The sequence below is a fragment of the Aplidium turbinatum genome, chromosome 8 (genome assembly GCF_918807975.1).
Source record: "Aplidium turbinatum chromosome 8, kaAplTurb1.1, whole genome shotgun sequence".
NCBI classification, from domain to species: domain Eukaryota; kingdom Metazoa; phylum Chordata; class Ascidiacea; order Aplousobranchia; family Polyclinidae; genus Aplidium; species Aplidium turbinatum.
This window is the reverse complement of record NC_137479.1, coordinates 30,403,892-30,538,875: the sequence shown is the minus strand read 5'-3', so window position 1 is coordinate 30,538,875 and position 134,984 is coordinate 30,403,892. Positions and strand designations below refer to the sequence as shown.

At 38.6% G+C, this 134,984-nt stretch overlaps 2 protein-coding genes across 2 annotated transcripts; both read right to left on the bottom strand.

Moving 5' to 3' along the window:
• Positions 1-16,656: 16,656 nt before the first annotated feature.
• LOC145776266 (NACHT, LRR and PYD domains-containing protein 3-like) lies at positions 16,657-119,298 on the bottom strand. The gene is made up of 17 exons (XM_082587668.1): positions 119,200-119,298; positions 91,961-92,105; positions 77,938-77,979; positions 75,839-77,583; positions 73,152-73,316; positions 63,342-63,500; positions 63,096-63,236; positions 53,723-53,884; positions 51,999-52,160; positions 51,750-51,893; positions 47,381-47,542; positions 44,687-44,848; positions 44,462-44,581; positions 38,105-38,266; positions 32,563-32,724; positions 22,369-22,526; positions 16,657-16,696 (listed from the first exon to the last, which is right to left on the bottom strand). The coding sequence occupies exons 1-17, from the start codon at positions 119,278-119,280 to the stop codon at positions 16,657-16,659; spliced, it is 3,912 nt and encodes a 1,303-aa protein (XP_082443794.1). The 5' UTR covers positions 119,281-119,298.
• LOC145775404 (zinc finger BED domain-containing protein 5-like) lies at positions 17,616-19,151 on the bottom strand. Its single transcript, XM_082586695.1, has one exon. The coding sequence runs from the start codon at positions 19,149-19,151 to the stop codon at positions 17,616-17,618; it is 1,536 nt and encodes a 511-aa protein (XP_082442821.1).
• Positions 119,299-134,984: the final 15,686 nt, after the last annotated feature.

Below are 134,984 nucleotides of genomic sequence, written 5' to 3'. Positions count from 1 at the left end.
TGGCAGACCTGAAAAGACTACCCTAGGATAACAAACAACTAGTTACAAAGTTCAAAGAAACTTTACAGCATGGCAGGCTCAAAGGCACAAACCAAAAAGTTAATCCTTGGCAGACCTGAAAAGACTACCCTAGGATAACAAAACAAATTACACAACTAGCTAAAGTGAGCTAGACAAAGGCACATACCATAAATGAATCCTTGGCAGACCTGAAAAGACTACCCTAGGATAACAAACAAATTACACAACTAGCTAGAGTTAACTAGACAGGCATAACCTTGCACCAAGCAAAGGTATGTTTTATAAATGATGTCTAAAACGTTTTTTGCCTAGACTGGATAAAGTGCAGGCCTTACTTATTAGAAGAAATGGTGTATTGAAAACGACAATAATAAAACGAAACAAACAGTTGCTTACCGAATTCTTACATATTCCCTAGTCACTCCAAATCTCCAGTTCTCCAGATTTATAAAACAATGACCACTCCAGTCCATGCCAAAACGTAAAAAGAAAGATCAACTAGCAAAAATTGTTAATGCATGGCCGGGTCACTCAAGCATGAAAATAGAATGGAGCAGAGATACAACAATAATATTAAATGGGCGGGGAATCGTTTCTAACAGTTATAGCCTATCTATTTTGTGAGTCGTGCAAGGCCTATGGTGCGTTGCGCTTGAAATGGCTTTGCCCGTGGTAGGATTTCTTTGTGGGGTTTTCTTTGCCTGCCTTGCTCTTCTTTGCTATGAGCTAAACGCATCAAGACGTGTTCCCCTTACGACCATCAGCACTCTTGATAACGCACCATAGCCGATCTTCATAGAAACTGTCCATACAGCTAAAGCTATGTGGGCTAATAAAGCTATAACTTAGCCTAAATATATGTTGTTTATTTGTTTTGTAACATTTTCTTTTTTTATTGTCCCTTTATATCTTAAATTTTTCTGAAGGTGTTGCGACCGTGCCAAATTTCTTTCAAATCAATAACTTACTTCGGTCTCAAGCACGTTTTAACGTTCGCGTTTTGTCGCTTCTACCCTTTTCTCGACCTTTGCTATGTTGACGTGTATTGTTTTGATATGATGGTCAGAAATAAAAACAACTGAACTGAACTGACATCAAAAAACAGCAACAAGCTTTTTGGCATTATGATGCTGTGCTGTGTAGGTACCAGTGGGGGCTCGTGGTCTTAAAACATGGGGGGCTGCATCAACCAGTAATCTAATATAAATAATCATAAACCTGTACCGGACTGAGTTAGGATTTAGGGTTAGTAACACAGTTCGGCCCATAGCCAGCCGGGGGCCAGGGGGGGGCCTCCCCCCCTAAAAAAATTTCGCCCCCCCTGGCAAAATTCCAACATTCTCGAGCAACAGCTACAACTGTAATGATTTTGCCCATCTTTCCCGTTGCAGAGCTCCAACCTAGGCCCAATTAACTACAACTGTTTTGTGTAGTTAACAGCTAAGATGATTAAACAATTTCGCCCCCCTCCCCTACCCCCTTCTTTGGCAATCTCAACATGTTCAATTCAACCAAGGCCAACACGTGTTAGGTCGGTAGAAAAATTGTCAGAAACTGTGCAAAATAAAAATGTTTTGGGAAAGAATGATAACCTAACAAAGAGGGAATGGTTTTCCAGCAGGCCTACAAACCGGTAGGCTACAAATTAGGCTATTTGATATCAGCTGTCGCTATTCTCGGTACTACCATATTCTAAGGGTCAGTGATAACCAATTTGTGCAGTGATAAAGCAAATGGTTTTTGAAGACAACGCATACAAAATATAAACCTGTAATCTTTCAAGCAGTGTTTATTTTTTCTCTCCAATCAGTGTAAATAAATTTTGTTTCTAGTTTTCTAATCTGTAAAGTGTTCAACTTTGCAGCAGATATTGCTACATTTGGATCTAGCACTGCCGTTTGTGAGTGTGGATTCTCAGTGTTAAGAAGGGTTGACGCTCCCACTAGACGGAGCATGTTACAACCAAGACAGGCAAACTTGGTGCTTATGGCCTTTGAACATTCTGTATCGAAATCTATCGATTTAGACTTGTTTGTGAGACGGTTTGCATCTAAACATCCGCGACTGCAATTGCAATAGACTAGCTCACGGGTGTGTAGGCGGAATGTAATCATATATATCAAAATCCTCGGCACTAGCTTCTTTGAGCTAGTTAAAGTTTTTGCTCATAACCAGTGGCGTAGCCAAGGGGAGGGTGGGTTATGGAAGTTGCAACCCCCCCTCCCCTTTGGCACGCGTGTGACGTTACGATATTGAAAATGATGCTTTCAGTCTCTTTATGTCTCTAAAACAAAGTTTGCTTAACTTTAAACGAAACTGCAAAGAGCGAGTTTTGCCATTACCAAACATTCAAATATCTTAGCCTGAAATTAGCAACAAGAAAACATAGAGACTTGTAGCTTTATTTCCGAAAAATGCCGAAGAAAACATGATCTTATCCTTTTGCTATGCCACCGGACAGCACCATTTTCCAGGAATATTCATACCCACATTTTTGTTGAAAATACTCTCAGAATGCACCAAATTCAAAGTAATTTTTCAAAATTCCTGGCTACGCTACTGCTCATAACAAGTAGCCTAACGCTATTTATACAACAAGTCAACAATTGCAGTGTTATGTTGGTCATTGTAATATGGTTGCCGTGATTTAACTAGCGGATAAAATAAGAGACCAGTGTTGGGCTGAACACTAATCTGATATTAAATAATATGAGATGTTCTACTGGTGCAAATTAAGCTAAACTATCACAAGATGTATACAGTGACAATCTGCTTTTATCTCGACGTTTCGTCAATCAGACACGACTGACTTCTTCAGGGGGCTAGACCAGGTAGTGACTACCTGTCTAGCATGGCAAAACACAGGACCATGTTACTGAAATCAACTCAACATGCAAAATAAAAATTCAACTCGGAATAAAAGCAGATTGTCACTGTATACATCTTGTGATAGTTTATCTTAATTTGCACCAGTAGAACATCTCATATTATTTAATTTAATGCCTGGTGAACAGTCTCATTCAATTTTCACTAATCTGATATATTGCAATTTTTGTGGATACCGGTATTTAAGAGGTTAAAATGCCAAAATCCTTTAAATTTTTTCGGCCCCCCCTAACAAAAAGTTAGCCCCCTAGCTCTGCGGTCTGGCTACGGCCCTGAACACAGTAACATGTTCGTTTAATGTTTTTATCATTTAAAGTAAACTTTTGATAATGGTTTGAATTTGGTCAAGTTTAGGTGGCCACCAGATGGAGCTAGTACTATTTTGGGACTTGGTATTAACTTATTTGGTTAGATCTATGCTTGTGCTTTCCAACGATAGCACATTTGTTGAAATTAAACAACAAATCAATAAATGGGAGACAATTACCTTCTGGTGTTTTTCAGTGCATTTCCCGTACTTCCTCCTTTATAATAGACCATTCCAACGTGTGTGACGTAGATGAAGTTGTAACATGTACCATGGTAAAAACCAAGGCGATCTCTATAACAGGCCTGGACACCACGCGCCCCCAGTCAAAAACTGGAGGCGGATGGTATAAATACACATTTCCTCAATAAGACTTCATATTTTTGGAGTCAAGATATTTTCTGCTAAGCATGGGTCAATAGCAACTATTTGGGGGTGATGCAGATTGTTTATGACATCATAATGATGATATCACAGAAGATTATAATATTTTGTTTAATAAACCTTGTAAATGAATGTGCCTTGCTTGTTGGCAGCACAAGAAAAACAGAGAATAACGCAAAACCTTGAAACTACTGTTTACAACTCAGCTTATTGCATTCCATAGAACAGGAACAACCAAACTTTTCAGTACACAAGCACCTATTAATTAATGCAACAAACTTCATACCTCAAACACCCAACACATAACATTGCTTAATGCTTATTAACATATACTTGATATGCAGCTTCGGCCTTTTTAGGCCAAACTTGTACATTTGACATACAATTCTCAAGGGTGGTCACAGCGGTAAACCATAATCTCTTCTTGGGAATATTTTAACATAAAGTTCCCGAATCCGTTCGTCTGTATATAATGACCGAAGAAACACACACTTGAACTTCTTTTCAAACAGTGTATTTCTGTAGAATTAGCCCGAGGCTATCGAAAACGAGGGGGGTGCAACGCCGTACACCACTGAAAAACTGTCACTACAGAACAGATTACTTGGATAAAAGACGGAACCTTTGTCCAGCTAGCAAGCACTAAGCCAACAGTTAAATGTGCGGAAAACTTTCAAACAATCATTTTACGAATGACCAGAATAGATAGCAATATCTCAAATTCACGTATGCAGTACTGTGACGCAATAATGAAAGACAATTATGAAGTCATTCCAACAGGTGTTTAAAGCTGATGTAATATTTCCTGTTTAAACAGGCCCAAACAAGTCCAAACAGGTTTGACACAAGTCTATGAACGCTGGTGCAATTTTGGCACATTTTCTAGCAACTTCCATGACGTAATATTCAGTAGACTTGAACGGTTTTTATATGACGTTTGAATAGGTGAACCATTGTCTGGAACATAGCGGCCCCTAGTTATGACAGTCTGACATGGCATAACTAAAAAAGAATTGACGACAATTGTGAGCCAATGAATAAAAACACATGATACACTAATTGTTTGAATCACTCACGTTTAAGTTAACACGCAAATACAAAGGGCATGCAAAGAATGAACAGCAATAAGAATAAACACGACGATACATGAAATTGGTACCATAGGTACACGCTAAAATGACGCTATATACAATAGTTGCGATAATAACCGACTGTTCCGGGCTCAGACAAGGGTCGACCACCGCAGACAAAACCAGGCTCAAACCCTAACACTTAGGTGTTCTTTACGGGGGCGAGGCACGAACTATCCCTCAAAACGTAGTCTACTTTCACTTTCCCCGTACTCTCATCATAGTTGCAGTTGGCAACTTTGGCTCTACGAACCACAGGCTTCCCTTTCCTAATTTGTGGAACTACCTCATGCACCCTCCCAAGTTGATACTTCCCACGTTTACCAATGTCTTGGAGAGAACCTACCACTACAAGTTGACCAGGCTCCAAATTCTCGGCCATTTTTAACCATTTTTTCCGGCCCTGAAGACCTGGCAAGTAAAAATCGATCCATTTACTCCAAAACTGCTGAGAAAGTGACAAATTGAACCGATAATCCTTTCTTAGTTGGTCACGATCATGTGGTTGCCCAACAGCACAGTATGGGTCTAAGTATGGGGTCAAAAGTGAGGCAGGGGTGATGACAGTAATATCCCTAGGGTCGTCACTCAAAGGTACCAAAGGGCGTTCGTTCACGATCCGAACGGCACTACTGGTGTACGTAAGCAGTTCAATAAAATTGGGCTTACGAATTGAAGAGTCCAAAATGTGAAAAAAGTATTTAATCACATCGGCCATGAAACCAAGTCTACTTAGCCGAAATCTAGCCAAGAGATCTGCCAGAGGGTTTAAGAAATCAGGACACGAAAACATTACATCATTAACACAAGTTCCTCGAAATTCAGACTTGCCATCGTAAACAATACGCTTTTTTAATTGTGACGTCACAAAGTATGGTAAATACCATTCAAATCCCTTGACATTTCCTGCTTCACCAGTACGCTCAATATAGCCATTTGATTTAAGATCTTTCATGGTGTCAGTAAGGAAATCACGAAGTTCAGGTTGTTTTAAAGCCTTCTTCCTTAAAGCAGCAACTCTATCTGACGCCAACACAAAATTGTTAGGTAGATCAATATCTTCCTTCAACGGAACAGGTATCTCAAATCGACCATCTTTCAACTCAATATTCGGTTCGACAAGTTCTCTAGCCAAAATATCATTGCGAGACAATTCACAGGTTTCATTTTGCAAAGTCAAATCCTGAATGACTTTATTCAGGTCTGCTATTTCCATATCGCGAGACTCAATTTTACGCTGAAAGCCAGAGATGACATCCGACTCTGAAGACGTCTGCACTCTGCACACTTTAGCAACGCTTTCAACTAAGGGTGACTTACCACCACAAGCCAACCAACCGAGAGGAGTGAGCAAAGCATGCGGTTCACTACGATTGTCACCAACACGCTCTTCTTTTGTCCACATCAAATAAGCGTTGTTATTGCCAATCAGTACATCTACAGTACTACATTCATTCAAATGAAACATATTCACGTCATAAAAATGACGGAAACCACTTAAATCTTGTTTATGGGGTAAAGTTTTAACATCGTCAGCCCAAGCTGGGTTAACCACCGAGGTTATATCACAAAACAGTTCATCAGTCTCTAACGACTGGATGTTGAGTTTAACAAGGTCAGCACAAGTAGGTTTCTGACCAGCCAGAGTATCCATTTTAAACGACGCTTTATCATACGGTTTAAGACCAAGTTCGCACACCAAGTCACTCGAAACAAAGGTCAACTGCGAACCAGGATCATGCTGACAATACACCAACTTCGATTTGCCAGTCATTGGATTCAAAACACGAGCAGCAGTAACGCGGTTAAAGGCTGCTTTAACATTTCCAATCTTAACATTACGGACAGGAACTCTGGCACCAGAATCATCTTTACCGATCGAATCCAGAGAATCACGTGACGTCACATAAAAATCATGCAGAAGAAAAAAGTGTTTTCTATCGTTGGTAGGTCCACACTTACGACAGTTATTTGCATGAACGCAATCCCTAACCATATGTTGGCGCAAACAATTCAAGCATTTGCCAGCTTTCACAATAACATCTCTCCGATCTTTAGGTGTCAAGCGCAAAAATTCTTTACAATTAGACAAAAAATGATATTCAACTTGACCACGTGACGAACAACAAAAACACGCCGGTATGTCACTACGTCTGGCCACACCGCCGCGCGGTGTGCCAACAGCAGTCGAGTACTGCGAACTCCCTGAAATCACATTATCATGGGGTTTTACTGACGTCTGCCTAACCGGACATGAAGGCAATTTTCCTTTGCCAAACTTTTTAAAATGCTGCGACTCATCAGAATCGCCCATTAGCATAATGCTAAAATCAGTCGACTTGCGCGTTTCCTCCCGTACTACAAAATCAAACAAACTCTGAAAAGTAGGTTCCTCAGTGCTACCATACTGATCACCTAAAAAGTCAAGATAACGCTGCTTAGCGTCAAACGGGAGTCGTTTAGCCAAATCCAAAACAAAACGTCCTTCTAATTTATCACGCTGACCATAAGCTTTCGCGTAAAGCAAACACTGCGACAATTCATCTTTAAACTCTTTCAAATCACTGGAAGAGATAGAAGTCAATTTGCTACCATAGCGATACTTTCTAATTTCTGGTTCTGCGAAAAGACCTCCACGAACTCCAAAACGTTGGGACAAGCGAGATAACGACATTTCTATCCTGTCTTCCTCTGACAAGCCAGGAGTGTCCGAAACCAAATTAGCAATCGTTTGTGCAGCTGTTCTAACACAAGCTGCTTGCAACAAAGTCAAACGAGTTCCCTTAAAGGGCGAAGCTGCCATCAAGGCCATAACACGATTTTTAAAGAAGACAAATGGCATATTATTACCATCGTAACCAATCAAGGCCGCCTTATCGAAGAACGTCCTACTATTTTGGTATTCAAAAAAGCAATCCTGCTGTTGAGAACTCGATTTAGTGGGAGAAGACAAGCTATATCCCTTAAGGGGTGAGTGGGCTCAGTCACATGCACAGCCTGATCACGATCCTCAAACACGTTAAAATCAGGAGACACGATACGCCTCTCACAACCACCTAAATTACGTGTAGCTGGGCGATCAGCAACTAGCGGCGCAGAAAACTTTGAAGGGGGCAAAGCATTACTGCTAATGGCGGCCCCGTGACCTGTACGCTCTGGGGGAGGAGTTCGGTTGTAATTTGCAGACCTTGGCTCTACAGCCTTCGGAAGACCCTTAGCCGCGGCCCCGAGACCTCCTGAAACAGCTGGAAAACATGTGGATTGTACAGGTCCACTTACGGATTGAACAGGCGTCTGGAAAAGGTTAGGTAAATTAAACTGTGATTGATGTTCACTTCTGGAATGCCTAGAAGAGCCCTTCCTAGAGCTACGCCGGGAGCCCAACTCAGAACGATATTCAGCTAAAGCTACCTCCTTACGTTGTTCAGCCCTCAACTGTGCGTCTTTGAGTGCGAACTCAGCAGCTCTCGCTTCGGCTTTCGCGGCAGCCTCAGCTCGTACGGCCTCAGCTCTCGCGGCGGCCTCAGCTCGTATGGCTTCAGCTCGAATGGCCTCAGTTCTCGCGGCGGCCTCAGCAGCTCTCGCTTCGGCCTCAACTCGTATGGTCTCAGCTCTCGCTATGGCCTCGGCTTGGATCTGGAGCTCCTCTCGTCTTAGCTGTAGGTTAATTTGTGCACCTATCCGTGACGAGCTCTCAGACATCCTAGTGCTTACATTTGAGGCGCTATCCTCAGGATGTATGTCAGCATCCAACCTATCTGAGAAATCACTTTCTTTTTGTTCGAAGTTATTTTTTAACGAGTTAAATTCGGGATCTACCCTATCACGAAGTTCTGCTAAGATTGCAGAGTTAAAAATTTTACTCAAGAGAGCATGGAAATGCCGTAATTCCTCTTCTAAAGTAGATAAGTTAGATCGAAAAATTAACAGTTCCTGCTTATCACTCAAAGAACCTAGGGCCACAGAAAGTTTCCCAATTTGAGTCAAAATATCCCGTCTAAGATGCCGGGCCTCTCGAACTGACTTAGCCTCATCGTTAATGGGTCCCTCCCCAGAATGGCCTGCCCGACCGCAAAGAACATCATTAGGCTTAAACTCAGTCGAGTCGACGGCGGTCGAGTCCCTGTCACCACCGAGTGTAGACATATTAAATGTTGGGGCTAAATTTAACAATTAAAAAAATAAGTTACACAAACACACAAAATTACAGTAGTTATAAAAAACTTAACTGCAAAGACCGTAAAAATACAAAAAAGAATTTAAATGCACGATACCGTAGCTGTACGAGTATGTGAAGTCCAAACGTCCACAAAACTTGCTTGGATTCTTCCACTTGAATCTTCAAGCACAGATGGATTGCCTTTAATCTTCTTTCTTGCCAATAAATGTCAAAGTTATTTTTCTTCTGTACCAAACTGAGAAGAAATGTCTTTACTTTTTAGCTTAAAGTTCTTCAGTTGCCTACCGAGAAGAAATGTCTTTAATTTTTTCTTTGCTTCTAAGTGCTTCTTAGCCTACCAACTACAAACTTCGTCTTTTATTTTTATGCTTCTAAGTGCTTCTTGGCCTACCAGCTAACAAAAACGTCTTTTATTTTTATGCTTCTAAGTGCTTCTTGGCCTACCAGCTAACAAAAACGTCTTTTATTTTTTATGGTCACAGCGGTAAACCATAATCTCTTCTTGGGAAAATTTTAACATAAAGTTCCCGAATCCGTTCGTCTGTATATAATGACCGAAGAAACACACACTTGAACTTCTTTTCAAACAGTGTATTTCTGTAAAATTAGCCCGAGGCTATCGAAAACGAGGGGGGTGCAACGCCGTACACCACTGAAAAACTGTCACTACAGAACAGATTACTTGGATAAAAGACGGAACCTTTGTCCAGCTAGCAAGCACTAAGCCAACAGTTAAATGTGCGGCCAACTTTCAAACAATCATTTTACGAATGACCAGAATAGATAGCAATATCTCAAATTCACGTATGCAGTACTGTGACGCAATAATGAAAGACAATTATGAAGTCATTCCAACAGGTGTTTAAAGCTGATGTAATATTTCCTGTTTAAACAGGCCCAAACAGGCCCAAACAGGTTTGACACAATTCTTATGAACGCTGGTGCAATTTTGGCACATTTTCTAGCAACTTCCATGACGTAATATTCAGTAGACTTGAACGGTTTTTATATGACGTTTGAATAGGTGAACCATTGTCTGGAACAAAGGGAATCACTTAACTACAGTAGGTTGTGACAATATTGTTTAATGTTTAAATACATGTTGGCCTTGTTGGGTGTGATTGAGCAACGATTTATGATATGCATTCAATTGGGTCCACACTCCACACATATTAGGGGGTTGCTGTGTTACCAAATACGAGGCCAACATTAGAAGTTATGTGTTTTTAGAATCACAAGTTTTCAGAATGAACAGTTTGTTAGTAGCGTACTGTAATTATGATTACTGCAACTTTTAACAGTTTCTGAGATGGTTCTTTGCATGACAATGGAGTCATTGCTTGGCATAACTTATTGAGCAAAATATTGTACAAAGTAGTACAATGTAATGAAGTCATATTCATAAAAATCACTTACATATACTGAAAAATTGTGCTAAGTGACTTTTGGCAAAGATTTAAGCTATAGCAAAATCCACACTACTGACAATCTGACATGTTGCATCGTTTGGTACATTTAATCCTCTCCGATTCAAGTACCGGTACTGGGTATAAGAGCCAAATTTTTCATAGTAAAAGAAAGTGTTGTCACTACAAATTTCCTCTTTCATTGTAAGATATCCAATATCCAACTAAGTAAATAATGGCTTGCAATTCATCATTCTTTTCTATACTTGGCAATCCCTCAAACACTTCCACTTCTGATAAAACCATTCTGTATGAGCATAGATTGCAAACATGCCCTGCTGGTGCACATACAGAAGAAATGTCAATTCCCTGATGCAAAGCAAGCTTGGTCTTGCTTATTAACAGTTTTTCGGAGACCTGTTGAACAATGTTTATAAAATATGTTGATTGATTGATTGATTGATTGAATCTTTATCCTCGGACTGGGAAAGCTTCTTGCAGAGCTTAATCCTGGCAGTTTCGCATACTTGTAGAGGCTTTGAATCACTGACGCAGGCCCGGTCACCGAGATTGACAGAGTGAAGTTTCCGATTGTTGAAGTCTTATTGCCGTAGAATTATTCCATCCATTAGATGCCGCTGGATGGAGAGCAGTCCTTAACGTGCGTTGCTCAAGCGCACACCCCGAGAGTCGAACCAGCGCCGCTTGATCTTGAAGGTTCTTCGTTCCAGAAGTGACGCGCTAACCAATTGTGCTAAGTTTCCCCACAACCTTGCCAAATAATTTCTCAAGAGCATCTGTTGAAAACTCACTGAACATAACAAACTCATGATTTGCTGATAAAAGGCTTCGAGCAAGATCAACTAGACCTAAGCAGGTATGATGAAAAGCTGAGCTTGTTAAACTGGACAACTGTTGTACGTATTTTCTTTGAACTCTACCCATACATTCAACTGAATTAGCCAACTGTGTTAAAGTCTTCAGCTGAATGTCATTGTCAGATCTTATAATATCTGACTGGATCCTTAAAGCACAAATTAGCTCCTAACCCTTTTTCACATTGACAATCTTCCAAAACTGAAGAAACATTTTTATGAACTTTTTTTTGTGTTTTGTCAACCAAGGTTTGTTTGAAATTGTTTCAAAATGTTTGAAAAAATACCTATTGACTTGGTTTCGATCACAGATTGCATCACCAATATGTGAACAGCACTGCTCAAGTTTATCGATAATAATGATGATTTGATCATAGGCTACTGAAAGTCTGACTGTTAAATGATGAACTGGTATCATTTTTAATAAGAATTCGTGACCGCCAAAAAATACTTAACCATAACTGCTAGAACAGTGGTTGCTAATTGTTTAGAATTATATTGAGCTTTCCAAAAAATCTTTCTTCTGTGGTAAGACATACTAGGCTTGACATAGGCCTCTATATTTAGTTTATCAAAAGAAATACCGATACCGTACTTGTTTCTGGCAACTCTGCAATGTAGCTAAAATAGTTTTCAAGTTAAAACCTTGCATATTATTAACTTCTGATGCAATTCCATTAGGAGCGCTCTCTCTCTCTTCACTATCCTTGGATAAGTGATACATCAACATTTGTTTATTCCCATCGTAACCAGATCTGCATCCAGTAACACAACACTTTCTGCCTATTATAGGGCTAGCGGTGTCTCTAAACTACGAAACATATATATATTTTACTTTCAAAAGCATACAATTTAGACTAATTACCGTAGCTTGGATTCAATTTTAACTCATGTACTAAACATATCTAACACACTAGCCTGCTGGCCTCTGCAGCTTTACTGCCAGGCTAATCTAGTTTCACACATAAAAACCTCAAATTCTCTGAAAAAACTGCAGTGCCTATTTTAAATTTATTGTTATTAAGCATATTTAGCTCCCTGAATAACAATGCACTCGCAAAAATCAAAAGCACTTTGTGTGATAGCTAAAAACCTCGCTTAAACCATCCGCCTCCAGTTTTCGACTGGAGGCGCGCGGTGTCCAGGCCTGTTATAGAGATCGTCTTGGTAAAAACCCTACAAAGTCATCATCCAGTTGACCAACAAGGCGAATTGTGAAAGAGCACTAAAATGGCTACAGTTAACATCTAAAGTTCTAAACCATGCCTACCGATAATTCTTAGGCTACTTGAAAATATCACAGCCTAATAAATCTTTTCAAGACAAGCGTGAACAATAGCCTACATCTCATGCTTCTACTGGTCTGAAATGATTAAAAATAATTACAGTAATTGGCTTCATTTCAAATCAAAACTAGTCTGTCTCAGTGACTTCTCAAAACACAGATCAAGTAAAGTAGGCTAACCTACAAACCCTTTACGGTACCTAATCACCGATAGCTTCCACACGCTTACCCTAAAGATTTACGAAAAACAAAGTTGGAATCCCTGACCAGGGTCTGTTCTATTTGGTAAGCACTTTAACAAGCAGATTTCTAATAATCCACGCGCGTATCCAATCCAACCAAGAACCAATGAGATGCTACGTTATCTGCTATTGTGACCATTCCAGCATTCAGCCAGAGAATTAATAATTACTTTGAACTTTGTTTGGTAATTACAGAAGAAAAAAGAGCTATAGCAGAGGTGGGAATCAAACCCACGTCATTGTAATGACTACTACCGCCCTAACCCAATGCGCCAAGCCAACCGATGGCAAAGTGATGATTTAATTTAACTAAAATTTGCGTTTTTCCTTTATTCTTCCCAAACGCAATCTTGATGACGTCATGAAAAGCGTAGCTTCTGATTGGTTCGTGCTGGATTGGATATCTGCATGTTAAAGTGCCTACCGTTCTATTTGCAGTCCCCACAGCGCTTGTTCAGTGATGTTAGAAAACTTTTTTCTGAAAAACCTACGTCATAAAAAAAAGAACAAGCAACACCGGACCTGCAAAATTTGCAGACCCAGAGTTGCCAATTATTTTTTTAAAAACGAATAAAACTAAAAAAAAACATGGCAAAACTATCTATATGTATTATAATTCACATATGCACAAAAATGTTGGGGGGGGCTGCAGTCCCTTATGACGAGCCGTGTACTGCTGTGTACCGTGACGAGAGACCATTCTGACGAGTTAGTCTAGCCGCTCTAGGGAATGTACGCATTGACGTCACTGGGAAAGCAAGTCTCACCATACCGTAAAAATAACACATCTGATTGGCTAAGCAGCTGGTGACGTTTTGCAAAACGATTGAAGATTGGATAAAACGAAGGCGTTTTTTGACATTTTTGAACCTGGGAAAGCAACTTTGATAGTTGCTTCCCTGGAGCTTCAGTGGTTGTTTCTGACAGAAGCGTTTGCGTTAATTGGCATTTATAGGCAAGACATGTGGTTTGGTGAGGACTTAGACTACTCACAAGCGTTACGAGTAATTCTAGTCACGAATACAGTAATTTTCAAGTTAAAATAGACGTGATAAAAATAATAAGAAGTTAAACCTAGAATTCAGTCATTATATTTTGCATAGTTTTCGCTCAGGTAAGCACTGCTTTCCTTGCTTTCCCTCACCGATCGTCACTGTCAACGTTATAGCCTACAGATGCTGGATGCCTCAGCGACTATGCATACCGCGTCCTGGCCTTCCATTCAACACAGAGTATTATTTTTGGTGTGGAGAGTGTGTCAGAGTTCGGTATGATTTTGGTGCAATCAGTACAAATGATTTTTGCCGCTATCAGAGCACAGTCTGATTTTGCCGCACCCAGTATGGCATGATTTTGGTACAGTAGTGATATTACTTCTGGCTCCGTCAGTCAACGTTCAGTGTGCAGTTTCCTGGGTTTAACTTATGATTTGAATTATGTTCTGTTGTGGAAAGAGGATTGCAATCTTTTAAGTTATGTGGTGACAATAAAATCATATATATAATAAAGAAGCCGAGACCTCGTTCTCAGATCATTTCTGCCGCATTGTTGCGCCCGAAATGTCGCTGTAGACTTAGTATTACAGCTAGGTATGGGCAGATATGTTAAATTATCTGCTGTCCGCTACATCAAGCAACAAAGATGAGTCTGGCAAAGTTATTTTCGGAAACAAACACAATACATTGTACAGATCATTATCCAAGTCAGGATATAACGTTACGTCATCAAGACGACAAGAAGCATTACAGCAGAATTCGCCTATAGTGACTTTGGCTATAGTGACACTTCGCCTATAGTGACACCTGTTGCAAAGTCCCGTTTGCATACGCAACAGTTGAGTTGAATTCGTCTATAGTGACACTTCGGCTATGGTGACACTTTTTCCGCGGTCCCTTCAGATATACTACTGTATTACGGAATATAAAGAGTAAGTACAAGAAATATAACAGAGCCATCAAATGGAAAACATTGCATCATAATCATGGTTTGTTACAACAAAAATGGCAACACGTCTGCATAAGAAATCGGAATGATTCAGGAATTCGTCAATTTGACAACAAACCAGTTCAATTTTTTTTGTCGTATCCAGGCTTACGCCCGGTGATTGAAGATTTAGATGAAGTGGACGGGAAGGCAAGGAAGCCAATCTTCATACCCACCTTCAGGCATGCCTTTAAGTGTCTTGCCAAAGACACAACCGCATGCTCTTAAGCGGTGTCGAACCGGCGCCCTTTCGAGTGCCGTTCCAAGGTTCTCACCACTTGGCAATGCAGCCGACACCATTTCAATGGTAAATATTAAAACCAAATGAATGTATTAAAAATATGGCACAATTAAAATACCAAGGTCAGTTAAATAAAAAAACAAACCAAAATTATGATGGTCATTACCAGCTCGCCTGATTGGTAGTATAGTGAAAATATAATTTATAAAATTGTACTTCAATTTCATAATTTCTAATATGTCAATTGGTCGTATAATTACACATTACGATAGTACAGACATTTTTGTACAGTAATTACATCATTTCAGGAACCTGAAGATGGTTTGTGAATGTTTTCAATGATTTCAGAGTTCTGTGAATGGGAGGAAAATTTCTTTTATCAGATATAAAGTATTAGAACCAATTAATTAGAATAATAAAATGGCACAACTGAAATAGCAACGTCATTTGAATAGTGAAAAGAAAAAATAATATAAAAATCATAATTTACAAACGAATCTATTTTCACACGAGTCAGTTCAATCAAAAACAGCTAAAAATCTATTCTATTTTAATAATTTGATTAATTTAATAAATTAATTCTATTTGAATAAGCTTAACTGAAGATGATCTAGCTGCTAGCTGATTGAAATCGATTTTTAGCTGTTTACGATTGAACTGACTTGTGTAAAAATAAATTCGTTTGTATTACAAGACATGTAACCGAGTCGTTCATATCTCATATCAAGCAGTGTTGTGGGTTTAACACCTGTCAGAAGATATTTCATTTTCTTGAAAAATCATGATAGATATTATATATCAGCTTAACTGATTGGCAATAGCCTATGATAAAAATATACAAAAATCTATTTTAATGTGTTAAACCCACAACACTGCTTGATATGAGATGTGAACGACTCGGTTACATGTCTTGTGCATCATAGGTATTATATATCAGCTTAACTGATTGGCAATAGCCTAAGATGAAAATGTACAAAAATCTATTTTAATTTATCAAAATCTAACATAATTAAAACATTAATCGATGTTGTTCTTACATCACTTCAAGCACGTAAAGATGTTCTTAAAAAGTTCATTAGATGCGCGGAGGACTTTGAGGAATTCGTCACGGAATGTCACTGATAAGTGATGATGATGATCCAAGAGGAAGACAAGATATCTTCACCAAATGGGGTTAGCCGATTCTTCATCACAGAGTTTGTAGATGTCGATTTCTGTATTGTCTGAGGCAAAGTCACCAACATATTGCTGGGTGGTGATCACTGCGCAAGTCTGTTAACTCTCTTATGAAGAAGTTCGCTTTTTCTAAGTTGTGTTTGGAGAAGAGGAGCCCGAGTCCTGGATGGGTTGCTTCGATAAGTTTGTCGCATCCACGAACAATGAACTACCATTACGTTTCATCTTCAAAGATCTATCATGACGTTGCATCATCTCGGATCTATCATGGCGTTGAATCTTCATGGATCTATCATGACGTTGCATCTTCATGGATTTATCATGGCGTTGCATCCTTCATGGATCTATCATGACGTTGCATCTTCATGGATCTATCATGACGTTGCATCTTTATGGATCTATCATGACGTTGCATCTTCGTGGATCTATCATGACGTTGAGTCTTTATGGATTTATCATGATCTTCATGGATCTATCATGACGTTGCATCTTCATGGGTATGTCGTGTCGTTGTGTCGTCTCGGAACAATGCCTTTGACATCACTGGTATTTGAATGGATGAGTTGATTGAATGAGCTCACTAAACATAACAAAAGCTTTGTTATGGAAAGTAGGGTGCATCGGATCTTTATTATTTTGTCAACTTGAATAATTTCTATAGACAATATGATACAAGTGTTCTATTTTACGAAAAATTAATTTTGTCACCATTTTATGAGTTTTAAATGAAATCTATCGGGTCCACACCACATCGACACCGAAGAACAGAAAATATCAAGAAATTTAAAAAAAAGTTTCATTGAACTATCAGTAGATATTACAAAGTGCTAACATTTCTGCACAACCGATATAATTTACAAAAGTGATCAAACCATGATATTATTTTATCACTAATAAAGCCTACTTTCTTGGAATTTATTTTCAAAATGAGCTCAGCAAGCGTGACAACAAAAACTCATGAAGTCGCACTGTCCCTTATTCAAATTGAACGAATATTGCTCAACTGAAGATGATCTAGCACAGGGGTTCCCAACCTTTTTATGTTCTCGTACCACTTAGCCACCACGGATTGTCAACACGTACCACTATTTTCAAAACAACTAATTTGATCCAATATTAAATTATTTGCAAGATGATGAATCTGGATGTAAAGTCAGCGAAAGTAGCAAAATTACCAACAGAACATCACAGAGTCCATTACACCACACAGCACAGAACGCATCAGAATAACAAAGAAAAACACAACTAAACACAAACACAATACAACTAAATTTAATGATATTTTTGTTTTTGTTTATCTTTCACTAGTTGATCGATGCGTGGCATAACTTTGCTAATAGCACATCTGAAGTCATGTCCAGGGGCACTTAGTCGGTTTCGATTTTTTTGATTTGATGTTCATAAGAATAGAAAATCCCTCCTCACATTCCCAAGTAGAAGGAAAAATCAGTAGTTGTGGAACAGCGTGGGAAGCTAGCGTTGGGTATGAAGAAGGCATACTAAGCCAGAAGTTTATTGCAGAACATTCTTTGCATTGTTTTTTTTGCTGTCTGATCCTCCTGCATGTCTATCAGTTCCTCTTGTTCCCCTGTACCGACAGGTAGGTCGGCTGGGTCCACTAAGAAAGGATCTGTGATGTATGGGCAGCTTGTGGTATCTGAAAAGTAATGCTGCAATTCAGCAGTTAGCAGCAAGAGATGCTGGGCAATTTCTCTGGAAAAGTCATCACTGATTTCCATTTCAAGGGCTGACAGAAATTTAAACAGTATACCGTAGCGCTTGTTTTCCACATTTTTCCTCCATAATTCCAGCTTTCGGATAAAAGCTCCCAGTTTTGAAACAAAGTCTACGACAGTGCAGTTTTGCTCTTGAAATGACAGATTTAAATGATTGAAAGCTTCAAATATATCTGACAAATAAGCCAATCTTGCAATGAATTCCTCGTCTTCCAGATCGTTTTGAAATTCATGGTCTTTCTGTTGGAAAAATAAAAGTAATTCATTCCTCATTTCAAAAAGACGCTTAGTTGTATTTCCTCGAGAGAGCCAGCGCACTTCTGTGTGATAGAGGAGACAAGTGTGGTCTGAGCCGAGATCTTCACAAATAACCTTAAACAATCGAGTATTTAAAGCTGATGTTTTAACAAAATTTACGATTTTGACTACCCTGTTCAAGCACATTAACAACTTTGCAGGAAGAACCTTTGTGCAAAGAGCAAACCTGTGCATGAAACAGTGAACACTTATGACGCAAGGGGACACATCTTTGACATGAGCTTGAAATCCAGACTTTTTACCGAGCATAGAGGGAGCCCCATCTGTCGTACATCCGACAAGATTTCCCCAATCCAGTTCATTTTCATTGAAAAAATTATCCAAAGAGTTGAAAATATCTTCTTTTGATATAGTGGACACCTCATGATTCAACAATAATTCCGTTTTTACAGCATCGTTCTGTGCAAAGCGGACGTAGACAAGCAGTTGGCAGCAGTTTGTGACACCTGTGGATTCATCAAGTTGTAAGGCAAATCCAAACTTCGAATCTCTTACTCCTGCAATCACTTGGTCAGTGATATCAACTGACATTTCCTCGATGCGTCGTTTCACAGTATTGTTAGAAAGCGATACGCTATCCAACTTTGCCACTGAATCTTCTCCAATCAAATTTCTGACTAATATCTTTGCTGCTGGCAAAACAAGTGACTCCGCAATGACATGAGCTTTTTTGTTTTGGGCCACCAGAAGAGATACTTCATAGGATGCCTTTACAATTCCGGTATTATTTCGGTAAAACTGGCCTGTGTGATCCATGCGCTGTCGCTTCACGTTCTCCCCAAGTTGCTCAAAATAACTCTTATCTCGATTCATCTTATCTGCATGATTGGACTCAAGATGCCGCTTAAGCAAACTTGGTTTCAAAGCTGCATTTGAAAGGGTTTTCATACAGATCACGCACTGAGGTAAGCTATCTCCACGATGTTGAATAGCAATGAAGCCATACTTAATATAATCTGCGCTATACTTTCGCTTCGACATTTTCAAACATTTAAACAAAATTGTAATGCTGTTCAGGATTCAGCCACTACACGTCGGAAAACCGACATCAGAATAAACGCAATTCTGCAATTGCACAGACCACATTGCGCAATGCACACGTAATGGTTTCTTCACAGACACCATTCACATTGCACACACAATTATTAGTTTCGTCACAGACACCATTAAGTTCGCACAGCAGCATTGTATTAATAACAATGACAGCAGGAAGCAAGATCGACAAAAGTAGCTTACTGAGTGCAGAGAATTTAGTACGGAAAGAAATAAAAGTGTTGTTCGTATATTTTAGAAACTCAAAATTAAATAATTGTTGCAATAGGCCTACTTTATTTGACAATACTACTACATATCGCATGCAACGGAGAGCTGCTCGCGTACCACCTGAAAAGCTCCCGCGTAACACTAGTGGTACACGTACCACCGGTTGGGAACCCCTGATCTAGCAGATTGAAATCGATTTTTCACCTGTACAAGATTGAACTGACTCGCATGAAAATAAATCTCTTTGTGTTACAAGGTATACAACCAAGTCATGCGTATCAAACATTATCTTGATTTGGACACTGAACTGAACTTGAACGCATGCTTTATTTGTAAAATTATATTCAATATAACAACTAATCAAACACTAACAATTGAACGAGGCTGTTCATCAGGCATTTAGTTAAATAACATGATGCGTTCTACTGGTGCAAATTAAGCTGAACTACCGCAAGATGTATGAGGTGATAATCTGCTTTTATTCCGACGTTTCATCAATCAGACACGACTGACTTCTTCATGGCAAAAAAACATGTTGCTGCAATCAACTAAACATGCAAAATTAAAATTCGATTTCTAGACAAACAAAATTTGTGTCTTTACTTATATTTACTTGTACGTGCAAAACAAAAAACGGTAAAAAAGGTCTGATGCTATATCATCACTGGAAATGCATATACGGAAACTTTCCCTTTCCCATATGGAGAGTGTTTCTAAAAGAGGGATCATTAACAAAAGATATTCACAGTTTCCCATGTAACAGCCATGTTTATCAGTGTTGCCAGATTGCTGTCTTGAAAACACATAGGTTACGTTTATTACGAATTAGAAGTCATTGCTTGTTCGTCACTTTTGGTTGTCCATAATTTGGTTTTATTGGGCGCAACACTGGTCAGTCAAGCATATAATTTTAATTTTTCTGATATACAAAAACTTTTTATTTGGAACATAGAAAATGCGATTTGCTTTCTGCCCCTTGCACTGCTTTGGAAGATGGTGGAATTGTTTGATTTTTTCAATTTATTGAAAGGATAAACAATCTTCAAAGGCCACCAGATGTTGTCTGATTTAAAATTATTTTTGTCTTCACTACATTGTTTCAAATTTCACTACGTTTTCAAAACCTGGTGGCCCATTACACCATCTAGGAACTTTGAATTATGCACAACTGGTGAATCGTTGTGCATAATTCAAGAGACAAAAATAGAGTTAACTCACAACGATTCACCACTATTCTATTAACTATTAACCACGATTCATATATTTCATGGGTTAGGTGGCCCGGAATACACTTTATCTAAATTTATAATATTTCACGCAGTAAGTTTTTACTAAAGGTGATACTGGCATGACAATTATTTTTTGGTTGGGGGATTTGATGCAGCCCAAATTGAAAGGTAAGGTCATGATTCTGTACCGACTACGACTTGGCATTCTCACATAACTGTATTTTTGCATCGAATTCTACATCTCAGTCATATCATGTACCGAAACTCAATCATGTAATTCCAAATCGATATTAAACATTCTTTGCTCTATTACTTCCGGACATGACGTCACAGTCTTGTTTAAAGCGTTTAAAGGCCTCAAGTCGCTCTCTTTTGAAATTGTCATCTCAGCAAAACGTCACTATCGCCTGGATATCTGAGTCGATTATCATGTGCGTTGAGTATTCAATAAATAAATTCTTTTGAAATTCATTGTAGTCAGTCAACTAGGATGATTCCCGACCTTTATCATTCCCAGTCGTTGGACAGCAGCAGACAGTATCAAGTTCAATTACTTTCTGCTGCCAATCGTTAACAATAGCCAGCAACTTCGACTACCACGATGCTATCTTATCACCATGGTACACCGCTACCCTCCATCGCTACAACGAACCCTGCTATTGTTACAGTTTGACATGAGATCTATTGTCTCGTAAGCGATGAACAAAATACATATCGTGCTAGGAGAAAGATAGCTTTGGCTTTACTCCTAGCACTCCAAATCACAAGTCAAGGTTATTACAAAACCAAAAAACCTGGCAATCGTGTTTGCATACGTAACGAAAAAAAATAAGTAAAATTATAATATTTTGGTAATAAAACTTCTTCGACACTTTTGAGACGCTTTATTTCATTAAAATTTCAAGCAGCTGCCATGCAGCCTATATCAGATATTACAATAAATATCCCTCAATAGTGGGCTATGTATTAAACAACAAGACATTTTCTGATGGATTTCTTGAACAGTTTTAGGTGAGGGTCCGCAGACTTGAAACTTTATTAACAGTGGTCCGTGAATAAAATTATTAGCGATCTACTGGTCTAAAGCGTTCGTGAAGTATTTCAATCACTTAGCAGCTGACTGAACATAAAATACCATTTTGTTATTTAATATTTTGCCCAGAAACTAAAACTAGGTTTACTTTGGTCTATCATGAACAAGTGAAATCCACCTCCCTCCACCTCATTCAGAGAGGGCAACGGCACAACACGTCATAATTTAGGAATGCTTTTCAAACCTGTTTATAGATTTACACTTTGTTGTGAAATCAAAGCTTTTTTTTGATAAAAAGCCTGGCCAATCCGAGTATCTACCCAGCAAAACCCTGGTTGTGGTACCAATTAAGATTTCAATCACTAGCCCGGCCATGGCGATAACATTGTCATCAATGTAAGAACGTTTAGTAACTATGGACGCTGAGACAGTTACGTTGTTCATTGATTACTAAACGATGCATTGAAGACAAGTTTTATATCCAATTGTCTTTATTATCTATAAAAACTTTAGCAATGGTGAACGCGCATGACGGAAGCAAAATAATTAATTAAGATACTGATAAGTCGAGAAACACTTTCATAGTAGTTTCGAAAAAAAGAAAAAGGTGCAGGAAAACAGTGTTTGGACCATTAAGTAATTTTACATTTTCAGTAAACAAACGAATACTCACTGCTTATAAAATGAACGTTTCTTTGAAATCAAATCCCAAGCGTAACTGCTGAGGTTACATCTGGTTACGTCCAATCTCTTTATTTTCACGACTGCATCTGCGAGTGCCGTAGCAGCGACGTCATCGATTACATTCCCGGAAAGATCGAGCACTGTTATCTACAAACAGAAAATTTGTTAATTTACAATTTCATCGTTCGTTGTAGGCTTAGGAAGGACACTCTGTTTCAACATTATTTAGTGTTCGAAGTGAAATACTAAACCAAATAATTCAGACAAAGTTAACTAACACCAATGCTAAAAATTGAATGAGGCTGTTCACCAGGCATTAAATTAAATGATATGAGATGTTCTACTGGTGCAAATTAAGCTAAACTATCACAAGATGTATACAGTGACAATCTGCTTTTATTCCGACGTTTCGTCAATCAGACACGACTGACTTCTTCAGGGGTCTAAACCAGGTAGTGACTACCTGTCTAGCATGGCAAAACACAGGACATATTGCAGGACATATTTCATTTTGCATGTTTAGTTGTTTTCAGCAATATGTCCTGTGTTTTGCCATGCTAGACAGGTAGTCACTACCTGGTCTAGCCCCCTGAAGAAGTCAGTCGTGTCTGATTGACGAAACGTCGGAATAAAAGAAGATTGTCACTGTATACATCTTGTGATAGTTTAGCTTAATTTGCACCAGTAGAACATCTCATATCATTTAACCAATGCTAACTGTTGGTGCATTAAACGAGAATACTTGTTTAACATGAGAACGGCTAAACTTATACTAAGCGTTCAACGGCCAATGTCAGCGGTCATTTTGATCACTTCACCGGAAAGGAAATTTACTGGTAATTAAATGGTGCATTTGTAGTTTTGAGCTGTTACAGGAATACTCAAGGTACATAATTCGGTCAGTCTGTCCACAAACAACAGTTTTACTTGATGAAAAGAGCAAAACTTGGACGTTTATTCGAAAATAAATTCATACTTGGCTTATGTTGTTGTGCATCCACACCTACGTTGTGTCAGCTTGGAGGTATGTCCACAAAAAAAATTATGGAAAGAGCACAAACGTGGACACTAATGGGGAGTGGGGACTTATTTTCCTCATTGATGTTGTCTGACATTCAACACATCGGGAATGCTCAGTGGCCGTACATTTGCCAAATGCTTTCTTTTTGCACATTTTGTTTTGCAAAAGTTTTATACTATTACAGGAATCATAGACATATAAAAAAAACTAACAAGCACACGGCATTTAATATAATATAGTTTTGTCATTTTGTAATTTTAATAGTCAGTTTTGTAATTTCAATTTATGTATAACATCCAGAGGTGGGCAGTAGCGCGCTACTTTTTTGGTAAAAGTAACGGTAGCGGCGCTACTTTTTGGTTGGAGTAGCGGCTGCAGTAGCGGCGCTATTTCTTTTCCAAAGTAGCGGTAGCAGGAGAGGCGCTACTTTTTTCAGTCGCACTCCCGCTACCTGCTACTTTTAATTTAAAGTGAAAAAATACTCGTTTTTTGGCAACACTGGCGTAGACAAGCAGCTATATAATCGGTTTGGTTTTCGCTCTTTTGGGAATCTCGTTTTCTGGTGTGGAGCTGCGATCCTAGATGTAATTCGACTGTTGCGGGAAACATCAAGCCAGGTTGATATCGAGAAGAGTGACACCAACACCAGTTACGACTCCGAGGATGAATTTTTTTGTGTTGGCGCCATCCCGTGAAACGTTAGTGCAGAAGGAAACAGCAATTGTGGACGCCTTTTTTCGGACAGGTGCCATCATCGCATAATGGCTCTTCGACCTCCAGCTTCTCATCACGAGCAACTAAATACTGTTCAGCCAAGTTTACCATGTGCTCTTTTCTCTTCAGCCTTTAATTTTGCTCTACAATTTTCAGCTTCCCTTTGTGCTCTTTTTTCTTCAGCTTCTGATTCACGTTGAGCTCTCTTCAGCTTCAGCATTAAGTTGTGCCCGTTTCTCTTCCACTTCAAGTTCTGCTTTCCTTATTTCACGAGCAGCTCTTTTTTCTTCTCTTTGGTCAGCTTCTTGCTGAGCGTTTTGGTCCATTATCATACGATAATCTTCTATCACTAACTGGGACTTCTTATCACTACTCAGGCCCATTTGTTTAGCCATGCCATGTAAGTTTTCAATCACCTCAGTTTTGAAATAGTTCACCTTTTTTAGAACAAGAATGTTAGCTGCCGTCCAAACTACGCTTAATGATTGTGACAGACATATTGTACAAGACGACAACTTATAAAAAAGAAAACGTAGTGGATTAATATCCTCAACACCATTAAACTATTCGGCTTAAACAAGAAGGATTGATTTAATTTATACCTAGAATATTTTTAGATCACTGAGTTTGTTTCACTTTTTTGACGAAGTAACAGTGTCATTTATATTATTTGATTCCTCAGCTAAGAAGTGACGGAGAGTGTCTGTGTCACATAGATGAAGAAAATCTGGTTATTGTGTGGCCTTCGCCTCACAGTGTTTCTTCAACAGATCATTTTAACTTACATATATACTTCTGCATTTCCTCATGTTTGTTTAATTCACTTTCATATATTGATTTCAGCTTTTTTCAACTTCAACTTTTATTGCACCCCTGCGATTTTGTAATTTATTTAATTTTTTGTGAGTGAAAATCCACTTGCATTTTGATGTTGTTTTCTAATGTGGCGAAGCTGCTACAGTCGAATGAGCTCGTATTCAGAGCAAACGTTTTAAGTCAGCATTAAGTTTAAACCAGTGACATGTTTACATTTAATTTACTTTAGATTTTGTTGCAGTTAACCTTACTTTACGTTAAACTATTAACTCTATGTAAAACGTTGAGGTTAAACGTTAATCCTATTTACTACATTGCCAGCGTCATTGTGACAAGACCCCTTGCGTTTCTGGTATAGACGTTGGAATGGATTGCATTCATAATTACACATTGCAATCAATCAGCGGCGTTTCTTTGTTGGAATATATTGAGTTGCTCTCGTAGTTTAACCCTATCTTAGTACGAGCTGTTTTCGTACGCGGAAAGTACGTCACGGGCTATCTTAGCCCCGTGATAATTAATCGCTAATAACGGGAGCTATGAAAACCAAAGCCAAAATATTTTACAAGATAATAGCCATGTGTATTGTAGAATGTACGTATAGAAATTAAATTTTTACCAAACAAATTTACTGAAATAAAGTGTTTGAGATGAAAACCCGTCAGAAAGTCGGTTTTTATTCTAATTTCCCGAAAATAGCTTCAAAATTGAAATTTTTGAATTATACATAACGCTAAACTAAACAAAAAATTACTTTTACTCATAAATATAAGCCATTTTTGGGCATTTTTATATTTCAAAGCTAAACGCATCAAGCCGTGTTCCCCTCATGACCATCAGCACTCTTGATAACGCACCACTGCAGATCTTCATAGCAACTGTCGATACAAATCTTAAATATATCAGCTAAAGCTATGTGGGCTAATAAAGCTATAGCCTAAATATATGTTGTTTATTTTTTTTGTTTGTAACATTTTCTTTTCCCTTTATATGTTGAATATTTCTGAAGGTGTTGCAACCGTGCCAAATTTCTTTCAACTCAATAACTTACTTCGGTCACAAGCACGTTTTAACGTTCGCATTTTGGCGCTTCTACCTTTTTCTCGACCTTTGCTATGTTGACGTGTATTGTTTTTGATATGATGGAGTTAAGACAGGGTTAAGTTACAGATAGAGTTAAGATGAGTAAGTATAATAGGTCAGTATGCTCTACTTCAGAGGTTCTCAACCTTTTGAGATTCAAGGACCACTTAAAAAAATTGTGTCTCAGTCATGGACCACTACTTCCTTTCCCTTCCTCCTCCCTTTATAACGAACAAATGTCACTTAGGCTATTACTTGTTAGGCCTAAGAAGTCATAAACAGTAGGGTGGCCAAAAAAAATGGAAATTTTTTATTTTTGTTTACACACCCTCTCATTTGAGGAGGATTCATGAAAAAATGACACTGTGAAAATTTGAAGTGAATCCGACAAGAGGAAGTGCTCTCCCACCGACCTCTAAATTTGCTTTCTTTGGCATAATTCATCAAAATTCCTTGAATATGTGACGTAATTCTTTTTTGACTTATCTACATTGCAGTTGCAGCATTTTTGTGTTAACCATTGTTTTACTCTGAATTTATGATATAATAAGTGTTTCCACATCCAGAAAAACATAAATAATGCACAAAATAGATCACATTAACAAGCGTTTGGTATGAAATTAAATTCACTGAACTTTAGCGAAAACCGTATAGAAGTACGTTCACCAGTCACAATCGCAACGCTTCAGGTGACAACACATTGCCCAGAAAAAGCAAAAGAAATGTTTGTAAAGAGTCAAGCCATTGATTTTATTTAATGGAGCTGTTGGCATGTTGGCTTTTACTTGCACTTGTTGGAAGCAGCTTTCTGTGGTGCTCGATCACCTGATAGAGAAGCTGGCGCTGTTGTTCATTTTCCGTAAGGACTTCATTGAAGTCAGTAGCTAATTTGACTGCCCAGTGCCCGCTCTGCACAATCATTGACGAGTTTAAGATCATGGCATGCAAGAAATAGCAGCCTTCGATTAAATGCCTGCTGCATGACAGTGATAGCTCCAGTGTGGATTCCCGTATTGCTTGATGTCGTGTCAAAACAAAGTGCAGCTAAGTGCTCTGCTACAACTCGTGTATGAATTCCACTACTTTTTGGCCCATTAGTGATCCCGTTCCAACAGGCAGCTTCGGAATGCCAAGCAGTATCTCAACATGCATACCAAAAACTACAATGGCCAAAGATTCGCACTTTGTGCCATTGGCATTAGTCAAATGTTTACCATGAAAATGAACAACAAGTGGAACTGTAACTGTTGGTTTAAATTTTTGCAGCACTGCAGCTGCCAGGCTTTCACGTGAGGTGTTTCGAGCATTCATGACAGAGGAATGTGACATTGTCAATTCATTTATATCAATTCCAGCTGCAGCAAGAGCAGGAGTGAAGATCATCATTGCTTGACGACTTGATGTTATAGTTCTGTTCAGTGCTGCATTAAACAGTGGATTATCGATAATGCAGCGTTTTGGTAATGGCTGCTCCTACTGGGTTTTCTTTTGTTTTGGTGTCATTTGGATTTACGGTGCAAACAGTGGGTCACTGGAAGAATCTTCATCATCTGCTAATCATTTTCAGATGAGAAAGCAGCAGCACTTGATGGTACTGGATCAATGCGATTTCTGTTGCGTCTTTGTTCATCATCTTTGCGCTTTCTATACTTTGCAGCAGCTTGCCGATGCATTGGGTCCTCTGTTGTCATCAGTATCTGTCATGCACCACCTTGGTCTATCAAAAACTGGCAGTCTTCTGGTATTGATATGCGGCATTCCCAGTTAGCATGTGCAATATCAAATAATGCACTTAAGCTCTGGGTAAAGTCAGCTTCTGAGGTCAGCTGGGAAGCTGAATTTCGCCTCCCTTTGTGCTTTGATTCTCCTATATGCTCTTGATGGATGCGTTTTAGTTTGGTAACAACGTGAGTCTTTGCAGTGGTAGCGATATTAGCTTTCACTCACAAGAACTGTACTGCAAGCAAGTGGCAGTGTAACCTTATTGATCTTCATCTCGTAGAACCACACCCTATACAGGCAGCTGACATAGCCCCTCAAGGGAGTCAACACTAGAGAGTGGGTGTGTATTTGTTGACTCTCTTGAGGGCCATGTCAGCTGCCTGTATGGGGTGTGGTTCTTCGCCGTCTACTACGAGATGAAGGTCAATAAGATTACACTGCCACTTGCATGCAGTACAGTTGCAGATGAAGTAATATTAACTACCGTCAAATGGGGTAACTACGATAATATTTTTAATGTTTTGTGATGTAAAAATTTAAATACCGATTGGAAATCCATAAACTTCTGAATATATGACATTTAGGGTCTTGCCTATCAGCTAAAATAAAAATTTTTTTTTTTTTTAATTTCTTTGTATTTTTTTAAAACTTCAAAAATTATCATAGTTACCTCAATGTTGGGGTAACTATGAGATGTGAATATTTTGCAACAGCTTATCATTAAATCCTCTCACTGGGGCTTCAATGATAACAAAACGAATTTTTAAAAAAGAAATTGTATTTAAAGGCAAGAAAATAGAAAATCAAACAAGCACCTTGCAATAGCATAGTATTGAATATGCAAAATGCTATTTTGCACCCATTCAAAAGAACGCAGTGCTGTACAAATTCAACACAGACTATTTACAGAATGTTCAATATTAATATTAATCACAGCAGCAGTAGTAGGCCTAGACCTATTTTATTGCAGTCATTGTTATGTAGTCATTGTTACCCCCATTGTCGTAGTTACCCCAGTTGACGGTACTACCATCTTTTTGGTTTGCAGCACCTTCACCAATATCTGCCCCTACAAATGACCTAGCAATGTTACAGCTCACAGAGGATTATAAAGAGGTTGACAATGCAAATTTCTCAAGTGGCAGAAAAAAGTTGAGGTTGCGCTTGTGGTACATCAGTGAGGATCTTGCTGCACTGCCTTTATTCAGTGATAATAACAGATGATGAAAATAAGGCAATCGTTAATGCTCTTAAGAAAGACCCATTTCCCGAAGATGTTCGTCGTGTTGCCCCAAACAAAATTGTCAAGTTTTAACGTCTCTCTTTGGCACAGTTTGTAACACAGCGTTCACTTAACCTTTTCGAGTCACTGCTTCTGTTGACACATGGCGTGATCATGATGATTATAAAGAAGCATGCAAAATTTGGAGTCATCTCAAAGCCGTCAATGATTGTGCAGAGCGGGCAGTCAAATTAGATACTGACTTCAATGAAGTCCATACAAAAAATGAACAACAGCGCCAGCTCCTCTATCAAGTGGTCAAGCACCACAGAAAGCTGCTTCCAACAAGTGCAATAAAGTCAACCAATGGCTTGACTCTTCACAAACATTTCTCTTGCAATTTCTGGGCAATGTGTTGTCACCTGAAGCGTTGCGGTCGTGACTGGTGAACGTACTTTTATGCGGTTGTAGCTAAAGTTTAGTGCATTTTATTTCATACCAAACGCTTGTTAATGTGATTTATTTTGTGTATTATTTCTGTTTTTCTGCATGTGGAAACACTTATTGTATCATAAATTCAGAGTAAAACAATGGTTTACACAAAAATGCTGCAACTGCAATGTAGATAAGTCAAAAAAGAATTACGTCACATATTCAAGGAACTTTGACGAATTATGCCAAAGAAAGCAAACTTTGAGGTCGGTGGGAGAGCACTTCCTCTTGTCGGATTTACTTCAAATTTTCACAGTGTCATTTTTTCATGAATCCTCCTCAAATGAGAGGATGTGCAAACAAGAATAAAAAATTTCCATTTTTTTTGGCCACCCTAATAAACAGCAGTTGGTATTCGAAAGATTGCTACATTTAATGCTAGCCTTGAGCTTACACATTTCAGCATAGCATATCCAAACGAGGTGGAATACTGGAAAGACTCCGTCAGAGTTCATCTTCGACTTCAAGTCCAGAACAATAACCTACTTTGTTTTTACTGTAGCCTGACCAGTGCTGAAAATCCACATTCACAAAGATAAGATGTCCCAAAAAGTAAAATTATTGTCAAAGCTTTCTGAGACACTTGTGGATACTAATGTGAAGCTTGTATCCAACATTTTATCAAGCTCACTCTCAGATGAATACAACATATTCAAAGTAGTGTCACAGATCGGCTCAACGAATTGGTTTAATTCCGATGTTGGTAACTTTAATGAATCAATGTGTGCAAGAAACGGACTGGAAACCCATGAGAAACTCTGAACGTTCAAACCACCAAAGTAGAAGTTAAATTGATCCCGCAGTGACTGAGTATGGTCAGAAATAAAATTCATCAACAGTAAGTTGTTTATTGATTTCAGCGTTTTCTGGTTTCTCAGTGAATTCGTACAATTGATCAAACATGCCAAAGTTGACATGCAATAATATTGTCTTCCAAAGATAAAGTTTTTTCGTAAAAGCAGACACTTTATCACTGAGGGTAATTAAATTTGTCTGCTTTCCTTGCAGCGATGAATTAAGTTTATTCAGTTGTTTAAAAATGTCAGCCAAATAAACCAGAACAGCAACCCAAAAGCTATCGTTGAAATGAGCAGCCTAACAAGCTTGGATTTTTTTCTCCAAGAAACTCTCTGGATTTTTTTCTCCAAGAAACAGCATCACGTACGAGGTCCGGCTAAAAAGAAACGAGACTGGTGAATTTTAAAGTTTATTAAAACCCATAGCAAGTGAAGTTCACTTTGAATACGAAGTGCAACTCTAATGTGACCTCTTACGGTCACCTTCAAAATATTCGCCATTGGTTTCCACGCACTTTGTCATTCTTCTTGACCATGCCCTGAAGCATTCTTCAAATTCCCTTTTTTCTGTGGATTTGATGTGTGCCATCACGTTAGTTTTGATATCATCAACCCCTTCAAAGCGTGTTCCCTTGATTATCCCTTCAATTTTGGAAACAGAAAAAAATCACAAGGAGCAGGGTATGGAGAGTAAGGTGGATGGTGCAATGTGGTGATTTGCTTGGAGACCAAAAATTGCTTCACCATGAGGGATGTATGAGCAGGTGCAGTGTCATGGTGCATTGTCAATGCCCAACTTTTCTATCAAAATGCTTCGGACTGTTTCTTTGTCAAGTCCAAGTTCGCCAGCCATAATTCGAATAGTGAGCCGGCGGTCACTGCGAATCAACTGACGAACCTTTTCGATGTTTGCATCTGTCTTGGAAGTGGAAGACCTTCCTGATTTGGGATCATCCTCCCTGCCCTCCACAAATCGCATGTGCCATTCAAACACTCTTGCTTTCGACATGCAAGAATCACCATAAGCCTCACGCAGCATCTTCAAAGTCTCTGTTGCTGTTTTTCCAAGTTTAACACAAAATTTGATGTTGATTCTTTGTTCAGTTGCCATTTTGCAAAATTGAAGACAAAATCACTTTATTCAATAAAAAAGTTTAACGGAGATTGTTAACAGATACTTTACCACCTTCACTTAATTCTCCCTAAAAACAAACGCAACAATGTCATGGTGACAACACATCTGTCGAACACTCAACAGATGTTATGAAACTCTGTGAAAGCATTGATTCGAGTGAGACTTTTCTATCAAGCAATCTGTGGCATCAGTCTCGTTTCTTTTTAGCCGGACCTCGTAACTCAAACAGTCTTTTAGACATTTTTCCCCTTGATAACCAGCGAACTTGAGTATGCATCAGTAGCTGTTCATGATCAAGATCCACATTCGACCATATGGAAGCAACGAGACGACAATTTAGTGGATGACCCTTGATAAAATTAACAACTTTTATTGTCTTTATTCAAAGAGTTAAAAAACAACGATTTCAGACTTTGCTTTCGGACCACCAGGCAAACGTCCGCGGACCACTAGTTGGACCACAGGTTGAGAACCGCTGCTCTACTTTGTTTGCTAATATTAGCCTACTGTGTTTTACAGTACGACAATCCATCTGTGCCTCTTGCCTAAAATTGTTCCATTTCTTTTATATGTTTAAAAATGCTACAGACATGATTGGAGTCGTCGGCAGGATACAAACATGCGCGGCAAAGCAAATTCACGCTGTTCATCTTTATTCTGACTTGACTGATCATAAGTTTCATTGCAAAATAAATCCACACAGTGGTTTGCAGTTGTGTTGTTTGTGAGCACTTTCTTTATACAAGACGAAGGTACAAGTCGTTATGCTATGTTTAGTATATAGTATGCACTGCCGAGTAGCGAAAAAAAAGTTGCTCTGAAACGATGTTGGCTGCTTTTCACCTCCAGTCGTGACACGCTTCCCATAGTTTCTGTGACCCTGATCAGAGACAAAGAGTTGCTCATGTATACACAGAGTAAGGCCCAGGGTGTGAGTTACATAGCACCATCCTCCATAGGCTACCAACAATGTGGGTCTAATGTCATACTGCACTATCCCATGCCACTAGTTTCAAATGTTTATGGTAATTATTTAGATAAATTAATGTTAACTAATATATGAAATTATGATTCTGATTTATTGAAACTCTTCGGTGCATTTAGTGTTTGCATTTCTTCATAGAAATCAATTACATTTCAAAACAATGCATTACTGATGCGTCATAAAGTTCATCACTCACAGGTTTCTGAAGGCTCGAAATTTTCTTTAGAATCGTAGATAACCTGTAGCTACTGAGGTTACAATCACCCAGATACAACGCCTTGATGTTGGGGATGGCATCGGCTAAATGTTCCGCCACTTCATCATCGATTGCATTGTCACTGAGATCAAGCTTCTCAACCTGCGATTGCATATGACGTACAGATTATAAAACGCAAAATATCAATCATTTGATTAATCAACATTGTTTAACACCTGGCATATAATTCAAATACTAAACAATAAATACTATTAATACTACAAAAAGTGCTCAATGCCAAGCAAAAAAGCCAAGCAGAGCAAATTACATCAAATAGAGGTTTTAGAAAGTAATAACTATATTTGATGTAATTTAAATATTAGATGTCGACAAAACTACTAATCTAACCGCCTGATTTAATTTTCAACTGGACAAATAAGATGTGTTACTAAAACTTATGTCATCCCTCCATCACTACCGAAATAATGAAAATGTTATACGGAGAAAATAACGCACGAAAACAACAAAGTGATTGTAATTCTTTTTTATTTTTTAAAAAAATGTTGTTTAAAAAGACATTTTAACTACCGACAGTGACCAATGTTTCGATCTTAAAGATCTCTTCAGCGTAGAGAAATAAAAGTAGCCTAAAGAGTTGTCTTAATGCTTCGGATGAAATGATGGTTTCCAAGAGTGATGATTAATAAGCCAATGAGAATTGATTTAATTTTTAATGTCGGACTTCAGCGAAATGTAATTTAACCTCCAATTGAAAAAAATGTAATTTTTTTTAGAAAAGTTATCCTAAAAAATAATTTGAATTTGTTAAAAATAAAAAGTTAATAAGAAGACAGGAACTTGTCACTGAGCTAGGATATAACAATCATCTGCGATGGATCCAAAATACAAAAAATTGGATACTAGCGGCATAAATATGTATTTAAATTCAAAGAAAATAAAGAAGTGTACCAGCAAACATCTATAGCAGTGGTTTCCAACCGGGGAGGAATTCCCCACTAGGGGGGAATTTGGTTTTAGGATTGTAAAGCTTTTTAAGCCTAGTAAGTTGGCCTAGGCCAGAGCTTTAAAGCGTTGAGGAGCCCTTAACTTCCGATTATTTATTCAACTGTGCACTGACATGGATGCAAACCATCACGTAGGCCTACTTCTTTTTCATGCAAATACTCGATGGCTTTCAAGAGGAAACGAACCAAGCGAGTTTTTGAGCTCAGAGACGAGCTTAAATCATTTTTTGACCTTAAAAGAAAATTGGAATTTGTTTCATTGCTGAATGATGACAGATGAATTAGATTCCTTCCTTATTTGGTTGATATGTTTGGTCCATTAAATAAATTGAATCTGAAAATGCAAGGGAAAAACACTAATATACGGTATATATTCAATCGCCATCTCCGTTTGAAGCAGATTACGCATCAACATGGGTTATCTGTAACAGGCCTCGAAACAACTTTTTTTTTTCGGCGACCAAACGTGTCCGACTGAAGCAAGCTGTTCGGCGGCCAATCACAAGCACATGGCGGCCATCGAAACTTCGACACGCATCAACATACAGTGTTCGAAATTAGCACATTTTTACTTCGGCAGAAGCGAAAAATATACTAGAGTAGTCTATCACGACCGCACTGTTTGATTTGTTGTGATGTAATAATGCCAAAAGTAGCGATAAAGCGAGCTACAAGATACGCACGTCGCACGCTGTTACAGTAATTCACGTTAAATAACTCACGGGGGGAAAGTAAGTTAATTTTGGGTTGATTCAACGTTCGAGTCAGCACAAATCGATTTAATTTTCCAACCGGGTTATATTGCATAACAACAATGCCCAATAAGAAAGTTACGTTTGTTTTACATTAATTCGACATCTAGCAACGTTGAATTATCATAAAATAACGTCAATTGCTCAACCAGGTACCGGTAACAAATTAATAGCTCCCTGCGAGAAGATTGCCTCGATTTACGTATACACTAACATAATTTCGGCAGAACTCATCGCTTGGCTGTAAATCTACACCGCCTTTGCCGTTCGCAATAAAGCGTCCACATTTTGCGACTTTCGGGCTTTGATACCAATCCACACGCCTCTTTCTTTTTCTTAGAGATCCATCAGGGTGTTGACTAAGGAACAAATCTATGGCTGTGCCATAACGACTGGGAAGAATGTCTAACCCTAACCTTACAAGCGCTCGTGTGGCCTCGGCATTTTTATTGCCGACGCTAATGCGCCATTTGCCGACGCTAATTTCGAAGACTGAATATATCGCATCAATAAAATGTATTGTGATGTCACTTGCATCCTGCGGATGTCAGACATCAGCTGCTTGGTCAATCAATAATGTTAACAATCCAAGCATAGACAGGGTGCATTGTGATTTATCGAATACTTTGACTGCGCTTTCTAATCCTTTGTGATTATAAGTGGCAAAGTACTTTATTCACAAGGTCGCTTGCGTAAAATTTTCTAGGAACTTCATGGCGGAAAAATGCGGCCGACGGAAGGGCGAGACCCGGCGGACAAAATGTCGGTTTTTGTAGGTTAATCGTGGCCATGGCCGCGATGGCCGCCTTCAGTTTCGAGGCGTATCCATGCACTATTGACATATTGACACCATGTGAATTTACAAACTGTACTGCTTCCATGCTGGCTCAAGGCAGGTTGGAAGAGAGTGATTGATTTATGTCACTGTCATTAAGAGTTTGTCTTAAGGTACTAGAAGGCTCTGCTGTCCTGATCGCGAGGGGACTACGTTTTGTCTGGCCTCTACCTTTCGACCAGCCTGGCTTGGGTGGCCTTTTCAGGAGCAGATGCCAGTACCGCTTAGCATTTAAAGATGCTTTGGAAGCTTTCACTAGCAAGCTTGACGATTGAAAGAGAAAAGTTAGAATGAACAATTGAACATGTCACCATATTTAAAGAATTATATATATCATCAGTGCTGGTTGTTGACGGCAAAGAACAAACTCTTCCAGAGTTGGAAAAAGAATTGATTTTGCAACATCTCACAGCATTAGAACTGGAATTCATTCAATATTTTTCTGAAATTTATGACGATGAGCTTCATTTAATACGAAATTCATTCACATTGTTGATGGAAAAACTTCCAGATAAATTGCAGAATGAATTTTTAGAACTCAAAACGGATTCCTGCACAAGAGACTTATTTAGAGCAAAAATCAATCACTGGAATTTGGCCATTAACGTGTAATTCCTATCCCAAAGTGGCAGAGAAAGCTATTCGAAGTATCCGTTTGCTTCCACTTATCTATGCAAATCAGGTTTTTCAACTCTTGCAGATGAAAAAACAGAGAAACAGATTAGACGTGGAGAATGATATTCGTTATGTTCTTTCCATATACTCTTTCCAATTTGTCGAAACAAAAAAATCACAAGCTTCACACAGACTGTTAAATGCATTGACTCTTATATTTTGAATGTAGTTGGCTCCAGCTCGTGTCCGATCGAATTTGGCTTTGGATGGTGATGTCATATGTGGCTTTGGAAGCCCAGTCTATGATGGGAAGGACGTAGGAAAAAATCACATTGTATGGATGGTGGGGATGGGGACGTGGGAGTTTTAGCTTTTCCTTTTTAGTTTTTCGTTTTTCATGGGCTTTTTGCATTCTGTTTTATCGAAAATTTTCGTGCCTTCCCTAATCCCTAGTTCTTTTTCTCCAGAGTGATCTGTCAGTAGCAAGTTGTTCCCATCAATCCAGATCAATGTTTGCATGGTTGAAAGAGACTTTCAGCTGGTCTTTGTATCTCATTAATTTTTTTTTTTTTTCTTTGAATAAAATACTTTTCTGCAACGTTCTTCATTAATTAAATTATTTTAGTATGAAAAGGAATATTACAGGATAAAAAGCATATTACAAGTGAAAGTTTAGTTTATCTTACAAGACTTAGATTAAAATATTATTGTAAACGAGTTTTCAACAAATTAAATTTATAGGGGGGAGTTTAGATTTGAATATTGACTAAAAAGGAACACGGATAAAAAAGGTTGTGAAACACTGATCTATAGGATTGGCCCATGATACAAGAGAAGCAATTACTTTTAGCAAATCAATTTAGCAATCATTAATCTATCAATAATTTTAGCTTAAGTGCAAAAAATATACAAAAGGCCGCAACTATTTTAGATAATTAGAAAAGGGTGGCACACATAAAAGTTTGGAAAGTCAGTGGTTTGCATTATGTTCTGTATAAACACGTGTCCTCACATGACGAGAGTCCTAGCCAATGTATGCTTTTGGTATCTGCTACCTTGCACCGGTAGGTAACGAATAATCACTACTCCAAATAATTCGCCCAAATAGTCCACCACGATAGCTCAGTTGGTTAGCGCATGACTTCGGAATGTGTCTGGGGAATGGCTTGTCACAATGTCACATCATGATCTTCACAGCTATTCAGGGGTACATCACCTTGCAGTAGATAATGCCAAACCTGTTGCTACTATGCTGGGTGTTGCTCGTGTATAATAACTTTCTGCTTGTCACCGGATGATGGCATTGAACTGGATGTTAGCACAAATTGATCAAAATCGCCAATGCGAATGGCAACTGGCAACACTAGTAAAAAAGAAAAATTTGTCCTTTTTTAAACTTGAAATTAGGAGTTTTGCAGTGACATGTGTCTGAGGAATGGCTTGTCTGAGAAAATCAATTTAACTTCCCATCTTCTTGCTTATGAGGCAGTAATTCTGGCAACATATCTCAACTGCTGCAACCAGTGCACTACATCAGTGTTGGGATCCATTAGGTCCACATGTCCTGTAAGTGGAAAATTGAACAGTGATGTGCTGTGCGGTATGTGCTGTGCTGTATGTGATTAAACTGAAACCAGCAGATAAAATAGACAGGTAGATGGAAAGGAATTGAGAGGAGATTCTCAGAATGAGGGCTTGAATCAAAAATGCAAAGAAAAGTTTTGCAGACAGAAGCCGAAGACGTTTTATCAGTTAAATAAGCTATCATAACAAAACAAGTTAAAAGCGATTTTATTTTTTGAAAAGTAGTTTTTGAAGATAGGTTTTGGTCAATTTACGGCGGCTCAACTACAATTTTCATTAATGTCACGCTTTTGCGCATGTGCGTAGTCATGCGCACAAATAAAAATGACTCCTTTCCCGTGTTTTACCACAAAACCAAGACCAGAAAAACGTTTACGGCAGTCCTGCAACATTATTAACGTGTTTTACTACAGTAGAAAATAATACTTGAACTTTAAATGCCATAAACAAAAAGTGATGTCAATACAATATTCGGCTTACAAAATTATTCTTTAAAGTCAGATAACGTGTAGCTCGTTCATTTCACAATTACGCAGATCCAACTCTTCGATGTTGGCAATGGCATCGGATAAAGATCCTGCCACTTCAACATCGATTGCATTGTCGCTGAGATCAAACATCCCAAACAACAAGTAAATATGACGTTTGTTAAACAAATTACATTTCTTCATAGAAATCAATTACATTTCAAAACAATGCATTGCTGATGCGTCGTAAAGCTCATCACTCACAAGCTTCTGAAGGCTCGAGATTTTCTTCAGAATTGTAGATAACGTATAGCTACCGCGGCTACATCTATACAGATACAACTCCTCGATGTTGGTGATGGCATCGGCTAAATATTCCGCCACTTCATCATCGATTGTATTGCCATTGAGAAGAAGCCTCTCAATCTGCGATTGCATATGACGTAAAGATTATAAAAAGCAAAATATCAATCATTTGATTAATCAACATGATTTAACACCTGGCATATAATTCAAATATTAAACAATAAATACTATTAATACTGAAAGATTGACGCATTTGAATTGTGGTGTTGGAGAAGATTACTGCGTGTTCCTTGGACAGCCAAAATAACAAATGAGAAAATTCTCGAACAAATCCAACTGGACATATCACTAGAAGCTAGAATCGTCAGGCAGAAACTTTAATATTTTGGCCACATAAAGAGAAGCAAATCAATGGAAAAAGACATCATGCTTGGTTTGGTCAGCGGAGGAAGAGGAAGGGGGCGCCCAAAAACAAGATGGCTTGACACAATTGTAAATGACAGTGGTATGGGAGTGCAGGAATTGAAGGAGGCTGCGTGGGATCGAGAGATGTGGAGAAAGATAACGTATAGAGTGACCGAGAGTCGTAAACGACTGAACGGATGATGATGATGAATACTACAAAAAGTGTTCAATACCAAGCAAAAAAGCCAAGCAGAGCGAATTACATCACGTAGGCAGTAGAGGTTTTGGAAAGTAATAACTATATTTGATGTAATTTAAATATTAGATGTCGACAAAACTACTAATCTAATAGCCTGATTTAATTTTCAACTGGACATATAAGAAGATGTGTTACTAAAACTTATGCCATCCCTCCATCACTACCAAAATAGGGAAAATGTTATACGGAGAAAATAACGCACGAAAACAAGAAAGTAATTGTAATCCTGTTTTATCTTTTTAAAAGATGTTGTTTAAAAAGACATTTTTACTACCGACAGTGACCAATGTTTCGATCTTAAAGATCTCTTCAGCGTAGTGAAATGAAAGTAGAGAGTTGTCTTAAAGTTTCAGATGAGATGATGGTTTCCAAGAGTGATGATTAATAAGCCAATGAGAATTGATTTAATTTTTAATGTCGGACTTCAACGAAATGTAATTTTACCGCCAATTGAAAGATGTAATTTTTTTTAGAAAGGTTGTGCTATAATATAATTTGAATTTGTTAAAAATAACAAGTTGAGAAAAAGACAGGAACTTGTCACTGAGCTAGGATATTACAATCATCTGCGATGTATCCAAAATACAAAAAATTGGATACTAGCGGCATAAACACGTGTTAAAATTCAAATAAAATGAAGAGGTGTACCAGCAAACATCTATAGGATTGGCCCATGATACAAGAGAAGCAATTAGCAATTATTAATCTATCAATTATTTTAGCTTAAGTACAAAAAACATACAAAAGGGCGCAACTATTTTAGATAATTAGAAAGGGGTGGCACACATAAAAGTTTGGAAAGTCAGATATATCTAGTGGTTTGCATTGTCTTCTGTACAAACAGATGCCTTCACATGACAAGAGTCCTAGCCATTGTGTTGTTTTTGGTATGCGCTACCTTGCACCGTTAAGTGACGAATAATCACCACTCCAAATAATTCGCCCGAATAGTCCGCCACGATAGCTCAGTTGGTTAGCGCATGACTTCAGAATCTGGGGAATGGTTTGTCAAAATGTCACATGATGATCTTCACAGCTATGAAAGGGAACATCACCTTTCAGTCGGTAATGCCAAACCTATTCCTACTATGGTGTTACTCGTGTATGATAACTTGCTGCTTGTCACCGGATGATGGCATTGAACTGGGTGTTAGCACAAATTGATCAAAATCATCAATGCGAATGGCATTTGGCAACACTAGTAAAAAAGAAAAATTTGTCCCTTTTTTAACTTAAAATTAGGAGTTTTGCAGTGACATGTCTCTGAAAAATGGCTTGTCTGAGAAAATCAATTTAACTTCCCATCTTCTTGCTTATGAGTTAGTAATTAAAGCAGCATCTCTCAACTACTGCAACCAGTGCGCTGTATCAATGTTGGGATCTATCAGGTCCACATGCCCTGTAGGTGGGAAAATTGAACAGTGAAGTATAATGTGCTGCGCTGTATATGATGTTCTGATTAAACTGAAACCAGCAGATAAAATAGACAGGTAGATGGAAAGGAATTGAGAGGAGAAACTCAGAATGAGGGTTTGAATAAAAAAACAAATAAAGAAAATTTTTGCAGACAGAAGCCAAAGACGTTTTACTAGTTAAATCAGTTATCATAACAAAACAAGCTAAAAGTAGCAGTTGGCTATAAATGGGCAATTTTTTGTTTTGCTTTAGGGACAGTTTTTTTGTGTTTTATTTAACCTATCTCAACACAAAATGACAAAATTTTTGGTCTAAGTTCCAAGACAAAAGTGTGCAGGGCGAAAATTCAAAATAGCCGCCATTTTCTCTTAAAAAACACGTTTTTAGCCATAAATTGGTCATTTTGAGGTATTTTTTCCTGGTTGTGGTGTCTTACCCTATGTTTGTGGGGTCAGGCAATATGTTTAAGCAACAATAAGCACGGTTTAACTTTTACGTGTAGACTGTAGAGTTATGATATAGTTTGACAAAATTACCCACTTTTTTAAACTTATTTTGTCGTTTTTATTTCGATCATCAGCAGATCACAAACTGTATGAAATTGTCCTGCCTTCAGTTAAATCTATAAACAACTTCAAACACAAAAATGCACTCTGTTAGGAAGTAGCAGCTGCAAATGCCTTTGTAAATAAGAAACCCATAACAAAAGTAACTCTACACTTTGACACTACACACTTACACAGAGAAGTAGAATAGACGGTGATTGGCCTTGTCTCATCTTAAATTTTCGTTATGTTTACACTGAATGTAAGATGATCTCTCTGCGTCCTCTCCTCTTTGCCTTTGAACATAGAGACCAAATAGTTGTCCTTATTATTGTGATGATGAAGAGACTATAGGTAGCTGCCAATGATCTTCGCTGGACTGCAGTATGTCTAGTTGTCTATGGGAGCAGATTGATGCCCACATGACAAATGCCGCAAGCAAAAATCTCAAGATTAAGATAGGTGTTGTAGAACAACTTGCATCAAAACATGTGCCACATCATTTGGTTTGTATTGTAAGTCCCATACATGCGAACGGTTTGATACAGACAATCTCACAGCTATGGCTGCTCTCGAAAACAAAATTGGTCTTCGTAAACTCATTGTAAAGAGAGAGCCAGGCAGCCAGCAATGCAGGCCTAGGCTACCCCCGACAAAATAAATCTGTGGTTGATTCTTTCAAAGCTTGTAGCCCATGATGGAGATGGCAAAACAGCATCTTTAGCAGAACAGTTTAATTTCATTTTAGATGAAGCTGAAGTATTATAAGTCGTTTTACAGTCATTAAAGAGCAACGCTTTACCCGACATAGATATCAGGCAGGTGCAGTCTATGATTGCATTCCATACATGAAGCATGCAGTTACTTGCCAAGACATCGCTAAATAATCTTGTTCGAGCTTGTAAAATTTACCTTAGAGCAGTGGTTCTCAAACTTTTTTTTGTTGCGCACCTCTGGAAAAGTTTTCTGGACTTGCGACGCACCAGCAAATAAAAGTAAATGAAGAAAGTTATGGTTAAAGTTTTGTTTATTGATGTAACAACAAAAAGAAATGCATATTATTTAATGTGACGTGTGGGCTTTTTTGTTTTCACAAAGTTCATTGAATCTTGGGAGAATTTTTGAAGTTGCCACTCGCATTTCTCTTTCACTGTTTATTCGTGATCAATATTTGGTTTTATCACCACCAAGGCAGACAATTTTGCTTGACATAAATACGACGTAGCGAATGGGATAATAATTCGCAGTGCTTTCTTTCACCAAGCCTGGATAATCGTCATTCATTGAATCCAAAAACTTGCTGGATTTCCTACTACGAAAGGATCACGAATCCATTCTTAGTTTGAAAAATTTTCCGGGAAGTATTTTGCAAATTTCGACTCGAGCTTGGGCAAATGTAAATAAACATGCTTCGCAAATTTGAAGAGAAAAAAACGCACTTGCAACCTGTTACCTCAACTCTTTACTGTTTTCAAACTGAAATAACACCATGAAAAATGATTCAGAGTTTCCTTTTTTTTTTTGAAGGATAGACATCCAATACTACGTTAGGGTATCAGCAGTGGCAAATTTTTTAGTTAATTGCGGTGTATGCTAATCAGCTAAGTGCATTGGAAACATGTGTTCCAGCGGTCCTCAAAGGGTTAACCTCATTTTTATAATCTTAAACTGAGTTCAGTCAAGAAACGGAACTATTTTGCGACGCCATTGGAAAAGTGAAACGACGCACCAGGGCGTCGCGACGCACAGTTTGAGAACTACTGCCTTAGAGAATGATTTCATCATAGCAGAATTCAAAGCACTTGCAATTTTACATACCGAGTGACAATGCCCTTCCTTAACTGTGTGGAATGAGCAAACCAGGATTTGTTAATTGACATCCTTCCTCAGCCCTGCAGTGACCTTGCTGAAAAAAGACACACACCCTACATATAGAATGGACAGTGGACACATGTGAAAATAGAAGACAATACTCCACAAACCGATCTTGATCATCTTCTTCTTGGAGAGATGTGCATCCAGGCTGGAAAAAGAGTAGTACTGCAGTGCAAGCATGAGTATTGGGATGTTGATCTTAATGCTGCTCGAGCAACTCCTCTCCATACACTGGTACCAGACCAACGGAAAAACCTGCCAACAAACTACTTGAATGAAGAGAAGTACATGGTCAAGCTTGGTTATCTTGCTTCACAATCGGGAAAAACACTCAAACAGGATGTTCAAGGTAAATTTAAGAGGATCAAAGGTGACCTTATGCTATCAGAAAGACAAATCAATGAAGTTGAGCGGTCAAACACTACTATTCTCAAACAACTAGATTTAAAGGAGGTGACCTGAAACAACAAGCAGAAACAGAAGAAAAAGCAAAGGTTGAAAGAGAATTTGCAAAAGAAAGTGAGAGCCAGTGATTTTATTGACCAACTCCTCCTGAAATGTAAAAAAAACATCCTTTTACATCTGTTCATGAAGTAAAAACTCTTGTTTATAAAAAGCCACCCGAGCTAAAGAGATTCTTAAGGCAAGAAATCCAATATCAGAGAGTCACCCACCAACATGATGCAGATGTCCCCAGAGATCTTTACCAGGTCAACAAGGTATCCCAAGAGGAGAAGATTGAGCATCTCAATGCACTCCTTGGAGATGATTTCCAAGTTGAGGAAGCAGTGGTCTTCCCTTGTGAAGAGGAAATAGTGCAAACACAAAGAGACAGAGGGTCAGGATAAGGAACGCCTGGTGTTCCAGCTAAACCAGTCACTTGCCGTCATATGGGATGTGGGAGAAAACAAAAGATGGTACGTTGGGTTTTACCTCGACGATAATGGGGATGGAACATTTCGAGTGGACCATCTGACGTGTGCTGCACATGAGATGAAACTTGGCAGCGACCACCTGGTACTGATAACATTGAGGATGCCATAAAGCAACAGATTGTCCCTGTGACAGTTTCAAGAACTTGGGTTTTTTCTTGGAGAAAACCATGTTAAACTTTTAACAATGCCCTGGAGATTGAAAGTGTGTTTAAAGAAATATATAACCCAATAAAAGTGAAAAAAAAAACGATAAATTTGGTACAAATTAGTATTAAGTCAACCTCCAATTGTCAGTGACTTTTCTGATATGCAGTAACAGATTGCCTGACCCCCCAAACATACGGTTGGACACCAGAACTAGTGAAAACAACCCCAAAATAGTGAAGTTATGGCCAAACATGCGATTTTTCATAGAAAATAGCGGCCATTTTGGATTTTTGCTCTGCACACTTTTTTCTTGGATACAAGATAAAAAATTTTGTCATTTTATGTTGAGATAGGTTAAATGGTATAGAAAAAACTGTCCCCAGTGAAAAATAACAAAAAAAGTATTTTTGACCCATGTATAGCCTACTCCTACTAAAAGGGACTTTATTTTTTGAAAAGTAGGTTTTGGAGATAGGTTTGGATCAATGTACGGCAGCTCAACTGCAACCAGCTTCATTCAATCCGTTGCATTAATGTCACGCTTTTGCACATGCGCGTATTCATAAGCACAAATAAAAATGACCCCTTTCCCGTGTTTTACCATAAAACCAAGACCAGAAGTATGTTTATGGCAGTCCTGCAACATATCACATGTGTTTTAATACAGTAAAAAATAATATTTGAACTTTAAATGCCATAAAAAAAAGTGACGTCAATACAATATTCGGCTTACACAAGTCTTCTTTAAAGTCATAGATAACGTGTAGCTCATTCTACAATTACACCGATCCAACTCTTCGATGTTGGCAATGGCATCGGATAAAGATCCTGGCGCTGGATCAAGCATCCCAACCTGCAAATAAATATGACGTTTGTTAAACAAATTACATTTATTCATAGAAATCAATTACATTTCAAAACAATGCATTGCTGATGCGTCATAAAGCTCATCACTCACAGGTTCCTGAAGGCTCGAGATTTTCTTTGAAATCGGAGGAATCATATAGCTAGTGAGGTTACAACCACCCAGATAAACCTCCTTGATGTTGGGGATGGCATCGGCTAAAAATTCCGTCACTTCATAATCGATTGTATTGTCACTGAGATCAAGCATCTCAATCTGCGATTGCATATGACGTAAAGATTATAAAAAGCAAAATATCAATCATTTGATTAATCAACATGATTTAACACCTGGCATATAATTCAAATATTAAACAATAAATACTATTAATATACTACAAAAAGTGCTCAATGCCAAGCAAAAAAAACAAGCAGAGCAAATTACATCAAATAGAGGTTTTAGAAAGAAATAACTATATTTGATGTAATTTCAATATTAGATGTCGACAAAACTACTAATCTAACTGCCTGATTTAATTTTCAACTGAATAAATAAGATGTGTTACTAAAACTTATGCCATCCCTCCATCACTACCAAATACGGAAAATGATGTATATAACACACGAAAACAACAAAGTGATTGTAATCCTTTTTTATTTTTTAAAAAAATAATGTCTAAAAAGACATTTTTAACTACCGATAGTGGCCAATGTTTCGATCTTAAAAATCTCTTCAGCGAGTGAAATGAAAGTAGAGAGTTGTCTTAAAGTTTCGGATGAGATGATGGTTTCCAAGAGTGATGATTAATAAGCCAATGAGAATTGATTTAATGTTTAATGTCGGACTTCAGCGAAATGTAATTTAACCTCCAATTGAAAAAAATGTAACTTTTTTAGAAAAGTTGTCCTAAAAAATAATTTGAATTTGTTAAAAAAAAAAGTAAAGAAGAAGACAGGAAATTGTCATTGAACTAGGATATAACAATCATCTGCGATGGATCCAAAATACAAAAAATTGGATACTAGCGGCATAAATATGTGTTCAAATTCAAAGAAAATGAAGAGGTGTACCAGCAAACATCTATAGGATTGGCCCATGATAAAAGAGAAGCAATTAGCAAATATTTTAGCAATTATTAATCTATCAATTATTTTAGCTTAAGTGCAAAAAATATATGTACAAAAGGCCGCAACTACCTTAGAATATAGAATAAGCCCATGATACAAGAGAAGCAATTAGCAATTATTAATCTAACAATTATTTTAGCTTAAGTGCAAAAAATATACAAAAGGCCGCAACTATTTTAGATAATTAGAAAGGGACAGCACACATAAAAGTTTGGAAAGTCAAATACATCTCGTGGTTTGCATTGTCTTCTGTATAAACAGGTGTCTTCACATAACGAGAGTCCTAGCCATTGTGATGTTTTTGGTATCTGCTACCTTGCAACGTTAGGTAACGAATAATCACTACTCCAAATAATTCGCCAGAATAGTCCACCATGATAGCTCAGTTGGTTAGCGCATGACTTCGGAATGTGTCTGGGGAATGGCTTGTCACAATGTCACATCATGATCTTCACAGCTATGCAGGGGAACATCACCTTGCAGTTGATAATTCCAAACCTATTCCTACTATGCTAGGTGTTGCTCGTGTATGATAACTTGCTGCTTGTCACCGGATGATGGCATTGAACTGGGTGTTAGCACAAATTGATCAAAATCGCCAATGCGAATGGCAACTGGCAACACTAGTAACAAAGAAAAATTTGCCCTTTTTAAAACTTAAAATTAGGAGTTTTGCAGTGACATGTCTCTGAGAAATGGCTTGTCTGAGAAAATCAATTTAACTTCCCATATTCTTGCTTATGAGGCAGTAATTCTGGCAGCATCTCTCAACTGCTGCAACCAGTGCACTGTATCAGTGTTGGGACCTATCAGATCCACATGTCCTGTAGGTGGGAAAATTGAACAGTGAAGTATAATGTGCTGTGCTGTATGTGCTGTGCTGATTAAACTGAAACCAGCAGATAAAATAGACAGGTAGATGGAAAGGAATTGAGCGGAGAATCTCAGAATGAGGGCTTGAATCAAAAATGCAAACAAAATTTTTGCAGACAGAAGCTAAAGACGTTTTATCAGTTAAATCAGTTATCATAACAAAACAAGTTAAAAGCGACTTTATTTTATGAAAATTAGTTTTTGAAGATAGGTTTTGGTCAATTTACGGCGGCTCAACTACAATTTGCATTAATGTTACGCTTTTGCGCATGCGCGTAGTCATGCGCACAAATAAAAATAACCCCTTTCCCGTGTTTTACCATAAAATCCAGATCAGAAAAATGTTTACGGCAGTTCTGCAACATTATCAACGTGTTTTATTACAGTAAAAAATAATATTTGAACTTTAAATACCATAAACAAAAAGTGACGTCAATACAATATTCGGCTTACAAAATTATTCTTTAAAGTCAGATAACGTGTAGCTAATTCCACAATTATGCAGATCCAACTCTTCGATGTTGGCAATGGCATCGGATAAAGATCCTGCCACTTCAACATCGATTGCATTGTCGCTGAGATCAAACATCCCAAACAACAAGTAAATATGACGTTTGTTAAACAAAATACATTTTGTCCATACAAATCAATTACATTTCAAAACAATGCATTACTAATTTAAATTATAAATACTTCCGTGTATTTGGTGTTGGCATTTTTAATAGAAATCAATTTCATTTAAAAAACAATATATATACATATATACAATACAATGTATTACTGATGCGTCATAAAGTTCATCACTCACAGGTCTCTGAAGGCTCGAGATTTTCTTTAGAATCGTGGTCAACGCGTGGCCACTGAGGTTACAATCACCCAGATACAACTCCTTGATGTTGGGGATGGCATCGGCTAAATGTTTCGCCACTTTATCATGGATTGTATTGTCAGCGAGATCAAGTATCTCAATCTGCGATTGCATATGACGTAAAGATTATAAAAGCTAAATATCAATCATTTGATTAATCAACGTGATTTAACACCTGGCATATAATTCAAATATTAAACAATGAATATTATTAATACTACAAAAAGTGCTCAATACCAAGCAAAAAAGCCAAGCAGAGCGAATTACATCAAATAGAGGTTTTAGAAAGTAATAACTATATTTGATGTAATTTAAATATTAGATGTCGACAAAACTACTAATCTAATAGCCTGATTTAATTTTCAACTGGACATATAAGAAGATGTGTTACTAAAACTTATGAAATCCCTCAGTAGAAACCCCTGATGAATATTCATTGTTTTCAACCTTGTACAAAATGTTTTTCTCCTATAATACTGCATTTGCGTTCCTTAAAAAAAACTCACGTGTTGTGAACAGATATAATTGATAAATTGTTTTCCACCCAATAACCCACCACAGCGTTCACCAGTGACTGTTCAATAGCGATTGATGGGTTTCAATTTTCTCCGTTGTACCAAAACGTTACATTATGACGTCAAATCAGTGATCTCATCAACAACAATTTTTAAGAAATAGCGTCAGTTTCAAGTTGCTGTGAAGCAACAATTATTCAATATCTTCGCAAGTCACCTCTGCAGAAGTAACTTAGAATATTTCAAACCATTTCCTTTGTACACTACACCGGAAGATTTGGTTTCTCTTCGCCACGTTTTCACCCCAACGCGATATTACGTCGTCATCTTACATTGACGTAAAAATACGTCATTTCAAGTTATTTTACTAAATACAAAGTTGTCGTTCTAAAATTATAAACACGTAGTTGAAACGTAGAAGTTTTAAATGACGTAAATATCCGTCTTTCCTTATCTGGAAGTCTTTATGTACCTCTGCACAAGAAAGTTTTATTGCTTATTATTAGCAATATTGGATTATTCCTTATTCCAAATTTGCGATTCTAAATTCTGCTATTCGAACTCACTAATATAAAATTTCCTTGAAACTCATTGCGTCACCTCTGTGTCATTGGAGAGTAGTTACGCCAGCAGCGGTTCTGCTGTCATCAGGGGTTATTAAACTTTAAATTATCTAAGGAAAACCTAGAACCCCTGCACCTCCATCACTACCGAAATAAGGAAAACGCTGTACAGAGAAAATAATGCACGAACACAACAAAGTGATAGTAATTCTTAAGACATTTTTAACTACTGCCAATGGCCAATGTTTCGATCAGATCTCTTCAGCGTAGTGAAATGAAAGTAGAGAGTTGTCTTAAAGCTTCAGATGAGATGATGGTTTCCAAGAGTGATGATTAATAAGCCAATGAGAATTGATTTAATTTTTAATGTCGAACTTCAGCAAAATGTAATTCAACATCCAATTGAAAAAAATGTAATTTTTTTTAGAAAAGTTGTGCTAAAAAATAATGTGAATTTGTTAAAAATAAAAAGTTAAGAAGAAGACAGGAACTTGTCATTGAGCTAGGATATAACAATCATCTGCGATGGATCCAAAATACAAAAAATTGGATACTAGCGGCATAAATATGTGTTAAAATTCAAAGAAAATGAAGAGGTGTACCAGCAAACATCGATAGGATTGGCCCATGATACAAGAGAAGCAATTAGCAATTAAATCTATCAATTATTTTAGCTTAAGTGCAAAAAATATACAAAAGGCCGCAACTATTTTAGATAATTAGAAAGGGGCAGCACACATAAAAGTTTGGAAAGTCAGATACATCTAGTGGTTTGCATTGTGTTCTGTATAAACAGATGTCCTCACATGATGAGAGTCCTAGCCATTGTGATGTTGTTGGTATCTGCTACCTTGCACCGTTAGGTGACGAATAATCACTACTCCAAATAATTCGCCAGAATAGTCCACCACGATAGCTCAGTTGGTTAGCGCATGACTTCAGAATGTGTCTGGGGAATGGCTTGTCACAATGTCACATCATGATCTTCACAGCTATATCGGGGAACATCACCTTGCAGTTGATAATGCCAAACCTATTCCTACTATGCTGGGTGTTGCTCGTGTATGATAACTTGCTGCTTGTCACCAGATGATGGCATTGAACTGGGTGTTAGCACAAATTGATCAAAATCGAATGGCAACACTAGCAACAAAGAAAAATGTGTCCTTTTTTAAACTTAAAATTAGGAGTTTTGCAGTGACATGTGTCTGAGGAATGGCTTGTCTTCTTCTTCCTGTTTTACGTCTCATTTCCTAGAATCAGGGTAGGACGGGGTCTGGCAAGGCACATCCTCAGTCTCCATTCATCACGGTCTAGGGGGCTAGTGTTGGTCATCTGCCACCGCTTCCTGTCATCGTTTACGGTATCACTCCATGTCTTCCTGGGACGTCCAGGCTTCTTTGTACTAGCAACTGGCACATCTCGGCATTGATTTATCCATCCGCTGTTCCTTTCAACATGTCCAAACCAGCGGAGACGGTTGAATCGGAGGACATCTTCAATCTTTCGCAAGCCCAGCCTGGCGAGTAGTGTGTCTGAGCTGGTGTACTGGTTCTCTTGTGGTCTGATGTTGCAGATCTACCGTATCATTGCGTTGTCATTTCGTTTGATTCTTCCCAGTACCTCTTTTGTCACAGCCCAGCATTCACTCGAAAACAACACCACACTCCTGACACAGCTGTTGTAGACCTTGCCTTTATTGGAAAGGGGGATATCTTTGTCGGTGAGTATGGGCAGTAGTTGTTTGAATTTAGCCCAGGCTGTCTTCACTCTGGTAGTGCCGTCTTCCAAATCTTCAACCTTTCCACGAGCTCGTCTAGGCATTCAGAGATAATGATCAGGTCGTCAGCATAGAGGAGTTCCCAAGGACAACCTGTGCGGAAGTCACATGACAGTGCCTCGAGTACTATAATGAATAGTACAGGGCTGAAGACAGACCCCTGATGCAAACCGACTTTGACTTCGAAGTCGTCACTGTCATGTCTCCCATGTCTGAGAAAATCAATTTAACTTCCCATCTTCTTGCTCATGAGGCAGTAATTCTGGCAACATCTCTCAACTGCTGCAACCAGTGCACTATATCAGTGTTGGGATCTATTAGGTCCACATGTCCTGTAAGTGGGAAAATTGAACAGTGATGTGTAATGTGCTGTGGTGTATGTGCTTCTTCTATCGAGTCTTCTAAAGTTTGTTGATACACCACAGATTGACACATTCTTCCGCAACGGAGTTGTACACTGACAGGTCCCACCTACTGCACCGGGTGGCAAGCCGAGGGCAAACAAGAAGGTGGTCCGCTGTTTGGGGCTCGGTGCCACAGATACATACAGCAGGGCCCGTGTCGTAGCCCCACTCCACCATTGCAGACTTAGTACATCCAACACCGGTTCGGAGTCGATTTAATGTTTTCCACTTTGCCCAAGGAGCGTTTGCTCCTGGGGGGAGGGACTCTGATGGTGGGATCTTCATTTCAGTGTATGATGGGTCGTTTTCGAATTGTTGTTTCCATTGCTTAAGTCTTGTTTCTTCTTTTGTTGAGGTTAGTGGCTGAACGTCTGTTAGGAAGCTTTTTCTTGATTTCAACCGGGTTTGTGCAGCAGTTTTTCCATATAGAGGATGTTTTTCATCACATATTTGTTTTAGCCTTTCGGCTTGACTGCTAACGTCTCTTCTTATGTATGGTGGTGCAATACCAGCAAGCAGATAAAGTTTGTTGGTATTTGTGGGCTTCAGACACCCAGTAATAAGACGACAAGAATGATTGTGCTGTGCTGTATGTGCTGTGCTGATTAAACTGAAACCAGCAGATAAAATAGACAGGTAGATGGAAAGGAATTGAGCGGAGAATCTCAGAATGATGGTTTGAATCAAAAATGCAAAGAAAAGCTTTGCAGACAGAAGCCAAAGACGTTTTATAAGTTAAATAAGCTATCATAACAAAACAAGCTAAAAGCGACTTTATTTTTCGAAAATTAGTTTTTGAAGATATCTTTTGGTCAATTTACGGCGGCTCAACTACAATTTGCATTAATGTCACACTTTTGCGCATGTGCGTAGTCATGCGCACAAATAAAAGTCACCCCTTTCCCGTGTTTTACCACAAAACCAAGACCAGAAAAACGTTTACGGCAGTCCTGCAACATTATTAACGTGTTTTATTACAGTAAAAAATAATATTTGAACTTTAAATGCCATAAACAAAAAGTGACGTCAATACAATATTCGGCTTACACAACTCTTCTTTAAAGTCATAGATAACGTGTAGCTCATTCTATAATTACACAGATCCAACTCTTCGATGTTGGCAATGGCCCCGTATAAAGATCCTGCCACTTCCTCATCGATTGCATTGTCACTGAGATCAAGCATCCCAACCTGCAAATAAATACGACGTTTGTTAAACAAATTACATTTATTCATAGAAATCAATTACATTTCAAAACGATGCATTGCTGATGCGTCATAAAGCTCATCACTCACAGGTTTCTGAAGGCTCGAGATTTTCTTTAAAATTGTAGATAACGTATAGCTACTGAAGCTACAACGACACAGACACAACTCCTTGATGTTGGCGACTGCATCGGCTAAATATTCCGCCACTTCATCATCGAATGTATTGTCACTGAGATCAAGTATCTCAATCTGCGATATGACGTACAGATTATAAAACGCAAAATATCAATCATTTGATTAATCAACATTGTTTAACACCTGGCATATAATTCAAATACTAAACAATAAATACTATTAATACTACAAAAAGTGCTCAATGCCAAGCAAAAAAGCCAAGCAGAGCAAATTACATCAAAATTAGAGGTTTTAGAAAGAAATAACTATATTTGATGTAATTCAAATATTAGATGTCGACAAAACCTACTAATCTAACCGCCTGATTTAACTTTCAACAGGACAAATAAAAAGATGTGTTACTAAAACTTATGCCATCCCTCCATCACTACCAAAATAGGGAAAATGTTATACGGAGAAAATAACGCACGAAAACAACAAAGTGATTGTAATTCTTTTTTATTTTTTAAAAAGATGTTGTTTAAAAAGACATTTTTACTACCGACAGTGGCCAATGTTTCGATCTTAAAGATCTCTTCACCGTAGTGAAATAAAAGTAAAGAGTTGTCTTAATGCTTCGGATGAAATGTTGGTTTCCAAGAGTGATGAATAATAAGCCAATGAGAATTGATTTAATTTTTAATGTCAGACTTCAGCGAAACGTAATTTTACCGCCAATTGAAAAATGTATTTTTTTTTTAAAGTTGTGCTAAAAAATAATTTAAATTTGTTAAAAATAATAAGTTAAGAAGAAAACAGGAACTTGTCACTGAGCTAGGATATAACAATCCTCTGCGATGAATCCAAAATACAATAATTGGATACTAGCGGCATAATTATGTGTTCCAATTCAACGAAAATGAAGAGGTGTACCAGCAAACATCTATAGGATTGGCCCATGATACAAGAGAAGCAATTCGCAAATTATTTTAGCAATTATTAATCTATCAATTATTTTTGGTTAAGTGCAAAAAATATACAAAAGGCCGCAACCATTTTAGATAATTAGAAAGGGGTGACACACATAAAAGTTACGAAAGTTAAATGCATCTAGTGGTTTGCATTGTGTTCTGTATAAACAGGTGTCCTCACATGTGATGCTTTGGTATGCGCTACGTTGCACCGTTAGGTGACGAATAATCAGTCACTACTCCAAATAATTCGCCCGAACAGTCCGCCACGATAGCTCAGTTGGTTAGCGCATGACTTCGGAATGTGTCTGGAGAATAGCTTGTCACAATGTCACATCATGATTCATGATCTTCACAGCTATACCGGGGAACATCACCTTGCAGTCGGTAATGCCAAACCTGCTCCTAATATGGTGTTACTCGTGTATGATAACTTTCTGCTTGTCATCGGATGATGGCATTGAACTGGGTGTTAGCACAAATTGATCAAAATCGCTAATGCGAATAGCTGTTCATTTCACAATTATGCAGATACAACTTTTCGATGTTGGCAATGGCATCGGCTGAAGATCCTGCCACTTCCTCATCGATTGCATTGTCATTGAGATCAAGCATCCCAACCAGCAAATAAACATGACGTTTGTAAAACAAATTACATTTCTTCATAGAAATCAATTACATTTCAAAACAATGCATTGCTGATGCGTCATAAAGCTCATCACTCACAGGTTTTGGAAGGCTCGAGATTTTCTTTAAAATCATGGTCAACGCGCGATCACTGAGGTTACAACGACGTAGATACAACTCCTCGATGTTGGTGATGGCATCGGCTAAATATTCCGCCACTTCATCATCGAATGTACTGTCATGGAGTTCAAGAATTTGAATCTGCGATTGCATTTGACGTAAAGATTATAAAAAGCAAAATATCAATCATTTGATCAATCAACATGATTTAACACCTGGCATATAATTCAAATACTAAACAATAAATACTATTAATACTACAAAAAGTACCGTACTCAAAGCCAAGCAAAAACGCCAAGCAGAGCAAATTTCATCAAACAGAGATTTTAGAAAGTAATAACCAGGGTTGTCGGTATTTTACCCAACCCAAAAAAACCCGGGTGGTTTTTTTTTTAAAAAACCCACTTAAAAAAACCAAAAAAAAAACATAAAAAACCCAGAGCATCATATTTGTCCAATTTTTATAAGAAAATTGAAAAAATGAACCAATGTACTACAAAGTACTTAAAAAAACTTCAAATTAGGACTTAAGGATGTGATTGTGAAGTAAGTTTCCAAGGATAAATTGAAAACACAGTGGATATTTATGCATACAAAAATTAAGTAGCCTACTGCCACTTTGTACTATACTAAAACTCCTTTATGCAAGAAGGCCGCATAGTTAAACAGCCCTAGTGTATTATTTTATTGAGTTATGCCAGCATGCACTGTGAGTGAGAGGCACTTCATTGGTAAAAAGTAGTATTTGAGGTGAAATAAGCATGAATCTACCTTTTTTGCATCTTTTTTAAATAAAACCCAAAAAAACCCGGGTTTCTTTAAAAAAAAACCATGCGAGTTGGGCTTTTTAAAAAAAAACAGTTTTTTCTCAACCCTGGTAATAACTATATTTGATGTAATTCAAATATTAGTATTCGACAAAACCTACTAATCTAACCACCTGATTTAATTTTCAACTGGACAAACATGATGTGTTACTAAAAGTTATGCCATCCCTCCATCACTATCGAAATACTCAAATAGGGAAAATGTTATACGGAGAAAATAACGCACGAAAACAACAAAGTGGTAGCCTAGTAATCTTTTTATTTTTTAAAAGGATATTATAATGTCTAAAAAGACATTTTAACTACCGACAGTGGCCAATGTTTCGCTCTTAAAGATCTCTTCATCGTAGTGAAATGAAAGTAGAGAGTTGTCTTAAAGTTTCGGATAAAATGATGGTTTCCAAGAGTGATGATTAATAAGCAAATGAGAATTGATTTAATTTTTAATGTCGGACTTTAGCGAAACGTAATTTTACCGCCAATTGAAAAATGTAATTTTTTTTTAGAAAGGTTGTGCTAGAAAATAATTTGAATTTGTTAAAAATAAAAAGTTAAGAAGACAGGAACTTGTCACTGAGCTAGGATATAACGATCCTCTGCGATGGATCCAAAATACAAAAATTGGATAGGCTACTAGCGGCATAAATATGTGTTCAAATTCAACGATAAATGAAGAAGTGTACCAGCAAATATCTATAGGATTGGCCCATGATACAAGAGAAGCAATTCGCAAATTACTTTAGCAATTATTAATCGATCAATAATTTTAGCTCAAGTGCAAAAAACATACAAAAGGCCGCAACTATTTTAGATAATTAGAAATGGGTGGCACACATAAAAGTAGGGGGGTATGTTAAAATTAAAAAAATCTCAGTACCCCCCAAAATTGTGCCACTGGGTGTAAAAAAATATATTAAGAAAAAATTTTTGGGTTGCCCCTCCGGGAACTCCCCGCTACCGGGGGGTCTAACAAGCGATTTCCAAAATGCATGGGATTTGACACCTAACTTTTGAACCGGTAGTCATAGAAAGCTCGGACTAGTCTTAAAAGTTTCGTCTTGAAAAGTTAAGATAGGAATGTAACAGTTTCAGAACTGTCAGGTGTATAGTTTGGTCCGTACAAACCAAGTTTGGCCCAAAATGACCCATTTAGCCTACCGCGATGGTACAAAATCGAAAATTTGGCAATAATTGGCCTTAATGAGTTAGCAATGGGCCTAAAATTTTTGATTAATAAGCTATGATAGAGTTGTAATATTTTTTCATGAGTCATATATGCCCAACTTGACTATGCTTCAGGCACATCATTTCCTGCAAACATCAGAGTGTGTTACTTCTTTTTCGTCAATTGATATGTTCAAATCGACATTGCCTAAACCAACAATTCTCAGCTCGATCGATGTTTGCTTGCAAGAACACTGTAACGAAGTTAAGAGCTTGCTTGCTCTAATCCTTCAATCTTTTGCAAAAGGCTTGGCAACCCAAAAAGGGTCTCTGGTTTTGGTCCTGCTGCAAATAAGGACACAGGATCGCTGTTGAAAATTGGATCGGCAAGTGATGATGTCCTACAGAAACTGGATAATCTGCCAGTCCACAACCTGGGTGAAAATTGAAGAACGTAGTGTCGGATTAGCGAACTACAAGATAAATATTTATGGTGAAAGAAATCTTGATACAGTCTCCAGAAGCGTAGTTCTCAATAAAAGCACGGATTTACTTGAAAATATTCAGAAGATTGACAAGAAGAAATGGGAAAAACCAGTACAGAAATAAGACAGCAAAGAAGTTAGACTGCAATGCAATGAAAAGATGAAAGCTTATGAAGAAAAAGGTTACTCTAAAAAAGAAGCTCTCAATATCAGAGCAGAGCAGTAAACTTGCTGATTTAGATTTCCTGAAAGCGCAAAATCCACCAGGGCCTTTTACCACTTCTGAGGAAGTGAGTGCTTACCTTCAAAGTGATGCTGTAACAGATCACATAACGAACAAAAGACTTTGCACTGAAGTTCGCTATGCAAAGAAGACATGCCTCTCCCGAAAATCAAGTGCTTCAATATTCTGATTGAAACGAGACTATAAAAATTCCAGATTTGAAGACTATGCCAACAACCTTATCAGCTAGTTAGATAATTCACGTTCATGTGCAACTATAACAATGTCAGACCTCCAAAGTGTGCTTTCTGCTATGCATTTGCTTACAGAGGCAAATTCAAGCTTCACATCAAATGACCAGGAATCTGATTTTGCAGCACCAGCCTATCAAGTTGGTGAGTTCATAGCTGCCATCTGGATTGAAGGAAGCTAATATCACTGGCACTTTGCTAACATTGTTGAAGTTGTGAATGATGATGCCTTACTACTTCAAGAAGGTTGGCAACAGTAGAGATGGAGAAATATGGATTTTCCTAAAAATTCTGAACTTCTTGTTACTGTGTCATATGTCAGATCTGCCTGAATCAAATGCTGTGTTTCAAATGAAACAGTTCAACTATTGAATGAAGCTCTTAATGAAAAGATAAAAAAACACTAATTTGATATCTGGAACTACACAGTACTTCCATAACATTGGACCTTTGAAACATAACTATTATTATTATATACTTATTTGCGTCAGACAAAGCTGTCCATATCCAAAACAAAACAACTAAATAAATACACAAACTGCAAATGCACAAACAAACAAACTATCATTAAATATTACATAGCATCCTATTCTTATTATTTTATCAGTATTATATACACTACAGTGACTACAGTATATAATACTGAATATATATGTCGCATTGGTAACTGACACGTACATATTATATTCCAAAAGAACAAACATGGGCAAGAAAATTGAAAATGCTTACTAATGACTGGCTGTATGCCTACATTACAATCTTTATGACATTACCCAAAATGTCTCTGATTTTAAACGTATTGACGTCATAAAATCAATCAATTTTCTACAGCTAGACATGCATAATTGCATATGATTCATTTGAAAGTACTAATTCGAATCATAACATTTTAAACAAAAAATTACCCCGGTTTCAAACTTATTGAGGTAAAATTTTGAATTTTATACAATTGCGATAGGCCAAATAGGCCGTTTTGGGCCAAAATGAGCCCGTCCACACACCTGACACTTCTGAAACAGTTACATTCCTATCTTAACTTTTCAAAATGAAACTTTTGAGACTGGTCCCAGCCTTCTATGACAACCGGTTCAAATTTTAGGTATCAACTCACACGTATTTTGACAATTACTCATAAAACCCCCCGGTAGCAGGGAGTTCCCGGAGGGGCAATCCAATTTTTTTTTCATAATATGTTTTTTTACTCCCAGTGGCATAATTTTGGGGGGTACTCAGAGTTTGTACTCAAAATTCGTCTTTTAACATACCCCCCTAATAAAAGTTTGGAAAGTCAGATACATCTAGTGGTTTGCATTGTGTTCTGTATAAACAGGTGCCCTCACATGACGAGATTCCTAGCCATTGTGATGTTTTTGGTATCTGCTACCTTGCACCGTTATCATCATCATCAACCAATTTTGATTATACAGGCCATGAATTAATCCTCATGTCGAGGGTGTGGCCTGTCTGTCTGTCGAGAACGAAGTCTTCCCCTCCACACCTCGCGATTTATTAGGTTGGCAGAGTCCATGTTCACTTACAAGGTCACGTTTTACAAGTTCTTCCCAAGTGAGTTTTGGTCTACCTTGACCCCGCTGTGCTGCGATGTTGACACATCTGATCTGTGAGATCCAGCTTGGGCTGCGCTCAACGTGACCAAGCCATCTCAGTCTGCCTAATTGGAGGACTTCACTGATGTCTTTTAATTTGAGCTCTAATAAAAGAGTCTCAAACTGGATGTTGTCTTCAGGTTTGACTAGGCAGGTCAATCTTACCATCGCTCTGTCATTACGTTGTAGGCGCTTGACGGTGCTTGCTAAAGTAGCCCACGTTTCAGAACCATAGAGCATGACACTCCTCACACAACAGGAGTAAACTTGTCCTCTGGTTGCAGCAGGAAGTTGCTTGCTTGTGAGGATAGGGAGGAGTTCTCTAAACTTTTTCCAGGCTGACTTGCACCGAGTTATAGCCGCATGCTCACACCCCCCTCCAGAAGACATGGTATCACCAAGGTAGTAAAAGTCAGCTACCACATCAAGTGTGCCACCTTCAACCTCAACCTCGCTTGCCTGCCTGCCATCTATTGGTCTTGCTGTGCCCTGACAGCGTGGGCATGAGTAGTGTGGGTCCGGTTTGAGTGACCCTTTAATTCCACTACACTTTTTGTGGACCCAGCAGGAGCAATTGGTGCAGAAGATAGAGTTGCTACCGGATCCACTTAGGCATACCGAGCAAGGGTGCTTTCCTGATCTTCTTAGGGAGTTCTGGTTGATGCCAGAGATCATTATTTTGGTCTTACCCATGTTCACTCTTAGGCCCTTTGCTTCCATTCCTTTCTTCCAGGCGGCGGTTCTGTCAACTAGTGACTCTAATGAGGTGTCGATAATGGCAAAGTCATCAGCGTACAAAAGCTCCCAAGAGCAGCCTGTGCGCAGTTCGAGTGAGAGGGCCTCCAAGACAATGATGAAGAGCAGTGGGCTCAATACAGAACCCTGATGCACACCTACGCCTACTTTGAAAGTGTTATTGTGCCCATCCCCAACACGCACATACCTCCTAGCATTCAGGTACATTGATTGTACTATCCGTACTAGCCATTCCTCAACACTCATCTTTCGCATGGCCCACCAGATCACCTTCCTTGGCACTCGATCAAAGGCTTTTTCTAGGTCTACAAAGGCCATATAGAGAGTCTTGTTTACGGCAAGGTGTTTTTCTTGAAGTTGACGGATGATGAAGATGGCGTCAGTTGTACCTCGACCTGGCATGAAGCCGAATTGCATTTCATCAATCTGCACTTGTTGCCTAATCAATTGTTCTGTCACTCTCTCAAGTATTTTCATGGTCTGGTCAAGCAGCTTTAAGCCTCTGTAATTACCCCTATCAAGGGCATCCCCTTTACCTTTATAGATGCTGACGATGTAACTTTCTTCCCAGTCTGCTGGTATACGACCCTCGCTAACAATAGCTTCTACAAGATCTCGTATAAGAGCAACTCCAGCTTCGCCTGTTGGCTTCAGCATCTCTGCTATTATTCCTGAAGGACCAGGAGCTTTGCCCATGCGCATCTTACTGATGGCTCTTTCGATCATCTCGGTGGTGATTGGTACACTAGGGCCCTCAACAGATGGTTCATCTGAGAGATTATCCGGGTTCCAGGGGAACTCCACATTGAGAAGTCGTTCATAGTATTGTTTCCAAGCGACCTTCCTTCCTTCCTCGTCGAGGGAGAGTTCACCGGCATCATTTTTGATGGGTTTATCACAACTAACGTCTTGATTGTCACGTCGCATTTGCTTAGCCAGCTTGTAAATGGTCCCTGACTTTGAGTTGACATTGTGAAATAGTGTCTTCTCAGCTTCGGTTTTAGCATTGTATATGGCATACTTAGCAGTTCTTTTGGCATCGTTGTACGCTTCTCTGCTTCCTCCTGCCTTCCATGCCTTAAAGCATCTCCTCTTCTCCTGCACAGCATTCTCCACTGTATCATTCCACCACCAGGTTTATTTTCTCCATCGGTGCCTAGATGAAACACCACAAGTTTCTTGTGCAGCTTCAGTGACTCCTTCCTTCAGAGTTTTCCATATCTCTTCTACAGTGCTTGCATGGGCTCCTTCAATCTTGGAGGCAAAGAGTTCAGCATACTCAGCTTGTTTGTTTGGATCTTTAAGCTGCCAGAGTTTTATGCAGGGCTTAAACTGTCGCTTTTGTTTGTGTGAAGCTTGTACCGTCATGTCCGACACCATGAGTCTGTGCTGGGATGCGCATTCTTCACCCAGGATCACTTTTACATTTGTAACATGCTTTCTGAACCTGCGCCGATATAGGATGTAATCGATCTGCGTCAAAACTTCTCCAGATTGGTAAGTGACCAGATGTCTGTGGTCCTTCTTAAATACGGAGTTCCCTATCACCAGGTCGTTTGCTACAGCAAATTCAAGTAGTCTTTCACCTTCCTCATTGCGTTGGCCAATGGCATACCCACCATGAACTTCCACGTATCCATCTAGATTGCTGCCTATGTGGCCATTCCAATCACCGCACACAAACAGTTCTTCAGTGGCAGGGACAGTGGTGATAAGGCTCTGAAGTTGTTTGTAAAACTGAGTCTTGGTATCTTCGCTGAGCCCAGCCTGGAGAGCATAAACACAGACGACAGCAAACACAATTTTACCCACAACTAAATGCACTAAGAGTATCCTGTAGGAAATGCGTCTCACTTCGAATACCTTCTCCCACCAATCTTCAGCCAGCATGATACCAACCCCCCCCCTCCTGTGCCCTTGCCATTACCAGACCAGAGAAACTTGGCTTGCGAGCCCTTCCCAGTAATTTTCCTAGTTCCAACATGCCTCTATCTGGTTTCCTGGAGACAGAGTAAGTCTATTCTTCTCCTAGTCATTGTCTCTATTACTTCATTTGCCTTTCCTCACATGGTTCCCACATTAAGTGATCCCACACGGAAAGGCTTAGGGCGTTCATAGTATTTGCTACAATGGCCGGACCCTGCAGACCCACGCACCCGGAGGTCCGCCAAGCCCGAGACATTACCAGTTACCTTGTTGTTACTGGCACTGCCTTGCTTATTTCTTCTTTTTCGACTTGACATGTTTTGATTTAGGCAGTTTTTACAGCCGGATGCCTTTCCTTGACTAACTTGGTACACTTTTGGCAGACCAAGATCTCCACCGTTCCCAGCTAACTAGGGAAGTTGTGGGAAATTCCACTTGCATAATGCACCGTTGTCCCAAAAATATAACAGTGACCCGCTGCACATGCTACTGTCATCCAGGTTATGACAGGCTATCCCGAGATAGCAGACGCCACATATCCCAGTGGCCGGGGATTGGATTGGTGAGTGCCGGGACGTTTCCGCATGCCAGCGGGCCCTTCACACTGCACCTCTAGGGCTCCAATCTGCTCCGAGATTCCTAGCCAGTTAGCCTGGAGCCGCATGGCATCCAGTTTCCATGGTGTACCACGGGGAGGTTTGGCTAGAGTCTTGTCAGTAGAGACTAGAGAGGTTATGTACCAGCAGGGAAGACTAACGCACTCGGCTTCCTTTTCGTCAAAGACTACCTGGCGGATGAGGCGAAAGCGATAGATGAGAAGCATGTGCATTGTGCAACTACATCTACTCCCAGCAGCATCACTAGACACATCACACTGACCTGTGGCACCACACCACAACACCACATTATAATGTACTAATGGTATAGAGTACCAAATTATGTAGGCTAATATTCCAAAGTAAACATTGCTCGCTCAAATAGCCAAGTTAATTTACAATTAAATTGACAAATTTCAGTTAGGTGACGAATAATCACTACTTCAAATAATTCGTCCGAGTAGTCCGCCACGATAGCTCAATTGGTTAGCGCATGACTTCAGAATGTGTCTGAGGAATGGCTTGTCACAATGTCACATCATGATCTTCACAGATATGCAGGGGAACATCACCTTGCAGTCGATAATGCCAAACCCATTCCTACTATGCTGAGTGTTGCTCGTGTATGATAACTTTCTGCTTGTCACCGGATGATGGCATTGAACTGAGTGTTATCACAAATTGATCAAAATCACCAATGCGAATGGCAACTGGAAACACTAGTAACAGAAACAAATTTGTCCTTTTTTAAACTTGAAATTAGGAATTTTGCAGTGAAATGTGTCTGAGAACCTTGACACTCGATTGTCAAAGTAAGCTATTCGTGGTAAAAGTTAAAACCACGATAACTAATTAGGTTAATACTATTTGAAGTGCTACAAAGCCATTCCTGGAATAGCTTGTCTGAGAAAATCAATTTAACTTCCCATCTTCTTGCTTATGAGGCAGTAATTCCGGCAACATATCTCAACTGCTGCAACCAGTGCACTACCGGTATATCAGTGTTGGGATATATTAGGTCCACATGACCTGTAGGTGGGAAAATTTAAAAGTGAGGTATAATGTGCTGTGCTGATTAAACTGAAACCAGCAGATAAAATAGACAGGTAGATGGAAAGGAATTGAGAGGAGAATCTCAAAGTAATGGCTTGAATCAAAAATGCAAACAAAATTTTTGCAGACAGAAGCCAAAGACGTTTTATAAGTTAGATAAGTTATCATAACAAAACAAGCTAAAAGCGACTTTATTTTTTGAAAATTAGTTTTTGGAGATAGGTTTTGGTCAATTTATGGCGGCTCAACTACAATTTTCATTAATGTCACGCTTTTGCGCATGCGCGTAATCATGCGCACAAATAACAATGACCCCTTTCCGGTGTTTTACCATAAAACAAAGAACAGAAAAATGTTTACGGAATTCTTGCAACATATCACATGTGTTTTACTGCAGTAAAAAATAATATTTGAACTTTAAATGCCATAAACAAAAAGTGGCGTCAATACAATATTCGGCTTACAAAATTCTTCTTTAAAGCCATAGATAACTTGTAGCTGTTCATTCTACAATCACGCCAAATCAACTCTTTGGTGATGGCATCGACTAAAGATCCTGCCACTTCCTCATCGATTGCATTGTCACTGAGATCAAGCATCCCAACCTGCAAATAAATATGACGTTTGTTAAACAAATTACATTTATTCATAGAAATCAATTACATTTCAAAACAATGCATTGCTGATGCATCATAAAGCTCATCACTCACAGGTTTCTGAAGGCTCGAGATTTTCTTTAGAATCATAGATAACGTATAGCCACTGAGATTACAACGCAGATACAACTCCTTGATGTTGGCGACGGCATTGGCTAAATATTCCGCCACTTCATCACCGATTGTATTGTCACTGAGAGCAAGCATCTCCATCTGCGATTGCATATGACGTACAAATTATAAAACGCAAAACATCAATCATTTCATTAATCAACAATGTTGTTTAACACTTGGCATATAATTCGAAAATTAAACAATAAATACTGTTAATACTACAAAAAGTGCTCAATGCCAAGCAGAGCAAATTACATCAAATAGAGGTTTTAGAAAGAAATAACTATATTTGATGTAATTCAAATATTAGATTTCGACAAAAACTACTAATCTAACCGCCTGATTTAATTTTCAACTGGACAAATAAGATGTGTTACTAAAACTTATGTCATCCTTCCATCACTACCGAAATAGAGAAAATGTTGTACGGAGAAAATAACGAACGAAAATAACAAAGTGATTGCAATTTTTTTTATTTTTTTAAAAAATAATGTCTAAAAAGACATTTTAACTACCGACAGTGGCCAATGTTTTAATCTTGAGGATTTCTTCAGCGCAGTGAAATAAAAGTTAAGAGTTGTCTTAATGTTTCGGATAAAATGATGGTTTCCAAGAGTGATGATTAATAAGTAAATGAGAATTGATTTAATTTTTAATGTCGGACTTCAGCGAAACGTAATTTTACCGCCAATTGAAAGATGTAATTTTTTTTAGAAAGGTTGTGCTAAAAAATAATTTGAATTTGTTAAAAATGACAAGTTGAAAAAAAGACAGGAACTTTTCACTGAGCTAGGATATTAAAATCCTCTGCGATGGAACCAAAATACAAAAATTGGATACTAGCAGCTTAAATATGTGTTCAAATTCAAATAAAATGAAGAGGTGTACCAGCAAACATCTATAGGATTGGCCCATGATACAAGAGAAGCAATTAGCAATTATTAATCTATTAATTATTTTAGCTTAAGTACAAAAAACAATACATACAAAAGGCCGCAACTATTTTAGATAATTAGAAATGGGTGGCACACATAAAAGTTTGGAAAGTCAGATACATCTAGTGGTTTGCATTGTGTTCTGTATAAACAGGTGCCCTCACATGACGAGATTCCTAGCCATTGTGATGTTTTTGGTATGCGCTACCGGTACCTTGCACGGTTAGGTGACGAATAATAACTGCTTCAAATAATTCGCACGAATAGTCCGCCCCGATAGCTCAGTTGGTTAGCGCGTGACTTCAGAATGTGTCTGGGGAATGGCTTGTCACAATGTTACATCATGATCTTCACAGATATGCAGGGAAACATCACCTTTCAGTCGGTAATGCCAAACCTGGTCCTAATATGGTGTTGCTCGTGTATGATAACTTGCTGCTTGTCACCGGATGATGGCATTGAACTGGATGTTAGCACAAATTGATCAAAATCGCCAATGCGAATGGCAACTGGCAACACTAGTAACAAAAAAAACTTGTCCTTTTTTAAACTTAAAACTAGGAGTTTTGCAGTGACTTGTGACTTTCGTGACATGCGTCTGAGAAATGGCTAGTTTGAGAAAATCAATTTAACTTAACATCTTCTTGCATATGAGACAGTAATTCAAGCAGCATCTCTCAACTACTGCAACCAGTGCACTGTATCAGTGTTGGGATCTATCAGGTCTACATGTCCTGTAAGTGGGAAAATTGAACAGTGAAGTATAATGTGCGTGCTGTGCTGTATATGATATGCTGATTAAACTGAAACCAGCAGATAAAATAGATAGGTAGATGGAAAGGGATTGAGCGGAGAATCTCAGAATGATGGTTTGAATAAAAAAAAAACAAAGAAAATTTTCGCAGACAGAAGCCAAAGACGTTTTATTAGTTAAATCAGTTATCATAACAAAACAAGCTAAAAGGGACTTTATTTTTTGAAAAGTAGGTTTTGGAGATGTGTTTTGATCAATTTCAGGTGGATCAACTACAACCAGCTTCATTCAAACTGTTTGGATTAATGTCACGCTTTTGCGCATGCGCGTAGTCATACGTACAAATAAAAACGACCCCTTTCCCGTGTTTTACGATAAAACCAAGATCATAAAAATGTTTTCAGCAGTTTTGCAACATATTAAATGTGTTTTAGTACAGTAGCAAATAATATTTAAACTTTAACTGCCATAAACACAAAGTGACGCCCATACAATATTCGGCAATTGAATGCAAAAAGTCATTTTCAGGGGAGGGGATTTGGACGGAAATTTCAATTTTGTTTTGAAGGTCCTACAATGTCCTGTTGTATTCCAGGGATAAACAGGGCTAATCCAACTAAACCAGGGCTAAAGTTGGATTTGAAAAAAAAGCCGATTGACTCTCATATTCAAAGAAGCTTTCCCAGTCCGAAGATAAAGATTCAATCAATCAATTCAATTTGCTTCAAGATGAATATGGTATCAAGACACAGTATACTAAAATTTATGCAATTCACAGTGTTTTATTTTTACTAGACCTGTATTTATAAAAAGAGAGGATAAGGCAAAGACAGGCAAAACAAGTCGAAGTGAAATATTGTGGTTGATTGCACTACAGTAGTAGACTCACCTAAAGTGATGTTAAACGCCATGCAATTTATACTCGAGAAAAGAATGCAAGAATGTAATCGAGTTGAAGAGTACAAAGCGTTGACCTAGTTGGAACGCCATGAGAGTAATAAAATCAAACGTTTGTACCTTGTAACCAAAAATGTTGCGTTTAACTAACGAAAGACCAGAACACATAGGCCGCTACCAAAACAGCAAAAAATACTAGATGAGGAAAACAACGCAAGATAACAACGAAGTGACATAAATAGTTCACTCGAAACAAGTTAAATCAACTTTAGGAAAAAAAGTTTTGAAACAATTGCCATTTTACGAGTTATAGGTAAGCGAGACTTTTACAAGACAAAATTGTCCATCAAAGAAAAAAGAAACTATAAAAAAAAGATAGTTCTCCAGAGTAGTCATACAAAAGTAAAGTAGAGTAGTACCGGTAGTGTAAAAGAAACCGTCATTTAAAAAAATTCTATTTAAAGCTGATATTATCAAGTAACCTACACCTAAAAGTTTATTCAAGACTATTGTGTTCTTTCTTTGAGCCATTCAATTATAAAATAGGAGTTTGCTGTGATGCTCGACTGCTCGTATACTTAACCAATGAATTATTGTATATAGCCGTCATAGGCGCCGACTTTTCAAAAAACCTTGGGGGGCAAGAAAGGTGATGACGTCATAACCATAGCGCTATTTTACTCAATTAAAATAGTCTTTGATTAAGCTTAGTGTCTTGTTTATGTTAACAAATAGGTCGCAAACCGAATTTATTAGAAGCGCTGCTTGAAAGGATTAGTTTTACGCACGCAGTACGCCTAGTCGTAAAAATTTTGATATTGTTAGCTCATAATTGGAACTGTTGGAAAACAAGCCGATTCATTTCCTTTTCGTGCGAGTTAACAACAACGATCAAGACAGTGAAGTTATCGAAATAAAACGCAAAAAATCATGATCTCAAGCAGAGTGGAAACCCGGTATCAGTTTTATTAACCTCGTTTCGCTAATTACTTACTTTCAAAGCGTTGACAACGGCGAAGTGTTTTCTCTTCTGTTTTTTATCGAAAGTCTTTATAGTCTTTTATTGAATACAGTAAGCTATACTCGAGTAAAGGTCGAGATGTTCACAAGTGATTTTCACCTCAAAAAGACAAGTTCAACTAACACGGGACAAGCTGTTGTCTCCAGCTCAGCAATTTTCAAAATGAACGCACTAAAAATCATTGTCGACGTAGATTACGAAGTGTGAAACGCGTCGGCCTAAGTAAAAGTTTTGAATACGTTTATTTGCAGTGATTCAAACTTAATTTTCAAATTCAATGATTTCTTGTCAATTCTAAACTTTATGCACTTGTTGAGCAATATGCAAAGCTCACGAGACAAAACAGAAAGAGGAGATCATTTTTTTATTTTTGCGTGTATAGGATATAATCGTTCTTATTATTACGTAACATTCCATGATCGTTAAAGTCGATGTCAAACCTTAGCGGCCGCATAAAACAATGATGTCAGGTTGGCTAGGTGATAATAGGGGTAAGAGACGTCGTTAATGCAAGCAATATCTGCGACCAAGACCATTAAACACCTTTTCTTTTATCGGTTTTCGATTTAATTCTCACACATTGCAAAGAAAACAATGCGTTCTGTTGAATCATAATTGTCTCACAGCGAGAAGACCTCGTTGAAAATAGCGCGTCTAATTTAGCTGGTTTACTTAATAGTGCAGTGAATAGTTACGTGACTATTCCAGCAGTACTCTACCATCTACTTTGAAATTTCCATACCGTATGAGATAGCCATGCGATCAGCTGCTGTTTTGCGGGCAAGAGCAACGTAGGCTTTTCTTGCTTTCGGCATTCTTTAAGTCCGTTTAAATTATCTAAATCTCTTTCGCGAAGTGTTTTATCTTTGAAACACCACTTGTCATCACCATTTTTGTAGCCCCTCAACCATAAATTTATGGGGGGCGCCGCCCCCCCGGAAGTCGGCGCGTATGATAGCCGTCTCAGCTATATGCCTCTACAAGGTTGTAATGCGAAAGTCAGTGACGTTCAATACATGGGTGGTGTACTATTTGTCAGTTTATGCACTACAGTGCAAAAATATGCAGAAACATGTATGTCACTGAATAGCTCTTCTCGTTTAACCCTTCAAAGATTAGTGGCACACATTATGTACCACAGAATAGACCTGTTTAAAATTAAATTCTTTCAAATTTTTTAGCTCTTTGCATTGATTTCCATGGGTTTGACTATGAGAAATCCGAAAATGACAACCATTTTGCATTCCAATTATCATCTAATGCCCTTCTAATGCCTTTCAGTTTTGGATGTTTTTCTGTTAGAGTAGACCCATTGATAAATTTTAAAAAAATGTGTATAAATTGCCTGAAATAAGGAAGATGCCTTTTCGTCACTGGTGGCTATAAGTGTTGTCTTAATTCCCTCAACTCTTCCTAAAATCATGAAAAACTTTCAGAAATTGATTTTACACTGGTGAGCTATCAGAAGAGCATTAGACGAAATTGTTTCCTGTTGAATATAGAGTTTCGCAGAATTAAGCAAACTAGTATATACACATGGCTGGATAACAATCAGTTGACACTCAACTTGAGTAAAACTAACTACATACTTTTTAACAATAAAAAGACTAAACCCTCCGATATGCAAATCAAATTAAATGGTACAATAATTAAGGAAGTTGACCACACGCTAGGGTGGCCAAAAAATATTGAATTTTTTTATTTTTGTTTGCACACCCTCTCATTTTAGGAGGATTCATGAAAAAATGACACTGTGAAAATTTGAAGTGAATCCGACAAGAGGAAGTGCTCTCCCACCGACCTCAAAGTTTGCTTTCTTTGGCATAATTCGTCAAAATTCCTTGAATATGTGACGTAATTCTTCTTTGACTTATCTGCATTGCAGTTGCAGCATTTTTGTTTTAACCATTGTTTTACTCTAAATTTATGATATAATAAGTGTTTCCACATGCAGAAAAACAGAAATAATACACAAAATAGATCACATTAACAAGCGTTTGGTATGAAATTAAATGCACTAAATTTTAGCTAAAACCGCATAAAAGTACGTTCACCAGTCACGATCGCAACGCTTCAGGTGACAACACATTGCCCAGAAATTGCAAGAGAAATGTTTGTAAAGAGTCAAGCCATTGGTTGACTTCATTGCACTTGTTGGAAGCAGCTTCCTGTGGTGCTCGACCACTTGATAGAGAAGCTGGAGCTGTTGTTCATTTTTTGTCAGGACTTCATTGAAGTCAGTAGCTAATTTGACTGCCCGCTCTGCACAATCATTGACGGCTTTGAGATGACGCCAAACTTTGCATGCTTCTTTATAATCATCACGATCACGCCATGTGTCGACAGAAGCAGTGACTCGAAAAGGTTAAGTGAACGCTGTGTTACAAACTGTGCCAGAGACGTTAAAACTTGACAATTTTGTTTGGGGCAACACGACGAACATCTTCGGGAAATGGATCTTTCTTAAGAGCATTAACGATTGCCTTCTTTTCAACATCTGTGTTATTATCACTGAATAAAGGCATTGCAGCAAGATCCTCACTGAAGTACCACAAGCGCAACCTCAACTTTTTTCTGCCACTTGAGAAATTGCATTGTCAACCTCTTTATAATCCTCTGTGAGCTGTAACATTGCTAGGTCATTTGTAGGGGCAGATATTGATGAAGGTGCTGCAAACCAAAAAGTGGCATAGATGGTAGTAGTTAATATTACTTCATCTGCAACTGTACTGCACGCAAGTGGCAGTGTAATCTTATTGACCTTCATCTCGTAGTAGAGACGGCAAAGAACCACACCCCATACAGGCAGCTGACATGGCCCTCAAGAGAGTCAACAAATGGACACCCACTCTGACTCTCTTGAGGGGCCATGTCAGCTGCCTGTATGGGGTGTGGTTCTTCATCACCTCTACTACGAGATGAAGATCAATCAGGTTACACTGCCACTTGCTTGCAGTACAGTTTTTGTGAGTGAAAGCTAATATCGCTACCACTGCAAAGACTCACGTTGTTACCAAACTAAAACGCATCCATCAAGAGCATATAGGAGAATCAAAGCACAAAGGGAGGCGAAATCCAGCTTCCCAGCTGACCTCAGAAGCTGACTTCACCCAGAGCTTGTGCATTATTTGATATTGCACATGCTAACTGGGAATGCCGCACAACAATACCAGAAGACTGCCAGTTTTTGATAGACCAATGTGGTGCATGACAGATACTGATGACAACAGAGGACCCAATGCATCGGCAAGCTGCTGCAAAGTATAGAAAGCGCAAAGATGATGAACAGAGACGCAACAGAAATCGCATTGATCTAGTACCATCAAGTGCTGCTGCTTTCTCATCTGAAAATGATCAGCAGATGATGAAGATTCTTCCAGTGACCCACTGTTTGCACCGTAAATCCAAATAACACCAAAACAAAAGAAAACCCAGTAGGAGCAGCCATTACCAAAACGCTGCATTATCGAATTCACTGTTTAATGCAGCAATGAACAGAACTATAACATCGTCAAGTCAAGATGTCGTCCAGCAACGATGATCGTCACTCCTGCTCTTGCTGCAGCTGGAATTGATATAAATGAATTGACAATGTCACATTCCTCTGTCATGAATGCTCGAAACGCCTCACATGAAAGCCTGGCAGCTGCAGTGCGGCAAAAATTTAAACCAACAGTTCCACTTGTCGCTCATTTTCATGGTAAACATTTGACTAATGCCAATGGCACAAAGTGCGACTTTTTGGCCATTGTAGTTTCTGGTATGCATGTTGAGATACTGCTTGGCATTCAGAAGCTGCTTGTTGGAACGGGATCACTAATGGGCCAAAAAGTAGTGGAATTCATACACGAGTTGTAGCAGAGCATTTAGCTGCACTTTGTTTTGACGCGACATCAAGCAATACGAGAATCCACACTGGAGCTATCCCTGTCGTGCAACAGGCATTTAATCAAAGGCTGCTATTTCTTGCATGCCATGATCTTAAAGTTGTCAATGATTGTGCAGAGCGGGCACTGGGCAGTCAAATTAGCTACTGACTTCAATGAAATCCTTACGGAAAATGAACAACAGCGCCAGGTCCTCTATCAGGTGGTCGAGCACCACAGAAGCTGCTTCCAACAAGTGCAAGTAAAAGCCAGCATGCCAACAGCTCCATTAAATAAAATCAGTGGCTTGACTCTTTACAAACATTTCTTTTGCTTTTTCTGGGCAATGTGTTGTCACCTGAAGCGTTGCGACCGTGACTGGTGAACGTACTTTTATGCGGTTTTCGCTAAAGTTTAGTGCATTTAATTTCATACCAAACGCTTGTTAATGTGATCTATTTTGTGCATTATTTCTGTTTTTCTGCATGTGGAAACACTTATTATATCATAAATTCAGAGTAAAACAATGGTTAACACAATGCTGCAACTGCAATGTAGAGATAAGTCAAAAAAGAATTACGTCACATATTCAAGGAATTATGACAAAGAAAGCAAACTTAGAGGTCGGTGGGAGAGCACTTCCTCTTGTCGGATTCACTTCAAATTTTCACAGTGTCATTTTTTCATGAATCCTCCTAAAATGAAAGGGTGTGCAAACAAAAATAAAAAATTTCAATTTTTTTTGGCCACCCTACCACACGCGCTATTTAGGAATTACAATAGATAACAAACTCAACTGGAATAAGGACATTGATAACCTCTCGAAAAAACTATCCTCTTCTTCAGGCGTACTGAGTAAAATTAGACAATTTATTTCTACGAAAGTTTTCATAAATGTTTATTATAGCATTGCACACTCTCACCTACAATATGGAATTATCAACTGGGGATGCGCACCCGCAAAATACTTGAATAGAATCCAAGTCATACAAAATAAGATAGTTAAAATCGTTACAGGAGCATTTGAAATGAAAACGAAATTACTGTCACTCTATCAAGATAATGGTATAGCCTACTAAATGTAAATTCCACTTATAAACTAGAAATAAGCAAATTTATGTTCAAATTTTATAATAACAAACTACCGGGAAATTCCAAAACTTTCTTTACACATATATCATTATACATTCGTATAACACCAGACGCTCAAGTTCCAATTCGCTTTATGCTCAACAGGCAAATAGCCAATTATTTCAAAAAAGTTTAAAATACATGGGATCAAGGTATGGGACAATTTACCCCAAAATATGGAGAGAAAAACATGAAAAAAGCTAACAACTAGTATGGCTACAAGTTGTTCAGTAAAGCTTGCAGAAAAACACTTTTTTAATAATCAAGAGCTATTGAAGCGACAAACCCTGAAGCAATAAACCCTGAGTTTATGTCCAATATTATTATTATTATTTTTTATTTCTTGCGTCCGTATTTGTTTTGTTGTTTTTTTCCTCTTCTTACTTCCTCCTTCTTTTCGTGTCAACTTGTTATTTAAAACTGAAATACTTGAATTCGTATAACTGCTTGAACGAGAGAGTGCAGACTCGACAAGCACCTACGCCTTTTTAGGGCTACGGTCTTTCGCACTTTCTCATTGGATGCACAGTTTGCACACTGTACGTTTTTTGTTTTATGTACGTTTTGCGTCCAAACAAAAATAAACGACCACCTTTACCGCCATAATCATGGCAACAGGTCAAAAATGGGAGATTTTGGCAAAAAAATAGACAATGGTAGTCAATTTGTTAAAATGCTTAGGGCTCTTGAGGCAAGGTATTCCATCATCTGAGAGCAAAAAGGTTGTCATTTTCGGATTTCTCATAATTAAAATCATGGGAATCAATGCAAAAGGCTAAAAAAAATTGAAAGTATTTAATATGAACAAGTCTAACCTGTGGTACATATGTGTGCCACTGGTCCGGGTTTAAATATTGTTTTTTTTTCATATGTTTTGTTTTAAATAGCAGTACGCAGTACAGTCTAGCAGTTGTCTTTAGCTTAAAAGTACAAAACATGAAAAGATTGCAAAAAGTTTCAGCAACACAATGGAACAAAAATTTACTTCTTCTGCTTTTTAGTATTTTTTTAAAATATACGGCATGTTTCTAGCAAATTTTAGCCACAAGTACAGTTTAAAAATTATTTTGTCTAGTTTTTTTTTTAACTTACACCATCTTGCTTCTCAAGTTAATTTCAACTTCCTGTCTAAATTTTAAAACTCACAGGTTTCTGAAGACATAAAATCTTCTTTGAAATCGTAGTCAATGCATAGCTACTTAGTTGACATCTACTCAGATCCAACTTCTTGATGTTGGCGATGGCATCGGCCAGTAATGTAGCTACTTCTACGTCATTGATTACATTGCCACTGAGATCAAGCTTTTCTATCTGCAAATAAATTTGAATAATAAATATAAAGACAATGAAAACCAAAACATCAAATAATTGATCAATCTACACTTGGCACCTAATTCAAATATTAAAAATGTCAAAAAAACAACTAGTATGGTCATCTAAATTAAACAAAATAGTTTTAGCTTGCTGTAGCAGTAAATTTTCCAAGAATATGACGCACAACCACACTTTCAATTTTGTTGCACTTTCTGAGTTTTTAAATTCTTATGTGCTGTATTCGCGCTTCCGTTTCATAACAATTGCTTATATTTCAATAAAAAACAAATTTTTTCACTAAAAAAATGTATTCGAAAACAAACGAATAACTATAACTAAAGCCTTATTCTGTTTCAAAAAATCTCGAAATACATTTATTTTTAAAGTTCTTCAAGCTGTAAACTAACATTCGCCCACCTGTACTTCAATTTGTACGATAAATGGTATTAATACCACAAAAAGTGCTCAATTCCCACGGATCAATGCCAAGCGCAACTCTAAGCAGAGCTGCAAACGGACAATGAGATGGAGCTTCAATTGTACACCACAGTGACTGCAGGCGTAAAACTAAAACAAATAGACAAAGCTGAACAACACCACAACATTTAACATCGTCATCTGTTAACTCGGTCACTCTATAAACGTTCTCCATCCACAGTTCTCGATTCCTCACAACCTCCTTCAGCTTTTCCATGCCCATCCCATGTCATTCGTCACAGAATCGAGCCGCTAGTTTTGGGACAACCCTTTCCTCTTCCTCCGCTGACCAAACCAAGCATGACGTCTTTTTCCAGTGATGTGCTTTTCATTGTGTGGCCAAAATATGAAAGCTTCTGTTTGACTATTCGAGCTTCTAGGGATATGTCCGGTTTAATTTGGTTGTTGTTTTTGCTGTCCAAAGAACTCGCAGAAGCCTTCTCCAACACCATAATTCAAAATCATCAATCCTGTTTCCGTCTGTTTTGTTCATTGATAACATTATAACAAAATGAACAAAAATAAGGTAAAGCAAACTTTTTCGACTATGCATATACCTGCAGTCCTTTTCAAGCCTTTAAAAAAAAATTACATGTAAATAGTAGAGAAACATATAGGAAACAACAAAATATGATCAAATCTAAGCATTGAGAAACTGCTCATCCTGCTCACATACGAAATGATTCACAACGAGTCGAGTATTTGGTAGATGAAAAATTAAGTTCAGAGAAGAAGTGTCGAAGCAGATTGCACAAGATGGACGGAAGCACAACACGTGACAATTTAATCAAAGACGGTTAAGAAACAGGAGGCTCTGCTGGCAAACAACTGTCTGTTAATCCCTGAGTTGGAAGATTTGATAATAATTAGTGCCTTGTAAATCTTGGTGTCGAACTTGCAAAAACAATTACGAATTTTGAAAGACTCCAAAGAGAGTTTATTATTTGAACACGAATACAGGTTCGAATATGATTTTTAACATCATTCTTTTTACTAAAATTATCCATAACCAGATGTTCTCCCACTCTTGTGGCTAAATGTTGCGTGGTCATACCAATGTTTGTCCGAGCAAGTGAACTGATACACGACGTTCGAACACAGGCAAAAAAAGTTTTGTTCAGCTGTAAATGATAGTTTTGTTTTTTTAGACTTTTTTAAGTTTTGATAGTTCAGTTTTGTTCAGCTGGAAATGATAACCAGCTTTAAATGTTGAAGTCTTTTCAGATTGTTCGTAATCGTTTGACAGATGTCGACACCAAGATTCACGAGGCACTAGTTAATAAATCCTCTGACCCAGGGCTCAACAGGCAATTGTTTTCCGCGGAGCCTCTTATCTTTTAACTGTCTTTGATTACGAGTCTCCTACAAGTCAGCAGTTGTGAACTGAGCAAGCGACAACTGAGCAAGTGACAACTAAGCTAGCAACATTTGAGCAAGTGGCTGAAGTTGGTAAATGATAAAACTGAGCAAGTAACAATTCAGCAAGCCATAACTTGGCATGTCACATGTCAGCAAAATCAGTTTGACAAGCGATGACCAAACAAGTCTGACAAGAGCTTGTAAATCTCATTTGCTGACTTGGCAGTAGTTGTAATGTAATTGCTGAGTTGAAGCACTTGTTGAGTTGTCGCATGTCGAGTGGTCCGACGACCTTTGATTACATTGTCTCGTGTTGTGTTTCCGTCTACCTTGCTCAATCTGTTTCCACAATTTTCTTCTCAACTTAATTTTTCCTCTATCACTTGACCCGTTGCGCTGCGTAATCATTTAGTACGTGAGCAAGATAAGTTGTTCTCACTGCTTAGATTAGATGATATTTTTTGTTATACTGTATGTTTTTCTAGTATTTCTCATACATGTAAAATTATATTCTTTTAAAGATTTGAAAATGACAATGCGCATAATCGAAAACGTTGCTATTTCAATTTATTTTTGTTTGTTACAATGTTAAACGTTGTGGTGTTGCTCAGCTTTGTCTGTTTACCTTTATTTCAGTTACGAGTTTTCAACTATAACTGAACATTGCGTTAGACGTTACTTACCATGTTTGGCAGATTGGCCAATCCTTTCAACAACCTCTGGAAGCTGTCTTGAACAAAATTGAGACCACTGGCCATATCAGTTGCTAGTGATAAGGACTTATTCACTCTTTTCATCACATAAATTAAGCTGGACACATCCGTTGGAAGTATCGATCCTTCAAGTTGTATAAAAGAAGGAAAATGTTCAGCTGCAGCTGCATCCAACTGTGGATCACCTGCTTCCTGGATCCATGAGCAAAGTTGTATTAGTAGAGATATGTCAGAATCTGAAGCTACTTTCTTTATTAAGTTCACAACCAAGTCGTAAAGTTTCTTCTTTTTAACATCCAAATCCTTCACTTTTCGAGAAGATAAAATTGATGACATTCTCTTCCTTGTAGCAGGATGACAAAGTCCAAACATAAACTTACTCACAACCTCCCACAATGGCTTGGCGAGATCATCAATATCAAGATCAAAGTTATCCACTGGCAATAGAAACATAGCATTTATAGCAGCAAACAATTCCTGCCAAATTAAATGGCTGAAACTGCTTCGTTTGTCTCCATCCAAAATAGAAAAGTTAATATTTTCCTCTGCAACAGTGTGAAGAAATGCTTGGAATACATTCTTACTTATGTCAGCATTATCAATATCAACCTCGTCAAAAATGATCTTCCGGTGTAAAAAACCATTCCATGCAAGGTCAGCAAGTTTCCAGACTTCGTTTGCATTTTCACGAACATGATCAGTTCTAAGAAAATGATGAAGCGCCTGCACAAATATGTCAGTCAATGATCGAACAGTTGCTTGGCTGTGTTTGTTTTCTGCCATGGAAAGAACGCCAAAAATAATAATGCATTTTACAGGAACATATAATGAAGACGAAACATCAGGATGATCAAGCAAAAACTCTTCTATCGCCTTGAAGTCTTTACAAATTTGTTTTCCTAATTCATATTGAGCTGTTTGGTTTAGGCCAAGAATATCAATCGCAAAGTGTGGCCGACAACTTTGATGTAATTCAAAAAACTGTCTTGGTCGTGAAGTTACAAGTTTTTTGGCCAAAGGAAAAATTTCTCCAGAAAAGATTTTCCTGATGAACACATCAGGTTTACAGGATGTTTGAAGAGTGTCTCGGTCGTTTCTTTCTGACAATCCATTAGTGTTTGCTTCATCCAAACCGTCAAATATGAACACCACGTTTTGATTGGTTTGAAGTTCATCGATCCATGAACTCGATATTTGATCAAATTTAGAACCAACTTTCAAGTCGCACCCAGTAACAAGAAAGCGAAACAGTGTTGATTTACTTGAAAAGTCAACTTGGCGGAATGGAATGACAAAGATGCATTCAGTGTTTGGAAGAACGTTTTGTTTCAAAATGAGCTTAATCAATCTTTTAGCAAGCGTGGTTTTACCAATTCCTGCTTGACCAATCAAGGCCACTATGTTACCATAGCGACGAACGTGATCGGCACGAGCTTCTTCATTGTTTGTTGTGCAATTGGCTTCATCAATAGCAAATTGTGAGGCTCGGTCAAATATATCTTCAAGTGAAATGTCTCCTTGACAAGGTCTCATAAACATTTCCTCAAAATCCTCTCTTCTGTTATAATGACCTTCATCATCAAGGTCAGGAAAAGACCATTCAACTCCTTCTTTCAATTCCAATCGTTCAAACCTGATGGCAAGCTTCAGTATTATTGGACGTGTGATTTCTCCAGAAATTTGTTTTGCTCGTGTTGACAGGATTTGCTTTAAGTCTGTAAAAACAACAATTAATATTATGACTATTGTTAGATTACTTCTGCAAGTAAACTTGTTTTAACAATGTTTAATGTAGGAGACGTGGCGTGTAACAACCCGCTCATACGCAGCTGTAATCAAGACAGCGACATCCCGAGCACTGTAGTGGTGGGGATGACCTGACAACGAGGCCTATATTCTCGCGTAGTAGTTCACCGCAGTAGAAAAGAATGAATTGTCACCATCAGAACGTAAAAAAGAGGCTGACTGGTATGACATCAAAATTAAGCCATGAACAAAACGAAACGCTTCAGAACAACAACTCAACTAGGAAGCAAACTTAAGACTACAATACAAAAAATAAATTTTACCTTCAATTAAGGATGTTACGGCTTCAGGATTATTGTGTTGACCTGAAATACATATTTACTTTAGTTTCCAGTAAAGCCATAAAAGTTCCAGGTGACAAGTTTTAGCTTCAAGTTACTGCTGTTTGTAGTAGGCTAATATGGTGGCAGTTGCTGTAAACAATTACCTTGAATTAAAGGTATAATGGTTTCAGAATTATTGCGCTGACCTACAATACCTAACCCTATGTATTTCCGTTTCTAGCAAAGGCAATTAAACTTAAATTTTCAGGTGATAATTCATAGCTTCTGAAGAAAAGAGAGAAAACAGTTTATTTCGTTTGTTGTGAGCAGGACTGTGGAGGCGGGGGAAAAATATACGAAATAAACCTTTTTGAATAAACTTTGATAATCAATTCCTAAAACTTGTGTATTTTGCCCTATAAACAGTTTTGTAAACTATCTCTATGTTCAATTTTCTGTTTTATAGGTGAATGCAAATGAGACAAACGGCATATTTGCAGCAACTAAAATTTTATTTTAATCAATAATTAATAAACTGTGAAGGAAGGAGTCACTGAAGCTGCACAAGAAACTTGTGGTGTTTCATCTAGACACCGATGGATAAATAAACCTGGTGGTGAAATGGTACAGTGGAGAATGCTGTGCAGGAGAAGAGGAGATGCTTTAAGGCATGGAAGGCAGGAGGAAGCAGAGAAGCGTACAACGATGCCAAAAGAACTGCTAAGTATGCCATATACAATGCTAAAACCGAAGCTGAGAAGACACTATTTCACAATGTCAACTCAAAGTCAGGGACCATTTACAAGCTGGCTAAGCAAATGCGACGTGACAATCAAGACGTTACTGGTGATAAACCCATCAAAAATGATGCCGGTGAACTCTCCCTCGACGAGGAAGCAAGGAAGGTCGCTTGGAAACAATATTATGAACGACTTCTCAATGTAGAGTTCCCCTGGAACCCGGATAATCTCTCAGATGAACCATCTGTTGAGGGCCCTAGTGTACCAATCACCACCGAGATGATCGAAAGAGCCATCAGTAAGATGCGCATGGGCAAAGCTCCTGGTCCTTCAGGAATAATCAGAGATGCTGAAGCCAACAGGCGAAACTGGAGTTGCTCTTATACGAGATCTTGTTGAAGCTATTGTTAGCGAGGGTCGTATACCAGCAGACTAGGAAGATTTTTTTTTTTCGGGAAGAAAGCTACATTGTCAACATCTATAAAGGTAAAGGCGATGCCCTTGATAGGGGTAATTACAGAGGCTTGAAGCAGCTTGACCAGACCATGAAAATACCAATAAATTGCGAGGTTTGGAGGGGAAGACTTTGTTCTCGACAGACAGGCCACACCCTCGACATGAGGATTAATTCATGGCCTGTATTTAATCAAAATTGGTTGATGATAATGATGATGATGAAACAGTTTAATCTATTTATACCAAGCTTTTTCAACCTGGTGGTGGCGAGTCGTTTTTTGGGGGGTCGCAAGACGCCTGAAAATCTAGTGTATATATAGTTTTCAATTATTTTTTTGCTAGAAAAAATTAAAAACTGTGTTTGTCGCAATTGACCATTCCTCGACCTGAAGTTATTCTATTGTTTAAGCTTTCAGACGTTGCAAAGGCTTTTAACAATAGAGAAGCATTTAATATTTTTAGGTACAATCCCTACATATTTTTCACCTAGTTTCTGTACGTTGCTTTATGCTAACTAAAGTTAGCCAGTAACTTCGCTATGGCAAAAAGCAAGGTTGTTTGTAATGTCAAATACGAATTTGTCAGTAGACTACCGGTATCGTTTCCAATGGCATTGAAAATATTCAGTGTGTAGGCAATTTTGTTTAAAACTTCTTTCAGCAAAAATTCCACGCTTGACAAGCTTGTGAAAAAAACTTTCAGCACCAACCATCTCACTGAAGTTGATTTAAATAAATCCATGAAAGATTGCAATAAATTAAACTGGTAAAAATTCGAAAATGTAGCTTATTTTTTAGCCAAGCTTAAGATCGAAAATGTCATAATAATTGGAGGAAGTGTAATAAACCCGCATAACATCATTCAAACTTTTAATGTCTTTAATAAACGACGTTTTTGATTTCAGAAGTTTACATTAAAACAGTGAAACGAGACATAAGTGGATGTCATCATCATCATCATCACGTGCCGTCTCCGATTCGAAGGTTGGCTGTCATTTTCTTCCACAATCCACGTTCTTCTATTCTATTTGCTTATCTGATGCTTGACAAATCAGCCAACTGTATTACGTCATCTCCCCATGTTCGCCTCCTTCTTCCCCTGCACTTCTTTCCTTCCACCATACCTTCAATAAGCAATTGATGTAGCTGTCCTGCCGATCCTCTCACAATATGTCCGCGAATTTCATCTTTTGTTTTGCTAAGTCATTTTCCAATCTATCTTGCACTCCAATTCTTTACCTAATTGCTTCATTTGTAATGAGTTTTTTATGTGATATTTTTAAACAATGACACCTATTAATACTACAAAAAGTGCTCAATGCCAAGCAAAAAGCAAAGCAGAGCGAATTAAATCAAATATAGTTATTACTATCTTAACCCTTGACAGCCTGTTTCACCTAAAGGAGGATCATCAGAAGGTCCTTATTCAAATAGAATATTAACATAAATGTTAATCAATAGCTAACCCACGTACAATACCTAACCTTATGCAGAGGTGGGCAGTAGCGCGCTACTTTTGTAGCGGCGTTATTTTTATTCCAAAGTAGCGGTAGCGGGAGAGGCGCTACTTTTTTCAGTCGCACTCCCGTTACCCGCTACTTTTTAATTTAAATTGAAAAAAATGCTTGTTTTTTTGCAATACTGGGGTGGTCAAGCAGCTATATAATCGGCTTGGTTGCAAAGTTTCGGTCTTTTCTAGCTGAGGTCAACTTCTTCGGCGAATATTTCCGTGTGATGAAGCCTATCTGCCAGGCTTTAGACATTCTCCAGGGCGAGTCCAAGCCAAGGCATATTACGGAGTCTTGCTTCCAACCATCACAATTTGCGGGAAGAAGTTGACCGAGATCACTGATCTTGTGACCTGTGAGGAGTTGAAAGTGAAAGTCCTTGAAGGGGTGAAGAAACAATTCAGCAAGTGCTTCAACAACATGAAAGGCGTTATGGCATCATGTCTTCATCCCTCCTCCAAGACGTCGTGGCTACAGTTTCTGCACTACTTTTCCACGGATGATGCTGACGCACTGCGAGAAAAAGTCAAGACAGATGTAATTCGACTGTTGCCGGAGACATCAAGCCAGGTTGATACCAAGAAGAGTGACACCAACACCAGTCATGACTCCGAGGATGTATTTTTTGGAGTGTTTGCGCCATCCCGTGAAACGTCGGTGCAGAAGGAAGCAACAATTGTGGACGCCTTTTTTTCGGACAAGAGCAAGTTCTTGAGCCTTTCGAATACCGAGTTAAAACATCTGTTCATTAAATACAACACCCCCATTCCTTCCAGTGCTGCGGTGGAGAAACTTTTCTCTGTTGGAAAGGATGTGCTTGAGCCAAAGTGGGCAGGACTTAGTGACTCTCATTTTGAAATGCTCGTGTTTTTGAAAGATGCGTAACAATAAATTTTCCTTAGAATGTGTTTTCTATAACGACGTCAAAATGACAGCGTAAACGAATGATAACATTCGTTTTCAAAGTCATTTTTGCGTCACTAGGGACTTGAGTGTTTCCTAGTGTCATTTTAGACAAAAGTAGCGGAAGGAGTAGCGGTAGCGCGCGCTACTTTGGCCCGAGTAGCGGTAGCGGGTAGCGCGCTACTTTTGTAAATTGGTAGCGGGTAGCGGTAGCGCGCGCTACTTTGGTCCAAGTAGCGGTAGCGGGTAGCGCGCTACTTCAAAAGTAGCGGGTGCCCACCTCTGACCTTATGTATTTCCGTTTCTAGCAAAGGCAATTAAACTTAAAGTTTCAAGTGATAATTGATATTTGTTGAAGAAAAGAGAGAAAGGTTTATTTCGTTTGTTGTGAGCAGGATTGTGGAGTCCGGCAAACATATACGACATAAACCTTTTTAAATAAACTTTGATAATAATTAATTCTTAAAACTTGTGTATTTTGCCCTATAAACAGTTTTGTAAACTATCTCTATGTTCAATTCTCTGTTTTATAGGTGAATGCAAATGAGAAAAATTTCATATTTGCAGCAACTAAGGTTTTATTTTAATCAATAAACGATTTAATCTATATAGTATATATACCAGGGGTTTTCAATCTGGGGGTGGCGAGCCGTTTTCAGGGGGGTTGCAGGACGCCTGAAAATCTAGTATATGGTTTTCAATTAATTTTTTGCTAGAAAAAAATCAAAAACTGTGTTTTTTGCAATTAACCATTCCTCGACTTGAAGTTATTCTATTGTTTAAGCTTTCAGACGTTGCAAAGGTTTTAATAACAGAGAAACATTCAATATTTTTAGGTACAATATAATCCTTAGATATTTTTCACCTATTCCCTGTAGTGTACGTTGCTTTGGCCAACTAAAGTTAACTAGTAAATTCGCTACGACAAAAAACAAGGATATTTGTAATTCCATGTCAAATATGAATTTGTCAGTAGACTATCGTTTCCAATGGCATTGAAAATATTCAGTGTGTAGGCGATTTTGTTTAAAACTCCTTTCAGCAAAAGTTCCACGCTTGTCGCTTAACAAGCTAGTGAACAAAATTTTCAGCACCAATCGTGGTGGTGCTGAAAAAGGAGACCTACTGAAGTTGATTTAAATAAATCCATGAAAGCTTGCAATAAATTAAACCGGTGAAAATTTGAAAATGTAGTTTATGTTTATTATTTTTTCCCTTATAATCTAGCCAAGCTTGATTGGAAATTGAAATAATAATCATTAAAAGACGTTTTTGGTTTCAGAAGTTTACATTAAAACAGCGAAACGAGACATATGTAGATGTCATCGTGAATCAAATTTGGGTCAATTTGCATTAAATATAATTTTGTTGAATATTTTTATGAGGAGTTGCGAGGCTACGTTGATTGCTCTAAGGGGGCGCGTTGCAAAAAAGGTTGAAAACCCCTGATCTATACCAATAAAACCTATTTATATTCAATTAATTGAAAATTAAAATTTGTTAACAGCAAAGTAAACAAAGAATTATAATTTGTCTCAAAATTGATATCATTAGAAGATTTCTTTAAGTTAAGGGTGCTAGGGGACATACACTGAAGGAAATTATAAAAATCATGTTTTGTTTTAAACAAGTAGCATTCTTGGTCTCAACAGATCACTGGAAATCGAGCACCTCAAAATCTTTCGATTCCACATTCCCGGTTGGCACAACCGATGTAAAATAGATGTACAGTGCCCACAAATGAAACGTTTACAAAATTAAATTTTGACAAAATTGTGGTTTTATTTGAAAAGAAAAATATTTACACAATGCAATTAAGACAAAAATTATTGTAATGAACATCATATAAAAATGAACATATTGTTTCACCTTAAAGCAAAGGCTTTTCAACTAAACAAAATATAAACAAACACAAGTTAAAGTCTGCCCATCACAAGCACCTAACATAAGATAACTGAACAACTAAGTAAAACAGTCCACAACCATCTAGCTGCACGTTCAGCAAGAAAGCAACAACAATAACAAAAAGAAGAAAGCAAAGATTAAACGCCGCGCCGACTAATCAGCTTGAAGCAGTGCGCGGCATCAACTTGAAGCAACATAAAATTTCACAACATTCTCCCCTCCTTATAAAAATAACTAAATAACGTCCGGTACCGGACTGGATACTTTAGAATTAATCAACTGTTCGGTATTTGCATCTTGATCAACTACTTGCCGGCATCCTTGGAGGTTTGACTGTTCTACATGATCTACGTGCACAGTATGTTTGTCTTTCGAAGGTGGGCATGGAGCTAAATCTCGTACAGACACAGTCGATTCTCTCCCATCAGGAAAGCGCACCTGTGCATATGTTGGATTAACATCAGTTAATACAACTTCTTCAACTCAATCATCATTCTTGTTTGACCTGACAAACTTTCGAAGCAGAACTGGTCCTGGTTTTGATAACCACGCTGGCAGCGATTTTCCATTGGGTGATCGCCGATTGAAGTTGTAAAACAGTTCGTGCGGGGTCGCATTTGTAGCGGTGCATAGCAGAGACCGAACCAAATGCAGGGCATCCAAGAGCACAGCCTCCCAACACGAAACTGGAAGATCATTTGATTTCAAGGCGAGTCGGATTGCTTTCCAGATCACGCCATTGTACCCAGGCCTCGAAACTGAAGGCGGCCATCGCGGCCATGGCCGCGATTAACCTACAAAAACCGACACTTTGTCCGCCGGTCTCGCCCTTCCGTCGGCCGCATTTGTCCGCCATGAAATTCCGAGAAAATTTTAGGCAAGCGGTCTTGTGAATAAAGTACTTTGCCACTTATAATCACAAAGGATTAGAAAGCAGTCAAAGCACCCGATAAATCACAATACACCCTGTCTATGTTTGAATTGTTAACATTATTGGTTGACCAAGCAGCTGATGTCTGACATAAGCAGGATGCAAGTGACACCACAATACACTTTATTGATGCGATATATTCAGTCTTCGAAATTAGCGACGGCAATAAAAATGCCGAGGCCACACGAGCGCTTGTAAGGTTAGGGTTAGACATTCCTCCCAGTCGTTATGGCACAGCCATAGATTTGTTCCCTAGTCAACACCCTGATGGAGCTCTATGAAAAAGAAAGAGGCGTGTGGATTGGTATCAAAGCCCGAAAGCCGCAAAACGTGGACGCTTCGTTGCGAAAGGCGAATACGTCTGATTCCAGTGATGACGTGACAACCTCGTGCTCCGATACAGCATCTGATGATTTCGATTCCGACTGGTTCTTTATCAAACAGACTTTATGTTGTTCGCAGTGTCGCAATTGTGCCGAAATTATGTCAGTGTATACGTAAATCGAGGCAATCTTCTCGCAGGGAGCTATTAATTTGTTACCGGTACCTGGTTGAGCAATTAACGTTATTTTATGATAATTCAACGTTTCTAGATGTCTATTTAATGTAAAACAAACGTAAATTTCTTATTGGGCATTGTTGTTACGCAGTACAACCCGCCGGAAAATTAAATCGATTTGTGCTTACTCGAACGTTGAATCAACCCAAAATTAACTTACTTTTCCGCCTGTGAGTCATTTAACGTGAATTACTGTAACAGCGTGCGACGTGCGTATCTTGTTGCTCGCTTTATCGCTACTTTTGGTATTATTACATCACAACAAATCAAACAGTGCGGTCGTGATAGACTACTCTAGTATATTTTTCGCTTCTCGTTTTGGTACAATTGTTTCGTAATTAACGTTCACAGCAATTGCCGAGGCAATTTCAACTCTTTTCGTTTGGCCTCGGCAACGTTTTTGCCGACGTAAAAATGTGCTAATTTTGAAGACTGTATGTGGATGCGTGTCGACGTTGCGATGGCCGCCATGTGCTTGTGATTGGCCGCCGAACAGCCTGCTTCAGTCGGACACGTTTGGCCGCCGGAAAAAAAAAGTTGTTTCGAGGCCTGGTACCGTTCCACCTGAGAATTTCCAGTGGGATGATAAGGCGTTGATTTACTAGACGCACGTCCACGTTCCAACAGAAATTCTTTAAAGTCACTGGACAAGAATGATCTACCATTGTCTGAATGCACATAGCCCGGCATTCCGCACATAGAAAACAACTTTTTGAGGCAACTGATCACTGTGGTAGAATGCATATTCTGACATGGAAACGCAAACGGAAACCGTGAGTATTTATCAACTATGGTGAGAAGATATTTGTTACGTGAGGTTGATGGTAATGGACCTTTAAAGACAATGCTGATTCGATCAAACGGCAGTGTTGCTTTAATGAGTCTTTCTTCTTGAGGTAAGTAGAAACGTGGTTTCAGTTCAGCGCATGTGCGACAAAAAGAACACACCTTCTTAACTTCATCTGTAGAAAACGGCAAATTCTTTGTACGTACAAAATGTAAAAGCATCGTTACTCCCGGGTGGCACAGTCCTTTGTGAATTTCAGCAAGCTTTAAATCAGGTTCTGTGGCACAGAATGCCTCCGAGTAAAGAGTGTCTGGACCCACGTTTTCTTTTCCGGGGCGATAGTTAATAGAGTAACTGAAAGAAGCCAATTCTAACCTCCAACATTGTATCTTGTTGTTCTTGATCTTTGTACGTTTCCGGTTGTCAAGCATGAATGCCACTGAACGCTGGTCAGTGATCAATGTGAAGTGTTGGCGGGCAAGAAAATGATTCCACTTGCGCACTGCTTCGATTATCGCAGTTGCTTCCTTCTCGACCGCAGGATAATGAAGCTCGCTTCCATGTAACGACCTTGACATGAAAGCTACGGGACGGTTCCCTTGGTTCAGTGTCGCAGATACGGCAACATCCGATGCATCACATTCTATAACAAATGGCACATTTTCATCAATGGAGTGCAAAGCTGCGTTTTCTATTTCCTCCTTCAATGTGTTGAAATCACGTAAAGCAGAACTATCCAATGGGAAACTTGTGGCTTTCTTCAAATTCTACACTTTGTCTGAAAATCTCGCAACCCATTTTGCATAGTATGCGAATAAACCTAAAATATGCTTCAATGATTTCGCACTGGTTGGGGGTGGAAGCTCCCTTAAAGGACGTAGTCTTTCTGGGTTTGGTTTGATTACACCGTTTCCAACGGTGTAACCAAGTATGCTTATTGTTGAAACAGATGAGATGGTTTTCTTCTCGTTTAATGTTAAGTTCTTCTTTTTGATTGTCTGAAGGAATCGTTCAACATTTCCATCGTGTTCTTTTTGAGTGCCTCCTGCCACTGCTATGTTATCAAGATAAGGAAATGTTGCCGTTAATTTTGCATCCGTCACTACTTGGTCTATTTCCCTCTGAAATGCAGGCACACAGTAGATACGCCAAACGGAATTCGTTCAAATTCCCATAATTGCCCAGCTGCTTCAAACGCAGTAAAACGCCTATCTTCTTCTGCTATACGGATTTGATGGTATGCACTTTTCAGATCAAAAGTGGAAAACACTTTGTAATTGGCAAGATTATTTACCAAGTCATCTATTCTGGGCAAGGGATAAGCGTCAAGTTCTGTAAACAAATTGATCGTTTGCGAATAATCTATGCAAAGACGATTTTTCTTGCTTTCTTCATCCTTCACTACCACCACTTGAGCACGCCAAGGAGAAATGCTGGGCTTGATTATTTCTTCAGAGTGAAGACGTGACACTTCGGTTGTAAAAGCTTGATCTTTCTTGCTGAATCTTCTCGACTTCACAGCTATTGGTTTGCAGTTTGGAGACAAATTTCAGAACAGCGATGGCACAGCAGCAGAAGCTGAAGTTAGAGCACACAATGCTGATTGACGAGACACAACAAGATCCTCTTCGTTTCCTCCGTACTCAAATATAGCAGACTTGTGTCGACTTTGGAAATCTTGACCCAGCAGAATGTCACAACACAGATTGTTGAGAACTCGCAAGCACACATCTGGATAATTACGTCGGTTGATCATTACGTCAGTCATGCAATGACCTACAACATTCCCTTTAAAGGTTTGACAAAGCCATCGAAATCTGCAACGAGGAAGAGTTGACTGGAAGCTTCAACGTTCGTGCTGTCTCGTTGTTTATAAAACTACAGGAACTGCCAGTATAAATTAAGGCAGATAATTCTCTCCCGGCAATAACAGCATTTAGCGTGGCATGAGATAAGCATTGAGGGGCTTCTTTGATCACACACAAGGCATCCCAATAGACAGAAGCAGATGCATCAGCAGTTCCTTTGCTTTTACATACTCTAGAAAAATGGCCCTTTTTGTTCGGAATGGCCCGTTTCGGTGAGTCCGATTCGGTGAGTCCGATTCGATGAGTTCCCTATTCGGTGATTTTTTTTTACATTATTGGGTACCGTAGCCTAATTATCATTGCCGTTAAAGGGTTAGGGGTTAAGATTTCAGTTGAAATCCAAAATAATTTACAAAAGATTACCTCACAATAACGTCGACTGCTTGTGCTGTACTTTGTGTTTGTAGATATCTACAGCAAACGCAACACTTCATAACCAACACGACTGATACAGTTCAGTAATGTTAGTTTTTCGTTATGGTTATTGCCTTAGTGCAAGGGTCACCAACCTTTATTGCATGCGGGCCACTTTAGCACTAAGGAGAGCTGTGGCGGGCCTCACTAACAAAATTTTAGGTAGGTTGACTCTTAAGCTAGAAAAGAACGCATTTCGTACCCAGTATCCAGCGTTACATGTTAATATTCATCTCAGAATACCGCAGCAACAAAATTAGTCGAACAGCGCTACTGCCAGGCCAAGCTCCTTTAACAATGCCTAATAAAGGAGGTCATTTGTTTTGCGCACTTGTAGAGAGGCGAGCGGTTTCGTGAGAATATTCATCGCCAAGCAAGAGTGGTGTTGTCACTTCGCTTCACAACAGATATCTTGCAATTAACAGTTTCAGTAAACAAGGAAATGTTTGACACATCACAATACAGGCAACAATAGTGACCTGCAGACATATCTCTGAAAAATAGGCTCCAATAACGGGAAGAAAGAAACCAGGCACCATGAAACAAACGTTTGTAGAAATCACCGAAAAAAACGTTTCTATCGTAACTCATGAACAGTGTTCCTTCCAGAAAGCAATGAATTGGTTTTTCATACTTTTTGTGAGAGTCTTCAGGCCTCGAAATTCACGGCGGACACGGCGGTCATGTCCGCCGTCACAGCATGTGATGTCCGCGGGAAGTACCATCTAGATCGGTCATATTTGTCCACCGAGAAATAATACGTGAACTAGCGACACAAATCGTCATTGCATAGTACTAACAATTGTTGCGAGAATATAATTTCCCGCGCATTCTAGCGCGCATCTAGAAAATGTGAATACTGTAACTCTCACCCAGACAACAAAATCTATCATTCTTATATTAATTCAATGTAGACGCAGACGTTGAATCAATGTAAAAAGGATAAATTTGTTGACTGGGTCGCTTCCATTCAAGCAGGAAAACTTTCGATTTATAGGTTGCTTCAACAATTGATGACATTGAATCATCGTAACAAAAGTGAATTCTTCGCTAACAATCGATGGGAGTACCGGTACTTCCACACTAAGCAGCGCAACTTTGTTCAAGTTTTACCTCACAATGTCTGGCTTTGATCTCCGAGTAATATTGATACGGCAAGGTTGGTTACAAAATTAGATTATACGAGTTCGGTAGGCTATTACAGCAAAATTTGTTAAGTTTTGGTATTACAATAAGAAAAGACCCAGAGAAAATTCACTTTCGCTCACATGACACGCAAAAATAAACTTAAAAAAAAGCCTGTGAAACGTTGCACAGCAGAAAATAGTAGCGTTAGTGTAGAAGCTTTTCTGACTCGTGCCCAGAGCATTGTGACGCAAGAAGCCACACGACCTCGTTCAGTAGAAGTTAATCAGTTATGCGGCGCTTTGAGCAGGTACACGGCGCTTTGACTCTTCAAGCGCACGTCTTTCAGAGTGACTTCGCTGAAATTTTAAAATGCATTCTAAACCGTAGCTATAGTTCTCAAATGGCGAAGAATTTTCAAGATAAAGTGATTAAGCATGACGATCGACGCAAAAACTGGTGTGTCCGCCGTGAGACTTAATTTGTCCGCCGAGATAGCTGCTCAGACCGGACACGTTTGTCCGCCGTCAACAAAAACGAATTTCGAGGCCTGGTCTTTAAAACCGTCTTTCTTTGATTATTGGACAACTTTCACTTGCTGTGCTTATCAGCATGGCAAGAATTGTTGATTAACAACATTTTGCAGTACTAAGCTAAATATTTTCGTATTACAACCAGAAAAAGTCTTTAAATTTATGTATAATATTTTGCCAATTTATTATAAATTGAGTTGGCACACCGACCTATTTTGCCAACAAAAACTTGCATATAAAGCTGGGTTTTTTTTTCGCTGAAACTTTTCGGTCATTTGTCGTAAATGACTTGAAAAAATTCGGTCATTTTTTATTTATTTCGGTCATTTTTTCTGATGAAAATATTTCTTTTCAAGTAGCTTATACAACATATATTTTTTCGGACATTTTGACCGAATTGACTATATATTTTTTCGGACATTTTGACCGAATTGGCCATATTTTTTCGGACATTTTGCTAAAAAATCGGTCAATGACTGATAAATGACCGAAAAAACAACCTAGGCATAAAGGGAACACTGCTCATGAAACACAATAACGGTGAAACGCACACTAGTGTTTACATGAAATTTACAAATTTAAAATAAGCAACCCTATGCTCACAGGCAATTTTGAAATTCGAAAACAGACGTTTTAATCAACCACTGGGACAGTATGGTTGGACATCGCATTGGAATAACTTTAAGCGACCCCCACCTAGAACTACTGTACAATCTGATTAGTCGGTCGGTGGAATCGTATGCAAAGCGAAAATATGCTTCCCGGAAAGCATTTTTTGCCTTCATGCTGTTTAACTCCTCAAGAAAAGTATTTTTGGTCATACTTGTACGCTGATACCTTCCACAGGCCCCACATAACAGCGTGGCGGGCTGCCAGTTGGTGACCCCTGCCTTAGTGCAAGTGCATTGCACTGACTCATGTGCGCTTCATTACGTCGTGCCGCCCTGTGGCTGTGAGTTGTTTGTATATAATTATTGCAGCAGGACTTGGTATCCACAACACAGTGATTTGTCACTTGTACACATAGCTCTACTCTTGTTAAAACCTCTTTTTAATTCCTTTACGTTTGTGGGTTTCTTTAGCTATTCTGCAGTAGGCTACCTAGAAGCGCAACAACGACATTGTCATAAAAGGGGATGAGAGCTCCATCAACACTATCATGACATCATCATCTTATCTATTCCACCACCCACCAGGACAAGAAACAATAATTGAATAACTTAAACTAGATCTCGAACCTCAGTCATAATAGGCTAATGTGTGATGTGCACTGTGCAGTCTGACCATAGATAGAGCTCAACACCATGCTTTCCTCAAAACAAGTTTTTGCCTGAAGATGAGTTTCTTTTATGTCCGGTTTTCTTTCTCCATCTAATTTTTATGATGACTGCTCAGTGCTCATCCACATAAATATTGGAACTGGCAAATTCAATCCACAACACTTTCCATTGGGTTGTTGTTTTACACTGCATATGTGCAACCTGTTCGTGCTTCTGTTTGTTTTTGTTATGTTTTTTGCTATTTATATTTTTTGAGAGGTTTCGTGACCGTACTAGCTGCAGACATATACCTACTACATAAACTACTATTCAGGCATGTCTTAAATCTTTCGAATCTACAGACATAGTCTACAGACATAATTAATTAATAGCTACAGACATAATTATACCTACTACATAAACTACTATTCAGTCTTAAACCTTTCAAAGTTTTGCCATCTTTTCCCGTTCATTGACGAGCTGGTACTTTGACTATTGTAGCCGGTAGTACCTTGATTGATTGATAAAAATTGAGCCATACTTCACTGCCAAAAATGGCAGCCCTGGTAAGCACGTGGTTTAACTTCAGCGACAATAGAAACGAGTGTGAAAACTGGCAAGGAATTTGTCTACTCTTACAACCACAGACCAATCAGAAATGTGCCAAATAAAGCAACAATAAACTGTATGCGAATCCTGTCAACATTTCATTTGTGCAAGTTATGTAAACACTTCATTTGCGAGCACTGTAGAGTAGAATTCATCATCGTTTAATTCTTCAGTTTACCTAATTTGTCACATTTAGTTGGTCCTGTACGAGTCGTTATAGTCTTGACTTGTTAGCACAATTCGTCAGTTCGCCGAATTCGTCACTTAAGGTGACGAGTTAGGCGAATCCTACTGCATCCGTACTTGTAACATATGATTGAAATTATTGTCAAGAACCTGATCAAATAAATATCATTTTTATATTAAAAATAACAACACTGTTTGGTTCAACAACTAAGGTCAACTTTTCAACCCAAATGACACTCACCGGAAGAATGGCTTTCATGTTGTGACTCATCACTAACTTTATGGCCATAATAATGATTAGATTGATACATGTTTTTTGCAAAACCCACGCTGTTTTTCATTTTTCCAAACGAAAATCCCGGTAGCTTTACACCAAGTTCATCTTCCTAGAACAAAAATATTCATGGATGTCACAGTAACCTCTACTCTACATATTACATGACCACTTCCAGGGTTCGATCTTAGCGGTAGTCCGCTAGCCAACGGCTACTGAAAATTTGCACGGACTAGTAGAAATGTTGCAGTACTAGTCCGATTGGCTAGTAAAAATATTCGCTGGTAAAAAGTTTTGGTTTACAAAATGGCGATTGGCGACGTCACTCTCACTCTGAAATACTGCAGAAATTTGCTTGCCAGAGGCGAAATTGCACAAAGAAGGCTGCAAAGTCGGTCAACTGAGCACGTGACTACTTTTTTCTCGCATTTTCGCTAGACACGTGGTAGTAGTAAGCACGCCAGGTCGCCAATTCGGCTTTTTTGAAGTCAGATTTTGAGAATCTGGCTGTTTTTTAACTCGCTTGGCTTAGTTTTTTTAAATAAAAAAAGCCAGAAAAATTACGCTTTTTCAGGCTTTTTTTATGTTTCATCAATTTTTTGTCAAATTAATAAAAAATTCAACATAATTTTGGCTTTTTTTGGCTTAATTTTATTTTTTGCGATTTTTTTTAGGAAAAAAATTCGGTCTGCGTCAATTATTATTGTAACTGTCTCCGCCGCCAGTGTGGCCAAATCGTTTGGCATCCGCTGGCTTCGATCAGTCTTTCAACAAGGTTGATAGGATCTCCATTCTGTTTTGTCCTTTGCGATGTTTTGCAATCGATGGAGATGTGGTGTGCTGAGCAAGGATCCCAGGCCAGCTTTTCTGATGTCAGATCTCAGCAGTTGTAATAAATTGGTACGGTGACGTCCGGTTCGGCCTTGGTACTTTTTGCTGCCAATTATTGCAAATTCAAGGGCTTTCTGAGGAGGTGAGTCCTGGTGAAGTCAATTCGAGCAGTAATTTCTACCTTATATTTGGTTCTAGTGTCCGACCGAATTTCGTTTTGAAGCCAAAACTAGAAAATTTTCTAGTTGCTTGTCTTTTCATTAACTATGTTTATGAACTGCGTTGTCGCTGAAGTCAAAGTTCGGTGGGACACTGTTTGGTTGTGCACTTTTTATATGTGTGTGTTTAATGAATACTAATTGGCTTTTTCAGGTGTTTTTTGCTGGCTTTTTTTGTGACTCGGTCTGGCTTTTTTTTGGTGAAGACAGGTTGGCAACCCTGCAGGTCGCCAGCATCCCAGCAAGCAGCAGTTAGCGAAATTAACGTTTTTTTGTTGATATATCGTGATCAAATGCTGATTCAACGTTACTACAAAGTGTCTAACGCTGAGTGTTAGCTGGGTAGTTATCGCTATTGTTAATACATCATCAGACAAGTGAAAAGTCAGTAAACTTGTCGGACTAGTGAAAAATCGTGCGGGCTAGTGAAAACGGGGAGCAACTAGTCCGGTAGGCTAGTAAAAAAAAAAGTTAAAATCGACCCCTGACTTCAAATTAAAAGTTTTACACCTACACCATGACTGACCTACATGGATCACAGTACTATACCGGTACTGTTTAACTAAACCAAAAATTAAATGCTTCAGATAAGTAATGACTATAGTTATACAAACGAATTTATTTTCACACGAGTCAGTTCAATCATAAATAACTAAAACTCAATTTCGATCAGCTAGCAGCAAGATCATCTTCAGTTAATCCGAAAGCAAACAGAACAAAAAATCAAATGATGAAGGTGCGAAAGAATGAAAAACGTTTCACTCTTGCTACGTCAAAGAATTGATGGAAAAACTAGCAATCAAAGGCGAAATAAATAAAAAATGGCTCGAAAGAGTACATATGGTATGGAATTGTAACATAAGCCTAACCAGGAAACATCAACAATACGAAACATCTTGCACCGGCTTGACTGGGCGTGTAGTTGTTCTGTAGTTTCTGGGCATGCAGTTTCTTTTGTATTAATATGCAAAAAATGGGGTAAGCAATTTAACATATTGGAGAACAACTATAGCCAAACCAGCAAATGCGCACTTACAACTGCTGCCAAAACAAACCTCAAGTGTGATTTCCAAAGATTGTTGTTTTTTTTATTCCATTCTATTTCCTTAAACCTTCATAAATGTTTTAGCCGAAACAGCCATCAACACAAGGAATGGCGCATTGAAGTGTAGCCGTGCGCATTACATATCGATTCTGGAAATGCGTCCGGACGCATTAGATAATGCGTGCTCGCATTAGACAATGCGCACCCGAATTAGATAAAGCAACACGCAGTGTTCAAACCTATAGAAATTTGTTTGTTGGCTGTGTGTAGCACAATAAAATTTGACCTGCTTGCTATTACATCTTATAATTATGTTTCACCATTTACACAAACTTGTTTTTATAGACCACTCGATCCAAGCAAGAATGCAGAATTCCAGCGAAAGATAAAGTGCAAGCAATTTTATCCTGTTCAGTTTATTAAATGGAAGCGATCGCAAGAGTGCAGAGTGTCAACATTCTTATTTATAACTACTAAGACTATTGCAGCGTTCTTTTAGTCAAGATATATACCAGTGGAAGATGCGAGCTATGTTTTTAAAAAATTAAAGATTGTATAGAAAATATACTGAGTGATTTTTTGAGCAAAGATGTAGTGATGAAAAGCATAGCTTCTTGCTTATGAAACGGCAATTTATGCGATTCCTTCCAATCGTTGCAGCCAGTGAAGGGTGTCATCGTTGAGGTCTGTCAGGTTAGCATTGCCAGCAGGGCCGAGAGTGGCACACTGAAAAAGTATAGCTAACCGCGTGCACACACTTGTCATTTGTTTGTAAATCGAGTGATTCGTACAATTAGCATAAGTTAACACTCTGCAAAGCTCAACCAATATAGGCTGTGAAGCTGATATGGTTAAAGCGTTAGGTTAGTTTACCTTTTTGTGTTGTCCGCCCCGTTGGCTCAGTGGTTACGCGCCGGCTCAAGATCACGCGGCGCTGGTTTGACTCTCGGGGTGTGCGTTTGAGCAACGTATTTCAGGACTGCTCTCCATTTAGCGGCACATAGTGAATGGAATAATTTCTCGGCAACAACACTTCAACAATCGGAAAACTTCACTCTGCCAATCTCGGTAAACGGCCCTGCGTCAAGAGCCACTACAAGTATGCGAACAAGTACCAGGAATAACCTATCAAGGCTTTGTCAGCCCGAGGATAAAGATTCAAAACCAACCAACGACCCTGTCTGACTTGCTGCCTTCACCATAGGCGCCTAACTATTTTCTTGGCCGTGGGGGCGAAAGCGTGTTTCATCAGCAGCAACGTAAATTACGCAGATGGATGACGTAATTATGCCGTCACACTCGGAGTTATCGCTACGTTCGACCTACCGTTAATTATTATAAACAAAACCCGACCACTTTGGTTAAGCAAACACATCACATGCGTTAGCTAGCGGTTGATGGACTGCGACTCTTTAAGCTAAGCACAACATAAAGTTTAGCAACGAACTAGATTTATTAGCATGAAACAAGAGACGAAAAGGTTTACTAAAAGGTATATACACTGTAAATGGAATGACAATGTTTTGAAAATGGAATGCAAATATATACTAACTTGATCATACGCTTGAAAATATACCCGTGGAAAGTAAAATCATTCATGTTTACATCAATTCAGCAGTATGTCACCTTGAATAAATTTAAAAGTTGCTGATATTCGTAAGCAACCCTTGAAAAATAGTTACGGAGAGACGTTTGATTAAGTTTTCGACTTGACATTGCTCCCTTTTCACCACAATATCGCAACTTATGACTGACCGCTGTAAAACGTTTTCGCGTTGCAGATGAAACAAAAGATGCGCATATTCCGCCTTTGATCGGGTTTCTATGGCAACGGTCGTGTGTGGGCCATTCAGTTTGCGTGAGTCTGTTGCTTATGCGGCATGTGCGCAATGCGGTTTGTACCAGCCCTTGTTGCGTTGGTTAGTGGTTACCTCGGGCCGAGACTTCAAGTTCATTTTCACAGCAAGCGATTCACTGCAGTGCAGAGGTTTCGACTTTCGAAAGCGACATCAAGTCTGTTTGCAAGCTCATAAAGCTAAACGCACGCTCCGTCTACGTAGCAAATTATGTTTTTTTTTGGTGCATTAAACATCTGATGACATTGAATTGACACAAAACGGTAGATTTTTGCTATGTTCCAGGCAGCAAAATTAATCATATTTACATTGATTCAACGTCTGCAGACGTTAAATCAATGTAAAAATGACAGATTTTGTTGTTTGGTGTGGGATTGTAGCATCGCTACTCGTTCTAATGATTATTTATTGCGAAGCTGTTGCGGTTTGCATTCAAAAAATGTTTTCCTGCTGCCGATCGCCACTTCATTTATTGTTTTATGTATCAATACAGCATAAAAGGTTGCCCCCACGCAGAAATATGCGTGGGGGACAGACCCCCAAGCCTTAGGCGCCTATGGCCTTCACATTATATGACAACCATAAAAACAGTCATTTTATTAAGTGTTGAAATTTTAAGCACGAAGACAAACGCAAAGCATGATAGCACAGGAAATAATTTGCGAGTCGGAGATGTAGCCGTAAGCAACAGGGAAAAACCATCCATTTCAAAACAGTATTATTTTAGTTACAAGAACAGGAAAACAGTTAAAAATTAATTAGAATTGATAGGTTTACTGGGCTACGTCATTGACAGTTAATTATCATCAAATATCAACAAAAAAACATCACTTTTTGAGACCAAAATAGTTTAATTGTGCGTGCATTTCGGTCAAATATTGTTGATACAAAATTTTGCGGTCTGCTCTTTGATTTGATTGATCATCTTCCTCGTGGCTGATCACGTGACTTCACGGTCTTATACGACCCAGCTATCTCCTGTGATTTTTAGCAACCTGTATTTACCACTCCTTTCTGTATTAGTCGCATGTATAATAATTTATTGTATAAATAACTGACATCACATTCTTTATAATTTTGCTCCAACTGAACTCTCTCCTCTAATCACACCTTCAATGCGCACACTCTCGGCTTGCTCTTTGCTGGAATGGATTTTTTTTGTTCTGTTTCTCTCAAATCGTAGCTGAAGAACTCCCATTAAAATAAAAAAAAGATTTAGTCTCATGCGGTCTTTCTAAAACAAATTTGAGCGAAATTGCCGATGTCAGTTAGAAAGTTTGTGGTGCGCGTTAGCGTTGCGGTTTTGAGTAGCGTAAAATAAAAAGCAGATTGTGACGAAAGCGTAAGTTCATTTGCATTGAAATTCCGTTTGGGAATTCAAGGAAGTATATATTAAATAGTTGTGGTTTTTATTTGCTGAGAAAGGAGTGAAAAATATTTCTGTGAGGGCAAGTGCGCATTAGCCACTCAGTAGACCGGTGGGCGCATTTGCCACTTTGACTATATATAATTATAGAGCTTTGGTAGAGAGTTTGTCTTGTTTGTCGTATCCAGGCTTACACCCGGTGGTTGAAGATTTAGATTAAGTGGACTGGAAGGCAAGGAAGCCAACCTTCATGTCCACCTTCAGGCATGCCTTTAAGTGTCCTGCCAAAGACACAGCCGCATGCTCATGAGTGGTGTCGAACCGGCGCCCTTTCGATTGCCGTTCCAGGGTTCTCACCACTCGGCTACGCAGCTGACAACTTGTCTTGTTGAACCATAGGCATACGAAGCCGAGCAACGTGATCAAGTTTAACATCTTCAAGTTTATTACATTTACATAAACATAAAACTACGCAACAAATTAAGTATCGAACGTTTTCGACATCACAAGATGTCCTCTTCAGGAATATTATACATACAAATTAACGACATCTGAAAAAAATACAATGGTTAACTAAATCTATAAACAGAAAAAGACAAAAACTGCACAGTACTTCTGACTAGCTCAAACTCAACGATATAGGCTCCACAAGAATCAAGGTAACTGCATCAAAAGGTGTTAAACAGATCACATGATATGGTAGAAACTAGAAAGGCAAGGTGCGAAAAAACTAATTTTAAAATACAGAGAGCAAGAAAGACGAGCCGCAAGCATACAATTGTCTGTTCAAAAGTGGATTGTGACGTTTTATGTACAAGGCTTCCAACATCTTAGTTTGATACTCAGACCTGCCTCTGGACATGATCTCAAACTGCTTGATAGAAACGTTATTTTGGCATTCTGTACATGAAAAAATGTGATCTTTAATTGCGCTTTTCTGGATAGAATTCAAATTCAGGTGTTCCCCAGCTCTAGTCGATAAATGTCTTGTTGACATACCGATGTATGTCAGGCTTGCATCAGGCAAACAACTGAATTTATAAACGACATTAGAACATAGAGCAAAGGGCGTAGGCGACTTCAGCTGAAAATATCTGCCTACTTTGAACGTTCTATATACAGTAGGGTGGGTCGATTTCTCCATTTATCATATAAATTTGAACATAGGTGCGACTTTACCTTCTAAACGTTTCCTCAAAGTTTAAAATCGTTTTTTTTGCACAGCAACCCATTACCCCAATGACCCTCTGTTTCTATAACAGGGTTGCCAGATTGGGAGAAAAGTTGCGGAAGTTTTTGTCATTTTATCTCATTTTTTCGCCCAATCCGGCAATCCTGCGCAGTGAGCGAACTTCTAATAGTTGTACGGTTTAACACGCCATAAAAAAACTTTCTGAAACTGACTCTTTATCTTAGGGAGCAAGTCTTTTAGGCGCTGACAGTTAGGCGCTGGTCTAATAGGCGCGCACACTGTGGCGTATGGATATTTAGGTGCGGAGCACTGTGGCGCCCGGTCATTTAGGTGCTATTCCTAGTAAAGTATGTAGATTGTATCAGCATGGCAGCTTGCCAGAAAATTATATCATGGCTTCCGTGAGTAAAGCTGCTTAAATCGGCAATGCTTTTCACACAAAATGTTTTTCGATCAAAAAGACTGTAGGCTAAATTACGTAAACTTTTTGCTTAAAATTTTCTCCATAATCATTCTGCTGTACCTCCTAAAGCATTGCGCGCAGAAACGAAGTAAAATTTTTCTCATGTGCAGAATTGTTTTGGTATTCGATTAAACTACATATATTTTCAAATTATTTTATCATGCTTGGGTAGTAAAGATTATAATGAAGTACACTTTTCTGCCAATTTTTAATTTTTTTAGAAATTAGAAAAAACACCGTATGGAAAGTTGCTAGTCGTACATTGAATGTTTTAAATTTTATTGCAAAGCTTCGCATCTTCGGATAGCTGAAGATGTATGCTTTTATTTGATGTCAAGATTGTGCGTCTACGTCGATCACATAAGATGTTTTTACGGCGTAAACACAACAGATTTGTGTGGAAAATGTCTGGTTATTTAGATTAAACGTCTTGACCTCGGTGGTTGCGAAAGAGTTAAGTCAAATAATAACTACACTAAACATCAGTAAAAAAATCATACCTTAGTCTATATTGAAGCGGGTGGTTAAAATTTTAGTGTGCAGTGCCTGACTGCAAGTAGCCTAGGCTACAGCAAAGAAGCCACAGCAAGCTCTTTTGTTTGAGAAGGTAGGCTACACGAGGTGGAAGGATGAAGATTTTTATTAAACAATTAATAAATACGAAAAATGCGCAATCAAACACTGCAACGTATACATGAAGCCATCAGCAGCAATTTTTTCACGATTACGTGAAGTTGAAATAGTCGAAGCTGCCATATCAATCTTTGCTTTATGATGTGGCAAACTTACCAAACTTTTCGGTGCAAATGAAGTGCTCAGATCCAACATCGGCTTATATGCAGGGCAATTAGACCAGCAGACCACCTGATCTCCACAGGACACGTACTTCTGGAGTAGAAGTTGCCGGTTTAAAGGCGCAGCTTTGTGCAATCTGTTACCTTTAATAATTACTTCTACTTGAGACGGATAGATCGTGTAGAGTTGAGGTGCGTGAAAACGCTCTACTACTCTTGATATTAGCACATTTCTACAGGACATTTGCAATGCATCCTGAACACAAGTTGCAGCCAGATGGAACTTTACTTAATCTGTTATCTTTCGCAATTACTTTTGTTCGGGATGGATTGGCCATGTGACGAGAACGCGTAAAACGCTCTACTACTGTTCACATGAATACATTTCTACAGGGCATATAGGCTACACCTTGGCTACAAGTTGCAAGCATAATGGTGGGACTTTGCTCGTTATTAAACCTAGTCGGGGTTTTGAAGGAAAACTAAATTACTCTTCACTTAAGCCTACCGCCCGGTTGAATACAGGCTACAGTACATTTTTTACTGATGTTTAGTGTAGCCATTATTTGACCTAACTAAAAGTGAACTCATACATGTTCGGAAACTTGAATAATTTATTGATAAAGCTTTCGCCGACTCAAACCTGGACTAACAAGAAATAAATGCTGAACACGCGCATTAAAAAAACAACATATTTTTCTGTTCAATATAACATTTAATGTGAAAATCATTGCCGGTTTAAGCAGCTTCACTCACTGAAGCCATGCAGGCCTTAAAACTCGTATTTTTTTCCGGCAGCCATTGTGGCCTACTGGGAGCTCCTTCTCGGCGGCCAAATTTGCGCGCTTGGAGGCCAAAATACAAATAAATAACGATAGCACAAGTAAATAGAATTAAACTTGCTACAATGCTAAAATGATCTCTTAAGTCTGGGCGACGTCCTGCAATAGAATCGTTGTACCATGCAATTGTAGCGATCCATTATTTCATCATATAAATTCCCTTTCTTTAACTAAAATGAACCATTTCAAACCATGCGTAATTTCCTAAAGAATTGTAATTTTCCATTTAATCTGCTCCCGAAGTCAATATGAAAAAGGGAACTGATGATTATAAAATGACTTGTTCGCATTTGGCGAGAGCTCAGTTAGACCAGTTCAGCTCTCAGAAAAACATTAAATTGATTGTTTAATTAAAATGTAATAACTCGTGATAATGTTTCACTATCCTGTAATTTCATTATTCTGTACTGTTTAAATTCAAATTGTGTTATAGACCTACAATATTATACGAACACCTTCTGATAACTTAAAATTATAATTCGAATAACAATTGTGTGGAAATTAGATAATGGAGTCAGATGTATAAATTAGACAAATGAGTGTGAATATCCTTGAGACAAACAGAGTTTCATTAGACAGCCAGTTACCTAATAAATTAACATTTTAAACCATCGCTTAACATCGGTATCACGTCGTGGTCACCAATGTAGTCATACCTATTTTACGCGTGAGAATGTTAAGCGATGGTTTAAAATGTTAATTTATTAGGTAACTGGCTGTCTAATGAAACTCTGTTTGTCTCAAGGATATTCACACTCATTTGTCTAATTTATATATCTGACTCCATTATCTAATTTCCACACAATTGTTATTCGAATTATAATTTTAAGTTATCAGAAGGTGTTCGTATAATATTGTAGGTCTATAACACAATTTGAATTTAAACAGTACAGAATAATGAAATTACAGGATAGTGAAACATTATCACGAGTTATTACATTTTAATTAAACAATCAATTTAATGTTTTTCTGAGAGCTGAACTGGTCTAACTGAGCTCTCGCCAAATGCGAACAAGTCATTTTATAATCATCAGTTCCCTTTTTCATATTGACTTCGGGAGCAGATTAAATGGAAAATTACAATTCTTTAGGAAATTACGCATGGTTTGAAATGGTTCATTTTAGTTAAAGAAAGGGAATTTATATGATGAAATAATGGATCGCTACACAATAACTGCTTTATCGGGATTGTAATCCGGTATTGCGGGACCATCTACTAACGACACTAAATTGTTTCAACTGCTCGCTGCTCAGCAAATTGTTTCAACTGCATTACCGAATGCCGCCTTTCATAAAACCTGACCGTTTATACCGTTATGATGTCACCATTGAAAGTGTGAAGTCACTAACCCACAGCGGGAACATTTCTCAACTATGAAGTCATGTGTTTCCCTCGGATGTGAACTAACCTATATACTATAAGTTCTCCTGTTTAACAACAATTCAATGTCCGACAACATTGCATCGACATAAAAACGACAATATTGCCAGCCGATGTAAATTAGCACTTTGGATTAAGACTTTGTTAAAATAAAGGTCGGGAATTACAAACAAGACTTACAGCGCTGGTGATCGCAGATGGCAAATGTTCCGCACAATACAACAGTTGGTGATTATGACGCGCTGACCTAATTCTGCGTCACTCTTTGATACTACATATTTTCAACAGTTAATCCACGATCATTCTATTGCGAAATTAAATAATTGACCAGAAGAAACCGGCGGCCAAACTTGGCCGACTGAGAAGGTAGCACCGGCGGTCATTCAAGCACTGCTTAGCGGCCATGGCCGCCGGCTGCTTCAAGGCTTGCCATGACATATTTTTCTCTTCAATATAACAATTTGTGTGAAAATCATTCCCGGTTTAAGCAGCTTCACCCATATATTTTTTCTGTTGAATATAACATTTTGTGTGAAAAAGCATTGGCGGTTTAAGCAACTTCACTCACTGAAGCCATGACCAACAACGCACACGCATTAACAAAACAATATATTTTCCTGTTCAATATAATATTTTGTGTGAAAAGCATTGCCCTATGCCCCTACCTGCTAAGCTGATACAATCTACAGACTTTACTAGGAATAGCACCTAAATGAACGGGCGCCACAGTGCTTCGCACCTAAATATCCAGACGCCACAGTGTGCGTGCCTATTAGACCAGCGCCTAACTGTCAGCGCCTAAAAGACGTGGACCCTTATCTTATTCATCCGATAATGATCCGAGTTTCACGGAGAGTTTCTTAACAAGTAGTGCCTACAATACCATCCCAATCCCTTGTGTTGCAAGGGAAGCCGATCGAAAGATAGTTTCTGACGAAACAGTTGCTGCTATTGCCACTGCTACTTTGCAGGATGTGTTAAGAGAAGACTTCTCCACAGACATCATTATTGACCCACGGAAAGTGAGACATAGCTGGGTCAAGAGGTGTACTTGATTGAAATCAACCCAACATGTCGTCAATAATTTTATATCGTTCTATTTCGATGGGAGAAAGGATGAATCATATGTCTTTGATGACTACCACCACAGTAGAAAAATAAAAGAATACCATTACGTTTTACTGACACAACTTGGTGACATCTACATCTCCAGGGGTCGATCTTAACTTTTTTTTTCACTAGTCCACCGGACTAGTTGCTCTCCGTTTTCACTAGCCCGCACGATTTTTCACTAGTCCGACCAGTTCACTGACTTTTCACTACTTGTCTGATGACGTATTAACAATAGCGATAACTACCCAGCTAACACTCAGCGTTAGACACTTTGTAGTAACGTTGAATCAGCATTTGATCACGATATATTATACAGACGAAATCGGTTAATAGTATACTGCTTAAACATATCAATCGTTTATTTGAATCGGATAAAAGCAGCAGGATTTGCTTCTAGTTTGCATACTTCATTCATTTAATCGTATAATTGTGCCTGTTAGCGAAAAGAGAATGTCTCTTTTTTGCTTCGCATAATTGTCTTCAATGTTCAAAGGCGAAATGAAGCAGAGGGAGACATACGCATGCGATCAAAACAAAGACAAGTGTCTGTAATCCCAGGCCATGAGCTAATAGACATCGCACTACAAAAAAACAATTTTCGCACAGCTGGGCTTCATTAAAACAGAAGAGCACACAAAAGGAATAATCACACTTCCCAATAAAGAAGTTTAAATGCTTTTGATGTCATCCGTGGGCGACTGACTTTCCAAGAAATGGACACGGACAAATTATTTCGGCTTGAGAGGGAAGTGTTGGAAAGCATGTCCAAAAGTTTAAACCAGAAAACGTTGGAGATTTTTTTTTTTAATTGCTGAAAAAAAAACAGCCTACTGTTGTGAAATGCAGTGCATAATTTCATTTGTGCAGTTTCGTTCAGTTGAAGAACATTGCAAATTAATTATTTTACCAGACAGTGCAAAAGACTTGAAAAAAAAACTTTGCGATTTCAAAACAAACAATGAGTGTGAGCCGTGTTTTTCTACCATACCGCTATTTTCGTAGGCCACGTTCCATACTCAAAACTACACAGCTGGTACGGAGCTAAAAATAGCACGATTGAATCAAAAACATCAACGTCAAAGTTCGCGTTGTGACATCACAGGTATCGGTGAGATTAAAAGAAATCCGATTGCCACAGTTTGCAGAAAAATGCTTTGATCGTAAATGCTCTCCCAGTCAGCAAAGCTGGTCTATTTTACATTGTTTCAACGTCTGCAGATGATAAATCAATGTAAAAGGGACATGTTTTGTTGGTTGGAAAATACAGCATAGTGCTATGTTACACAGAACTAGTAAACTCTTTAAAGTTTAACCAGAATTGTAAACAGTCGTAGGAAGTATCAGTTGTAATGTGGCGACCGCCGACCTGGCGTGCTCATTACTACCACGTGTCGTGTCTAGCGAAAATGCGAGAAAAAAGTAGTCACGTGCTCAGTTGACCTACTTTGCAGCCTTCTTCGTGCAATTTCGCCTCTGGCAAGCAAATTTCTGCAGTATTTCAGAGTGAGAGTGACCTCAGTGACGTCGCCAATCGCCATTTTGTAAACCAACACTTTTCACCAGCGAATATTTTCACTAGCCAATCGGACTAGTACTGCAACATTTCTACTAGTCCGCGCAAATTTTCACTAGCCATTGGCTAGCGGACTACCGCTAAGATCGAACCCTGATCTCTCATGTCACAACACCAAGTGGTCGTTCAGTTGACATTTTAAAATGTATGATCGACGAAAATATAAAGATGGATGGAATTCGAATAACAGGTTGTGACGGGAGAGCAGTAAACACTGGGAATCGTAATGGAATAATTGCTAGAGTAGAAGATCATATCCATTATGAAGTTCAGTGGAATATATGTTGGCCTATGCTGCCCATCAATGAGTTACCATTGCAGCATCTATTTAGATTATTTGGAAAGACATCTGGTCCAGAACATTCATTGGTGAAATTGGCGATATTCTGTCGTCAAACCGAATTCATATAGCCTTGGAGATCGCATTGCTTGATAAAATTGAAACTCCCCATTTGCCAAAATTGGACAATTCAAAGATCTAAGCGCAGACCAGATGTACCTTTAGGAAATCTTCCATGCAATCAGTTCTGAAGTTCGCCTAACAGCTACTTCGCTGATCCATGCAATCAGTGAAGTAGCTGTTAGGCGAATTCTGAAAGCACGAAAGCTTTCATCTACAATAATATGAAGATTCCATCGCCCTGCTGATCAACTTAATCTTAATGCAATGGATTATATTGATATGATCGACTGGACACAGATTGGCGTTACTGAATCACCATTATTATCATCTAAGAGTGAGGATAAACTTTGGGATGCAATCAAGTAAGTCCCAGTAAAGTCGTCATACATATCACAGACTCAAGCCGTTGAAAGAATGATTCGTGTAGTCGCTGAGGTCAGCTTCAAAACTGTCAGAAAGGAGAAAAGAAACTCTATGATTTATTCTATCTTAGATGCAAGGAAGCAGCGACCTATACTTGAACCAAAGAAAGACTGTGTTGCTTAGCTTAACATCCAGGTCAGGCCGGGATTTAAGGGGGGGCAGAGGGTGCAGGTACCACGGGCCCCCGACTTTTGAAGGGCCCACCTATGTGGAAAAAATGTGATTTTATGTTGTTTTTTTTTTTCTTTCAACCTTTGAAGTTTCTGCAAAATGGTATGCAGTGCAGTGCTGGATTTATGGTACTGTAGACGAAGAGGTGGTTTTTCGCGTGGGAGCCCCCCGATCTAAAAGTGGCCCGGGCCCCTCATCAACTAAATCCGGCCCTGATCTAGGTGTGGCTTTAACTCGTTACATTTCAATTGAGTTTTGTTTTCACTGTAGCCTACCTATTGAATATAATTTACCGTGAAGTAGAAAATTATATTCTTCCATACCACCTGGGGTAAGTGATTAGGAGGACACCATCACATTGAAATTTTAACACTTTATTTAGTATGGCAAGCTTCACCTAAATGCCGATTTGTGCGACAATCCGACAATTTTATGTGAAAATCGACCCACCCTAATATACAGGCAGGGTAAATGTCACAATCAAATTTCTTTTTGACAATTTTAGCTAGATTTTTTGAAAATCTTACCGAATCTTTTCCCAAGAATGGTATATCAAAAAAGTTGCTAAAATCGTCTTCTTCGGGTTTATATTTCGGTTTCGTATGCAAAAAAGCTTTTAATGTTTTATCAAAAAAGTATGACGGGTATCCATTTTGATAAAATATTAAAAGCTTTTTTGGATACGAAACCGAAAGATAAACCCGAAGAAGACGATTTTAGCAACTTTTTTGATATACCATTCTTGGGAAAAGGTTCGGTAAGATTTTCAAAAAATCTAGTTAAAATTGTCAAAAAAAAATTTGATTGTGACATTTACCCTGTATATAGAACGTTCAAAGTAGGCAGATATTTTCAGCTGAAGTCGCCTACGCCCTTTGCTCTATGTTCTAATGTCGTTTATAAATTCAGTTGTTTGCCTGATGCAAGCCTGACATACATCAGTATGTCAACAAGACATTTATCGACTAGAGCTGGGGAACACCTGAATTTGAATTCTATCCAGAAAAGCGCAATTAAAGATCACATTTTTTCATGTACAGAATGCCAAAATAACGTTTCTATCAAGCAGTTTGAGATCATGTCCAGAGGCAGGTCTGAGTATCAAACTAAGATGTTGGAAGCCTTGTACATAAAACGTCACAATCCACTTTTGAACAGACAATTGTATGCTTGCGGCTCGTCTTTCTTGCTCTCTGTATTTTAAAATTAGTTTTTTCGCACCTTGCCTTTCTACCATATCATGTGATCTGTTTAGCACCTTTTGATGCAGTTACCTTTGATTCTCGTGGAGCCTATATCGTTGAGTTTGAGCTTGTCAGAAGTACTGTGCAGTTTTTGTCTTTTTCTGTTTATAGATTTAGTTAACCATTGTATTTTTTTCAGATGTAGTTAATTTGTATGTATATTATTCCTGAAGAGGACATCTTGTGATGTCGAAAACGTTCGATACTTAATTTGTTGCGTAGTTTTATGTTTATGTAAATGTAATAAACTTGAAGATGTTAAACTTGATCACGTTGCTCGGCTTCGTATGCCTATGGTTCAACTATATAATTCCATACCATACCAACTACAATTCCATACCATACTCTTTTGTGACATTTTTCATATTATAATTCGCCTTTGATTGTTAGTTTTTCCATCAATTCTTTGACGTAATCATTCTTTATTACAAAATAGTTCAGTTCAGTTCAGTTGTTTTTATTTCTGACCATCATATCAAAACAATACACGTCAACATAGCAAAGGTCGAGAAAAGGGTAGAAGCGACAAAACGCGAACGTTAAAACGTGCTTGAGACCGAAGTAAGTTATTGATTTGAAAGAAATTTGGCACGGTTGCAACACCTTCAGAAAAATACATGGAAAATCAGCAGAGCCCTATTGGCATATGCATTTCGCTCTAACTTTAGAGCATCTTTAGTGCCTAAAAAGCAAACATAAGAAAGCAAAACCTAAAAACTGTCACTAAATAAATAAATGAATGAATCTGCAGTAGCCTAAGATACTGACCAAGACTAACTGCCAAAACTAACTGGTAGAATACTGCGTAAATATTAACTGGCTGCGTAAAATATTTATAGGCAAATTTAAATTATATTTAAACTAAACTACACGAACCTAACTACTATGACAAAATAATGATGACAATGCGCAAAAACAAACCAAGGTTGATGAGAGTCGAATGGCTAAACCAATACGTACAAAATGAAACTATGTGAAGATAGCATGTCAAAATAAAACTAAGTGACAGAACATAGCAAAATCAATGGGTCCATGACCTAAGTGTTAAGTGCAAATCAATAAGATAGCGCAGCGATAAATTCACAATAAAATGAAGCTGGAAAAGCAGGACCAGCGATCAGAAACCTCTACTTAACAAGAGGTAATATTTCCAGCAGATTGTAAAGTTCGAACAGGAATATCAAAGACTGAAATGGTGTTTAATACTTCAGGAGGTAGTTTGTGGGTTTTAAACAGTGAATAAGTATAGGCTGGTGAACGGTTGGAGAAATATTTCACCAGCCTATACTTATCCACTGTTTAAAACCCACAAACTACCTCCTGAAGTATTAAACACCATTTCAGTCTTTGATATTCCTGTTCGAACTTTACAATCTGCTGGAAATATTACCACTTCCAGAGTGACAGCCCTATTGGAATCCATTCTCAACCCCATTAGCATTGATTACTGCAAGAACATGGTTAATGAATACTGCAAAGATAGCCGGGACTATCTCATGAAATTGGTTAAATGGAAGGAAGGTTGGTTGAACGATAATTGCTCCTCACCACCTGGTGAGCAACCTATTTTCTTTTTGGTTGCCGCTGACGTTGCTGCTCTTTACCCAAGCATCCCTAGACATTTAATCATACAGTCATTGCGAGAAGCTGTAAAATTGCACTCCGGTTTCAACGAAGTTGGTTCAACGAAGTTGATTGAGTTAGTTATGTTTTGTTTGGACAACGTTGTCACTCAGTATCGCGAGACGTTTTTCAAACAGCAAAACGGTATTGTCACAGGTGACAACCATTCGGTTTCTATTGCCAACATTGCAGTCCACTATATTATTAAGTCCTTAGCCCAGCAACTGAAATATACTGTATTGTTTGTTAGGTTTATCGACGACATAATGTGGATTTCGGAAGGAGCCGAATATACACGCAATATCCAACAGACGCTCACAGAAGCGTTTACAAACTATGGCCTCTCGCTCAAATTTCGCTGCATTAATACAGCTTTGAAGGACCAAGAGGTTGAATTCCTAGATGTGCTTCATGTTACGGATCAATCTAACCTAATAGGATTTACCACGAGAGACTTCCAAAAGCCCACAGCAAAACACAGACCCTTCCTCCACGGCTCTTCTTTTCACCCCCCACATATTTTCCAGTCTATTGTTTTTAGTGAATGTGTACGTTTAAGACGTCTCAACGAGCTGGATGAAGATTTTTTCAACTCTTTACGAAGACTACAGAATAAATGTAATTTTTCTGGTTTTAAACAGGACATGGTAGAACGCATCACTACATTAGCAAAAAATTGGAAGGAACGGTTTGGCCCCAAGAATCACAAAACTACCAATAAACGCACAATTTGGGCTTCTTCACTTTCCACTACCATGAAACTTACTGCCAAAGAAAAAGCCCTACAACCGACAGCATGCATTGTTTATAAAAGACCTCTCACTCTTGGCAACACCCTGACCAACTACCGTTCCATTGCACTTTCGGACAATCTTGAAAAGACACTCGGCTGTTCTAAACCATGTGGACATTGTGCTTTGTGCGGTAATTTCCGGAACCATAATAAAAATATGGTTCCTTGGACCCGGGTAATACAATCTAGGGATAGTGTAATCAAACTTCGGCAAGACCTTAATTGTAGCGACTACGGGATATATGTTGCCTCCTGCAAACTCTGCTCGGAACAATATGTTGGCCAAACCTCCAATCGCTTTTCTACCAGGTGGTCCGGCCATAGGTCTGCATGGAACACTTTTGACACCAGTCCGGGGGGTGATAAGGCGGCATTACTCAAACATTACGCCTCCTGCCACTCTTTGTACATAAACACAAAACCATCTATTGCAGACTGTTTCACAGTAACATTTGTTGAAAAGCCACCCGTTGCAGATTTGGACATGTGCGAAGATAAATGGGCATCACTAATCAAATCTTCGATTACCATTAAGAGAATGATTTTGCCTCTTGTTAAGTAGAGGTTTCTGATCGCTGGTCCTGCTTTTCCAGCTTCATTTTATTGTGAATTTATCGCTGCGCTATCTTATTGATTTGCACTTAACACTTAGGTCATGGACCCATTGATTTTGCTATGTTCTGTCACTTAGTTTTATTTTGACATGCTATCTTCATATCTTAAAGTTGTTTAAAGAAATGGATTCTTTGCACACCCAGAAAATGTTTTGCTTGGCATGTTTGGTGACAATGATGAGGATCTTTGCAGAATGGCTGTTAATAAGATATGTGCACTTCGAACAAAAGGCACAATGTATCACATTGAAAATGACAATTTTTCAGGGGGATTTATGGAAGCAGCATCTAATTCAGCAGAGTTTCCAATGATTCGTAAATTTTTTATATCCAAGATCAATTTTAAATTAAAAGGATTTCATAAAATGTTGAATTTGAATCTTCCTGATGTTTATGAACCTCCAGCAACACAAAAGCTTAGTTACAAAGCTATTAATGAGTTACGCTTTCAACCATTAAGTCTTCATCATCCTTGCCACAATCAAGCTGTTGAACGGCATGTCAAGCTGGTATCTGAAGCATCTGCCTCCACTACAAGTTTTGAGAGACGAGATGGAATGATTAGGCAAAAAATTCAATCCAGAAAATTGATGAAATCCTTTGACTCAAAACATCAGTTTGCAGTTTGATTGATTTGATGTCTTTTTGCCATTGTTTTCGACACTATGTCTTCTGTCTGAGTAGTGATCTCACTATGATATTTGTGATTATTAAGTTTGCAGTTTGTTTAGTTGTTTTAATTTGACCAACTAGGCTACTGCTTTTAGTGCTGTGTTTAATTATAGCCAAACAAAAGAGCCGCATAAAAGAAAGAATCACTGACTTTAACACCATTTGTCATAGCACATGACTGGGGAACTGTGTCCTGAAAGCTAGTGCAATCCATTATTACCACAGCGAACTCGCAGCATTAGGCTAAAACAGGTCGTTAAAATTACATAATTATATTTAACTCTCTATGACAACTTGTAAAAAGTTAGAATTACATAAAACTTCACATTTCCAGTTTTTTTCACTTCTATAATTTTCAATGTTTTGTTACTTCAACACTAGAGGGAGCTATTGAAAAATCTTGATGCAACCTAAAAAATTGTCAAATTTGATGGTGGTTACCTGATTACTATGGCTGGTCAAGATCTTATCATCCTTTTCACTTTTGCATGCTTATGGAACCCTTGCCCAGTTTAACAACCTGTAGGACTGTGATAATGCCTCAAAATAGAGTTTTTTGAAAATAACTTCATTTTTAGACATTTTATGGCAAAATGTTCTCTTAAGACAAATAGAAACATGCTTCTTCTGCTTCTTTTGATACCAGTTTTAGTTCTCTATGATCATCGGCTACAAAGTTAGAGCACTTTCCAAAAATTTGACCTTTTTGCGACCTTTAGTGTGATGTTGCTCGGCCACTAGAGGGAGCAACTGAAAATTTTTAGTAAAGCAGATGGTTTCGGACAATTTGCCAACTTTTTGGAGGGGCCACTTTTTCAATTTCAAAAAAAAGTTTTTTTCAGCCCACCCTACTTTCTACTATCAAACTGATGTGTTCGATATATACTCTGATGGTAAAAAGGACTCTCCACCATGCTCTCTTGGGCCAAATTGAGTTTTGTATTTGTTTGAGAATGTCTCACTTATTTCTCAGTCCCACAATAGGTAATGTTTGTACAATGCATAATTGCATATGTATGTCAAATTCATAAATGGAAAATAATGGTGATTCTTGTCATTTACTTTTATACTGCAGCTTTGTAGTATTTTTCCTTACTCTTTTACAACTTGTTATTTTTAGATGAAGGTATAATGGAATCCATCAATCCACCAACAAGGACAACCAAACCACCCTGTTCAATTTGGAGCTGTGTAAGAAAAAGTCCTTCCATGAGAAACACCCCTTCGATGACCACTGTGCGTGAACAAGCTGACCCACATTTCATCACCAGCCAATTACTTCAAACTGTTATATGATGAAGCTATTGTGGAGCAGTCCTATTTGTATTTGGTCCAGTTAGACCCTTCCAAACGTCTCGGAAAAACAGCTAAGAAGCTTGCATATATATTTACAAAGAAAGGGGATTATGCAAAATGTCTGGCTGGACAAGCTGCCTATACTTTTGTTAGAAGTGTGAAGAACACCTTTGCATAGACAAAACGAAACACTGTTTTGAAATTCCACAAAAAATGAACAATTTTGTGCTGTTTGAGTGAAAATAAATTAGTTGCTTGTTACTGTTTAGAGATGTACCGATATATCGGTATCGGCATCAGTATCGGTGATATCGGCCATTTTTTGAGTATCGGTATCGGCATCGGTATCGGCAAAATTTGACCGATACTGTGGCCGATACTAAACGTGTAAAAAAAGGCGTTTTTTGCGGATTTTCTGCAGAAGCAAAGATATAGATTTTTTAAAGTAGTAACTAATGTCATCACATTGAAGTAGAAAAATAACAACCTGATCAAATTTTTGATACCTTACACTCCCATGACTTCATGGGCGCACCTTTTGGCATTGTTTGCTTACAGTGATTCTTTCACTCAAACAAAACGTTTTGTTTCAGCAGTTTTGCGTTGTTCGATTCTTAAGTTGTGAAGGAGACTCAATTTCTCCAATGTTTATCATTTGCGTTTCTTTTTTACTCTCAGCAGAGGATAAAACCAGGCCAAGAATACCCAGTAGGCCTACCCAGGTGGCGGGAATGTGTAGTTTTGCATCGTTTTTGCATTGCTGGACGTTTGAGGGACCCGTGTGGCTTGGTTATTTTTGGTGGGCTGGTTCTGTCAGTTTGTGATTTGGTTTCCGCCTTTCGTTGTGGTGGACTCACCAGGCTTGAACAATGTCGTGGCGGATTGGGTGGGGGCGGTGGTACTGCAAATCCTCACTGAACTAATCAATAAGTGATCTTGTTGCGCTTGGGATGGCGGCCTCATTGTGGGGGGAAGTGTCTTTCCCTGCTGTCGGCACGGGGCTGGGCGCTTACTGGTGCGGCGGGCTGTTGCGATTCGCTGGCCATAATGGTGTGGTTTCCACACTAGCCATTTAGACCATCCAATCAAGTATAATATATGTTTGTCGGCAGCCGTTTTGTAGCAAGAACTGACATCGACAAGAATTGAAATGGCTAGTGTCGAAGCTGCACCGTTGTGGTTGGCGGGTCGCGGCAACTCGCTGTGCTGGTGAGTGCTCAGCCTTGTGCTGGTGGCCGGGGGGGACGCTCCTTTCTTCGCAATGAGGTTGTCATCTTGGGCGCAACGGGACCATTTTGATTGTTTTTTTGAGGATTTGTGGCCCCATTGCTTTCTTTTTGGGCCTACTTATTCTGCTGTGACATTGTTTGGGCTTGGTGATTTTGTTGCGGCTAAGGGTGCAAGTTGAATTGCCGACTGGTGGAGCCGGCTTGCTGGGGGCAGCCGAGTTGCACAGGATTTTTGAGCGTTTGGCGGGGTGGGAGCGATGCAGAATTGTGCATTTTTGCTACCTGGGTAGTCTTGGCATGGCAAAAGCTTTTCAACCAAACGACAAGCGCCCTTAGGTTGCACATTACTTGTCGAGTAGTTTTTGTACGACTACACAAATCACTTGGTTTACATTTTACATCTTATTATCAATTATGATAGCCTTATTTGGAGAGTTTGCGCAAACATTTTATTAATTTTTCAGAAACCCCAATTATGATGTAATGTTTCTTCCCTTATACCCCAATCCTCAATTACGGTGGCCTTTTATTACTAAAACCTACTATTATGACACAACAATGTGGTTGAGATTGGATTCTTGAATCTTTAATAAATTATGCCAATCCAAAGTTTTTTTTAATAGTTTTATGCAAATAAGGTAAAACTTAGCATTTGATATATTTCCTTGCAAATACCAAAATTGCTTCTTTTTGTAACACCAAAGTATCGGCCAAAATATCGGTATCAGTATCGGTATCGGCCTAAAAAAGTGATATCGGTATCGGGATCGGTATCGGCCAAAATATTGGTATCGGTACATCTCTATTACTGTTTATTGTGTGGTTTTGTTGCTAGAGCGCCTGACGTTACAGATCTGCTACGTTTCAAAATTCTGTAGGTAGTGCGAATGTGCCTGACGTAACAGATTTGCTACGTTTGAAAAAAAATTAAAGTACTTGAAAAAAAAAATTTTAAAATACAACATGTTTTGACTGGACTAAAATGTTTTCAAAAAATAGAAAAAAAATTTTTTTTTTAACTAAACAATAAATTTGTCCACCAAGGGCAGGCCTCGAAATTTGTACTTTTTTCCGGCGGTCAAGCTTGTCCTACCGGACTGGCCCTTTCAGCGGACATTTAATATCTCAACCGGACATATTTTTTGCATATGTAGATTTTGCACAAAATTACACTACAGTATTGTGTAGTCGTGTTTGTAGAAGACTTTCTACAACAGAATCTAGGGATGGGCAAAATAGAATACCGAATATAGAATAACCGGTTGTAGAGTCTAACCGGTTTCAAAATGCATATGAAATCGGATAATTGAAACCGCTTTAACGATCTACTTCGTACTAGTCCGTTTGATCGCAACGAATTCGCTGCAGCGAAAGTAGAATTGTTTATCGATTCAGTACGATGCGGCGTCGGAAAAACGCACGAGTTTCATTGTTCGCATTAAAGAGATCTTTCTTGTCAAGCGCTTTGTAGTCCTCACAGTCTTGCGGAAGTGTGGTACGAAACAGCTTAATCCGCTTTCCGGATTTTTCTCTATTTCGGTACCACAAACCTAAGTTGTTTCTGGTAGAATACAAGGGTCGACTTGCCTTCGTTTAGCTACCCAACATCGTGAGCTCCCACTCTCGTATGCAGGGCAACGTCGACCACAGGGTGTGCGAATTAGCGACCCTCCCTGCTGAAGTACGTACGGGGGCTTTGTCTTATACTGTACTGCCGCAGAGCAAGGGGGGGGGGCAATTTTGTTTTAGGGTGGGGCCGAACAGTGTTGTCAGATTGGGCGATTTATCTGCAATTGGGCTCTTTTTAGTTGGGCTTGGCGCCAAAAAATGTTGGTTTGCGACTTGCGCTTTTTTGGGCTACTTTTAGTCTCTGATTTGGCGCGAGACGGCGCCTAGATTTGGCAGAATTTTAAGTTGTTTGACAGTGAATTTTGAGTTGGCAGTACTGAATAATTGGTAGAATCCGACCAGCCTTTGAAAATGTGGGTAAAGTTTCGGTTTATTACGGAAAAAATGACGTTTACTGTTAAAATTTACTGCTGACCATTAGCAGCTTTGACTGTTGTTACAGCAATGCTGTATTCATTTTCATCCGGGAGAATGGAAGGACTGACTGGCGAGTGGCGAAAGCGAAATTGCACTTGTATCGAATATCGGAAATTATAGGGTACCGGTAGTTATGATCTTGGTATAGTACGGTACCGTACCATAATTTTTGAAGCTTTTATTGGTGTCTAAGCTATAAATTAAAGTGGGAAAAATTGAATGTCAGTGGAGAAACTTACTGAATGTAAACTGGTCTTCCTTGTTAGGGAAAAACAATGATAGATTCTTGTATTTTTTGTACCAAGGTGTACGAGTTTAGAAATGCTGCAGGGGAGTATAAATTTAGAAAAGTTGCTCAATTGACACTAACAATGTAGCCTATAGTTATACCAATCAGCAATGCATTACGGTAGTTGAGCGAGCCTTTTCGAGAGTTTCTGCAATCAAAACCAAACTGTGAAATCGTATCGGACTTCAACTTTTGTCAGCGATTGTGAGGATCAGAACTTTGCTGCAACAATTGGAAAAATGCTGTTTGATCCCCGGTCATCAATGCGGAAGCATGACAGCTCTATATATGAAAATGAAGCTTCAGCAGTTGATGATAGAATTTTGTTGGGTGTTGGTTCTTGGTAGTTCATCTGAGTTGACGGGCTTATGCTATGCATTAGCATCTACTATGGAACCATTTGTATCTTGAATTTGAAAATAGGAATTTGTATGAAGTTTGTATAGCATTGGCTCGTCTAAGTTTTTTTCTATTGAACAATGCTTGATTCAATATTGAACATTGTACTTATTGTATGTTGTATTATTAGTATTAATGTATGTATTTTGTATCTACACAATCAGCATGATGGACAAAGATGTTGCTTTGTCTATGACTCTTGGGGGCATGCCCAAAAACCCCCCTAGAAAGCTTGCGCCTTCGTTGCTCAACCGTCGACGTCGCGACGGCAAATTGGGCTACTTTTAAGTTGCTTTGGCGCATTTTTGGGCTCTTTTTTTAAAAAAAATCTGGCAACACTGGGGCCGAAAACGATGATGAACTGTTTTATTTTGATCAACGACGCACGAGTACAAAATAATTGACACGGCGAGAAGAACACAATAAACATAGCCAGGTCAGAGACTTTATAATTGTAGCTGTTGCTCGAAAATGTTGGGATTTTGCCAGGGGGGCAACAATTTTTAGGTGGGGGGCGAGGCCCCCCGGCTGGCTACGGGCCTGTAATACCGTACATGCCAGTACAGTGACATGGACGACTTGTTGAGCTGTGGGATTGAAGATGCTGCTTGCAGTAGTGAAGATGAATCAGCAAATTTGGCTTCCCCTGCTTCAGAAATAGATACATTTACATCTCTTCAAAACGCCCTTGTTTGATGGAAAGCAAAACAAAAACCAATTTTCTTGTTTTTGTCAGTTAGTTTCAAAATATTTTTGTGTACCTGCTACATCTGCTTCTTCAGAGAGATGTTTTTCAAGTGCAGGTTTAACTGCCACCAAGTTAAGATCTCGTTTGACTGGTGAAAGTTACACTGCGATAAGCAATTTTTGTGATGTTCATTGTTTTTGTAAAGTTATAAAAATCATTAAAATGTGTCGATGGTAAAAACTGTCAATTATTCTAGAATACATATCTGTATTCTATATTCGGTTTCAGTATTCTAGAATATTCTAGAATAGCTAATTATTCTATTTTGCCCATCCCTAAGAATAACTCTGCAATGGTTGATGGCTTAATTAACCGACCCTGAAGTAGGCTATACTGGAACAGATTGCTTGCAAATAAATCAGTGCGTTAATGATAGTCGTGTAATGACGCAATAAACACAATTGAAAACAACAATCCAAATTTCCTCATTACAAAAGCAACTACGATCACTTATTCCGTGGTTTTTGCGTTATAGAATCGTTGTGCCAAGCGATTACTGCCGGCGCGGGGTCGTAAATCTCCAGCTCAGGACCGTCCAGACAAATGCGCATTAGTGACTCAATAGTGTTAGCCCTCAATAGTGTTAGTGTTAACTAATTAACACAATAGTGTTAGTCTAACACCCTCCCTTCTGTGCAGAAATTCTATTTCTATCAGTATCAGCGTGAATAAGGTCGCCACATTCGCCTGAGCACGTGCGGAACCCAGCTGAGACTTGCTTCTCTGTGACGTTTCTTTTTAACAAACGATCAATGTAACGCAATAATCCTCACTGTTAAAATTAGAATACATATCCTGCCGAAAAGTTCAGACAACTTTATTTCAAGGCAACATTGCAAGGCGCTGAAATGATGTAAAAATGGCTACTTTTGCCATTAGCTCGTTAACCACGCCACTCTAATGTGATCTTTAAAACAATTGCCTGTACTATTAATTGTTTCAGCTCCGTATTTGTTCGCGTTAAACAAACAATTGTAACAATTCAAATTTAAAATATATTTTTGCTGCATTAGCTCTATTTTTGTCAAGAATTTTGCGGCGGTCATTTATGACCGACCAATGAGTCGGCTTTGGCAGACATTCGAGGTCATTCCGGAGGTCATGTCCGCCATGACCGCCGGAATTTCGAGGCCTGAAGGGCATTGGCAGGAAAAACAAACAAAAGTAACAATCAGTGCAGTGGTCCTTCGGTTCACGCCACACCATAGGGACACCAAAAGGAAGTCTGTTACGTTTTTTCTTTGTCCAATCTCTAACTAAGCATTTCTTCGCAATTATGGCAGACAATATGTGGAGCCCATTTCTTCTCTTGATCTCCCAGAGGAACTTGAAAATAAGCTTTGTAGGCTCGCTTCACGAATGGCGTTATATTTCGTCTCTGACGAGGGAATGAGTAGGCCTATATGCCACAAATATAACAAAAAGAATCAACTTTTTATTTGGCATTTGTAAAACCAATCATCGTATCGCTGTAAATCGAGTTTGACTGCCGTGGTAACCAGAACTAAATAGTTGGAATTTTGTTGTAAATTTCAGACCAAATGCTGCAAGCCTCAAAATATCCACTGGTGTATTGCATAAAAACTAGAGCTTGCAGAAAAAACCTGATTGCAGATTTGGAATCAGTGGCTAAAACTCATTCAGAATCGATCAAAAAATCTTTTGCAACAAGAAAAAAATTTTTTTTTGTTGACCAGTGTTATGATTCAACAGAACGCATTGTTTTGTTATCAGAGCACGAGAATCGAAATCCGCTCATTAACACATGGACATTCAACACTGGCAGACATTGAATTAATGTAAAAAATGGGCTAATGTCCGCCAGCAATTGTTTATCTCGAGTGAAAAAGCTTATTCAGTAGTGCAAAGGAAAAACTGTAACTTCTGACCTGAGTGGATGAACTCAAACAAAACCAGGCCAGCCAAATGTGCTATTATGACTACCCACGATGTTCTTGAAGCAAAGATAGTTTGCAATGTGTGAGAATTAAATCGAAAACCGATAAAAGAAAAGGTGTTTAATAGTCTTGGTCGCAGATATTGCCTGCAGTAACGACGTCTCTTACCGCTATTATCACCTAGTCCTAGCCAACCTGACATCGTTGTTTTATGCGGCCGCTAAGGTTTGACATCGACTTCAACGATCATGGAATGTTACGTAATAAGAACGATTATATCCTACACGCAAAAATACAAAATTGATCGGTTAACAAGTGTATAAAGTTTAGAATTGACAAGAAATCATTAAATTTGAATCACTGCAAATAAATGTGTTTAAAACTTTTACTTCGGCCGACGCCATTTCACAACCCGTAATCTACGTCGGCAATGATTTTTCTGTAGCAAAAATGCATTAATTTTGAAGGCTGTCGAGCTGGAGACAACAGCTTGTCCCGTGTAGTCTATAAGTCGAACCTGCTTTTTAAGGTGAAAATCACTTGCGAAAAATCTCGACCTATACTCGGGTATATACGGTATTTGATGTTTATGAGTGTGATACAGTATTCTGATATAACTGCACCCCCGGTAATTTCTAAAACCATACGCCTATGAATGTACCATCGCACAAACATGAAACTTACAAGATGTTGCCTGGCAACAACAGATGATGATCCAGCCTCATCTGCTGGTTCTCTTTCACTTAGTTCACTCGTTTGTTCCATGTTCTCACTTCACATAAGTTTCAAACTTTATATATACAGTAGAACTCAGTTAATCCGGATTCGGTTAATCCGGATCTTCGCCTAATCCGGATGAAACTGGAAGTACAAATGAGTCAGGTTTGATAGAACCGTCATCGGTTAATCCGGATCTTCGCCTAATCCAGATGGAATCGCCGGTCAAATCGAATCCGGATTAACCGAGTTCTACTGTACATCCCAACTAAAGTACTATACAAGTTCAGCCCACCTAAAATACCTAAAACAAGGTATAAATGGGGTGAATGCAGCCAAATGCGTAGTCAAAGTATGGCTGGCAATCAACATAATTCAATTTATTTTCCATTCCTAGCACAAACTGGCAGAACATGGAAGTAAACAGTAAACACACAAATTACCGATAAGCATCAACAACAAAAAAAGTGGTAACCAAGTCTAAATGTGCATTGTAACCAAATGACAAAATAATCTTTAGAAGTCATTTTGTTAATTTGCACAGCCACCAATCCCACTCGCCAATAGTTAGACATTACTCGACATGATCAATCATTCTCACAACGATATAATAAATATGATAGCTTTTATTTTTGCTTGTACTTAACATTGAGTAATATTGGCAATTGTACATTTCTGAAGTGGGAAATTTTCACCAACAAGGACTTTCTAAGTTTTCTTATCAATTACAAGAGTAATACAGGGATATCTTGACACTACGGGATGCGAAACTCGAAATCTGCCTGTCCAACTGAAGGGCTAACTATGCTGTCCACATTGTAATGAACACTGCAACATCAGTGAAGTCATCCAATTAAGCAATAGGCAGACTGAGATGGCTTGGTCACGTTGAGCGCAGCTCAAGCTGGATCTCACAGGTCAGATGTGTCAACATCGCAGCACAGTGGGGTCAAAGTAGACCAAAACATTCTTGGGAAGAACTTGTAAAACGTGACCTTGTAGCCCTGAACATGGACTCCGCCAACCCAATAAATCGCGAGATGTGAATGGAAAGACTTCGTTCTCGACAGACAGGCCACACCCTCGACATGAGGATTAATTCATGGCCTGTATAATCAAAATTGGTTGATGATGATGAATGCCGTGTTACTGCATGAGAATGTTTATTTTGCACTGGCTGTTTTCACTTGATCGTTTCATTAAAGTGGTATTTCAATCAATCAATCATTTTATTTTTCGCCATTAACGCGTCCGGGACGAAAAAGATACTAACTACAAAAATCGATATAAACCTACCAGCACGTTAACGAACGGGAAAATAGGGCAAAACCATGAAAGGTTTAAAACGTGCCTGAATGAAAAATTATGTAGTAGGCTATATATCAGTAGTTAGCACGGCCACAAAACCCAAAAAAACAAATAGCAAAAACTAAAACAGAGAGAAGCACACATGTAGTAATGAATGACGGCCTAATGAAAAGTGTTGTGGATTGAATTTGCCAGTTCCAATATTGATGTGAATGAGCAGTCATTTTTTGGGATTCATGTCGTCTACCTCCGCGTGGTGAATCCTGGTAACTGGAAACTTTTTCAGGCTAATGACGACAATCAGAAGCAAAAACTGCAAAAATTGCAGGTCACAGACAAAGAAGTCTGATAAGCGTGACGCCTCCCCTGAGCATGTGCCCTTGTTAGGGCAGGTATATTCTAACACCGTAAGGGAAGGCATCACGCTGCTACAGCTAAATGTAGAAGGTAACATCAGCCAAAATTTCGGTCATTGAACATCTGATCAACACAACTGCCAACGCCACTGACTTAAGTTATCACGATTTAAAATTTCACATTTTTGCGACTAGTGGCGCCATTGTGCGTGGGAACATTTTGGGAAAATGCTCTAAAGTCACCATTTCTTGTCTAATTATGATGAACAAAGTGTCTATTCCCATGTTCTCATGGGTGAGGAATTCAATGATGCTATTAAAATATCAAAAAAACAATTGCTTGATATGAAAATCTTCATGTTAATTTTAAAAAGTTCCTCAAACTTTAAGGCCCCCCCACTCCCCCATGATTGCATATTTTTTTTTCTGATTGGCTCCATTTTGTAAAGTGATTGTTTAGTTACCAAGAAACGGAAAATCTTTCACTGAACTTTTCTCTAAGTGCTTTTATCACATTAACTGTTAGCATACCCATTGCAAGCTAATAATTGTATTTAAGCTATTGTGAAGTTAAGGATAACGATTATGACTTCAGAGCAGAGCCATTATGACTTCACAAAGACATAAAAATGATGTGGTTAACCTCAATTTAAAATAAACAATATCACCCCACATCATAAAAATCAATTTATTAAAATATAGAGCTTTTGCCACACAAGTTTGGCTTCTTCAGTATAATCTTATTCAAATAGAAACTATTGAAAATATTCAAATATAATTCTATTTGAATAAGATTGAAGCGATTGAAAATATTCAAATATAATTCTGTTTGAATAAGATTATACTGAAGAAGCCACACATGTGTGGCAAAAGCTCTATATTTTAATAAATTGATTTTTATGATGTTGTGTGATATTGTTTATTTTAAATTGAGGTTAACCACATCATTTTTATGTCTTTGTGAAGTCATAATGGCTCTGAAGTCATAATTGTTATCCTTAACTTCACAATAGCTTAAATACAATCATTAGCTTTCAATGGGTATGCTAACAGTCAATGTGATAAAAGCACTTAGAGAAAAGTTCAGTAAAAGATTTTCCGTTTCTTGGTAACTAAACAATCACTTTACAAAATGGAGCCAATCAGAAAAAAAAATATGCAATCATGGGGGAGTGGGGGGGCCTTAAAGTTTGAGGAACTTTTTAAAATTAACATGAAGATTTTCATATCAAGCAATTGTTTTTTTGATATTTTAATAGCATAATTGAATTCCTCACCCATGAGAACATGGGAATAGACACTTTGTTCATCATAATTGGACAAGAAATGGTGACTTTAAAGCATTTTCCCAAAATGTTCCCACACACAATGGCGCCACTAGTGGCAAAAATGTGAAATTTTAAATCGCGATAACTTGAAAACGATACAAGGTATCAAAAAAATTCCAACAGTTATGAATACTATTCTAAAATATGTACTAATTATGTAAAAATGAAGAAAATCTAAGAAGTGGTAGTGTTCACCATTTGTTGAATTATAATGGAATGACTCCTTTAGTGAGAAAAAAGGTGAAAATTTAATTGAAAGCAAATTGAGAAGAGACAATATGGCAAGTTGTCACAGTTTAAATAAAACAAAGCTACTGAAGTAAAGTGATTTTTACGACACACAGTACAATTTATTCAAAAAAGGCAGTGGCTATTTGACCGGCGCCGGTTTTTGAATCTGAAACACTATTTGACCGGTCATGACGTCATTGTCCAGTCACTTTTTTTCTTTTTCTCTTTCAAAACAAAAGATGAGAAGCGCGCATATAAGTTCTAAATCCAACCATTTTATTCAACTCGTTACGTGGCGCGTGTGGTACGTCGCCTCTTCCTATTCTAGAGGGACTGAGTTCGATACTACCCAGAAGCGTTCTTTTTTTTTAACTGAATTTTGACCCAAAGTGCATTTTGTTGAGGGCAAAAATGTATTGCTTCGTTCGGCAAACACGGTCACATCAATCAATCATTTTATTTTTCGTCATTAACGCGTCCGGGACGAAAAAGATACTAACTACAAAAATCGATATAGACCTCCCAGCACGTTAATGCACGGGAAAACGTGGCAAAACCTTGAAAAGTTTAAAACGTGCCTGAATTGAAAAATTATGTAGGCTATATACCGTATCAGTAGTTAGCACGGCCACAATCGGAAAATTACCCAGAGAAATTCTCAAATTCCAGCAAATTAAAAAAACTCTAACTTTATTACTCACATTTGAAAAGACATAAAAAATAATTAAAAACTGACTACAAAAATGCACTTCGTGTCAAAATTTAGTTAAAAAAAAATAAATAAAAAAAAGAACGCTTCCGGGTAGTATCGAACTCAGTCCCTCTAGAGTCGGAGGCGGCGACGTATCGCATGCGCCACGTTACGAGTTGAGTGAGATGGTTGGATTTAGAACTTATATGCGCTTCTCGTCTTTTGCTTTGAAAGAGAAAAAGAAAAAAGTGACTGTATAGTGACGTCATGACCGGTCAAATAGTGTTTCAGATTCAAAGACCGGCGCCGGTCAAATAGCCACTGCCTTCAAAAAAGCTCTGGCAGCACTGCTGCTAAACATATTAGGCTACCAGTTAACTGACGTACAGATTTACAAATTACAGGGAAAAAAGATAAATTTAAACAAAAAAATAAGTTGCAACATCCAAAGAATTACAGTCCAGTCTTGATCTTTTTTCTTTTACATTTTAGGTTTTGATGAATAAGTTTCTTCACATATAAAAGGCTGCCGATTTCAACTATTTTACAGCTATCCTAAATCAAAGTTTCTTCAATTTGCTTTTTCCTTGCCAATTCTTGATTAAATTCAAAAAACTTACTATTGGAGTAGGCTAATTGCAAACAAATTCTTTATTCAATTTTTCTGATCTTGTCCTGTCTCCAACTCTTGATTTTGTTATTTGTCCAAATTTTGAATTGAAACCAGAAGAGTAAATATTTAGCCACCTACTTGAAAAGCGCGGGAACCAAAAAAATTCCCCTAATTTATAATTCCCCTAAATATAATTCCCATTGCAAAGTAAACAAAAGTGTTTCCATTTATTAATAAGGTAAACAGGATGTTAATGTTTTTAGTGGGTTGGCTACGGTGCTTGTTCATAAGTGTGAGATTTTATTTGGAGTACCCCAGAGATCAATACTTGGCCTACAATTGTTACTGATTTATGTCAATGATATTTCTAAGCGTTTAAAATATTCAGAGCCATTAATGTCTGCCCCGTTAGCTCAGTGGTTAAGCGCTCAGCTCAATATCACGGGGCGCTGGTTCGACTCTTGAGGTATGCGCTTGAGCAACGCACTTCAGGACTGCTCTCTATTCAGCGCCACCTAGTGAATTTTTCCCGAATAATTTCCCGGCAGCAAGCCTTCAACAATCGGAAACTTCACTCTGTTACTCTCGGTAACCGGCCCTGCGTCAAGAGCCTCTACAGGTATGCAAAACTACCAGGAATAACCTATCAAGGCTTTGTCAGTCCGAGGATAAAGATTCTAAACCAACCGAACAAACCATGTTCGCGGATGATTCAAATGTATTTCTTAGCAATAGAAACGTTTCTAAGCTAAGTCGGCAGCAATGGCCGAGTGGTTAGCGCGTTGGGCTTGCAGTCGAGAGCCTGCATGTTCGACTCCAGCCACCCGCACTTGCTGTTGTTTCTCTGGGCAAGAAACTTTACGATAATTGCCTCTACCCAGTGATCGATTTCGAGTAATGGGTAGTACCAAATTTAAGTCATAAGTAGAGTAGACAACCGGAAACAGACATTGCCGTCGGCTGCAGCGTGGGTCAGGTGTACGTCGGAAGGCGTACACTGTTGGAAACAGCGGTCGCACATTGTATCTTTCTTTGTGTATTTACCGTCACCTAGTGTGGTTATCCTGTATTTGGCAACTCTGTTTCTCGTACATTTTATCTGCCATGAGTTGTAATCAGCGCTTCCACTTTTGTGGTAATTACCACAATTGTGGAATTTTCATCATGCTTGTGGTAAAAATGTGGTAATGAAAAATTTGTGGTAATATGGAAATTTTGTGTGGAAATGTTGCCAAAATGTGGAAATTATAAATTTTGAAAATTTGACATAAAATACTATGCTGAAAATTGAATGAGGCTGTTCACCAGGCATTAAATTAAATGATATGAGATGTTCTACTGGTGCAAATTAAGCTAAACTATCACAAGATGTATACAGTGACAATCTGCTTTTTTTCTGACGTTTCGTCAATCAGACACGACTGACTTCTTCAGGGGGCTAGACCAGGTAGTGACTACCTGTCTAGCATGGCAAAACACAGGACATATTGCTGAAAACAACTAAACATGCAAAATGAAAATTCAACTTTGCGCGCGATAAGTTTTTTGTCCAGAAGTTGAATTTTCATTTTGCATGTTTAGTTGTTTTCAGCAATATGTCCTGTGTTTTGCCATGCTAGACAGGTAGTCACTACCTGGTCTAGCCCCCTGAAGAAGTCAGTCGTGTCTGATTGACGAAACGTCGGAATAAAAGCAGATTGTCACTGTATACATCTTGTGATAATTTAGCTTAATTTGCACCAGTAGAACATCTCATATCATTTAATAAAATACTATCAATAAATAAGAGCATTTAAACTGTTGTCTTCCGAAATCGAACAGATATGCAAAAAACTATTTATAATAGCATGTGACTACCATGTTCCCCTGTTTTCGGTTTGATTTTGGAATGGATCTTGACTTTTGACTTTGAACGTAGGGTGACCATGTGATCATATTCATAGTCAAGATGTCTTTCAGATTCTAGCTGCGGTGTCAAGTACAGTGCTTTGCTTACTTATTTCGGACGTTTTAATAAGGCAGTGGCTATTTGACCGGCGCCGGTCTTTGAATCTGAAACACTATTTGACCGGTCATGACGTCACTATACAAGTCACTTTTTTTCTTTTTCTCTTTCAAAGCAAAAGACGAGAGCACGTATATAAGCTCTAAATCCGACTATTTCATTCAACTCGTTACGTGGCGAGTGCGATACGTCGCCGCCTCCTATTCTAGAGGGACTGAGTTCGATACTACCCGGAAGCGTTCTTCTTTTTTATTTATTTTTTTTTAACTAAATTTTGACACGAAGTGCATTTTTGTAGTCAATTTTTAATTTGAGTTGTCTACAGCCCAATTTTTTATGTCTTTTCAAATGTGAGTAATAAAGTTAGAGTTTTTTTAATTTGCTGGAACTTGAGAATTTCTCTGGGTAATTTTCCGTTTGTGGCGTGCTAACTATAGCCTACTACATAATTTTTCATTCAGGCACGTTTTAAACCTTCAAGGTTCTGCCACTTTTTCCCGTTCATCAACGTGCTGGGAGGTCCATATCGATTTTTGTAGTTAGTATCTTTTTCGTCCCTGACGCGTTAATGACGAAAAATAAAATGATTAATGGTATGTAAATGTAATGCAACTCAAATTAAAAATTGACTACAAAAATGCACTTTGGGTGAAAATTTAGTTAAAAAAAAAAAAAAGTGCTTGCGCGTGGTATCGAACTCAGTCCCTCTTGAATAGGAGGCGGCGACGTATCGCACTCGCCACGTAACGAGTTGAAGCAAATAGTCGGATTTAGAAGTTATATACAGCGCGCTTCTCGTCTTTTGCTTGGAAAGAAAAAAAGTGATGGTATAATGACGTAATGACGGTCAAATAGTGTTTCAGATTCAAAGACCGGCGCCGGTCAAATAGCCACTGCCTTTTAATAACTGTTAATAACCGGTACTGTTACTAAACTGAGTAGTTATTTTAGACTTTATTTTGGAAGTGGCTATTTTTCCACACTTAATGCCATGGTTACTATCAGGTGTTGCCAGAGTTAGAATTAAAGTTAGGAAGGGTTAAGGTAAGGGTTAAAGTTAGGAATAATATTAAGGTTTTGATCTTTGCCAAGGACTAAAAAAAATTTCCAAAATACAAGTTTTTGTTTTCAACAGCTTTAAACTTTTCTCAAATTAGGACAGACCTCCTTATCTGGAAACACTATTGAGGCTATTATTACACTATATATATAGTGTAAATATAGCCACAGCCCTTTATTTTACACTATATACCTAGTGTAAATATAGCCAAATAATAGCGTTGCCAGATAAGAAATTCTGTCCTATTTTCAGAAAAGTTTAAAGCTGTTGAAAACCAAAACTTTCATTTTGGATTTTTTTTTTAGTTCTGGGTAAAGATCAAAACCATAACCTTTTTCCTAAGTCTAACAATTACCTTAACCCTTCCTAACTTTAATCCTAACTCTGGCAACACCTGATTGTAACCATGGCAACAACAACAAGTGGGTAAAAATAGCCACTTTGTTAGTGTAAACGTCGAAATACGGTTAAAATCCGGAAGAAAATCAAAGTAAAAAATGTGGTAATCTGAGGACAAATGTGGTAATACAAGTGGTAATCTAGCTTTGTGAAAGTGGAAGCACTGGTTGTAATTGCCTTTTCGATCGTCGGTGTTGGATCGCTCGGATGTGTGGTCTGGTCAATATTTTTTTGTAAATTGTTTGGTGCAGAGTCACTTAAAGTAAATCCCTGATCTCAATGGTACGGTTGTAGATTCTCGGCTGGTACAGTGTTAGGAATTCGGTAGTACTAATTGCTGTGCCCCTGTGGATTCTCTAGTAGTCTGGTAGCTTTATTTTGGGTTTCTCTCGCATCGAACGATCAGCAAGACCCACCACACTAAGAAGAAATATTTGGTAGGTACAGAATATTTCTTACACTCATTTACAAAAAAATAAGGTAAGTGCTTGTTTATTATTTGTCACTATTTATCGGTTAGCGAACTTTATTTGTGTAGTCTAGCTCTGTGTGAGTTAACTATATTTTCGGGGACAGTATCGTCAACCTGTCTAACTTATTGTGTTAAAGCTCAAGGTAAATGCTTGGGCACTGAATTCACTATTTATCGGTTAGTGACGTTGATTCTTTATTTGCTGTGGGCTAACTTTGTAGTTAGCTACTGTATAGTCTTGAGGACAGTTGAAGCCTGTCTAGAGTAGGCTACGTACTGTACTTGGTTAAGTTGTTACTGTTACTTTACCAACTAGTTAAAGCGTAGCCTATTTAAGTTTGGTTATGGCTGATGAGGAGGTTAGTGGTTCTACACCTGAGGTTCAATTGGGTGCTAGCAATGGATGCAACCTAGTTCGTACCCTGAACAGTTCGTACCCTCAGTTCGTACCCTAAAAAGATCGAGAGAAAAAATTAAAAAAAGCGGAAGTCGCTGATCGCAGTTTCCGCAAACATTTTACAATTTTCCCCCTGAAAAGATCGAGAGAAAGATAGCACAAAGACAAAGTCGCTGATCGCAGTTTCCGCTAACCCTAACGCTAACCATCGCTGATTGCAGTTTCTGCAACATTTTTCTGCACTTTCTGCTAACTCTAACCATAGACTAATCTCTGCTCTATCCCTAACCCTCGCTGATCGCAGTTTTCGCAAACATTTTTCCGTAGTTTCCGCTAACCGCAGTTTCCGCTAACCCTTACTCTAACCTTAGAATAATCCATGCTCTAACCCTCGCTGATCGCAGTTTTTGCAAACATTTTTCCGCATTTTCCGCTAATCGCAGTTTCCGATTACCCTAACTCTAACCATCGAGCAATCTATGCTCTCTAACCCTCGTTGATCGCAGTTTCCGCAAATATTTTTCCGCAGTTTCCGCTAACCCTAACCCTCGAGTTGTTTGCGGAAACTCCGATCAACGACTTCGGCTTTGTGCTATTAAATTGCGATCAGCGACTTCGGCTTTTTTTAATTTTTTCTCTCGATCTTTTCAGGGTACGAACTGAGGGTACGAACTGTTCAGGGTACGAACTAGGTTGCACTCGTTAGCAATGCTCCACATAATACTCAAGAGGGTAGTGATTCGTCATCTGCTGTTGAATCACAAAGTGAGACTGCTGAATCGAGTCATGGCAGTGATTCAACAGTGGTAATTAAAACCTTAAAACGAAAGTTATATCAAGTGCAGGTGAAGGTCGCTGCACTTAAAAGAAAATTTAATGCCTTGCAGTCTGAGCCCAACTCTCTGCACTTGATAGCCACATTAGAAAGGAAAGTTGATGATTACTGGGAAGAGATTTCAGTGCTTCATGTTGAAATCTTGGACCAGGAGTCGGCGTCAACAGAAAATTTAGAACTAAAAGCTGATCAGATTGAAGACTTAATTTGTAAATTGAAAGAGAGTTGTTTACTTGCTGTAAAAACTCCCAGTGGTGAAGATAGGTCTTCAGGTTCTTCGCTTCAATCTGCGGATAACCATGATGAACCTCGTCCAATACTAACTGGGGAGTTTGTTTCAGAGCGTCCCTTTGTGCCACCATCAGAAAAGGTTAGAGAGACCAGTGAGCCTTCAACATCTAGAGACATGCCGAATCACCTAGAGCATCCACCTACTGTTCCCAAGGTTGAGCAAATAAAGTCTGAATTTCCGCAGGCTAGGTACAGTGGTCAGGCTTTAAATCCTGATGCTTACCCCTATGCTGCAAGGCCTACGGTGGTAGAAGAGGTGGTCCAAGGGAATGCCAGTGTGTGTCATCCCCTGGCATATCGTGGACCTATCTCGGCTCCACCTGCTCCTAGGTTGGTATTGGATAAATTTGATGGAGATGTCATAAAGTTCTGGGATTTCAAGAAGAGATTCAGGCGCCATGTCGAGGAAGTGTACCCGTATTTTGAGGACCGCATGGCATTTTTAGAAAGCATGTGCATAGGGAAGGCCCATGAAGTTATAGCTGGCCTGAGTTGTCTCATCAGCAGCGAGGAGGCCTACATCAAAGCCTGGTCGCGTCTGGAGCAACGATTTGGAGATTCAAGAAAATTGATGCTTTGGTTGCGACAGGAACTTCTTGAGGGCCCGCCTATAAAGGAAGGGGATGCTGAAGCATTGCTTCAGTTAAGTGACCGCATGTACCGATGTGAGGTGAGCTTTCAAGGTTGGGATAAGGCCTGGATGCTAGATAGCCAGGACCTTATGCATGGCCTCTTTGAAAGATTGCCTTTCAAGGTGCGGTCACAGTTTGTTGCTGTAAGCAATGAGAGAGGTGGAGGGACCTTTGTGGATTTGAGGCTTCTCACTGAAAGGGCGGCGTCTGAAGCTGAAAGCGAGTACGACCTGTTGCTGAGTAAAAAGAAGGACAGGGGGGTTGGTCAGCAGCGAACGAATGCAGAACATGGAGGTTAGGGTGTGTCGTGTGCCCCCAAAAATTTTAAAAATGGTTGAAAACAAAATTTTTTTTTTGTGGGTGAGGCTTGACTAAAAAAGCAAAATTACAAAATTTCAAAAAATTTGGTCAAGGTTTAGGTGCTCCACATCCCAATTGCCTGTATCCCCTTGTTGGCTTGACAATAAGGTGGATTGAAAATTTTTTTTTTTTTAATTAAAAAAAAGGGGGGTCTAGACCACTGACAAATTGGCTAAAAACAATAACAAAACTGGTTTCAGGGAGTTGTACCACATATTGGCCGTTCTACCCCCCATTTTATGGGGGAGTACCCCCAAAATTCTCAAATCGGATGTAACTTTGGAACTGCTGGTGCTAGGAACATGAGTTTGGTATCAAATGATGCAGAATCATAATGTTTCTATCTGCTCTATGAGGATTTTTTGCCTTAATTTCACTAGAAAAAAAGTTATGACAAAAAGCGTATATTTGACAATGTTTTGGACAAAACGGTAGCGCAGGCACAAGGTAATGGGTAAATGCACATGCTGTACTGCATATGTTGATGCAGGTCACAGATGACTTGGATACTTTTGCTTATTGCATTTGCAATAAATATACAGCATGGTATGCATAATATACGGTACACACTACACATGATGTAGAGAATACAAGGGTTAATCGAGAGCATATAGGGATAGGCAGTTGTCTAACGGTACAGTAGTGTGACTGGAAATACAATATAGTGCTCGTGTCATGTACACACACAGTAGCAAGTAACAACTTTACTGCACGACCTGGGGGTTACTAACTGGACTGTTTAAAGTGTAGGTGCATAAAACAAATACTGTAATTAGTAGACATAATTGGTGATGGGTAGACTGTGATCTGCCATGAAATTATTGTCAAGGAAATACCAGCACACAGATTGATATACTCCATACTGCTGCATGTGCTAGACTACCTGTACTACATTGAGACTTTAGCAACCAGCACAAAAAGGTGAACATGTCAATCTAGTGGGAATTCCTTCTTGCTGTTGAATTCTTTCATAAGTTGACGAGATCGCACCTTCTGACGAATCAGTCCATCCCTTCTTTCAAAACCTACAGCATATAAGCTTGCTTTAACAGTCACTAGCTTAACGTGACACTCCACTGCTTGGTTGTGGCAAGGATAATCCAGCCGCAGAGGTACGTCGATGACATTGTCAAGCTGTTGATCTGCTAGCGATCTCATGATAGGTGGCTCAGACTTATGAACTGTGCCAAGCTTCACAAGTTGGTGGTATGATTTTGCTTTAGTATTAAGCTGTGGCACAAGAAATCTGCATATTGCAGGTGGCACGGCTGGTGAAATTTCCTTTCTCAGCTTTCGATTTTCATCTTCTGCTTTTTGTGAGGAGCCAACATGATTCTTGCTTTGCTTTTCCTGTGCTTGTGCACCTAAGGAATAGATTTGTTGGCCTGCTGCTTTTCTAACTTGGCAGTCTTCATCACCTAGCATTCCAACAATGACATTTTCAGAGTGAGCGAATAATGCATTGCATTCCAAAACCTTCTTGGAAATCTTTTACTTCTTGGTTTGGGAAGATTTCTTTGCAACATGTTGAAGAAGTTTTTTGACCCATCAGATAATGAATTGTGGTGTTTTATCTCAAACCAAGGTGGGAAGCAAACCTTGATGCAGTACTCAGACAAGTTCATGAAACTTTTGGAAGGGTTGATTGCATGAGTGTATTTACGAAGTAGCCTACAAGCAAGTGTTAGCCACCTTGAATGACATAATTTCCCGACTGACAAAAACTGCAAGTCTTCATCAACATTCAACATGCCCAAGCACAATGCAGGCATAATCCATATATTACACTGGTAAACAAAAAAAGAATTATTTTTTGCTCCATGAGCTTTGAAGACTGATTTAGAGTAATTTTGCGATGCTGAATCCGAATCTAACCTCAGATCACGCCAGGTTTGTGAGATATGATAACAACAAATGGTTACTTTTGTCAAAAGTGGAAGATTTGGCATTGCGTTCACCACCAACATATGCAGTGCTATAACGAATGGTTAGTGTTAGACAGACCAAAACAGCCTAAGTAAGGTTACTGTACAAGCATTGCCACATGCCTACTTAATCCTTTGTGGTTTCATGCAAACCTTTGTCGGGGGGGGGGGGGGGTCAGTTATACTTTTAGCCTCCCTTTTAGATTGTTATTACTGCATGGTTAATAATGTTGCTTAGAAAACAAATTGGTATCAAAATTATATTTGGTGTATTTCAGCTACTTATGCACGACATGGCCTGGATTTCTGCATATAGCAAAATATGTATGTGCAATAAACGCAACGTCAAATCTTCCACTTTTGACAAAAGTAACAATTTGCTGTCATCATATCTCACATACCTGATGTGATAGGATAAATCTGAGGGCAGATTTGGATTCAGCACCCGAAAATTACTCTAAATCAGTTTTCAAAGTTCATAGAGCAAAAATCGTGTAGACCAGTGTTATGTTGAAACAAGGTATTTATGGAGTATGGGGGTCGAAATTCCTGTATTTTTAACTGCAATGTGGAGCACCTAAACATTAATATTTTTTGCTGAAACTTCATATTATTGTTGTTTCAGTGAAATCTCACCATTGAAAAAAAATAATACAAAAAATATGAACATTGGGGCACACGACGCACCCTAATGGAGGTGGTAGAAGGTTTTGTGCTTCCCAGCAAGTAGTGAACCCCTCGGCTTCAGGCGCGAGGAGATCCTGTGTCTGCTGCCAAAAGGAACACCCGCTGTGGAAGTGCGATACTTTCCAAGCTAAGACTGTTGAAGGCAGAAGGGCCTTTGTAAAAGAAAAAAGACTGTGTTATGTTTGCTTACTGCCAGGCCATCAGGTTGCCCAGTGCAAAAGTAAGCTATTTTGTAGAGTGCAGCCATAAGCACAACTCACTTTTGCACTACAGTAGGGACAGACAAAGTGAAGAAAGCTCTTTGGCAAATGAGGTGAACCCTAAAATAGCCTGTTCCATCGATGTAAAACAAAGTGAGTGCACCATATTCAAAGTGGTCCCGGTGAAGGTTTGGGCGAACAACAGTTCCAATTTTGTTCATACCTATGCCTTCATCGACGAGAGATCTAATGTTAACCTTTGCTCTTCCAGTTTAGCGGAGCGTCTGGGTGTGTCTCTCACTGCCACCAACATTGAGTTAGTCACAACAAATGCGACGTCAGCACTGAACAAACGGGTAGATGGCATGGGTGTCCAAGGTGTGGATGAGGAGTCTGCCTTCATGTTAAATGATGTGTTTGTTGTAGATGAAGTTGTCGATGTTAGCAGCAGCATACCCAGTGCTGAATTAGTAGATGCATTTCCACATTTAAAAGGGTTAAATTTCCCTGTTTTAGAGGAGAAAAAGGTAGAATTGTTACTGGGGAGTGAGCTTCATCAGGCATTCCTGCTAAAAGATGTGGTTCAAGGAAAGCCTGGTGAGCCATGTGGGTTGCGTACGGCTTTGGGTTGGACTGTATATGGTGCCAATAGTGGGGACAAAGCGCTACAAGTTGTGCCAGGGTCATTCCATTATATTTCAGGTCATGAAAAAACCAATACTCTTGGAAATGTTTCATACTTTGGCAGTTAGTTCACAATCATTAACTGAGCACACCAAAAAAAAAATTTTGAAATTGACCAAGTGGTTTAGAAGTTGTGGGGGTTTGAAATTCACCACTCGACCGGGGCATCGTGCCCCCCCAAAATTCAAATTTTGCTAATATCTCCTAATTTATAGCTAAAAAAACAACCAAAATATGTAGAATACCATTTTTGGGGGCAAGGAATCTGAATTTCCAGTCAAAATTGGTGAAAAGATATCATTTATACATGAAAACAACGTTTCAAAAATTTTGGGGGGGATAACTTTGGGGGGTGTTTTGGCCATGTAGCCATGACCAAACTCAATTTTTTTTTCTTGAAGTTATTTACCTGTTCATGTTATGTCTTTATGATGAGTTATTTTAGTTGTTCCATGTGTTTTTTGAGAGGGACTGCAGTTTAAAACTGATACTCAGTTTGGCAAAATTCCAATTTATTTGACATGAAGTTTTGGCATTTTTGAAACAGCAAATTGCAATGTCTGTCATCTGGCAGTGATTTGTTTCAATCCATATGATCAAAAAAGTTAAAAGTATTATTAAATCCCATAGGTACAGTTTACCGGTACAGGTACATAACGAGTGGGGCCAGTGGATTAAAAGATTCGAACGATATAGGCAAGCATCCCAATTAGCGTCGAAACCTGAAAAAGTGCAAGTCAACTCTCTAGTCTATTTGCTAGGAAGCAAAGGCGAGGATGTGTTTTCTTCATTTAAGTTATCAGAGGCCGATTCGATCAACTACGACGTAGTCAAGGAACGCTTCAACAACCATTTCAAACTGCGCAATAACGTAATTTTCGAAAGAGCAGTATTTAACCGCCGAGATCAACTGCCATGCGAGCGCTTTAATGACTATGTTACTTCTCTGTATGGCATGATAGAAAAGTGTCAGTATGGCGATATGTCTGATCAGCTACTGCGAGACAGACTCGTCGTAGGAATTACAAATAAGTCGCTGTCGGAACGCATGCAAATGAACTCAGAGTTAACTTTACAAAAAGCTATCGACGCCGCACGACACGCAGAAAGCATTGCAGAACAACAAGGTGAACTTTAAGGTAGAGCGGAGAAAAATTTCGACTACGTGGACGGGGTTGAAAGAAAACGTCGCAATAAGTTCTTCCCAAAGCGAGAATGCTGCCAACGATGTGGTAGAAATAAACATTACGAAAACGAAAAATGTCCAGCTGAATTCGT

Coding starts and splice junctions, on each gene's coding strand:
- LOC145775404 (XM_082586695.1), bottom strand. CDS start 19,151: ATGTCGAAGCGAAAGTATAGCGCAGATTATATTAAGTATGGCTTCATT.
- LOC145776266 (XM_082587668.1), bottom strand. CDS start 119,280: ATGGAACAAACGAGTGAACTAAGTGAAAGAGAACCAGCAGATGAGGCT. Junction 52,161..53,722: donor TCTCGAGCCTTCCAAAACCT/GTGAGTGATGAG, acceptor GTCATATCGCAG/ATTGAGATACTTGATCTCAG. Junction 32,725..38,104: donor TCTCGAGCCTTCAGAAGCTT/GTGAGTGATGAG, acceptor ATGCAATCGCAG/GTTGAGAAGCTTGATCTCAG.